Consider the following 144,179-nt stretch of genomic DNA (forward strand, 5'->3'; position numbering starts at 1 on the left):
CCTTGAGGTGCTGCTGAGTGACCGTCACGCTCGTCGTATTGGCCGGGCGCAGCAGAAGGACAGTGGTGATGTAAATACTACGAGAAGGAGTCGAGCAGCCAAGCTAACAACTGCAGAAATGGAGATTGCTGAGTCCAAGGAGTGTGCTACAGCAGTGGCGATAGCGACGTCGAAGGCAGTAGCGGATATGCAAGCATCGGCTGAGGCGAAGGAGACGTCGGGCAAGAAGAAAAAAGCGGCTAAGAAGGTGGGAGACGTGGTAATTACGGCAGCTAAGAAGACGACACCCACGAGGGGCGTAGCAAAGAAGTCGGACGCCAAGAAAGTTGCCAGCGCTTTGGTGTCGCTGCATCAACACGCGCAGCCCCATCACCCGAGACTACGGTGGGCGAAGTTGTTGCAGACATGGTGACTTCAGTGGAAATCATTGAGAATCTTACTACGCCTGACCGCGCGCCGCGGCCTACTGTGGAACCGGTACCGACAGCGGGTACTGGACAGCGGAGACGAACCTCACGATCCTCGTCAAGGAAGCGCCGGCGCAGCTTGTTGCAAGATGACGAAGACGACGAGGTAAGTTATGTTGGTCATATCCAACGTAATATATTATGCTATCAGCAATGTCATCATAAGGTCTAACATAACATTATGTTTTGATGTCACTATTGCAGATAGAATCAAGTGGCGATAAGAGTTGTGACGAGCGAAGTACTGCGTTTTCTCTCCCCACGGGCACTGTTGATTCGGACCCAAATCTGATGAATGATGGAGCTGATCGGTGCACTGGTTTGAACTCCGACGAGGATTCCGATCTCGACGAAGAGCCTGAAGAAGAAGAAGAAGCAGATGATGAAGACTGGGACGGGGACTGGGATATTGGGAGTCTTACGGATGAAGACTCGGATGTCGAGCCAGAAGAGCTTCCTGACTCAGTGTGGGCATCTGCAGCAAAGGACAAGCAAACCATGGCTTGGATGCGCGACAGCGGGTGGGAATATGGTACGTTTTGCTGCGAATTCCAACATAAGCAATATTGATGGTGCGCGTAGTCAATATAAGGACTAACATAACGACTGTACTGTTTCATTTGACTAGACACATCCAAGTTTGGCCCTGATCCGACCTATAAAGACCTCTATGACGGTCTATACGGACCAAGCGACAGTGTTCTCAGGGTGGCTGACAACCCGTTGGCTCTACTATTCTACTTCTTACCGCCGAAGTTATGGGTCCAGATCGCGGTCGAGAGTAACGGCTATCACCAGCAGACCATCCCCCTCCGAGTTCGGGCGCTTCGCTCCCAACAACGGCGCAACGCTGGCGATGTGGAAGATCTTGCTGAAATTCGGCGACGTCTCGCAGCGGTGGACTGTATAGAAGCATGGGAGGTTTTGAGGGTTGTTGCGCTGCTGATCGCGAGAATGCTGGTGCCGACCAGAAAAGGCATTGCTGCACACTGGTCACTGAAGAAGGTTGGTGCGCTACCAGCTAATCGGTTCGGCAAATTCTTGCCCAAGAATCGGTTCTTCCATATTATGGGGTATCTACATTTCTCAAACAACAAGTCGCCTCAAGCCCGCCTCGACCGAGCATGGAAAATTAGACCTGTGGTTGACGTTCTACAGCGCACGTTTGCACGCGGCTACAAGATGCCCCCCGTCATTAGCTTCGACGAAGCAACGCTGCCTTCCCGTTCGCGTTACAACCCATGCGTCAATTCAATAAGGATAAGCCGCATCGTTGGGGAACGAAGGTATTTGTCGCTGCATGCGCCAAAACACCATATTGTATGAGGTAGGTGAAAGCGATTGACGTGGCAAGCTTTGGCTTGCCACTTTGTTTTGGTCGAAGTGCTTACGTTGGATTAGATCCTACATAGGATCTGGACAAAGGGTATGCACATCCAACATACAGCTAACTTATGCTTCTTTGAACGGAATGATTGTAGAATCGAGGTATACTGTGGTGCGAAGGCTCATCTCCAAACACCCGTTCCTAAAAATAATAATTTTGGAGAAGCCGCCGTCCTGCGCAACATGAACGCAGTGATGCCGCCTCCGCCAACGTCTCCGTGGAGACTAGTCGTCACCGATCGGTTTTACACCTCCGTGAAGCTGGCGTTGGAGCTTCTACATCGCCGCCTCTACGTTACGGGTACGATCCAAACAGACCGATCCCGATACGCCAAGGGCGTTTGCACAGCCAAAACGACAAGGACGGTAAATAAGCGGAAGGTGATGGAGCCGCCACAGGGCACAACCAAACTTGCCCAGAACAAATTGTTCCCGCAGATAACTGCAGCCATGTGGATGGATCGAAATACGGTTCACATGCTGTCCAGCGGGGGTAGTCGAGAGAACGGCATCGTCAGTAAGTTATTGCTACACGATAGAATACCAAGTTATCAAGCTAACTATATTTATGTGCATACAGTGCGGCGTATTCATGACGAAATGAAACCTCTTCCTGCACCGGGGCTGGTCCGCGACTACCACCGCTGGATGGGTGGTGTCGATGTCCACGACCAGCTCCGCATGCAGCGTTACAGCGTTCAGCTTTGCTACAAAACCCGAAAGTACTACAAGACACTATTTCTGGGCCTACTAGACATGGCTCTTGTGAACGCATTCATTGTGTTTCGCTACAAGAAAAAAGTGGACAACAAGCGACCACCCAAGCACTTCGCCTTTTTCGAAGAACTCATGGAACAACTGCTTGCGATAGACTCTGCTGAAGCTTTCACCGAAATCGAGATATGTCGTATGTTGCTCTGTCAACATAAGCGTAATGGGGACAACATGACCATCCAACATAACAAGTACTAATGTTGTATTTTGATTGCAGAAAGTGGCATTGGCAAGGGATCGAACAGCAGCGTCGCCAGCTCGCTCGGATTCACGTCACGATAATTCTGGCGCTGAATTGACCACCACAGGCGGCCATTGCCTGGAGGAGAATCCGGACACTGTCGACAACCAGCAGGGTGTCAAACGACGCCAGCGTTTGTGCAAGGTGTGCGCGCTCTTCAAGGTCAACCCCAGAAAGTATACCAATTACTTTTGCCCAGAATGCTCCATCGGGAATCGTCGGTACGTGCTGCTTTCTGTTCAAATATTGACGGTGTGTGTAACTGATAGTTTGGGCTGCTGCTGCTCCTGATGCTACAGTCAATATCTATGCAATGTTGTGCGCGAAGGAAGACAAAAGACATGTTTCCAGATATGGCATGACGACTGGGGCAACGGAACTGACATCCCGCGTCAGCTACTGCAGGATCACAAGGTTCGTGACCGCCCGCCAGCATCGTACCCTGGTAAGAAGCGGCGACGCAAGACTCAAGCTCGTAGCGAAGGTGAAAGCGAGCCCGGAGATTTATTGGACACTAACGAGGAGGAGAATGGTGCGGGGGAGGCGGCTGATAGCGTGGGGGAGATGGCTGATAGCGTGGGGGAGGGACTAGCAATCAACGAGCTGTAGGCGCCACGTCTTTAGTTGTACTGGCTAGTGTGCAATCAATGAAACGTGTATTTTTTTGCGTGCATTTCATTGGCCAAATGTGCATAGCAAACGTTGCTGTTCGTTTGCAACATTTCAAAGACTGGACTAACCGATAAAACGTACATTTGGTATGTTGGCCGATCAAACATTAGCAGAACTGACGCGTTATTTTGACGACATACCACGGCTTTATGTTGGAGGTGTCTCCATTATACGCAGCTGTACCTATTCATACTCTCCCCAAACCCCGACGTACTTAAGAGATGCCATATACAAAGATGTATATAATAGTATATGGGACGGAGTAAATATTTACCCTCGTGAATAGCTCCGGGAACTAAGGGGTTAAGTTTAGGCAGTATTATTATGACCTTAGTACTTGGTGTGGGCAATCTGAGTTCACCCACGGCGATCTGCTACCCCGTGATACTTACTTCGCCTGCAGCGTGATATGCCAAAAGTTGTCGTGCTTAATGTTATGTCATTTAGTATGAGCTATGGTGGGCTAGTCACGAAGCCTTTCTTAGGAGAAAACCAGTTCACCGAGTATGTATGATCTAAAGTGTTGTGCGTGTTGTTCAATATCCCAGATATTTGTTTTGCGACTGTACTTGGCTAGTCAAGAAGACCTTTTTGTTCAAGGATGAACCCTGTTCGCCGTTGTTCACATGAATAGCGACTTCCATTTGTTATCCAATACTGCTTCGAAGGCATTTTCACCTGACCACTTGTTACCTGTATAATGCAGGCCCCCCTCACGCTCAGTTGCAAACCTAGCAGAAAGCCCTCTGATGGATAGCCTCATCCACCTGGTGGGAAAGGGAGGATACCGTTAACCCTCCGAAGACGGTGGTTACCATGGATGGTTTAATAAACCTTCCCGGACGGTTTAAATATTCTATTGCTTTCAGTATTCATACTATAACTCATATTAATGGTGCTTAGTCTATGAAGATGATGGTTTGTTGCTTGTTGGTTGGAAGGTAAAAACCGAAGTGAGCATTACAATGTTAGAAGTTCTACAGATCTACTAAGCCTTCCTTCTGTCTGCAGAGCTACTTGAACCAGCTTGACCAATCACCATCGGCTTCGACATATTGGTCAATCACACTCTGCCGCGTGTCGCACTTATTCGGGGACCTGGGGGTTTACCCTGTCGAAGGTTGAAACAAACGACATACTGTATATTGTGAAAACCGGTGGTTTTGTCACTCCGTATAGCTCTGTAAATCAGGGCTGTGAGCAAAAACGATACGTGGTAATTTGTACTGAATAGGAAGTTAATGTGGGTGCTAATCTGAGTAAGTCGGCTTAAATAGGAGTTGGGAACTGGGCTCTAAAGCCATCTTGTCAGAACAGAGTGGTGAGGGAGAGAGACAGCGGAGACACGATGTATGCCGCAGAATTTCGACGGAGAGCTGTGGTTAAATCCACCCAGCCCTGCTGAGTGGCAACTTGACTTGGCTTAGCGTAGAGATTAGTATCAGGGCGCAACGTTCTAATATCGAAAGCAGCTAGCGCGGCTACGATGCGCTCTTCCGCTCTCGCGTAGAGGTCATCAAAGCTGCCCTCTGGGTCGAAGCGAAACCCTGCGTCCTCGACACGGACGCTGGTTCTGCTCGTCCTGTTGATTCCTCCTATTTTGACTGATATCTTGGCTAGTGTTTGCATAGCCGCTTGCTCGGTGGATTTATTTGTGCGGACTTCCTCGGAATGCCGAGGTTGGAGCTGACATTTCAGCCTATTTTGAGACCAAATCGATTACGACTCTAAAATAGCTCTGACGCGATGCTGCATAAGACCGATTATAATTAGGGATACCCAATTCTATATAAGGGATGGATCGAAATAAATAAGGGTTCCCGTCTCTAAATAACGCACTAAATCAGCCGATTTACTATCCGATTTGACATTCTGAGTGCTTTTCACAATAGACTAAAAAGGAATAGATTAATTGGCATTTAACAGGTGATCCAGTTAAGAAGAGGGGAAAAAGGGCCCAAAATGGGGAAAATCGTCGAGCCAAGTAATTGCGGTCTTTATTTTCAGGTCGTGAAACTAGCATCATCAGATATTTCAAACCTATAAATATGCTGTCTTTATTCACGTGAACGCAGCTCCCATCTTAGCATGAGCGCTCGAAAACAGCGCCTCCGCCTGATTGCCCTTGGTGTGAATGCGATGCATGTCTAAATTCGGAAAAGAGGAGGTAGAGTGGTCTGCATTGCCCCATCTCTCCACAATGTGTAGCCTCGTCTCCCTCCACAAGGACGGCAAGACGGCGGTGGGCTCGTGGGAGGGTGAGAACAATTTGTCCATCGCGCAGTTCGGCAAGGAGAGCGCGCAGTAAGCACCGCCTTCGGTCCTTGCACTCGGTCTCTGTGGCTCAGGTAATGAGCGGATAGATTCCGCCACCAGAGTCTTCTCGTCCCCCCTCCATTTGGAATTCTGCGCCACTGAGAAATCCCCCCCTCCAACGCATCGAGACGTGCACGTGGCCGAGCCGTCTGTACACCACTATCAAACGTCTCATACCTCCAAATCCCTACAAATGCTTCAAACAGCGCTAGTATCGGCATGCTGCTTGCATGCCTTGCCATGGCACAACCAGTGCAGCTACGAAAGTCGGGCTTGATTCCTTCGTCATTAGAAATTCTAGTTATGTTCCGACTGAAATTTCATTGAAATAGGACAATTTCCGCATTTAATTATTTTTTTTTAGTTTCCCCCCAAAAAGTCCCCCTCTTAACTGGATCGCCTGTTAAAGATTGCAAAACGGCAGCGAATAGAGCGCATAACCGTTTTTCTTCTTGCAATGGTGATGTTGGAGGCTTGGACCAGTAGGAGTATTAATAAAGGTAGATAAAGTCGAGGAAGCCGAACGAGAGACGACGCGAGAAACCAACAGGTATGTTTGCTGGGGCTTATTGATGATTCCGACCGACGACTTCCATTCGACGACAACCATAGATTCCAGTGTCTCCCCTTGCACTTTATAAAAAACGATCGCAGAAATGATAGGGAGCTGTTGCAAATGAAGCGATAGCGATCTTCTCTCACCAGTGACAGACTTGGAGAGAGCGATAGAAGTCTTAGAGTACCGACCAGAGCTTGCTCGCGCACCCCAGACAACTTGCTATACAATTGGGCCACGTCTCGCCGCTCCGCACCACTTACCAAATTGCAGCTTCCAGCTGCGACATCACCGACCGGAGCTTGGACGGCTTCCACTTGTAGAAGGCTTATGGGGACAGTGCACCTCAATCTTAGTCATATCATCCTTGTGCATCTCGTCCACGCCCACCTCGAAATTATGCTCAACGTAGGTATTCACGGGCTTGTCGATGGGCCAGACGAAGAAACGCTCGGCCCCGCTCGTGTGGGTCATGACGGCCGACATCTTCCCGGACTCCACCCGCGCGAGCGCCTCGTCACTCTGCATCGGCATCGACTGGCTCTGCAACCTCATCGTGGGCGTCGCCTACCCGTACATCTCGGACGCGCTGAACGACTACGCCTACGTGCCGTTCGTGGTGCTGCTCGCCATCTTCTTCCTGCTGGGACTTAAGCTCGTGCCGGAGACGACGGGCAAGTCTGCAGAGGAGATCCTCGCCGAGTACGACTCGCGTCGCGAGAAGTAAGGACATCACTGCAAGTCCGGACTGCCGCGTGTTTGTTGCAGCTGCAGTAGTTGTCTGTAAGTAGCTAACCGCGTCAATATGATACATCGTTGACTGCTGTCGTAGATGTGTTGGTTAAATGGATATGAAGACCAACGATTAGAGTCGCTAGCGTGGATTGGTGAGATCAATGACGTCGTGTTATCAATCCAACTTTCGTTTTGTCACGGGGTCGAATCTTGCAATTGCTGCAATTGTCTGTTATTTTTCGATTTGTGGCAGGCTTGTGCAAGCTCATCAATACTCCACCCCTCCGTAACTATGAACACACCGAACCAGCTCTCCACTATGCCCACCATTCCGATATGCAAAAGATTTGAACGCTCAGCACTCGATTCCCGGTGATATCTGGGATTGCACCTCATTTGAGTGCAGACTGCACTGTGCAGTTAGTTTCTTTGCCCCCGTTGGACCACGTTGCTGTCATTGAGCTTACTGAACTTCCTGGAACGGGAAGGTTTGTCCGCGTCGTCCTTGTATCATTCGTTGTCCTTGCTCGTTAACAAACACAACCTCCTGTGGAGACTCGAAGTGCACTTGACGGATAACGGGCAAGGCCACCAACGAGAAAATGTTCGCCATCACATGGTGGTCGATTTTCCGAGCAATAGCCTCAGATCTGACACTCCTCTTCGCCTTTGGTTCTGCTGACGTTCTCGACTCGAGCACACTCAAGAACGCGAACGTGTACTTCCTTGGCAGCGGTCGAAGTTGCCGATCAATCGGCTTGTGGCTAAAGGCCTGGAAATTGTTGAAGAATTTGATATAGTGACTATCCACTGAAAGGTACTCCAGGCGTTCATTCCTCTTGAGCATACTGAGAACGGCATTCACGTAATATGGAAAGCTTAGCGTCGTGCCAGAGATATGATCGGCGGAGGGACACCCTCAGGCGTCGGACACACTACGTCAGAGGATTCTGCGGATCACTTAGGTAGCCAGCGAATTTCGGCACGCTGGATCAAGGAAAACTGAGCTTCGGAATGGATTTCTTCCCCGTTCGATACTCACGGAAGTCAAGTTGCACCTCAATTAGCTCTCTAACAAGTGTTAGCTCCAGCAAATTGGGACAACTTTCAATAATTTCGTTCTCGTCGATATCTCCCGAAGGAGCTCTACTCGGAATATCCAGTGTCAACGCTCGCAACGAAGATCCGATCGACTTGATCAACGGGAGTATCGCCAAATACGTTGTTTTGTCTGCTTGGAAACGAATTGTGAGCGAGGAGATACCAGGTCGACTACTTTTTGCAGGCGATCCAACACTGAAATGCAAGTCGCAGCGCTGGACTTGGCACTGACCGAATTCGGGAATAAGAACGTTCACCCCAGTCGCTTGCTCCGATGTTCGCACAAACCTGATAGGAGCATCCAGTGTGAGGAGACGAGAGTCCAAAATGGACTTCATCGTCAAGATCTCACCGGATCGGAGAACCTCGTGCTAACTCTGCATCTCTCTCCTCAATCGACCCATGACGAAAACCGAATACATTCTACTCTGGCTCCGATATTAAAACCGACCCAAAGGCACGCACATCAAAATCAGTCAATCGGCCCAGGTCAAGAATAATGAGAGTTCGGAGTGAGGAGCACGCTCGAGCTCGTTTCAAGAACAGCGCATACCACCAGCGCCGAGCACATAGCTTCTAAGGCGTGAGCTGGCATCGTCGCTTCACAGTTGAGCTTCAAGAATTGCAGTGGGAAAAACCGTGAAGCTTGCAGTAGTCCAGGGTGCTGCAAGTGGTAAGTGATGTGGCCATTCTGCTTCCGACACTTAGTTAGCAGTAAGCGTCTGAGAAGATGTCCGAATCCTCGAGCTCATCCGCACGCTTGATAGTTAAAGGGATGTCTAGAAATGAAAACCACACGTTGGTCACTGCTAGACACCCAACCGCTTTAGCAACTCGTAGCGGCATTGCGCTGCTGAACCGTGTTCCCGAATATAATCCGGAAAAATTTGCCGCCATCGGCTCCAGCACAAAACGACATCGAAGTGTTCCAGTCCCTGGTTCGTTTTCCTCTGCATTCCGCGCGTATCCCGTCCACTGCTCCTCAATTTCCTTCTCGGCCTTCACGATACCTGTGAGTACCTTCGGATAATTACAATCTGTCATTCCCTTCATGTGCCTCGAAAACTGTAGCTTCACGGGGATTTTAATGTCCATGCCAGAATCTCCTGGCTTCAAGTCGTTGTCGAGAGCAGCAACTTTACACAGAGCCGCCACGCATCCTCACTGGGATGCTCGTGTTGATACCTGCCACAGAAACGCACGAGGTCGGTCTGATCTTCAAGCTCGGTAACATCCAAATCCAGCAAGAACCTCAATGCAAACGGAACTGCGTTGAGCTCCTCCTCTAGTCTCCCTCGTCGAATTCCACAGCAATCCGTTAGAATGCAATCGTACGCGTGGTAGTCTGTATGTTCGACTGCAGTCACCAGCTCTTGCACTTCTCGGAATTCTTTCCGAAAAGCTGTTTCATCGTTGCCCGAGTCTCGACGGGTTGTAATGGTGACTTTGGGAACAATTTCGGGTATGTTCCAGTCGTACTCCTGGGCGCTCTCAGTCTCCAGGTCGGTGTATTCAATGCAGGGCTTTAGCACCGTCCACCATGGAGCTAGGAACCGCTCGTCGTAACGAAAGGATCTTCTTCCATTTGCTCCGACAATGGTTCCTGGCTTATCGAGGAAAAAAAAACAAAACTGCCCCCCCCCCCCAATTTTTTTTCTCTCAGCCCGAACGGGAAAAATCTTCATTTTTCGTGAGACTTGAACGCTCTTTTTATTATTCTTGGGAAACTTTACTTTTTATGTTTTTAAATTAACGTTAATCAAACATCAATTATTATACGAAAATTGGTTTAGTTTTGTTAATGCTTAAAAACAAGTGTTGATTATTGTGAAAACCGGCGATTTTGTCACTCCGTATAGCTCTGTAAATCAGGGCTGTGAGCAAAAACGATACGTGGTAATTTGTACTGAATAGGAAGTTAATGTGGGTGCTAATCTGAGTAAGTCGGCTTAAATAGGAGTTGGGAACTGGGCTCTAAAGCCATCTTGTCAGAACAGAGTGGTGAGGGAGAGAGACAGCGGAGACACGATGTATGCCGCAGAATTTCGACGGAGAGCTGTGGTTAAATCCACCCAGCCCTGCTGAGTGGCAACTTGACTTGGCTTAGCGTAGAGATTAGTATCAGGGCGCAACGTTCTAATATCGAAAGCAGCTAGCGCGGCTACGATGCGCTCTTCCGCTCTCGCGTAGAGGTCATCAAAGCTGCCCTCTGGGTCGAAGCGAAACCCTGCGTCCTCGACACGGACGCTGGTTCTGCTCGTCCTGTTGATTCCTCCTATTTTGACTGATATCTTGGCTAGTGTTTGCATAGCCGCTTGCTCGGTGGATTTATTTGTGCGGACTTCCTCGGAATGCCGAGGTTGGAGCTGACATTTCAGCCTATTTTGAGACCAAATCGATTACGACTCTAAAATAGCTCTGACGCGATGCTGCATAAGACCGATTATAATTAGGGATACCCAATTCTATATAAGGGATGGATCGAAATAAATAAGGGTTCCCGTCTCTAAATAACGCACTAAATCAGCCGATTTACTATCCGATTTGACATTCTGAGTGCTTTTCACAATACATTCTCCATAAAGTACTACTTCCTCCTGACGGAATTATGAGTAAGTATGATGTATGATAGAACCATAGGTTTTGGTAGTCGTGATTTTTGAACCATTATCGATTTGGAGGGGATAAAATACTACGAGGGGACATTGGTATCGGGGAACAAGATGGAGCTAGCCCTGTTCGAGTTGCGCAGAAGCTCCACTGCCCTGATGTAAACCTGCCGGTCACACACGATCACTTCTGGCAGCATGCGCGGCTTCCTCAATTTTGAGAGGACTGGAGTGAGCCGAACAGGCCCAAGTCCAGCACGTTGGTATCAGGTGAGTTGGGTGTAGTGGGTCTAACTTGACTCACTACTTTAGCTTACACGTTGCGCTATGTGTATGAGGAAGCGTAAGTACTTACTAATTACGTATATATTGCTTATCGAGAATTGCATCTCTGAATACAAGAGTTCCAGCAGGCGAACGAACTGGAGTGTACATCAAGATCCCTGTCTAAGGTTTAAAATCATGGTGGAGATCCGATCCACCTGAATGTAGCGGCCGGTCTCACTGTTACAGTTCACTGCACGTCGGAACAGAGAATTGGAACCGAGTACAATCATCTTCAGCACTTGGTGACACTTCGCCAATGCCATGTATTGTAGTGGGTCTAACTTGACTCACTACTTTAGCTTACACGTTGCGCAACGTGTATGAGGAAGTGTAAGTACTTAGTAATTACTTAGGTTAATTATATTTGAATACACAAATATAAGTTAAGTAAGATAGGATTCCAAGTGACTTAGAATAGGTAAAATGAGAACTGTATTGCTTGTAAATTGATCTTCCTCTAAAATCTGCTAAAAACTGTTTATCATCTATGAAAGGGTTGACAGCGGCTGGCTGTCAGAGCCCCGCCAATATGCATGACTCTGATTGGTAGAAAGATGCTGCTTTCTGCCAATAGGATCTTTGGGTATGTGTGGACCACTCATTGTGGTGGCCCACTTCAATGTATCCATTGGTGTGTCTTACACCAAGGTGAGGAAGTATCCAAAACTTTTAACAGATAACCTATCTGTTAAATCCACAAGTGGCTTGCAGCCACTTGTACGTGTAACCCCGTTACACCATCCCCCCCTTAAGGTTAGACGCGCCGGATCCCCGCAATTCAAACTCTGAATTGAGCATTCGTCAATTCTCCGCGTTCGGAGAAGAAACCCGCGCTCAGTCAACGATGAGCGCGCCTCAGAAGAAGACCTCGAAGTCGGTGGGGAGTCATCTCTCCATCGACGACTACTTCGAACGCCAGAAGGCGAAGTATGGCGACGTCGTCGACTTCGGCGATGACGATGAAGATATGGAGGACAAGAAGCACTTCGTCCTCAAAGCGTAAAGACTCAGTGTCGAGCGAATCGCTCGACCCTCATGCGAAGAACGTTCGCCCGCGTGAAGGGGACGAATCGGACGCGTCGAGTTCGAAGCGTTCGCGAACTGAGAGCGATACCACACTCGCTTCCGCTGAGGCTCTCGGTACTCCGCGCACTGCTGCTGCAGCGCGTGATTCCAAAGCTCAAGGATCGCTGCAGGCGCAGCGCCCGATCCGTGGATGCCGTCCGCGTCCGAGATCTCGGACGTGTATGGGAACTCGGTACCTCCGAATGAGGTGCCGCTGTACGTATGCAGCGTCATCAAAGATGACGCTGTGGCTACCGAGCTGCACTTGATGCGGAAACACATCAAAGGCGCGATTACTACATCGGACTCTTCCATGAGCTCCGATGGTTTCAAAGCAAGAAGACATCTTCTCGCAGCAAAGTGCCCGAGTGGCAGGCACTTTGTCAAAGTTGGAACGCCTTTGTTGAAAACTTCAACAAGAGGCCGAGTGCTTACCGTGATCGGATTAAGCAAGCGCGTGATCGCTTCGAGACGTACTCGAAGCGTGGAAAGCTCGAGCAACTTCATGTTGCTGCTGAGGAGGCAAATGTGCCGTGCGCTGTGCCCGAGGGCTTTCAGTGCGCGAAGTGCTTCCCAGGCGCGGTCCGCTTGAGCGACCGCGACCTGAACGGGTACACGTCGTTCCGTGTGCCCGAGAGTCTCAAACAGCTCGGTGCTAAGTTCTTAGCACGTGAGGGTTCGGACGCTAGCGATGACCGCAGCGCCCGCACTACTTCCGCTGCGCCAGCGCGTACTGCTCCTCGTACGCCCTCACCATTTCCGGAACGTCCTCCAGCAAGACGTTCCGCGGCTCCCATGTATCTTGATGGGGAGGAAATCCTCTCCAACGAATACGAAAACGAGCCCCTTGAGGGTTCGTTTTCGGGATACTATGGTCAACAATCCGCTCAACAATCCAGCGGGTTGAGCCGCGGGCGTCACGGATCGGCGGTGGCGGAGGTGGGAACACGCCCCGGGTATGATCAGCCCCGGGGTGATCAGTGCGCGTCTCTCCACGACCGGGTGACCGCCGTGGAGCGTCTTCAGGGCGCTGAGTTCGCCGCCCTGAAACAGGAGCTGGCGAACCAGAAGACCCAAGTCGCGGCGGTCTCGCAGACCGCCTCGAATATCCAGGTCGAGTTGGGGACCCAGATGAAGGGGTTGCTCCAGCGCGTCCGCGCGCTGGAGGAGAGGCTGCTCGTCGCCGAGGCCAAGACTTCCGCTTCTGTCTCGGCTCCTGCCGAGGCTTCGGGTCAGCCGAGCTAGATGGCTCGTGCTGCAGGTATGGCTTCAGCCGTCCGACGTAAAAGGTCGGATGGAGGCGCATGCTAGACGGTATGTCTAACGTGTAAGCGTTGCCGTGCCGTGCCAACACAGTGAACGGCCCCATGAAGCGCGGAGCAAGCTTACTTGCTCCGAAATCCGAAACTGCATGTTTAGGCAGGTTTTGTGTAGCTAACAAAACTAATGAACTATCTTTGAATTCATTTGTGTTGCCTCTGCCCACATTGTCTGCGTTCAGCTTCTGTTGATCAACAGAAGCTGCTATTGCGTCTTGGACAAACCGAATTACGGCTTGTCTTTTGGTGATGAAATTGATTGCATCCGAGCTGAAGTCATTCAGCTCGCTCTCCGCTATAGGCCCGGCCTCTGCGTGGTTCTTCGCGGTGTCTTCGCCCTGCGCAGACCCGTGGTCGTTGTCCTTGTTGGAGGAGGAGTCTGCGCCTTGCGCAGACTCATGTGGTTTGTCCATTGTTGCAGCTGACACTGTGCAAGTGTCAGCGGTTTCTGCGACTGCTGTAATGCAGTCGTATATCCTCCCCCACTTAAAGTGGGAGCCATCACTCCGAGTAAACTCGGTAGACGTGGATGTCGCATGGCATTCACGTAGAACGGTGTATGCCCGGTCGAGGCATGCACTGAGTTATTGATGGCAAACTCTGCCATCGATAAGCACTCGCTCCAGTATTGGAACGAGTGAGCGTAGCTCTTCAACATATCGACGAGCACACGATTCACGCGCTCGGTTTGACCGTCCGTCTGCGGATGATCCGCAGTCGACATTGAAAGTTGGCTCCCAAGAAGTGTAAACACTTCTTGCCACAGGTGCGCTGTGAAGCGCGGGTCTCTGTCCGACACAATGTCGGTAGGCATACCATGGTGTTTGAACACCATGTCGACGAACAGACGGGCCGTCTGCTTCGCGGTCACTTCTGCCGGCACCGCAGCAAGATGTACCATCTTGCTGAAGCGGTCGACGAAGACCACAACACCGGTATTCCCTCCGCTGTCCGGGGGAAGACCAAAGATGAAGTCCAAAGACATGGACTTACAACACTCCGACGGAGTCGGTAGTGATTGCAATGGAGCCTGCGTAAACGGCGCAGGCTTTACGCATTGGCACACCTCGCAAGCACGGACGTACTTGCGCACCCACTTATACTTGTGGTGCCAGTAGAAGTCACGCGTGAGAAGCACGTATGTCTTCTCACGTCCGAGATGTCCCGCAGTCGGGGCATCATGATATTCGTACATGATCCTGAGTCGCAGGTCATGACCAATCGGCACGACAACGCGATCCGCGTTGTCGTCGACTGCATTGTAAAGCAGTAATCCGTCGTGCACTCGAAAGCAGTGTGCACGCGCTCGAAGGTGCTTGGGCAGCTTCTGACGGGACTTGTCAGAAGGCGCTGTGCCATAGGCCAGCAAGAGCTTCGTGTCCGCGTCGTGCGCGTACGCGGCCTTCACGTCGTCCAACAGAGACGATGTGGGTGTGATCGTTCGCATGGCGTCAATGGCATTGACGTCAGCAGCTTCTGCGTAGTCCGGCCGACGTGATAACGCGTCGGCCACTACATTCAATCTTCCGGGTTTGTATTCGACCCGGAAGTTATATTGTGCAAAGAATGAGAGCCATCTCGTGATATGTGTGGCGACTTCACTGCGGTGCGCAGTGATGCATGGTCGGTGTAGACCACAAACGGTCTACTTCCAAGTAGATACACTTGGAACTTTGCGAGTGCGTATTTCATGGCAAGGAGTTCCTTGTCATGTACCGGATAATTACGCTCAGCTGCCTTCAGCTGACGCGATTGGTAATAGACGACACGATCACGGCCCTCGTGATCGTGCTGCATCAACGCGCATCCAATCGCGAAGTCGGATGCGTCACATACGACGTGGAATGAACGATCTTGGTCAGCCACTGCCAAGATCGGTGCCTCAGTCAAGCCCCGCGTGACTGCATCGAATGCCTTTTCGCAATCGGTTGTCCAATTCCACACAGCTTCCTTCTTAAAAAGCTGTGACAGCGGGCGGATCTTGCCCGCGTAATCCTCCACGTACTTGCACAAGTACGTGGCCAAGCCAAGGAACTGCCTCAGTTCCTTGACACTTGAAGGCGTAGGCCATTCATTGATCACTCTGACCTTTTCCGGGTCAGGGCGAACGCCATTTTTCCCTACGAGACACCCGAGGATGGGCTGCTACTGGACCACGCGAGACCCCAAGCCGGCTTTTCGTTCTCCTCTCAGCTGGACACGGTCGATGACCTCGAGTGCGCTCGGACCCAGTGGGCAACGCGTCGTTCCGACAACGCCTTCATGAATCTGGCGTCAGACGAGCTGGTGAACCAATCTCTCAGCGACGAGGAGCGCTCCGAATATCCCATCAAGCCGGACCCAGCTTTCAACCACGACAGCCTCGAAGATGTGCTCGCGGCCATCCGCTGAGCTTCCGGCCAAGTTTCTTTGCATGTGATTAGTGAGTTTCGAAGTCGTTAATTATTTACAACTCCATGTTTTTTCACCACTTGCTCAGAGCATTATCTTTTCATCTTCTGAGGCTCCACTGCATATTTCAAAGTCCTTCCCGGGTCGGCAGCCTCACTCCATTCGAAATATCGTTCTCCACTATCCATAGTCAAATCGTAAAACATATCAAAGTTTGCGTTTCCACACAAAAACGTCACGCACATGCACGGTTCAGCTGAGACTAGCCTATTGAGCCTCAGACTCAGGCAGCTCGTCTCCAGCTTGCATAGCTCTGAACCGTGCCTGTGCTTTTGCGCCCTTGTTAAACTCATAGAGAAGCGCTCCACAATTCAACTGAGACACGGGCCGCCATTCTAGCTCAGAGTAGCCCTTCCACTTCACCAGGTTCTCTCAGACCCGTGTAGAGGTCCGGGTTCGTATCACCCGGCGAACATCTCGGATTCTCTCAACTTCATATTCATTATGAGCTTCATCTGGCCCATCCACGTCTTCAGGTAGGATTTCAGCGTCAAAGTTATCTTCCTCAGCGACTTCCACGTCTTCCCGCTGAGATCCCTCTAGCCAAGGCCATCATCACGCCTTCGATTAACCCAAGGTACTCAGCCTCATTTACCGTAGCATCTTCAAAGTGAATACCACAAGCTTCGACCACATACCAAGACGATAATTTCCAGAGAATACATCCCGCTGAGCCTCGACGATCTGATAGCTTGGCCGCTCCATCAAAGCTGAGCAACTAGCCTTCATAATCAACTTCGAGCATCTCAAGACTGATAGGAGGAGCTCGGATGACACGTCTCTTGGCCGGGATGAGATTCTCAGCTATTTGGTCCAGCTGATCACGGGGGGTAATCCCAGCTCCCATAATCGCTGCCGAGCCGTCCTCGTCTCGTTGGATCTTGTTAATTTCCAAAGGTCAAGGTGCCAAGCGGGTCGCCATTGCTAGCAGCGTCCCTCAAGTGATCGTGACGTGAATATCCACTTCAGCACCGAATGTCGGGTATAGACCTTGATCAATTTCGTCACAGCCAGCGTAGTGTAGAAAACGCTGAGAACTCTGATCAGCGCCACCACCTCCTTCTCAGCCGGGTGGTATCTGAGCTCTTGGTCATGCAAGACACGTCCAGTGAAACGAACCGGAAGTATAACTCGATCATGCTCTTGGTCCAGCACAGCGCAAGCTGCCCATGGGTTGGCATGCACGACGATCACAAATGGTTTCTGAGAGTCCGGATGCCTGAGCAGAGTTGTCGACACAATCTTACGCTTCAGAACCTCGAAAGCCTCTTTGACTCGGCTGAGGTCTCGGCCAGCTTGGATCTGCGCGTCCGTCAGCTCGTTAAGTACAGATGCTATAACCGGGAGGTCTTCAATAAACTTATTGTAGTTATTGAGACTTCCCAGAAAAGACTGAACACCTTTCAGAGTCGACGGGAACTGGAGATTCATCACACCCTTGGCGATTTTCGGCTTGGCTCGAATTCCTTCGGCTCCAATTTCGTGAGACAAATACGAAATCGTCCTCTTGCCAAATTCGCTTTTGGGCATGCTTACTGAGATCCTCCAGTACTTCCGCCGGTACAGCAATCGGTCCAGATCCTCGCACATCTGCTCCCAGGTCTCGGCTCCATAAGCGATATCGTCAATGTCTGAACTTCGGCCCAAAACAGGGTTCAGCTGAGGTGGCGCCGGGATGTTCCTTTGGAATACAGTCATATTCTCAGCCATAGCGGTTAAGTCATGCTCAGCTGAGCTTCCGACATTAATTTCCAAGAAACCCAAGACTTCAGCGTCCACCTGAGACTCTTCTGAGGCCGGGAGACGTACGAAACCCCACAGACAATTGTCTAGCATCTGCTGGTAGATAAATGGAGTATTTTTCAGGCCAAACGGCATCCTCGTCTACTGAAAGTGCCCCAGCGGACAAATAAAAACTGAGATGTGCTTCGCCCTGAAAGTCATCAGCACCGCCCGGAACCCGGTAGCCATATCCAAGCTCAGGAACCATATTGCACTCTCAAACAGATCGTCGATCAAAAGCAGAGGATAATGCATGAGCTTGATTAGCTGGTTCACCAATCGGTAATCGATGCAGAGTCTGATATCGACCCCGTTCTTTTTCATCACGATGACAACTGGTGATGCCCATTCTGAGTCCAAATACTCGATCAGCTTAGTTTCCAAGAGCGTTTTGAGCAAGTCATGCACTTTCTGAAGGTGTTCCGGCCGACTTGGTCTGGACCGCTGAGCCACCGGATTAGCGTCACCCACAACCAAGTCACAGATTACACCCCTGGCTGGAGTCGGCACAGCGTTTGCGTTTCCGTCCCCTAGAAAACTTGAGTGATGTCTTTCCAAGATAATTCTGACTTGGGATTCCATCTCTGCAGTCGTTATCCCAGGTTCTTCAATATTTGCCGTGCTCAGATCCGCCTTGGGGCTGAGATCTCTGAGTTCAGGATGAGCAGCCAGCTGATTCCTCAGGTCACTCAAAAGCTCGGTGCCTTCATGAAAATACACAGTCGCTTCTTCTTAATCCGAGAAATCAATCTCCAGCCGCATACACTGAGCCAAAGCATCATGCCGTCGCAACGTCGGGTCAGCAACAAAGTGTACGGGCTGATCCTGAAATACGCCTTCCAGTTCCTGCTGAGCCCGCCGAGACGTGCTTCCACCTCCGGTCATCCTGATAGACTCCATGTCGGGTTCGGAACCTTCGCCAATGGAGACACCTTCAGCCCGGCCGACCTCAGACCGAGAACCTTGAGCTTCCGCGGCTATTAGTGGCAAACTGGGCGACACCGTTAATGAGTCACTCGAGGGCGGTCGTGGTGGTTTTGGCAACATACATCCCTCCTCGGCTGAACTGGTGGGTTGGTATTAACCATGAACACTCCAGCGTCAAGCTCAGACTTAGCGGCATCTGCATTGCTCTGATCTGAGGGCTTCTTCCTCAGGAGTAGCTTCTTCGGCCATTGGTAAGTTGGCTTCTCGACGGCAGGAGGTCCAACAAGCTCAGCCTGCCTCGCAACCATCTCTTCCAGCATCAGATATTCCGGGGAGGGCTCAGCTTCGTAAATCAATGCGCTCCATTCCCGGGACTTCTGAGCCTTTGGTCGGACAAAACGATCTCCCCGAGGTAAATGCCCCTTCTCAACCAGACATGCAACCACAGTGTGTTGAGTAATGCGCGCCACTTGGTCTGAGATGTTCACCACCTTGACAGCCTTTGGTCTCCTGCCAGCGCCATAGATGAACTGAGTCACCCATTGATCACCATGCCCAGCCCACTCAGTAACCTTGTCGGGATCAGCTTGGTGATATTTGACCGGAAGGACCATGGACCGTCCCGGCTGAAGTCGTACAGTCTCAGCTAAGGATACAACGACCTCAAGCCCAACGTGATCGAACTCAGGTCCACCAACCAAGTACAAAGACTCTTCATCTGGGGATCGGACAACACCTTCGCGAGGACAAAGTCAGACACCGGCAGCAATCATGAAGTCCATCCCTAAGAGACAGTCTACACCTGCGCCGATGTTCCCAACCCAGATATCCATAACGTAAACAACACGTACACCGAGCGTCGACTTTTTCCTAGCCTGAGCTGTGGCGTATGTCGGAACATCTCCAACCCCCGTAACCCGGAGCCTGTAACCACGTCTGAGCTTCAGCTTCAACCTGCGTGCAAGGTCTAAGCTCATAATGCTCGTCGTGACTCGAGTTTCCATCAGTATTTGTATCCGGCGGTTGAAAATAGCTCCATGCAACACAGCCATATCACGTCTGTCACCAACCAAGACATGGTCACTTCACCAGCCATATCGTTCTCCATAAGACAGCGCGAACTCGAGATGTTCTCAAACTCAAGCTCTGAGCTCGGATCACCGATCTCAGCTAAACCAGAATAAACTCGGGTTTGGTAAGATGAATTTGTGCTTTTAGGGTTATTACTGCGCCAACACGGAAGGGATGGACCCACATATGCAAATGCGCAGTATGCGTGGGACTTAGGCTCGTCACGCACTGGTTCCTGAACCAGCGAGCCTAGTGGTTTAACGGCGTCTCAGGGTCTGAGCTATCCAGCAATAGCTGAACAGTCTCAGGGTCAAGGCCCTCAACTGAGCATCCGGCGCGGATTGCCTCTTGCACCGCCTTGAGTGCCGACCACATGTCGCACAAACTCCGGCGATGGTAATCGCCACACTTAGAGCACGACTGACGTCTGCAGTACTGGGTCGGATGACTTTCGTCATGGCAGCGTCCACAGATGAGCTTACTCCAGCAATTCTCAGTTTTGTGGCGTTTGCTTCCACATTCGTTGCACAGTATTTCTTCACGCTGAAGTGCTCCAGTTCGATACGATTGGTTGGCCGGTCTTGGCTTCCAGGCCAAACGCTCAGCAACTCGAAAAATCTCCTTATCCGTCACAGCGGCCAAATCACTGGGCTCAGCTGAAGCAGATATCGGTGAACTCGGTTGAGACCCTGCGCCTCCAGATTTCGGCGCGGGAAACTTCAGCGCAGCTTCATTGTTGGTGTTATAGTCTTGGACGACTTCATCTTCGAAATGAGCCTGACGGCCAGGCCCAGATGTTGATTCCAAACATTCAGCTATAAAGGCCCGACCTTCAGCTCGTCGCTGCTGAGGCTTAAACCGGCCGAACTGCAAGTTCTGAGCTGGGCGTCTCTTTTGCTGATAGTCTCGATACTTCCGATGATCTTCCTGCTGCAAAGCTTCGATACGCTTCAGAGTTTCCTCCAACTCGCTCAGAGTATCAAACTGCTGAGTTTGCAAAGTGTTCCGCAGCCGAGAATCTCCTACCGCCGTAATGAACCGGCGAATACGAGCTTCGCGATCGGTTATCGGCTTCTCAAAAGCAATTCCAGCCTTTTTAGCATCTCGGTCGAGTCGATACCAAACATCCGAGGGGTCTCAGAGTCACGCATCTCCATAGCGTAATACCGCTCAGCCTTAGAACCAATACTGCGGCACCACTCCTTCTTGAATACGTGAGACAGCCTCTTCCAGTCCGAGCGGGTCGAGTCCGGGAGCTGAGTGCACCAATCCTTCAGAGAACCTGAGAGTCGCATCCTCAGCTGAACTATCCGAGTCTTCTCATCTCAAGGCGCCATAGTCGCATAGTACATAAAACGTCCCCACCAATTAACGCGATCATCCAAAGATGCACGTTCATCAAATTTCTCCAGTGCGTCGTGGGGGGCCATGGCTTGCACTACCACTCGGGTCTCAGACAGTACCAGCACTCTTAGCTTGGGCGGCGGCTCCGAACTATCCTTCGAGTTCATCTTGGGACGAATCGCTGGAGCTCGAATCATCTGAGCCCCAGTCATCATCACCAGGCATTTTGAACTTGGTTGCACGGGCTTTCCCGCTTCGCTTCGACGCTGAGGTCGATGTTCGGGATGTCGACTTGGTCCGCGCACCTTGAGTTGAACTCTGAGACTTTTCTGTCGTAGCACTCGCCGTCGTCGGTTCCGGCTTAGCTTGGTTCACCCGGACTATCTGCTGCATAACTTCTGTTAGCTGAGCGAGCTGAGCCAGGACTGCATCGCTCGGCGGAAAAGACCTTGGCGTCCCAGCTGAGACTCGAGTCTGGTCTGAAGGAAGAGCTGGGCCAATCATTCTAGCATTTGAATTACCGTGAGTGTTCAACTGTTCTTGAGCCATCGGGAACCTTTGGATCTTCTCATCTTGTTCATCAATTGCTAGTTTGTGTTCAGCTTGGGCTTGAGCATGCTTTTCCTTCAATTTCAGCAATCCCACTTCATACTCAGCTCCGATTTTCGAGACACGTTCTTCATGAGCCTTCTGCAGTTTAGCCTGTCTGGCTCTGACTTCAGCTTCTTGAAGTTCCTTCTGCACACCCAAGCGATATTGAGCCTGAGCTTCGTCTGCCTTGCGCCTCTCAGCTTCTTCGGCAGCACGTTGCTCAGCTAATTTCTCCAAAGCCTCCAACTGCCTTCGCTGTTCTGTCTCAGCCCTTTGCTGGGTTTCAGACATCTGGGCGTTTGCAGCTTGCAGCTTCTGATACTCCTCACGAAGTCTCAGCTGCTCAGCTTGGTTATCAACTAAAGCGGCGTTTAGCCGAGCTACTAGCATGCGTCTCTGATCCCGCTCAGCATTAATGCGAGTCCACGCATCAGCGTCGTGCTTAGCTAAGTCCAGCTGAAACTGTTCCTCCATCATCAGTGCTTCCGCTGAGATTCTCGTATCCTTGGATGGGGGTCCAAAGTTAAAGGCGGCAGGTCCAGGAACCCGCTGATCCCCAAAACCGGCATGTCTCGCGTGAGTCAGTCTCCTCGACTCGGGAGTGCCAGGTAACGGTATCTGGGCTGGGTTCTCAAGTTTGAGCGTCCCAGTCTCAGCTCCCTGAAGTTGAACCAGCTCGGGGAGGCTGAGACATGACCGATATCACCATCCCAGGGTAGGAACCGCTCGGCATAGCCGTTGTTGATCCTCGCATCACCGTAGCACTTGACATTGGCATATGCGCCCCAATCCCAACCATATAGTCGGTCACAGATATTAGGGACGACCCTGAGGAACTTAATCCAGACAGGTTCGCACCTTCATCCCTGGCCATCATGGATAGGTCGGAACCAGCACCTGGACCGACCATGCTAGGCACGGGATCGTTTCTGGCACCACGAGTCGCTCCAGAAGTGGCTTCACTTGAACTATGCCAGCTCGGAATCGAAATTCCAGCTTCAGACCTCGTTAACAATGGCCGCTTTCGCGACGGCTCGCCTTCATCAGTTGAAACTGGACTCCTAGGCCTGAGGCCAGTCAGCTGAAGTCGCATAACCACCTCACGACCCAAGAACAGCTGGGTGCCTTCATCCATAATGGCATCGCCGTCCCTGTTCCGCTGAGCACCAACTTGCGTTTCATCAGTCTGGGCTGAAGTTAATAGCAGCGAATCTGAGACTGGTCGAACATAATACGGGGTAGACCTAACTGTAATCTTCCAGGCTGCCAGCTCAGCTCCAATAAATCGTCCAATTCGTTCAAACTCAAGTCGGATCTGGACTCCGGCACTTCAGCCACCTCAGATAAAGTGTGCCACACCTCAGAAATTCGTAACCAGCTTCATGCAGCATAGTCTGAAGTAAGGCGACACATGCGATAGGCGGCACCACTCTCAGCGAGACTTGGATGGCTTTCAGATCAGACACTACAGGGATCCGTCGTCGCTCAGCGTGGAAAACATTCAGCCATCTCGCTGATGGTGACCGAGTCACCGACATTATGTGTCTGGCCGTAGCACTCGCATCTCGGATGAACCCCCAAAGGTCATAACCATTATGACGCGGCGTATATGCCACACCAACAGGGTGCACGACTTCAGGAGGAACCGACATCCACATCTCCAGCTGAGATCGGTCATACACGATCATCTCAACCTCAGTCATCTCAGGTAGCTGAGCCAAGCTCAGCGTTCCAGCTTCCACACCTTCGGGGACTCCGCTCAGCCGTTGAAAGGGGCGTTGCTCCGGCCAAAGAGAACTTGACCAAGCGCCACCACCTTCTCAGCCAAAGAAACCAGTTCCAGGCGCATAACTGAACCGAGCTGGTCCCATCCCAGCCTTCGCTGAGCCTTGCGACATCAACGACATTTCACGACTTCCCAACAAGCTCAGTGCACCACCCTCGACTTGGCTACTGCGACGAATCGCAGCAGTTGGCTCCGGATGAGCACTTGGCAGCTGAGAATCCTTGGTCTGAGCCTTCGATTCACTCAGGGAAGCTTCGGTTTTGCTCTCCGCGGGTACACCTTGACTCATACCTTCATCAACACGAGCGCTCGGCTGAGTGCCCGCTCCACCACCTTGATCCGTCCCAGACCTCTTCGTCTCAGGCGAATCCGGCGGCGGCACAACATTTTCAGGCTTCGGTGGGGTCTCAGGTTCAGCGCTTGGCTCAGCGCTTCCGCTTCAGCGCTGAGGGCCGGGACTTCAGAAGTCGATCGTTTCCACTTGGACTTCTCAGCCTCCTGCGGCACACCTCAGCTGGCAATCCAGCAACGCTCAGATTCCGCCTCAGCGAAGTTTCGCTCTTCTCACCACTTGTGTTGGAGACACATGAACTAGCTTCAGTCGACATAGCTGACGTTCGTCCGTCCAAAGTCGTTTTCTGATCCGGGCACGCGCACTAGTTGTGGCGAGGTGCGGGCCAACTCCCGGCTTTCCAGATCGAACCTTGAATAAACGTAGACCGCCAAACGTCGGACTAGAGCACAGAAGGCTCAGAGTCTTGAGGTCTCAGCTGAAATACCTCAGCTGAGCCCAACAACGGCTCGGATGAAACTTCCCAGCTCCGGTCCTTGGTCAGGCGCGGCGTGTGCACTTCCCTTACGATCCTCTTGACGGTTCTTCCTAGGGCTACGCTTTGGGCCCAGACGTCAGCCAGCCACAGCAACCTTGTTCCCACTTCAGATGTCTCCAGTACTCCCCAAACGAAACCTGCTCCCCACTCAACAGGTCTCAGCTCGCACGTGTCTAACCCAATCTGCCCCGGGTTTTCTCCAATACAAAACACGACACTCCACACGTAACTTGTCCACCTCTTCCGAGACCTTGAACCTGGTCTCCGTAGCTTCTTCACTCCCTCCGGAGGCTCCAGCGGAGAGCCGCTTCCACAGGTCTTCACTCGCCCCTCAGACCTAGAGTGGCCCCGAGAAAATTGGCTCGGTCTGAGCCTGTCCGTAGTCTAGGTTCTCGCTCTGCACCCAGGGACGCCCGCGCACCACGCTCAAATATGATCGAATTCAGCAACCGCACCGAAGACTTGAGCCTATTTCAGCCCCCGCGTAGTCGCTCCGCCGAAACCTCAGGAGAGTCACTTACTCCCCGAAAATATGAAATACGTGTCGGTAATATCGTCCAGATCACGTAATAATATGAAATAATTAATTAAGCTCCTCCTCACACCGCGGCACACCCAAAAAGACTATGTGGAGTTGTGTTTTGATGGAGCCGGTCCGCGGCACCCTTTTACACAAGGAACACCCCCACTTGCATCTTTCGGGGCAAATTCGATTCTGATTCAATTATTACACATGCAAACAAAGACCTATCAAGTGGGGGCGCACAGCGCCGTTCGGAGAGCACCCACAAAGGGTGCTAAGACCATCCTGAGAGCTGCCAGTGTGCCTAAGGCATTCGGCGCTTCAACGTGAGTTTTAGCCAATAATGGGCCGAGCTCAGCAAAATCCAGCGTGGTCAGGCATGGGTTCAGCAGATCTTCAACGAAGCTTTAGTGATGAGTAGCTGATCCCTGGTGACTCATTGGCCGAAAGTGTGTCGTAATCTGGGTACAGCTGGTCCCATCCCGACTGATATATGAGTCCGTCATCATTGATGACGCGACCCTCCAGCAGCGCGCATTCATCGTGTACCCATCGGCCACTCTGAGACCCCATAGTCTCAGGCGAGATTCCTACTGAGACCCCCGGCATAAGTGTCCACCAGCGTCCGCATCATCTGAGACCTGGGTCGCCAAACTAAGACTCCAGAGCGTCCACTGAGCCCAAGCATATCCTGCTGAAACGTCTGAGCCGAGACATACAGATTCCAGATGTTCCGGCTGAGACCACCCAAGCTCAGAGCAGTGAGATCTGAAACCAAATGGCTTCAGCTGAGACCAGCTAGTCTCAGTGATCCAAGCTGAGACCCGGGGACTTCAGTTCTTCCAGCTGAGACTTGGTGACCTCAGCGCTTTCATCACCAAAGCTGACCGACTCTCAGGCAAGCCGCAGCGAGTTCAGCTGAAACCACGTCAGCTCAGTTTACCGCGTATCCAGCCATCAACAGGTGTCTATCCGGGACGTCTGAGCTCAACGTAGCTCAGCGGGGTGACCGCAATCCAAACTTCACAGGAGTCAAGCCAATCCATAGTCAATTTCAGTCATCGTGGCTTCAGAGTCGCAATAGTATCAGCGAATTGGCTGAACCTCCCAGCTGAGACCTGGAGCTTCGGCCGAGAGTGTGACCATGTTCTCCGAGCCAATTCTTGTTGAAGCGGAGGTTCCTTGAAGCCGGCTGCCCTCTCCCATCCACTAAGGGTCGTGCGTGGGACATAGAGTGCGTTGGCGGCAGGCTTTTGACGGATTCGCCGGAAAGATCCGAGCGAGCCTCGTCACAGCAAACCAGAGGTGAATGGAGGAACAGCTTAGCCAGCAGGCAGTAACAACGCCGAGACCGTCCTCCGAGCGTTCGTTAAACGGCTCGAGTGCGTTTACTGATTTCATCAAAGCGCGCGACCGACGAATGAGAATTGGATCACGTGACGAGCCTATGCACGCTGCAGCACCGAATCCACCACCGCGCACGTCGCCGCCTTTCCCGCCGCCGCAACCATTGCGCACGCCACCGCCTTATCAGCCGCCGCAACCAGTGGAACAACCAACGCAGCAGCAGCATTTTGTCCCGCCAGCAAATTATGGACTGAATGAAGATCCCAAAGCCGAGAGACCTGGATTGGCGCGGCTTTACGAAGTTTTCTGGAAAGGAGACTTCCACTGGGGTTGGCGCCCATTTTAAGGCGTGGGGCTGCAGTTCCTGCAGCGACTTGGTGCGGCGCAGCAGATGCGTGGCGGGGAGCCGCCAGAAGAACTCAAGTTGCTCGCGCTCAACGGAAAGCTGGAGGGTGCGGCTCTCAACTATACCGAGAAAATATTGCCATGAACAGCATGTTGATGCTAAAATGACGCCGATTCCAGCATCTAAGGGCATTGAAATTATGGCGGCCGAGAAGGACCGCAACAGGACTTAGCCAGAGCATTATCAGTTCCTTGTGTACGTCGCTGAGCGTTCGGGGAACACAGAGCAGTGTGTGCTAGAGTGCTTGTGCAAGTCGGCACCCGCGTACATCCAGACAGCGATGCTGACGCGACTAAATACACAGCAACCCGACCATCTACAGCAGACGTCCGAGCTCGTGGCGTTCGCGATCGACTTCGAGGTCAGCATGCGCAGGCAAGGAAATCGCGGGGCATTTGGCAGAAGTGGTCGCGAACGCCGCGGACGAGGTGACCAAGGAGGTCGTGGAGTAGGTTCTATCGCCCGGGTGAGCAGCATTGAAAGCCGAACCTGTTATGCGTGCGGCGAAGAGGGGCATATCAAGCCAAATTGTCCAAAAGAAGTGAGAATGAAAGCTCCACGGCGTCAAACCGAGTTGCATTGGCTGTTGGGATCGGCACGGAGGCGGATTCTTGCTCGTGGGTTTTAGATTAGATAGCGGGTCCAGCGTGCATCTCGTGCGCAAGGTGAGCATGCTCAAAAGTGCTATGGAGTGCAATCAGATTTGTCGCGCCGGAAACAATACGATGGTTCGTGTTACCAAGGTTGGCGCAGTGGAGCTGCCCACAGTTGTCGATGGCAAGGAGGTCGTGGTAGATTTGACAGAGGTGTATTATTCCGAGAATTTGGCCGACAATATTTTCAGTTATGGTACACTCGAAGAGCGTGGCGGGTTTCTCGAGAGGCATCATGGTAAGAGTTACGTGGTGCGACAATCAGACACACAGCATGTTTTCGAAGTGTATCGCCGCAACGACGTCCTGATGATCAACATCATGGGCGAGAAAACAAAGGAGGCACGCATACGAGTAGTAAACTCTGCTGTGCGCGAGCAATTGATGACGTGGTTACTGCGACGACACTGCTGGAGCTACACCAGCGACAAGGCCATCTTGCATATGACACTGTTGAGAGAATGGCTGACACAGCTGGATCGGTAATTCGGCTGACGGATCGCACTAGACCAAATTGCTTGACATGCGCTCAGGGAAAACAGAGTAAGAACAAACAGTCGAAGAAAGACACGTGTGCGCACGCCCCGATAAACAAGATTGGCGGTGTGATTGGCAGCGACATCAAGGGACCGATGACACCACTAGATCGTCACGGCTACCAGTACATGATAAATTTCATGGACTACTCAACGAACTAGGTGAGGGTGTTTGTCGCTAAGAACAAGGTGACGACAACAAAGATGTTCGAGCATTTCCTGGTGTATTTCGAAAAGAGCTTCAATTGCAGGATCCACGTGCTGCGCACGGACGGCGGCAAGGAGTATGTGAATGTTGATCCGTTTTGCAAGTCAACCGGCGTGAGGCGCCAGATAAGTGAGGCAGACAATCAAGCCTCCAATGGCAAAGCCGAGCGAATGCACAGGACAGTACTCGACATGGCGAGATGCATGCTGTTCGCCAGTGGCTTACCGCAACATTTCTGGGGCGACGCTGTGGAATATGCTACGTACGTATTGAACCGGAGTTCTTGCAGCACTAACCCAAAGCGCATGTCACCAATCGAGATGCTAACATGCAAAACACCGAATGTCGCAGACATTGTCACATTTGGCAGCCCGTGCATGGCTTTCCGAGACCATGGAAAGAAGGCCTGGGAACCGCGTGCACAAGTTGGCATGATCGGCGGTAAAAATGATGAAACAAAAGGGTTTAAAGTGTATCTCCCTAAAGACAGCGTGGTCATCACGACACAACATATTCGCAACGTCGATACACTGAACAACGAGCAGATCGCGCAACTGCAGACGCAGTTCGAACGAGAAGACCCAGAATTGCGCAGCGCTGTGGCAGAGCGCGATGAGGTTGCAAAGCGGAAGGAGTCGGCGACGAAGGGATCACAGAGCGAGACACCAGTTGTGGAGACGTCACCGATCAGAGCCGAGAAATTGCATGCGGGCAAACCTCCGACGACTAGGTCGAAGAAGAAGAAGGCCAGAATGGCCAAGAAAAAGAAAAAGAAAAAGAAAAATCTGCTGCTGGGGACGATGCTGGTAGTAGTGACGAGAGGTTGCCACCGGAAGAGAAGCTGCGAACAAGAATGCACACGCGAAACATGGGCAGCAAACATGCGCCACTCGCGCGCGTGGATGCAGTATTGCTAGTCGATCCGGAAAATTATCGCGAGGCAACGCGAGACCCACGAGTAGAGAAATAGAAGGAGGCTGTGAGAACGGAGATCAAGGCACTCGAACACAACGACACCTGGGAGGTGATCGTCAAGCCTCGAAACGCGAAGCTGCTGCACAGCAAATGGGTGTACAAGCTAAACTTCTACGCTGACGGAAGCGTCGAAAGGTACAGGGCGCGATTAGTGGCTCGTGGTGATAAGCAGGTGTACGGCGTTGATTACACTTTCACGTTCTCAGCAGTGCTGGAGATGGTCTCGGGCAAAATGATTCTAGCTGTATCGAGAGTTTCGGGAGTGCGGACGCGTCACGGCGACGTGCCAAGTGCGTATGTTCAAGCCGATAAGGAGGCTGATCTGGAGATTTTGCTCCATATTCCCGAAGGGATTGAATTTGACGACGAGCTGCTGCACTCGGAGTCAAAGACAAAAGGGAGCTTGCGTTGCGACTCAAGAAAGGGCTGTATGACCTGAAGCAGTCGGGTAGGCTGTGGAACTTGATGCTACACAAGACCCTGTTGCCACTGGGGTTTTGCCAGTGCTATACGGATAGCTGTCTCTATATTGAGCATGAAGCCAACGTCAAGACGCTGGTCGGTATCTATGTAGCCGACGTGCTGGTGACGGGGACTAGCGTGAAGAAGGTTGATTATTTCTTTAATGACATGAAGGTGGTGGAACTAAATGACATTGGTGTGGTCACTAAGTTTCTCGGAATTGTTTTCGACAACGATGTTGAGGTAGGGTGGACGCTCAGTCAGGAAGCTGTTAATGACGAGATGCTGGAGATGTATGGTTTGGCTGAGGCAGCACCCGTACATGTGCCAATTAGCGGCGAGGACAGTGACGAAGGAGGTGAACTTCTGCCGGCAAGCGGCAACGGGTCATCTCAAAGACCGACGGTCGAAATGTTTCAATCGTTAGTGGGGAGTTTGTTGTGGGTTGCTCAGTGCACTCGGCCTGACATAGCATTCGCCGTGCACCGAGTAATGCGCCATTCGCATGCACCACGGGAGAGTGATTGGCATCTGGCAAAGAAAATTGCTAAGTACTTGAAGCGTGCAAAAATCTTTAGATTCACCATGAAGGAGGACAAGTCTGTAGTGGGCGGCGCCGGCGTTCTAGTTGAAGCGTTTAGCGATGCAGATTATGCTGCGGATAAGACAGACAGGAAGTCTGTAAGCGGTGGAGGCCTAATGATGAATGGCATGGTGGTTGGGTGGATGTGTAAGAAGCAAAAGTGTGTGGCTTAGTCGACCATGGAGGCCGAGTTTGTGGTAGCTTCTCAAACAACAGCGGAGATGCTGGGCATCGTAGAACTGCTAAAAGAGATTGGCATAGCAATGCAACCAGCGGCAGTGTGCATGTCAACAATCAGGCGGCGATCGCTCAAATTGAGAGTGAAGACACGTCTGGGAGAGCTAAACACATTGGAGTCAGGTACAAGTTCGTCAAGGATATCACAAAGAAGAAGATCCTCGAGGTTTGCTACTGCGAGTCTAAGAAGATGCGGGCAGACATTCTGACCAAGACACTCCCAGCACCTCGCCTTGACGAACTGTGTAAGCTGGTGATGATCTCTGGGTAATCGTGACTACCCGGAATGGGTGTTGATACTCGCCCAGTCAACGCATGTTGCTCGCAGCTGGAACTAGCAGCCTGCATGTGTGGTGGCGGTGTCAGCAGGACCATAAACCGCTGGAGCACGTGCGCGTGTTGAACTGAGGACGGCAGAGACCACAGGAAAGCCGACAGCGGCGCGTGCATGTTAACTCCATGAATACTCAGTTTCCAATTCTCCACCTCGGAGCCAATCCCTTCGAGCACGCTGCCCACGCGCCAAGACGCACCCGAAGGCTCGCGAGAATTGCTGTACAAATCAGAATTTTTTTTTTGAAATGGACTCCAATAATTTCGTGAAATTTTTTTTAGAAACGCAATCCAATAATTTCGTGAAACTCTTCCGCTCTGGCTCACGTGGACCAGATAGCCTGGGGATACCTATTGCAAGTCCACTGTGGGGTCCACCATGGCGTGACGAAGGGGAGGAAGACCTGGAAAAAGAAATCGCAGCACGATTCAGATTCTCAGTCGAGGAACGGAGCGACCGGAAGACCCACAAATTTTAGCGCGTCGAGACGCCGGACAGGGATTTCACCTAGTGCTGTGGAGTGAACTAGCTTCTTACGAGTGCGGAATATCTGCGAGATTTGTAGAAAACCGCAGCTTTGGATGCAAATTTACAGGAAAGTAAGTCGGGAGAGGAGGTCAAAGTTCTGTTGGGGCTGCTGTGTCCTAATGCGCCTTATAGTAAACTAATGAAGGCAATCGAGGGCTATTAGTTCGCAAGAATGCTTGATTCTTTCAAGTCGCGTCGAAGCTTCTCCTGGAGAATAAGTTACGAAGTAGCGAGCGTGCTGCGGAGCATGCTCTGGGTCAGTTGATGCGCTACTGCTTCGACAGTGCTCGTCGAATTCGTGAACATTGCGCCCAAAGCTAGCTGTGAAATGCGTGAAGAAGAGCGACAACCGCTTCAATTGGGGACTGCGCATGTGCTTTACGTTTCTGTTCTCCAAGTCCTTTAGTTCGAGACGATCTTTTCGGCAATTGTACTCGCCCACACGACCAGAACACTGACGATCCGTCCCCAGCTAATACCGGTCGACGACGAAGCCTTGACTAGGGGGTGGTGGAAGTGGCTAGCTTACGATTTTTTCTCTCGAAACGAGCGCGTGCGTGCTCTTCGGTGAAATCGTTGGCACTCACTTCAATTAGCATGAACACGACAGATGTTGAGGTCTACAAACGCGTTCTACCTCCTCATCACTCCAAGGAGTACTTGTGGGGTCGTCCACGTGGCCAACTCGAAGAGAGAGACGCAACGTTAAAGCCGGAGCTCGCATTCAGTGGCTGTTTGACGACCGAGGCCAACCTCTTTCAGATTCTCGGGCCTTGATTTTAAATCGCCAACAGCACATGTGCCAGCTTTCAGTGACGATGGATGAAATGCCTGGGTGAACGTAATATGGCAGATGCCAAGTGCAGCGCCGCGACCGAATTTTAGTGAGGTGGCGCCAGTTGTCGGTTGCCCCGTTGAGTTGATGGATCTCAAGCTTGCGTTTGACAAAGAAGGAATGACATACTAGTACTCTGGTGGCATCCTCAATTTCGTGAAGCGGTTGGGTCCTCTCTAAAATCTCGGACACTAGAGGGATCTATGGAGATACTGAACGACGATGAGATCCAGAAACGTTGTCTGAATCTGAAGAACTTTGTGGAAATCGGCGGCGTGATACTGGTACAAGCTGCACGCAAGCCTGCCCCACTGTCCTGGACGCGGTGACAGTGGAGGCGTGGCCAGCGGGTGTTGGCCAGTGGACCTTGAAGGACGACGTCGTATGCGTATACATGAACCAGAAAGGAGGCAAACAGAATCTCTAAACCAATGCACTTTTGATTTATCCGCCTCACAGAGAAGCATCGCGTAACGGGTTAACAGCCGCACTCGCTCATGGTAATGAGCACTCGTGGAAGAGCGGCAGCGACCGCGAACGATGCCTTGCAAGCCAACCCAACACCGCCCGCAGTGCAAGCTAACCCTGCGCAGCCTGCCGCGCAGTCCGCCAATGCGCCACAAGTCGCTGCAAAGCCCGCTGTGCATGATGAAGCCCCAGCGATCGCCGCAGCGCTCGACCCCGAAAGTATGGCCCAGATTGCCAGCGTAGGCCCTGCGCTCACCGCTTTGGCTGCTGCATTTGGAGCGAACCGCAGTGACGGCGGAAATCAACGCTCACAGCCATAGCCCGAATAAGAACCGAATGGTGACGCCGAATCAGACGGCGAGGCCGGTACAAACCCCGCCGTCGAACCCGGAAAGTGTTTTGACATGGTTGACCTACGTAACATCAAGGTCGAACGATTTGATGGCACTGTAGCGTCTGGAAGCTTCAACGCCAAGGCTCGTGAGTTCTGTGAAGAGCTCGACGAGCAGAAGGACGATGCCCAAGCTCTCGCCGGCCAAGTGTGGAGCGAGGACGTGAAGAAAGCTGTGTTCAAGATGCACCTCACGGGTATGGCGCGTCGTTGGTATCGCGACTGGCGTGCCGCCAACCCTGCGGCGTCTTACTCGGACGGAGCGAATGCGCTGACCTACGAATTCAGGCCTGTATTGCTCGGAGTGGTCATCGCTGAGCGCATCAAGAAGGAGCGGAAGGGCTGGAACGAGACGTACCGCGAGTATGCGGACCGGTTCCTCCAGATGGCAGATGCGTTGGAGGGTGGAAAGGCTGTTCCCGTGAATGCGCGCCACGCCTTCGTTGCGTTCGTGCGCAACGCATATCCCAAATTCACTGACTTCCTAAAGACGAAGGTCAGCTTGGAAGAAGAAAAGCCTGAAGAACAGTTGAAGGTCGCAGTCACCGTATTGACGCGCAAGGCGGAGACGGACGGACGCCTCCCGGAACGCAAGAAGGCGAAGGCTGCGCCCCATCCAGCACACACGGCAAAGAGCAAGTTTACGAAACCCACAAGCAAGAAGCTGCACCAGACGCCGGCAAAGGACGAAAAGAACCCGAAGAAACGCGCCGCTGAAGCCAAAGCAGCTGTTGTCGAGCGCAAGACGAAGAAGACAGCAACCAACGATGGCAGCAACAAGTCCTCGTTCACCTGCTACGTGTGCGGCCAAACCGGACATACAGCTGCCTACCATCGCCGATACCTATCCGGCGATGCCGAAGCCAAGGAAGAGAAGGGCGAAGCAAACCAAGCCGCAGCCCAGTCCTTTGAGGACGAATCCAGTGGGAGCGAGTGAAGTGTTGGCGTCACGTGGAGCCCTATACTATTGGATTCGGGCACATCCCACCACCTGACGGGCCGACTGGACGCCTTGACCATCACTAACAGCCACCAAACGCTGGCGGTCAAGGTCGTGGATGGAAGAGCGGTAGTGGCCAAGGCCAAAGGAAGACTGAACATTCACGCCATGGTGGACGATGGCCGTGGTAACCCCATTCGACGAGACTTTGTTGTGGATAACGTTTATTATGCGCCTGGATTCGAGAGCACACTGCTGTCGGTGTCCACGCTTGTAAAAGCTGGTCACGGTGTTGAATTTTCCGAGTCCAGCTGCACTGCGTACAACGGTAATCGCCGTCGAGTTGGTTGCGTGGCCCGCCTACTAAATGGGGTGTACTCGGTGATCATCGAGGAAGACGCTGGGTACGCTCCGCCAAGCGCCACCTCCGCTGCAGTGCTCGGAGAGGACTTGGAGAGCTGGCATAGACGACTCGGACATATAAACTGTGGTACGTTGCAGAAGATGGTGTCCAGTGGAGCAGTGAAGGGACTGAAGGTGGCTCGAGGAACCAAACCTCACATCTGCACAATTTGCGCTCTGATGAAGTCGACCAAAGTGCCCGCTCCCTCTCGCAGGTCTAGTAGTGATGCAGTTGCTGACGGAGTGTGTCACGCCGATCTTAGTGGCCCTGTGTCGAAATCTCGAAATGGAAAGCGGTACATTATGGTGGTCGAGTGGAGAGACTATGTGAGCGCTTATGATCTGATGCGCAAGTCTGAAGCTGCCCAAGCTATCAAGCAGTTCCTCGCTCTAATCGAGCGCCACGCCGAGGTGCAGGCCTCCTCCGTAAAAATGCTGCGGACTGATGGAGGGACCGAGTTCCTGAATAAGGACGTCCGCAAGCTGATCCAACAAACGGGAATACTTCATGAGCACACCACGAGATATTCATCGTTCCAGAACTTAGTTGCGGAGAGAGCTATTCGTACGCTCACTGAGATGGCGTCCGCCTTGTTAGCAGACTCGGGTCTTCACCACTGGTTGTGGGAAGATGCCTTGAAGCATGCAGCCTTCATTTGCAACCACATACCAAAGGCTGGAAGCAGTGTCACTCCACACGAACGGATATTTGGCCGGAAACCTGACCTGAGTAAGATACCCAGGCCGTAGTGGCACGCATCCCACCGGAGATCAGACGCAAAAACCTCCGTTTCACTGACGCTCGTGGAGAGCTGGGAGCTTTCGTCGGCTGCAACGATTCAATAAAGGGCTTTCAAGTTCTCATTCCAGGCCCCAACCGCAGTGTTATCGAATCTCGAGATGTACGTGTGCTTGACCGAATGCTACACGAACTCACCCCAGTCGATGATGATAAAGACATCGGTGACGCAACTGATGAAGATGACTCCGATGCAGAAGATTCTAGTGCTGAGGTCACTGCTGACCCAGCACCATCGGAGCTGACAGCCGCTCGACGCTCCAAGCATATTGCGCAACGAAACGAGGATCAGGCGCATGCGTTCTCGGTGATCGCCGAAGTCATTCGGGAGCCGATGAATTTGGCTGAGGCCAAGAGATCCCCTCAATGGCCCCGCTGGGAACAGGCCATAAGGGAGGAAATCGCAGCCCTTTTTGAAAACGGGACCTTTGAATGGGTTGAGCCCCCGCCTGATGCCAAGATCCTCAATCATACGTTCCAGTTTCGGTTAAAGTTGGGATCCGACGGGGATATTGCTCGATTCAAGGCGAGACTATGCGCCAGGGGTGACAAACAAGACTTCATCCTGCATTTCCTGGACACCTATGCTCCAGTAGCTGCGCTCGTCACGGTTCGCATCTTTTTGGCTATAGTGGCGAGGCTCTAGCTGCAAGTGCGCCAGGACGACGTGCCATCGGCCTATGTGAAGGCCGATCTCGTCGAAGAAATCTACATGCATCCCCTGTCGGGATTTTCAGACGTAGAGCATACTGGACTGGTTTAGCGGCTACGCAAAGCGCTGTATGGACTTCGTCAAGCAGGTCGACAATGGCACAAGGAAATTGATGGTTTCTTCAGGGAGTATGGGCTCTCGCCGACGCGCGCAGACCCGTGTTTGTACTTTGCTTATGTGAATGACTCACTTCTGCTGGTGTGCTTGTATGTAGACGACCTCCTCATCGCACACGAAGAAGAGGAACAAGTGCTCCGTCTTATGGCTGCGCTCAGTCGCAGGTACCAGGTCAAGGACCTCGGCGAGCCCGACCCGTTCCTCAGCATGCGAGTGGAGAGACCATCGAAGTCTGTCCTGCTGCTCTCGCAAGCGGCGTACGTGCAGGAAATGCTGCACCGCTTTGCCGTTGACGAGACGCAACCAGCCAGTACACCCATGGTCCCGAACACGCGTTTGGACCTGGAAGATCAAGTTCGAAGTCCGGAAGAGACCACCTTCATGCAGCGCCAGCCGTACCGTCAAGCTGTCGGCGCGCTTCTGTATCTGGCTCGCGTGAGCCGACCGGACACCAGTTTCGCAGTGAGTCAGTTGTCAAGACACTGCGCTTCGCCAAGGAAAGCGGCTTGGGATGCGGTGAAGTTTTTGTTCCGCTACCTAAACGGGACCAAATCGATGCAGCTACGATTTGAACCAAGCGGCGACGACATCATGGTGGCGTCCGATGCTGACTGGGCTAACGACCGCGTGGACAGGAAGTCGACCTCAGGACACGTCGTGTTCCTTTTCGGGTGTCCAGTCGCTTGGGGCAGCAAGAAGCAGACCATCGTCGCGAAGTCAAGCACAGCTGCTGAGAACATCGCCGCACATGTCGCCATCGAAGAGGCGATGATGGTGCGACTGATCGTCGACGAGGTCATGCACCGGAACACACCGTTGACGCTGTGCATGGACAGTCAGCCCGCCATCGCCAGATTGAAGAGACACGGGTTATCGGAGACCCAGAAGACCGTGGACGTCAAGTTCAAGGCCGCCAAGAGCTTGCGTCAAGAGGGATCGATTGCAGTGCAATATTTGCCGACGGGTAAAATGCCTGCCGATCTGCTCACTAAGGCTCTAGCCCGAATCCAGCACCTACGCAAGTGTGGCATGTGTTGCCTTGCGAGCACCGGGTAGCAAAGCTGCTTGCGTGCTGCTTGTGGGGGAGGTGTGGAAATCGGCGGTGTGATACTGGTACAAGCTGCGTGCAAGCCTGCCCCACTGTCCTGGACGCGGTGACAGTGGAGGCGTGGCCAGCGGGTGTTGGCCAGTGGACCTTGAAGGACGACGTCGTACGCGTATACATGAACCAGAAAGGAGGCAAACAGAATCTCTAAACCAATGTACTTTTGATTTATCCGCCTCACAGAGAAGCATCGCGTCACAAACTTACAATCATGGGTTAGTTTTACGACGTTCGCCTTGACTTAAACGAGTATCATGGGAAAAACGAGTCACTCCCTGCGATGAGCTGAAGTTGGCATGATGTCCCTGAGCTAGCAGCCATGTGTGATGTTAACTGCCCCATCTCGAAAGCGTTCGCCGTCTTCGCGTTCACCTAATTGAAGATTGGCGGTGTGGTTGGGCTCGTTTACCACCGCAGGCACCATCGACCATCGATCGGTCGTTTTGACTGATGTGGCAGAGCTGCACCAAATGCTGGCATTGAACAAGACGCTGGCGTATATTGAGATTGTTCGTCCGAAGCCGTATGATCTGCATCAGGAAGCACCACCTCACTCCGATTAAACGGTCGCTGTGGATGTCAAGATTGCTGTTCTAAGTGTGCAGTCGTCCCTGATAGCATCCAATGACGTTAGTAAGAAGAAGGTAAAAGGGGGGGGGGGGAGCAAGCCGGAATTGGGCCCCTCATCCTCGATTAGCATGTTCTCCCGAAGATATCCGCATTTTCTGATCCTCCAGTTCTTCGTCAACTGTGCAGTGACAAGGCTCCTGAAAGCAATCATGATGCGGAGAGCCGTATAGGTTTTTGGAGATAAGATGTCCCTGAATCACATATTTCTCTTACGCATTCAAGCACGGATCGTGCCCTGACATTGATTGCTTAGAATCGCTAGATGCAGCGGGTGTAAACCCGATCATGAAACAGCGCACGCCGAGCTGCGAAGCTTATCAGTCCGGCAGCCGTGAGTTACGAATTGGCTCGCCTGCACTCGACCTTCTACTCGTTCTTTTAACAGGCGATCCAGTTCAGAAGAGGGAAAAAGTGACCCAAAATGGGGAAAATCGTCGGGCCAAGTAATTGCGGTCTTTATTTTCAGGTCGTGACACTAGCATCACCAGACAGATCGATATTTCAAACCTATAAATATGCTGTCTTTATTCACTTGAACGCAGCTCACATCTTAGCATGAGCGCTCGAAAACAGCGCCTCCGCCTGATTGCCCTTGGTGTGAATGCGATGCATGTCTAAATTCGGAAAATAGGAGGTAGAGTGGTCTGCATTGCCCCATCTCTCCACAATGTGTAGCCTCGTCTCCCTCCACAAGGACGGCAAGACGGCGGTGGGCTCGTGGGAGGGTGAGAACAATTTGTCCAACGCGCAGTTCGGCAGGGAGAGCGCGCAGTAAGCACCGCCTTCGGTCCTTGCACTCGGTCTCTGTGGCTCAGGTAATGAGCGGATAGATTCCGCCACCAGAGTCTTCTCGTCCCCCCTCCATTTGGAATTCTGCGCCACTGAGAAATCCCCCCCTCCAACGCATCGAGACGTGCACGTGGCCGAGCCGTCTGTACACCACTATCAAACGTCTCATACCTCCAAATCCCTACAAATGCTTCAAACAGCGCTAGTATCGGCATGCTGCTTGCATGCCTTGCCATGGCACAACCAGTGCAGCTACGAAAGCCGGGCTTGATTCCTTCGTCATTAGAAATTCTAGTTATGTTCCGACTAAAATTTCATTGAAATAGGACAATTTCCGCATTTATTTTTTTTTAGTTTCCCCCAAAAAAGTCTCCCTCTTAACTGGATCGCCTGTTAAGTACCAATACTCTTAAAAAAAAGAAATCAAAGCGTTTCTACATCAGCCTACCCCGCCATATTCGAAAGCCAACATATCTAGCTGTATACATTAAGTTGTTCGTTCTCTCAACCGGCCATTTGCGAAACAAACCTAGATTAACATCGATCCTCTGGTGTTTTGTTTGTAGCGCGGAAAACACCTCGAGTTTGCAAAACTCAAATGCTTGTTTCATGTTGTCAGGCTCACTACTAGAGGCATCAGGTACCTTTCCTATCAGCTACCGGTCCGACTCACAGCTAAAGTTACTTACCACGCCGAGGAGCAATAGCAGCGTAAAATGCGCGGTATCCCGCGTGAAACTTGACGTTGCTAGAGAAATCATTCATTTGCCCCGAAATTTTGTCCTGGTGGATTCCGTTAGATAACCATTTCTCAAACTGCTGCTTCTGGATACTCATTGCACCAGGGGCCCTCGCAGTATTAAGCATGTCGGCCAGCCCCAATCTGCCGAACCTTTTCTTCAGTATCGAAACCACATCAGGGTTTTTGCTGTCGACGTTGTGTAGTTTCGTAACGTACGAAGTCCAAGTTCCCAACAAAGGCTTGTCGAGCAAAACGAATGGGTTTTCCGGATTCTTGTTGAGTTTCAGCATCTTGAAAATGTCATCAACGGTTTTCCACTCGCTCCTCGAGATTTCCACTCCCAAGCGCGCTACGACGGCCTTCATGGAGTGAAAATCCCGGTTTAATTGTTGAATCTTCAAGAACTCGTCGTGGGGTTTCCCGTCTTTCTTCCCGATCTCTCGAAGACGTGCAGCAATGGACCCTAAGTTTTCCTTTGCCTGGCTAATTATGCTTTCTAGCCCGTCGTTTCCGTAGCGTGCTCTTAAACACACGTACATTAACTCGTCCGGGTTTGTCTTGTCCAGTTCGCAAGATAAGAGGTCCAACTGGTAAACTCGGGAGTGTGAAATTTGTTGCCCTCTTGGCCATCAAGTTTTAGGAGTTAGAAAACTTCATCCCCAGACGTTTTGCTCTGCTGCCAACTCTGAAGCAGCATGGTATCCAGTTTATCGGCGACATCTTTTGAATCCTGCACACGCTTGGCTGGGACAAGTATCTGTGCCAAGCCGTCATCGCCATACCTTGCCTTCAGTTTTAAGAAAAACATCTCATACGAATCTTCGTTTGTGAGCCTGGCGTAGAACATCCAAGTGTTCAACGCTGCTTTCTCCAGAATCGGACCCTTTGCTACGTCCAATTTCAGTAGTTTGAAAACGTCGTTCGCAGAGTTTTTCTTCGTGAACCAAGTAGATAGCTCTTCATGTTCCAGTAATTATTTTCGTCTCGTGCAAACCCGTGGCAGATGCCGTCGCTATCATGTTCGCCGCAGCTTCATCTCCATAGCGAGCTGTTAGCGTAGACACCATCGCACCCCCCGCGGATTCAGACCCCCCCCCCCTGAATTCTGTTTCAAACTGTATGCTCCACTTCACAATTTGCGCGTTGTCCAACAACCTCGACGACACCTTATCAGCACCGAAGACAGGGGATTCGATTTCATCACGACAATATTTAGCAAGTTGAACCGAAGCAATAAAAAAGACGGCGGAAGCGCTACTGACGCGCAAGAAAACTGCTGCTGACAAGCTCTTCGCGAAGTTCAAGCTTGTCGCGTTCGTCACCCGTCGTCAAGTAGCTAGCCCTCAGAGATCGCTTTCCTAGACCGTGACGTTTATCCTGAACACGAAGTCCGAGCTGCAATGCAGGGGCTTTCGTTAAAACACCTTCGGGTTGAGCACCTTCCGCACCTTTGCGCACCTTCGTGCACCTTCATTTGAGCACGTTTGAGCAGCTTTGGCAACTTGGAGCACCTTCAAAATGAAGTTGCGCGACTTTTAGATGAACGGCGGCGCAACTCGAATATTTGCAATAGCGCGGTTAGCGCTAACAAGTGAACCAGTTACACGCGTCACGCCGGCGGTCGTAAGCGTAGTGTTGATTCATTTGGCAATTCCGCACAGTCCGACTCAGTGCTGTGCAAGACAAACTAATATCGATTAGGAATAAGAGTTCTAGGTCGCTGAGCTGCTACGTCTAGCTATTTCATGAACACCTCGCTACGAAAATCAATACTCAACAGCCCCTCAACTGTACCAACGCTAAAGCTTTGCCTCGCTATGGGTTGACATTGTGAAAAATCTGTTGATCTTCATCTTGGTCGCTAACACTTCGTGATCATCGCTAAACTTTGCATCGGCAGCATTTTGGAATTCATCACAGTCACGCAGAAGCGACCGCATGATGCATAGGCGCATCACCTCAACGTCTCCGTCCCTCACTGTCTTATTCAGCTTGAAATTGGTGGCGTCGACGTTGACGTGACTATAAGCTTGGGCCAAACACAGCACACCACAACTCTCTTGGTCACGCTGGCGCGGGTGTTTAATCACTTCTTCCTCCACCGATGGAGTGAAGACACCGAATTCACGTTGTGGCACATTAGCAGAGTCCAAAACGCTATTTGTATTATCCACAGCGTTCTCCTTCGACGGGCATGGCTCCGGTTTGATTTCATCGCATCGGGTTGAACCCGGACTATTCCCATCTCCACGTCCCGCATCACTATTGGCATCGCGAGCATGCCAAGCTTGAAGAAGTGGTAGCGTGTATGTCTTCCATTTACTTCGCAGCAAATTCAAATTCGGGGCTGCGCCAAGTGGGTCGTAGAGAATCAACTTAAACTGAGACATCTCCGTTGTGGATACTGAACGGCTGATAATCTGGAGAACCCAATGCTTCAACGCTCGCATATACACAGGAAAGACTATGTGGGCATAGTCCGTCACTCTGTGCATCGGCAGCTCAATTTCGGTACGCTCTATGTTGAGAGGGTCCACCACGTAACACAGCGACTTCTGGTGCGAGAATCGATACTGCAAAGCGCAATGCATATTACTTAGTCTCGTTTCGCCTGCAATATGACCCACAACATCAGTGAGCTCCAAGAATCCCCCCTTCCTGTACTACCTGCACTGATTTTAAATTTGCGCTTCAACCATGACTCCGCCAAAAGTTGCGCAACTTCCTGGGCAATCTGAGAGATGGGAGGCATCGTTAATGGATCGTGTAGCACAACATTAACACCGTTCAGATGACTCCAAGCTCTTCGAATCCACTCGAGATCGTCCTCATAACGGCGGATGACGTCCCTCGTTGTTTATATCTGCTGAACCACATCTGCGTATCTCCTACAATAAAAAACCAGTAACTTGACAAATTAAGATAAACAGCCGCACTATTACCTAGCGAATTCGCCTTCAGTGGCCAGAACAACGACTGGGATAGTTTCATCCCCTTCAGAATCGACGTTGTTCGTAACACATTTCGTTAATTTGCCATTTGGTGATCGGATCAATTCTGCGTGTTCTGATCTCCTTCCAGATAACGCACTGTTCATGTTAGTAAGTAGCCCACGTGGAATCAGATAGTTGTAGGATAACGACGGTCGCCAAAGTAATACGGCGATCTTCCGAGACTGCAAAAATGACTCGGAGAACAGCACCGGGAAACGATCTATAATTTCACTGACGCGTTGCTTGTCAGGAAAATGCGTTACCCACACAAGTAATGCTTCAACGTCAATCGAACAATCGGAGTACATCTGTACAGGGGCTCGCCGAATCTTTCGTTTTTGTTTTTGTTTTTTTGTTTTTGGTAACGCTTGAAGTTGGTGTTACGCGAGAAGAAGAGTGTAGTTTAATAACATCTACACCCGAGGCCCTTCCGGCTCGAGCAGGGTCAGCCTTAGTGTGACTAGTTTTAGTGTCACGGGCACAAAGTTGCGCAACTTCTGTCGTCGAATCATCCGTACTATGTGATTTTGAAGTACCATGCCCCACCTGACCACTTTGAGTTGTTGCAAATTCTTGGGTAATAAATTCTACTGACAAACTCAGTACTTCTTGGGATGCCTCAGAGACCGTAAGTTCAGGTTGTGTTAACTATGATGGATGAACGACTAGACAGATCTCCAAAGCCCCTACAGCAAGGCCATGTGGCTCGCGGGTGTTCAGCGTAGACGCACCACTCGGTAACGGGTCCACAGACCCTTCGAACTCGATAGCGTCGTCTTTACTCAAAACGCCACTCTCAATCTCCTCATTAATGTAATCATTGTCGACATTACCCGAAGCAATGAATTCCCACTTTTTCTTGAGAGCGTCAATAAAATTTCGCATTTCAGAGAAGCATTTATAGAACTGGTTAGGTGGAAGACGGTGCATTGCGTCAATTACTGGGAGTAGTTCAGCGTGAACAGCATTGTGTTTCTCACAGTCCGAAAGTACTGGGTGGGCACACGTTTCGCCTCGTTTGGTTTTGACATATACGATCCGCCTCGTTGCATGATTCAAACGAACTGATGGACCACGGGACCCTTGCATCTCGCCAAGTCTAGCCAGCTTAGTTATAGCTTTTGCCAGAATGGGCTCAATTGCCTCTGCCACTTTCATTGACCAACGAGCCTGAAGTTGCGCAACTTTAAACATCGAGATATTCCTGTGCTTCATCACCCCAAAAACGTGTTGGCACGGTAAGCGTCTTGACACGTAAAATAAGCAGTTGCATGTACACGGGGCTGTATCCTGCCATACAACCTCGATGTCACTTCCTGAAGAAGGCGCAAATCTGTACAGGTCGGTCGCCTCGAGAGTGGAATGATGCTTTGTAAAGTTTTTTCCTGTTATGTAGGTTCGATTCCATTGTCGTTTCACGATCGAGGACGGACACACCCCTTCCAGTCGAAACAGTGACTATTAGGTATCTGCAATAGAGGAAATATCAATATCTTTGAGTTCAAAAGAAAATTTGCGCAACTTCAGCACTTACCCAAGTAGTACCCAATATTGTTCGTATTATGCGTCCAGTCCAACACAAGATTGGCCCCCCACCGACTGAAACCTTCCTTTTGAGCGGCACTCTGAACCACAATGCCAGACGTTAGGCCCCAATCGTCCTGGATCAAAAGACAAGTATTCCCTTCTTCATCCGCAAAATCTGAAATTAGATCTTTCACACGTTGTTCCGTTGCGGACGCTCCCAGTCGGGAGTTTATCAAGTTCCGTATTTGCTGGGGTGTAAGTGGCATATCTAGGAAAACAATACATGTCAAGTGTCAATATTAGTGTCAAGTGATTACTGCCACAATATAGTGTGACCGTACCCACCTTCCGAGAGATAAATTCCACAATATGTTTGGTATTGGTGTTAGTTTCAGCAAATGCTTCCAATATCTCCAAGATGCTCTTGTCTATAACATCGTTAGTACTCTGGAGAGCAGCGTACAGTGCTTTGTTAAGGTTGTGGCAGTGGTATGTCTTCTGTAGTTACATGTTTTATGAGCTGCTATACTACATATTTCATTACAGAGAAAATAGCAACAGTACCTCTTCAGTGATTCTAACCACCCACATGTTTGTTGTAGGGAAACGACGTTGTACCACAGCTCGACAGTATGCAACGCATCCCCGGAAGCGATCGTTGCGTACGATACGCTTACCAGTTCCTCTTGACTTCTGGTGACAACCGAGCTTGCAGGAATACTTCTTGAATGCATGACTAAAAACCAAAGGAATCTGCTTGGTTGGGTGAGAACTGTTCCATTTATCACGTGTGGCTGAGTCGCGACACCGATAGGACACAAGCTTTGTCTCCTGATAGCGAGTCCAATAGGCTTTAAATGCGTCCCAGTCTTCAAATTCCAAACCCTCCATCTTGGGAACCATGGTGCGAATTGGTGGGCGAATCAAGCAATATTAGATAAATTGAGGATAAAAAACAAATGCCCTACATGGCAGAACGTTGGGTTGGCGAGAGTTGATCACCGTCACTGTCACGGTTTTCGAGCAATTTGGCTGAGCGTCCCGTTTGTTTGGCTACATGTGATCCCAACCACAAACATTACAACATAACGCCACTTCACACTTTTGCAAAGCACTATTTACCCTGTTGCCTTGTAGTCCTCTGCTTTTTCTTGTTTTTGTTGGTCTGATTCCGTGTACGCTTGCGTGACTTTTTCAGGAACTTCTCCTCCTCAGAGCAGTTGGTTTCTATGTCGCTGGACTCTCCGTCACTTGACCAGTGGCTGACGGTGTCACTCGATTCACCATTACATTCGTCTCGGCCTATGCATTGGATATTTGTGTTAGAAAAGCGTAGCTGTCGCAAACACCAACTACTTCCTCGTCCGCGCATTCGTTTTCGTTTCCTGTCGCGCTTGTTCCTGCGCTGGCACTTCCCTTTCCCTGACATGACGCTTGTGAAGCCGATCTACAATGTGGAAAAATGTTAGCCTTCTTGAGCACGAGTGATTCACCAATTGAGAGTGTGCGAATGAGGCTTGGTAATCGAGTGAGTGGTTGGAAGGGAATCCGAAAGTGAGCTCGATTAGGTTAGTGTCTTTGCCAGCTAGCAGTCCCTACGGTATGCAATGTTCCCTAGTAGATGAGTCTTGTAGATGTGGTCCAAACGATCTGGCTGCGGTCCAAACGAAGTTGCCAGTCGTAGGACTGATCCACCTAATCCCGGCTGCGTCACAAAACGGTTGATTCAACACATGCAAATCATAGGCACCCAAATTGAAGTTGTCGTCCAATCACATTCCAGTACCAGAGATAGTCCAGCCAATCAGGTTGCGAGATCTTCCCATCTTCAACCATAGACCCCCGGTGGCACGTGCCACCACGCGCAGGCCGTCTGCGTCGCGGTAGGGATCCAGTCGATCAGACAGCGAAGTGCAACCTCAACACCCTCACTCAATTCGATGTCTCGACTTTGGGTCCAACGTTGCTACATATCATCAAGTAGCGGAGCGTCTTCGACGATAGACCCTTCGTCATGAAGCCAGCGAGCTGGTTTTTGGTCTCCACATACTCCAGCTCGACTTCGTTGCTCCCCACCTTCTCGCGAATGAAGTGGTAGCGTATGTCGAGTGCTTCGTGCAAGCTTGGTATCCAACATTATTCGCCAGTGCCATCGCGCCTTGGTTGGCTTCGTAGATCACCGTAGCCCCCACTTGTTCAGTGCCAATGTCCTTCAATAGACGACGCATCCAGATGCACTCCTTCACGCATTCGCTCAGCGCCATATACTCGGCCTCTGTAGAACTTAACGCGACAGTCTTCTGATACGTCGAACGCCACACCACAGGAGCACCGCACATCATTAACATCATCCCGCTTACGGAACGACGGTCGTCGCAGCTGCCAGCCCAGTCCGCATCTGAGTAGGCGACGAGCTCGGTTCCACATAACCCATCGTATGCGTTGCAGACATTCTTGGTCTTCAGTAGGTAGCGCACTACCTTGATCCCGGCGTCTCAAACTTCCTGATTATCGACTCGGTATACGCTTGCTGAGAGATCCTCAGTATCTTGTGATCCATGTTGTAGTCGATATCATTTCCAAGAACGAACCGTGCGCGCCCGAGGTTCTTGATGCGAAACTTCTCCGCGATTCCAGCCTTCACCAATGTAATCACCGCCTTGTTCCGCGATGCGATCAGCATGTCATCCACGTAAATACACATAATGCAGTGGTCGTCCCCTTCGCCTCTTGTGTACACACACGGGTCGGCATCAGCAGGCTTGAATCCCATCACCTTGAGGTGCGCGTCGATCGTTTCGTTCCATACTCGTGACGCCTGCTTGAGTCCGTACAGACTTTGCAGCAACATACAAACGACATCCTCTTCACCCTCTTCTTCGGCCAGTGTCAAGCGATCCCGGAGTCCCTCTGGCAAGTCCATGTAGATCTCTTCTTCCGGCTTGCCGTACAGGAACGCGGTGTCGATGTCGCATTGCTCGATGTCGTATTCATCTGCAACTCACTTTGCCAGTTTGGTGCGAATCGAGTTCCGGTAAGCCACCGGGGCGTACGTCTCTTCGTAGTCCACGCCGTGACGTTGCGAGTAACCCTTGACTACGAGACGGGCCTTGTGACGAATGACTTGTTCCTTCTGGTTGCGTTTCAATGCGAATACCCAACGACAGCCGATCGGTCGTTGATGAGCTGGTCTCGGCACCAGTTTCCATGTCTTGTTTGCTACGAGCGACTTCAACTCGCTCTGCATAGCCCTCTTCCATTCCACTTGGTCCGCACTCGCCATAGCTTCTTCATATGACGTCGGGACCTCTTCCATTGCAGCCATTGCTTGGCCACCTTCAATTGCGAGTTGGTCCTCGTTGACTTGAGCTCTGCCTTGCATCATTTTCTGGAACTTCGTGCCAGCAGTCGAGGGTGCCACGACTTGCTTCTTGCGAGCGCCTGCCTCTTCAGGATCCGTTGTCTCGTCAATGTGGCGAGCACGCGATCGGGTAATCATATGATGTGTCGATCCGTATGGCACGATCGCATCGTTTACGCCCATGTCACGTTGAAGTGGGATCACGTCCCCAACTTCAGAATCCATTGGCACGACTTGTCCTGACTCGTCCGGTTGATACCCACCATGGCTGGGCTGCTCCACCTTGACTTCATCGTCATCCAGCTCCATTTTCTCCACCATGTCATCCAGACTTGTTGTTTCCACGAACTTCACGGTGCGCACGATTTGCACCTTTCCCGTCGCCACGTTGAGTACTCGGTATCCCTTGACACCATCCTCGTAGCCAACGAATCGACACTTGAAGGCCTTAGCATCCAACTTGCGGCGCGTCTCGTCGGGAATGTGCGCGTAGCCAACTGAACCAAATACTTTCATGTTCTTGAGCTGCGGCTTGGTTCCATGCATAATTTCGTAGGGCGTCTTGACGTTCACCAAGTTGGGGAGCCGGTTGATGATCCACGCGGCCGTGTTTACGGCTTCGGCCCACCATTTCTTCTCGATGGCTTCGTGGTAGAGCATACAGCGCGCCATCTCCACCATACTTCGGTTCATGCGCTCAGCCAGTCCATTCTGCTGAGGCGTGTATGGCACCGCCTTTTCATGCCTGATGCCACTGCGGTCGAGGTAGGCCTTGAACCGCTTGCCCGTGTACTCGCCGCCATTGTCAGAACGTAGGCGCATGATCGTCTTGCCTGTTGCGTTCTCCGTTGCTGCCTTGAAGATCTTGAACTTCGACAGCACTTCCGATTTGGCCTTCATGAAGTAGACGGTCACGTGACGTGAGTAGTCATCGATGAAGGTTACCGCATACGTGCAGCCACTGGGTGTCTTGTTCTGCATCGGACCCATCACGTCCGTGTGCACCAGATCCAGTACGCCTGCACTCTTGACGAGCTTCTCCGGGTGTCGCGGATAGTCGTCCGCTCTCATCTAGCCCATGCAGCAGCCTGCGCAGACGGTACCACTTGTGACACCATCCGAAGCGCAAGGCACTCCGTCTGCCATGGTCAACAGCTGTTCGTAACGTTTGAACGGGATGTGGCCGAGACGGGCGTGCACAAAGGCCATGGCTCCTTACGAGATGCCGTCGCCGCACGACACACCTCGTCCCCCACTCTCTTCAACTTGTAGACTTTTCCAAAACGCTTGGCCTCCATGACGGTAGCATCGTCATAGCGAAAGACACATTTGTCCTTGCTGAACGGCGCGACGACGTCCTTCTCGGCTAGCTTCGCAACCGAGATGAGGCTTCCATCAACTTCAGGGATGTACAGCACATCCGACAGCGTGGCAGACGTTCCGTCTACCAGCTTCATTCCGACGGTGCCCAATGCAACTGCGTCGATCTTCGTGCCATCCGCGATCGTGATGCGGACTGGCGTCTTCAGCTCCTTCATGGACACGAACTTGTCCCGGACGCTGGTCATGTGCGAGCTGGCACCGAAGTCCACGAGCCACTCCGATTTGTCCATCGCACCTGTAGTGGGCCTACTTTGGCTCACTACTTTAGCTTACACGTCGCGCTACGTGTACGAGGAAGCGTAAGGACTTAGTAATTACTTGAATTAATCATACTTGAGTCCACAAGTATAATATAAATCAAATAAAACACCAAATAGCTAGTTTAAGGTAAAATGAGAACTGTATTGTTTGTAAATTGATCTTCCTCCTCAATCTGCTAAAAGTGTTTGTCATCTATGAAAGGGGTTGACAGCGGCTGGCTGTCAGAGCCCCGCCAATATGCACGTCTCTAATTGGTAGAAAGATGCTGCTTTCTACCAATAGAATCTTTGGGTAGGTGTGGACCACTCATTGTGGTGGTCCACTTCAATGTATCCATTGGTGTGACTTACACCAATGTGAGGAAGTATCTAAAAACCTTTAACAGATATTTATCTGTTAAACCATAAGTGACATATGTCATGCACAAGTGACAGTTGTCATGCACAAGTGACAGTTGTCATGCACAAGTGACAGTTGTCATGCACAAGTGACTGTTGTCACTTGTGTGTGTAACCCCGTTGCACCATCCCCCCGTTAAGCTTAGACGTATCGGTCTCGACACGTCAATTAATATTGACTGCTTGTCAATTGTTTGTGTTGGGGATTGCCGTACTCATGCACAAGTGACAGTTGTCGTGCACAAGTGACAGTTGTCATGCACAAGTGACAGTTGTCATGCACAAGTGACTGTTGTCACTTGTGTGTGTAACCCCGTTGCACCATCCCCCCGTTAAGCTTAGACGTATCGGTCTCGACACGTCAATTAATATTGACTGCTTGTCAATTGTTTGTGTTGAGGATTGCCGTACTCATGCACAAGTGACAGTTGTCGTGCACAAGTGACAGTTGTCATGCACAAGTGACTGTTGTCACTTGTGTGTGTAACCCCGTTGCACCATCCCCCCGTTAAGCTTAGACGTATCGGTCTCGACACGTCAATTAATATTGACTGCTTGTCAATTGTTTGTGTTGGGGATTTCCGTACTCATCCGCAATGAGTACGACCAAGCTGAAGACTGCCATTGCAACAGAGGGTAAACTCTCTGTTGCTGAGTACCATGTGCGGTAGGGCGAGGTGCGCCGCTACCACGATAACAGGCAACACAGTGTCTGTGTACGATTCTTCGATGTCGACCGCGCCTGTGCGTCGACATCTCTAAGCGAATTTCTCTTGCTTACCGTGATCGGGTAAGCAAGCGCCAAAGCACTTCGAGTCCTTTTCGAAGTGAGACAAGTATTAGCAACTCCACGCTGTTGCGGTGGAGGCTGGTGTCCGTGCGCCGTGCGCACTGTCCGTCCAGGTGGCGGTGCGTATTAGCAACCGCGACCACAACAGGTATACTATATGTATACCTGAGAGCTTCAATGCTTCCGTGCTAATTATCTAGCACGCGAGTCGTCAGGCGTTGTAGATTACTACAGCGCTCGTACTACCTTCTTGCTGGTAGTGCGTGTTGGATTTCGTATTCCTTCACCATGTCCGGAACGTCTTCCATCAGGACGTTCCGTGGTTCCCACGTGTCGTGTTGGGGAGGGAAACCTCTCCAGCGAATGCGAAAACAATCCGGACCTCGGATTGTTTTCCTATGATCAACAATTCGCTGGACGATCCAGCCAATATCTCCGCGTGCGTCTCGCAGCGGTGGCGGAGGTGGTGAGAACGCGCCCCGATGGTCAACGCCGTGTTGACCTTCATCTCGTGTCGCTCCACGACCAGGTGACGGTCGTGGAGTACCTTCAGAGCGCGGAGGTTGCCGCTCTGTACCATAGTGTCCCGGCTGTGGCGGTCTCCCAGACCGCCTTGAACGTGCCGGTCGGGCTGTAGGCCCGACTGTATTAACTGCTCCAGCGCGTAGTCGCGCTGGAGAGGAGGGTTTCCCCTGCCGACTCTGTCTCTTCGGGTCAGACGAGCCACTTGGCTCGTGCTGGAGGTATGTCTTTAACCGCCCGACATAAAATGTCGGGTAGAGCCGCATGCTAGACGGTATGTCTAGCGTGTATGCTTTACCGTGGCGTGTCATCACCGTGAATGGCCCGATGAAGCGCGGAGCAAGCTTGCTTGCTCCGAAATCCGAAACTGCATGTTTAGGCAGGTTTTGAGTAGATAACAAAACAAATGAATTCACTTTGAATTCATTTGTGTTGCCCCTGCCAATATTATCGGCGTTCAGCTTCTGTCTATTCACAGAGGCTGCAATCGTGTCCTGGACAAATCGAATTACGGCTTGTCTTTTATTGATGAAGTCAAACGCATCCGAGCTGAACTCGTTCAGCTCGCTCTCCGCAAGAGGCCCGGCCTCTGCGTGGTTCTTCGCGGTGTCTGCGCCCTGCGCAGACCTGTGGTCCTTGTTCCTTGTGGAGTCTGTGCTCTGCACAGACTCGTTTTCCTTGTTCTGGGGGTCAGCGCAGGGCGCTGACCCTTGGTTCTTCCTGCCAAGGTCTGCGCGGGGCGCAGACCTGGTTGTCTTGTTTCTTGTTGTCGCGGCTGACACTGTACAGGTGTCAGCGGCTTTTTGCGACTGCTGTGTTGCAGTCGTAGATCCTCCCCCACTTAAAGGGGGGCATCACTCCGAGTAAACTCGGTAGACGTGGATGCCGCATGGCATTCACGTAGAACGGTGTATGCCCGGCCGAGGCATGGACTGAGTTGTTGATGGCAAACTCTGCCATCGATAAGCACTCGTTCCAGTATTGGAATGAGTGATCGTAGCTCTTCAACATATCGACGAGCACGCGATTCACGCGCTCGGTTTGACCGTCCGTCTGCGGATGATCCGCAGTCGACATGGAAAGCTGGCTCCCAAGAAGTGTAAACACTTCTTGCCACAGGTGCGCTGTGAAGCACGGGTCTCTGTCCGACACGATGTCGGTCGGCATCCCATGGTGTTTGAACACCATGTCGACGAGCAGACGGGCCGTCTGCTTCGCAGTCACCTCTGCTGGCACCGCAGCAAGATGTACCATCTTGCTGAAGCGGTCTACGAAGACCACAACACCAGTGTTCCCTCCGCTATCCGGGGGAAGACCAAAGATGAAGTCCAAAGACATGGACTTCCAACACTCCGACGGAGTCGGTAGTGATCGCAGTGGAGCCTGCGCGAATGGCGCAGGCTTTACGCGTTGGCATACCTCGCAAGCACGGATGTACTTGCGCACCCACTTATACTGGTGGTGCCAGTAGAAGTCGCGCGTGAGAAGGACGTAAGTCTTCTCACGTCCGAGATGTCCCGCAGTCGGGGCATCATGATACTCGTACATGATCCTGAGTCGCAGGTCATGGTCATTTGGCACGACAACGCGATCCGCGTTGTCGTCGACTGCGTTGTAAAGTAGTAGTCCTTCGTGCACACGAAAGCGGTGTGCACGCGCTCGAAGGTGCTTGGGCAGCTTCTGACGGGACTTGTCAGAAGGCGCTGTGCCATAGGCCAGCAAGAGCTTCGCGTCCGCGTCGTGCGCGTACGCGGCCTTCACATCGTCCAACAGAGACGATGTGGGTTTGCTCGATCGCATGACGTCAATGGCATGGACGTCAGCAGCTTCTGCGTAGTCCGGCCGACGTGATAACGCGTCGGCCACCACATTCAATCTTCCGGGTTTGTATTCTACCCGGAAGTTATACTCCGCAAAGAATGAGAGCCATCTCGCCATTCTTTGTGATATGTGTGGTGACTTCACTGCGGTGCGCAGTGATGCATGGTCGGTGTAGACCACAAATGGTCTACTTCCAAGTAGATACACTCGGAACTTTGCGAGTGCATATTTCATGGCAAGGAGTTCCTTGTCATGCATCCACCGGATAGTTGCGCTCAGCTGGCTTCAGCTGACGCGACTGGTAATAGACGACACGGTCACGGCTCTCGTGATCGTGCTGCATCAACGCGCGTCCGATTGCATAGTCGGATGCGTCACTCACTACGTGGAATGGGCGATCTTGATCAGCCACTGCCAAGATCGGCGCCTCAGTCAAGCCCCGCTTGACTGCATCGAATGCCTTTTGGCAATCGGTTGTCCAATTCCACACAGCTTCCTTCTTAAGAAGCTGTGACAGCGGGCGGATCTTGCCCGCGTAATCCTCTACGTACTTGAACAAGTACGTGACCAAGCCAAGGAACTGCCTCATTTCCTTGACACTTGAAGGCGTTGGCTATTCATTAATCACTCTGACCTTTTCTGGGTCAGGGCGAACACCATTCTTCCCTACGAGACACCCGAGGACGGGTATCTCGCTCGCCCCGAAGATACACTTCTTCAGGTTCGCGTAGAGCTTATGCTTTCGCATAAGCTCAAGTAGCTTCCGGAGATGCACCCTGTGCATCTCTACGTCGGTCTTCTCGTCCACAGCCCGACTGTGGATGAATACATCATCGAAATAGCTCGGCGCGAAGTCGCGCACCGAGCGCAACAAGTGCGTCACGCACCTGTTGAGGGTCGCAGGGGCGTTCTTAAGCCCCTGTGGCATTACTAGCCACTCACAGAACATGCCGCTTGGCGTGCTCACTACCGTGAGAGGGATATCGCTCTCCCGCATTAGGATCTGATAGCATCCATCTCGCAAGTCGAGAGCACTGTAAACGGTGCTCCCGGCCATCGAATCGATGCTGACATCTTTTCGCGGTATCGGTGTCTGAGCCGGTACCGTCGCATCGTTCAGCTTGTTGTAGGCATGAACGATGCGCCATCCGCCCTGCGGGTTTTTGACACAGAACGTCGGAGCACTGTGCGGGGACTTCGATTCCCGCACTTGTCCAGCTTTGCGACGACTTTCAAAGAAGTCGTCGATCGCTTTTACTTGTTCTCGCGGCAGTGGCCACTGCCGCGTAACACAGTACTTCGTGCCCGGCACGAGATCAATCTCGTGCTGAATGCCCTTATCCTGCGGAAGCTCCGCAGGAATCTCTTCCGGGAGTACGTCTTTGTACTCCCTCAACAAATGGTAATAGGGACTCGACTTCAGCGAGTCCCAGCCTTGTTCCTCGAAGCGCTATCGCTTCGTCTTCGCACTGAGAGTGTCTTCACTCTCGGTGGTACTTCCCATGAAGAGCTGTCTCAGCTCTTCGCTCTCGCTCGCGGTTCTTTCGCTGTTCGAAAGAACGCAGACCTGCTCGATGCGTCCATCGCGCGTGAAGCGCTTCCAGTTGATGGCTGGAAGAGAAGTCAACTCCGACGCCGTCGTCGGAGGATTAGGGAGTTCCATTTCACGAAACTGGAATCCAGTATCGGTGCGCGTCAAGCCGCTTAGCGTCTCGACGTCCGGCGTCACCGCCTCAGTCTGCTCAGCAGACAGTTCTCGTGGCGTCTCGGTCCCAGACCGAGACTTGCGCAGCGTTGTCCGCATGCGCCGTCTTCTTGTTGTGCGGAGCCCGGCTCCGCACAGTTGTTCTTCTGGTCCAGGCCCGGCTATGGACGGTTGTTCGCCGGCGGACTCTGTCTGCGGGCGCGCGATATCAAGCCCGGCTTGATCGCATGGCGCTTCGTCGTGCAGCCCGGCTGCACGACAGCATACAAATTGCGTCAGTACGGGACGTTTGCAACCGTCCGTACTGTTTGCAGCGTCAACTCCCGGAGTTGACACGCCTTTGTCACCTCGACGCCAGTTATTGGCGGAGCCCCTCATCACCGAGGGTGCGTCGACTCCCGGAGTCGACGCGTCGTTGTCGACCTGACCTCTTCGGGTCAGGGACTGTGCCTTACACACTTGAATATGGGTGTTGGTTCCCGGAACCAGCACATCTTTTTCTTCTAACGTCGGCAGCATTGCCGACGTTGGTCTCACTTGTGCGCGCCGTCGCGCAATCCATGGACACTCCGGGACAGCAGCATTAGGCGCTGTCTCGACTGGTGAGCCGCGCGCACCTGCTGGTGCGTGCGCTGCGGTAACAAGGTCATCGCTCTCTGTTCCTCTGTCGCGGCCGAAGCGCACGAGCGTGCGCTTCTTCCAATTTATCACCGGATCATGCCGCGCAAGCCACGGCATGCCCATTACCACGTCGAACTTATCGTCCAGGTCCAGGACGACAAAGTGTTCGACAAACACTCGTTGTTTGTACGAGAAGCGCGTCGTGAACGTGCGCTTCTCGGTCTTCACTATGGCACATGCTGCCAGTCGCACTTCCAGAAGACTTCGAGTACATTTACCTCCTCGAAGTCAAGTATCGGCAGGCTCCGTAGTCGAACAAAGTTGTTCGACGCGCCTGAATCTACCAATGCTCGAAGAGAGTCATTCGCTCTCTTCGACGTTACCTTCAAGATGACCAGGTTCGGCCTGTCATCTTGCTTCTTGCAGCGAGATCTGGTCTCCCTGGGGGCTGCAGTCCTCAGTGTCGCGTGCCCAATGTCGGCACGCGTGACTGCATTACCAGTAGGGCGCCCCGCGACTACTGGATGTTCGCGTTTTTTGTTGGTCCGCGGCGATGCCTATCATCGCCACGACAACAACCTCCAGGGGGCATGGGAGCTGTGCACTCCCGTGCAAAGTGAATCCTTCCGCAACGGAAGCGTCGCACGTTACCTCCCTGCTGCTGGTAACCAGCAGTTGTTGCGTTCGAGAGGTTCATTGGTTCTGGACCTCCCGTCCTCGCTACCGGCGCGGTTGCGGCCTCGGCACGTTCACATGGAGTTTAGCCTGCCGCAGGCTAAACACTTCTTGCATGGCAAGGGTGATTGCAGCTTCGAGAGTACTCGGGTACTCTCGGAAGAGATAGGTCTTCACGGGCCCATCTCTAAGTCCTTTCATGAACGTGACGACTTTAGTCGCCTCGTCAATCGGGTTAGTCACGATATTTGATACCAAGTATCGTGCGCGCTGCGCGTAAGCATGAACGTCATGCTTACCCTGCTGAAGGTCGAGGAACTGCGCCCTCGACAGGAACTCGTTTTGCGGGGGCTCAAACGCTTGTCTGAGCTCCTCTTTGAATATCTCGTACGTGCTAAAGCACGTAGGATCGAAGAGTCGGCGCCCATACGCCCAACTCCTTGCGCGTCCGCCAAGGCAGGACATGGCGAACGCGACCTTCGACAGCGGGTCGACGATGCGTCGAGCCGCTATGGCTGTGTCGAGCTCGACAAGCCATCGGAGGAGAGGCTCGCCCTCTCTTCCCACGTAATTGCTCACGCACAATTTCAATGATTGAGCACGTGGTGTTGTCCCCGACGACGCCGTCGCTGAGGAAGCAGCATCGCGCTGCTCCTTCATGATAAACCCCAGAGCAACACCATGTTGCTCTGTCGGCGATAGCGTACGCAGCATCGTAGCTATCGTCGCCTCCCCACTGACTGTTGACAGTCGTTGGAGGGCCTCCCACTCTGAGTCCGACAGGTGGGGGCAGTCCGCGCGTGCAACATGCGTTGCAGGCGTATTGGAGCTCTCCATGGGCACCTCCGTGCTCATGGAGTTCTCGGCTACGCGTTCGTACACCTCGTACGAACGTCACATAGTCGGTCGTTGGACGGACTACAAAGTGCTACCAGGTGTAGTGGGCCTACTTTGGTTCACTACGTTAGCTTACACGTCGCGCTACGTGTATGAGGAAGCGTAAGGACTTAGTAATTACTTGAATTAATCATACTTGAGTCCACAAGTATAATATAAATCAAATAAAACACCAAATAGCTAGTTTAAGGTAAAATGAGAACTGTATTGTTTGTAAATTGATCTTCCTCCTCAATCTGCTAAAAGTGTTTATCATCTATGAAAGGGGTTGACAGCGGCTGGCTGTCAGAGCCCCGCCAATATGCACGTCTCTAATTGGTAGAAAGATGCTGCTTTCTACCAATAGAATCTTTGGGTAGGTGTGTACCACTCATTGTGGTGGTCCACTTCAATGTATCCATTGGTGTGACTTACACCAATGTGAGGAAGTATCTACAAACCTTTAACAGATATTTATCTGTTAAACCATAAGTGACAAATGTCATGCACAAGTGACAGTTGTCATGCACAAGTGACTGTTGTCACTTGTGTGTGTAACCCCGTTATAGCACCCGTTGCCGTAAACGCGAAGTCGGACGCAGCCTGCGCGACTTGCCTACGTTCGTTGTCGACCTTCTTCTTGCGGCACTCGAATTCGTTGTGGTCAGTCTTCTTGCAGTAGAAGCACTTGCCGTTGAACCGATGCTTGAAATTCTCCTTCTTCTTCGTAGCAAACGCCTTCTCTTGAGCCGATGACGATTCGTCCGAGGCTTCAACACCAGCGAGCGCTTGGATTGCGTACGAGAGCGTCATGTTCGGCGTGTTCTCGAGCACGGTACTGATCATCCGGTACTCATCGGTCAAACTGCCGAGCAGCAGCACGAGTTGGCGTGTCTCGTCGAGAGGCTCACCAATCGTCTCCATTTGGAGCACGATTTCCTTGAATCGGTCCACGTGCGTCGTGAACCGCGTACCGGGCTCCATCTTGAAGTTATGCAGCTTCTTGGTGACGAGGAGTCGGTTCTTGAGCGTGCTCCGGTTGAACTGCTCCTGGAGCATGGTCGATGCGTCCATCGCAGTCATCGCACCACGGATGTAGACTTGGAATGTGAGGCTGACGTCGCAAGCGATCACTCCAAGGGCTTTCAGATCGTCGGTCTTCCATGCATCCGTGGCGCGGTTGCTCACCGGGTCGAACTCTGCCTTGATGATGTGGGGCAGCAGTCCCTTGCGCGAGAGCTTCATCCGCATGTTGAACTCCCAGTGGAAGTAGTTATCGTCCACGAGCTTGACGGTGTCCGCGTAGCTTGGGCTCATAACCAATTGAGAGTGTGCGAATGAGGCTTGGTAGTCGAGTGAGTGGTTGTAAGGGAATCCGAAAGTGAGCTCGATTTAGGTTAGTGTGTTTGCCAGCTAACAGTCCCTACTGTATGCAATGTTCCCTAGTAGGTGAGGCTTGTAGATGTGGTCCAAACGATCTGGCTGCGGTCCAAACGAAGTTGCCAGTCGTAGGACTGGTCCACCTAGTCACGACTGCGTCTCAAAACGGTTGACTCAACACATGCAAATCATAGCCACCCAAATTGAAGTTGTCGTCCAATCACATTCCAGTATCAGAGATAGTCCAGCCAATCAGGTTGCGAGATCTTCCCATCTTCAACCACAAACCCCCGGTGGCACGTGCCAGCACGCGCAGTCCGTCTGCCTCGCGGTAGGGATCCAGTCGATCAGACAGCGAAGTGCAACCTCAAGATCACCCTCGTTCTATCACGTTCGAAAGGTGCACACCTTTGGACCTACGAGACCTGTCATCGAAGCTGCGAATCTGGGAATGCGGCGCTTAAAGATCGTGCTGGGTTCACATGAACCGTGGTTGTGACTCTGGTTCACCCGAACCATGAAAATGACATGAAAACTACAAATTTAACGAAGGTGCGGAAGGTGCAAACCGATGGTGCTTTAGCGGGTGTCCAATGCAGGACTATTTGTAGAAACATCACCGAAACTCGTAGCTGTTGAACCCCGCCGGTGCTAGGGAGGAGAGCGAAAGCGACGGTCAAAGCCGCCCAATACTTGCGTTGGACTTCAGAAGAAACCGGCTGACTGGGGTTGGGATTGCCGAAAGAGAAATGACAAGGTCTCGGTAACCGCGAACAGCCAACTGAGTCGGTTGGCTGCCCGCCATGTTGTCGCAGGATCGGAGGTTCGGATCACTCAATGCTGACGGATCGGACGTTTGCTCCCATATGGTCAAGGGCATCCTTGTTGCAACTTGCAGCGTGATTAATTATTCAAATGCTGGGAAGTATCAGTTATATCTACTGTGCAGTAGATGTTTCTGTGTATGGATTGTGCAATTTGGAGAGTTCCGGACCCAATTCCCCGGTTACCTGACGTTGTGTTTTGCACGCGTCTGAAGGGCACGAACCGCAATGCCCATCAAGTATGAAATATGTCATGACTACCAAACGCTGCTGTACATAGGTACAATTGAATGTCAAACTAGTAAGCGTAACCTATTCTACCGTAGCAATGTTAAAAGTAAAGTGAATTACTAGCGAAGAAACCTTCATCACGTTCAAGCTACGCTACGATAAGTAATACCTGTGGTGGCATACTTCAACTAGTACAGGTATCGCAATATACAGCAACTTTGTTATTATTTTAATGTTCTAACTTTTTTTTCTAAATACGTTATGATCACAATGGGGCCTTGGAAAGAGGGGGTCGAGCGTCAGGAGTTGGACCAGTAGGTGCTTCCAACGCTTTTCGGGTTCTAAAACGGGGACCTGAGCGGCAGCGGTTAGTGAAGAAGAAACCTCCTCACCGTTGATCTTTCTTTGCTGGTCTTCTTCTTCCATTTAGTTCTCAAGTGGACCTGCTGCAAACGATAGAGGGCTCGGAGGAGAAGATCGTTTCGTTATGGCGCGCTGGGGGGTCCTAGTCCCGTGGTGGAAAACGTAAAAGCCCCGCATCCATTGTAGCTACACTGAGGACCAGACAACCGAGGAGTATGTGTCGCTGCTCTCTAGCATCGTCCTCAACGTCACCATGCCAACCCGTCGAAACTCGACCAAAGATGAAGCAGCTTTTCGGGGGGAATTTCAGAAGATGCAAGAGGCGTTGGCGCTGCTCGCTGCGGTCAAGCACGCAGACGCCTCCGTCTATGACTAAATGCTAACGACCCTTTGCAGAGTCAAGCGAGGGAGCACTGCAGTCCAGTTTGGACGTGGGAGCACGCGAAACCCAGACTGACGACGGTGCTATTACGTACGACCTCGTCCACTTCTGAGGGATACACCAACGCGAGCACCCCACCCCAGCGAGGAATATCTGACGGCTTTGAGGAAGATCATTACTCTCGACGGTAATTTGAAGCCAGGAGATGCTGGCGCGGACATCAAACTTCCAGTTAAGCTGAATGTTTCGACCAGAATGTCTGACCGTGCTCCTCGTGATTATGAAGTTACTGGCGGGTATCATAAAGGCGGAGAAGGAAATCGAGGCACAGTGGGCTGCGTATGCTGAGAATGCACCGGAACAGGATCTGGTGCCTGGAACACGTCGAGTTCGTTTTGTGCTGGGACCAATGACGGCCGATTTCTGCGGGCTAGATTACACAACGAAATTCAGCAACGCGATGCCGCTACGAGTTGCTAACTGTTGAGGTTGCACTTCGCTGTCTGATCGACTGGATCCCTACCGCGAGGCAGACGGACTGCGCGTGCTGGCACGTGCCACCGGGGGTTTGTGATTGAAGATGGGAAGATCTCGCAACCTGATTGACTGGACTATCTCTGATACTGGAATGTGATTGGACGACAACTTCAATTTGGGTGCTTATGATTTGCATGTGTTGAGTCAACCGTTTTGAGACGCAGTCGTGACTAGGTGGACCAGTCCTACGACTGGCAACTTCGTTTGGACCGCAGCCAGATCGTTTGGACCACATCTACAAGCCTCACCTACTAGGGAACATTGCATACAGTAGGGACTGTTAGCTGGCAAACACACTAACCTAAATCGAGCTCACTTTCGGATTCCCTTACAACCACTCACTCGACTACCAAGCCTCATTCGCACACTCTCAATTGGTTATGAGCCCAAGCTACGCGGACACCGTCAAGCTCGTGGACGATAACTACTTCCACTGGGAGTTCAACATGCGGATGAAGCTCTCGCGCAAGGGACTGCTGCCCCACATCATCAAGGCAGAGTTCGACCCGGTGAGCAACCGCGCCACGGATGCATGGAAGACCGACGATCTGAAAGCCCTTGGAGTGATCGCTTGCGACGTCAGCCTCACATTCCAAGTCTACATCCGTGGTGCGATGACTGCGATGGACGCATCGACCATGCTCCAGGAGCAGTTCAACCGGAGCACGCTCAAGAACCGACTCCTCGTCACCAAGAAGCTGCATAACTTCAAGATGGAGCCCGGTACGCGGTTCACGACGCACGTGGACCGATTCAAGGAAATCGTGCTCCAAATGGAGACGATTGGTGAGCCTCTCGACGAGACACGCCAACTCGTGCTGCTGCTCGGCAGTTTGACCGATGAGTACCGGATGATCAGTACCGTGCTCGAGAACACGCCGAACATGACGCTCTCGTACGCAATCCAAGCGCTCGCTGGTGTTGAAGCCTCGGACGAATCGTCATCGGCTCAAGAGAAGGCGTTTGCTACGAAGAAGAAGGAGAATTTCAAGCATCGGTTCAACGGCAAGTGCTTCTACTGCAAGAAGACTGACCACAACGAATTCGAGTGCCGCAAGAAGAAGGTCGACAACGAACGTAGGCAAGTCGCGCAAGCTGCGTCCGACTTCGCGTTTACGGCAACGGGTGCGATGGACAAGTCGGAGTGGCTCGTGGACTCCGGTGCCAGCTCGGACATGACCAGCGTCCGGGACAAGTTCGTGTCCATGAAGGAGCTGAAGACGCCAGTCCGCATCACGATCGCGGATGGCACGAAGATCGACGCAGTTGCAAAGGGCACCGTCGGAATGAAGCTGGTAGACGGAACGTCTGTCACGCTGTCGGATGTGGTATACATCCCTGAAGTTGATGGAAGCCTCATCTCGGTTGCGAAGCTAGCCGAGAAGGACGTCGTCGCGCAGTTCAGCAAGGACAAGTGTGTCTTTCGCTATGGCGATGCTACCGTCATGGAGGCCAAGCGTTTTGGAAACGTCTACAAGTTGAAGACAGTGGGGGGTGAGGTGTGTCGTGCGGCGACGGCATCTCGTAAGGAGCCATGGGCCGTTGTGCACGCCCGTCTCGGCCACATCCCGTTCAAACGTTACGAACAGCTGTTGACCATGGCAGACGGAGTGCCTTGCGTTTCGGATGGTGTCACAAGTGGTACCGTCTGCGCAGGCTGCTGCATGGGCTAGATGAGAGCGGACGACTATCCGCGCCACCCGGAGAAGCTCGTCAAGAGTGCAGGCGTACTGGATCTGGTGCACACGGACGTGATGGGTCCGATGCAGAACAAGACACCCAGTGGCTGCACGTATGCGGTAACCTTCATCGATGACTACTCACGTCACGTGACCATCTACTTCATGAAGGCCAAATCGGAAGTGCTGTCGAAGTTCAAGATCTTCAAGGCGGCAATGGAGAACGCAACAGGCAAGGCGATCAAGCGCCTACGTTCTGACAATGGTGGCGAGTACACGGGCAAGCAGTTCAAGGCCTACCTCGACCGCAGTGGCATCAAGCATGAAAAGGCGGTGCCATACACGCCTCAGCAAAATGGACTGGCTGAGCGCATGAACCGAAGTATGGTGGAGATGGCGCGCTGTATGCTCTACCACGAAGCCATTGAGAAAACGTGGTGGGCCGAAGCCATAAACACGGCTGCGTGGATCATCAACCGGCTCCCCAACTCGGTGAACGTCAAGACGCCCTACGAAATTGTGCATGGAACCAAGCCGCAGCTCAAGAACATGAAAGTATTTGGTTCAGTTGGCTACGCGCACATTCCCGACGAGAAGCGCCGCAAGTTGGATGCTAAGGCCTTCAAGTGTCGATTCGTTGGCTACGAGGATGGTGTCAAGGGATACCGAGTACTCAACGTGGCGACGGGAAAGGTGCAAATCGTGCGCACCGTGAAGTTCGTGGAAACAACAAGTCTGGATGACATGGTGGAGAAAATGGAGCTGGATGACGATGAAGTCAAGGTGGAGCAGCCCAGCCATGGTGGGTATCAACCGGACGAGTCAGGACAAGTCGTGCCAATGGATTCTGAAGTTGGGGACGTGATCCCACTTCAACGTGACATGGGCGTAAACGATGCGATCGTGCCATACGGATCGACACATCATATGATTACCCGATCGCGTGCTCGCCACATTGACGAGACAACGGATCCTGAAGAGGCAGGCGCTCGCAAGAAGCAAGTCGTGGCACCCTCGACTGCTGGCACGAAGTTCCAGAAAATGATGCAAGGCAGAGCTCAAGTCAACGAGGACCAACTCGCAATTGAAGGTGGCCAAGCAATGGCTGCAATGGAAGAGGTCCCGACGTCATATGAAGAAGCTATGGCGAGTGCGGACCAAGTGGAATGGAAGAGGGCTATGCAGAGCGAGTTGAAGTCGCTCGTAGCAAACAAGACATGGAAACTGGTGCCGAGACCAGCTCATCAACGACCGATCGGCTGTCGTTGGGTATTCGCATTGAAACGCAACCAGAAGGAACAAGTCATTCGTCACAAGGCCCGTCTCGTAGTCAAGGGTTACTCGTAACGTCACGGCGTGGACTACGAAGAGACGTACGCCCCGGTGGCTTACCGGAACTCGATTCGCACCAAACTGGCAAAGTGAGTTGCAGATGAATACGACATCGAGCAATGCGACATCGACACCGCGTTCCTGTACGGCAAGCCGGAAGAAGAGATCTACATGGACTTGCCAGAGGGACTCCGGGATCGCTTGACACTGGCCGAAGAAGAGGGTGAAGAGGATGTCGTTTGTATGTTGCTGCAAAGTCTGTACGGACTCAAGCAGGCGTCACGAGTATGGAACGAAACGATCGACGCGCACCTCAAGGTGATGGGATTCAAGCCTGCTGATGCCGACCCGTGTGTGTACACAAGAGGCGAAGGGGACGACCACTGCATTATGTGTATTTACGTGGATGACATGCTGATCGCATCGCGGAACAAGGCGGTGATTACATTGGTGAAGGCTGGAATCGCGGAGAAGTTTCGCATCAAGAACCTCGGGCGCGCACGTTTCGTTCTTGGAAATGATATCGACTACAACATGGATCACAAGATACTGAGGATCTCTCAGCAAGCGTATACCGAGTCGATAATCAGGAAGTTTGAGACGCCGGGATCAAGGTAGTGCGCTACCTACTGAAGACCAAGAATGTCTGCAACGCATACGATGGGTTATGTGGAACCGAGCTCGTCGCCTACTCGGATGCGGACTGGGCCGGCAGCCGCGACGACCGTCGTTCCGTAAGCGGGACGATGTTAATGATGTGCGGTGCTCCTGTGGTGTGGCGTTCGACATATCAGAAGACTATCGCGTTAAGTTCTACAGAGGCCGAGTATATGGCACTGAGCGAATGCGTGAAGGAGTGTGTCTGGATGCGCCGTCTATTGAAGGACATTGGCACTGAACAAGTGGGGGCTACGGTGATCTATGAAGACAACCAAGGCGCGATGGCACTGGCGAAGAATGTTGGATACCAAGCTCGCACGAAACACATCGACATACGCTACCACTTCATTCGCGAGAAGGTGATGAGCAACGAAGTCGCGCTGGAGTATGTGGAGACCAAGAACCAGCTCGCTGACTTCATGACAAAGGGTCTATCGTCGAAGACGCTCCGCTACTTGATGATGTGTAGCAACGTTGGACCCAAGCTCGAGACATCGAATTGAGTGGGGGTGTTGAGGTTGCACTTCGCTGTCTGATCGACTGGATCCCTACCGCGAGGCAGACGGACTGCGCGTGCTGGCACGTGCCACCGGGGTCTGTGATTGAAGATGGGAAGATCTCGCAACCTGATTGACTGGACTATCTCTGATACTGGAATGTGATTGGACGACAACTTCAATTTGGGTGCTTATGATTTGCATGTGTTGAGTCAACCGTTTTGAGCCGCAGCCGTGACTAGGCGGATCAGTCCTACGACTGGCAACTTCGTTTGGACCGCAGCCAGATCGTTTGGACCACATCTACAAGCCTCACCTACTAGGGAACATTGCATACAGTAGGGACTGTTAGCTGGCAAACACACTAACCTAAATCGAGCTCACTTTCGGATTCCCTTCCAACTACTCACTCGACTACCAAGCCTCATTCGCACACTCTCAGTTCTAACGCGATGGGGCTACTAGTAGCGGGCAACGTGTGCTTCTCGTGTGTAGACCCGTGTTTGACATTTGAGCGCGGGGACACAGAGAACGAGCTCGAGACTCGAAAAACCATCGGAAAGCTTCTCAAATGTCTGCACGACGATGAGGATCGGAAGCAGAGTGGTCACATTGGTTACCACGTTGAGAGTCTAACGCAACTTTCTGGATTTTCCCAGCTGCTATTTCTCAAGTTGATGTGTGAAACGATGATGCCAGCGAACGACTTCGAAGCTATGTGTTTGGCGCTGGTGACAACCCGAACGACGAGAAAATTCGCGCTAAAACTCGAGATCGACCAGTGGGACCACACGAACCGAGACGACATGCGGAAATGACTCGCGTATGCTTTGTTCTCGAAACAATCTCGTGCGTGCCCCTCACTGGAAACTCTCGTCATTTCTGGCTTAGGAAAAAGTAGATTGCGTGTTTGAACATCGGAGCACCTAGAGGAGACGTTATTTGTTTATTTATTTTTGGTTTGTATTGTAGTCACTTAGTTACTCTAACGCCTTCTAATACAAAGTTCCTGCTTCCGCTCGTTTGCGTCGTCTGCATGCTATCACCCTTCGTGGGTAGGAGACATTATTTAGCTTTCCTCGTGGGGTGATTGAAGAGAGAGATGCCAAGTTGGCACTAGGTGCTCCGATTTCGATGAAGAAGGCCAATCTGTCTTGAACTCACGTGGTATCACGCTGGATACGACTATTGAGTTTGTGCGAACATTCAGCGACGATGGCCCAAGCGAGTGGGTCAACGTTCTCTTTGCTGGATTCGGTCGGTGCCAGGTCCACCGCTGCGACTTGGATTTCGATGATGAAACGTCTGCAACAGGGTTCAACCTGGTATGTCCGCGCTTACAATTCATTTCCGATCTGCCGAATGGGGTAATAGTTCCGTTTATCAAGTCGATTGGTTCTTCGTTGAGAGTGTTGGCACTGGGCTGCCCGAGAATTGCTCACTCAGGACATATCGACGTAAACGCGATTACTAAATAATACCTCAATCTGCTGGAGCTAACACTCGTAAGGGAAATATTGAGGTGCAGCCTGACTTCCGCTTATACTGCGAGGCGAAGGAGCCTGTACCGAAACTGACTTTCGCTTGATTGAACGCACCGAAATTCGCTGCTTATCTGAGTGACCTCCAGAACCCACTGACGAACTGTGTCCGACACCTGAGTGTTTCTCTGCTCCGATGTTTTGTTCCTGTTGCTGATCTCGAATCTGACGCTGCACCAGATTTTCCGTACTGCCTGGACGCAGTACATGTCGGAGTCGAGTCAAAGGCTGGAATACGCAGATGCGGTCACCCTATTACAGATTTGTTTCCGCTATCAAAAAAAATCACTTGAAGCCTATTCATCGACAGCGTAAGCCAGTGCCAATGAAGTGTAAGCTCGCATTGCTGAGAGTGTTAGAGCCCAGAAAATCTGCGGAATCGACGATGAAGAAGCAGAAGACCGAAACATCCGAGGGTACAGTGGCGAATATCGACCACCACGTGGTGGCGAGTATTTTCTCGTTTACATCTCCTCTCATTAACTGAGAAGTGTATTGCGTTGGGGTCTCCTTAGCGGTTTACCATTGTTGACCAACAAAGCCAGCAAGTGCTACTAGGACGACACGGACATGTTTCATCGAGACAGCAAGTCGAGTAATTACGAGCAGCCCTGCACGGTGCACAGCAGCGACAACAACCAGACAACAATGCGAGTTGATTGCCTCGAGAAATCACTAGGTAGCGGACGCCGTTGAAAGGCTTGCGCTTCGGTGTTGCATCATTCTCGCAAGACCCCAAACGCAGAGCATACATGTCACGTAGTACACCATTATTTTTCGATTGCGGCAATTAAGACAAAACGGGACTATAAGCAAGCTTCCGTGGGCGCCAACAGCGTCTAACCAGACGTGTACGTCACGTAGCAGCCACGAACAACAAGAACAACCGGAGATGGGAGCTTCTCCCACATGGGGATAGCATGCCACATTTTCTTGAGCAGGAAGACAATCAGCAAGTCAGCGTGATGCACGAGGTGCCCACGAAGTCACCAGGTCGGAGAAGTGGTCCTTCAAAATGACCGACAAGATCAAGAGCACCTCGATGATAGTCACGCGGAGGATAATATACTTGACCGCGTTGGGCCCAGCCTCAAAGTCATCGCAGTTCTCCGCATCAGTATTTGAAATGAACGAAATCTTGGACGATCGCTGGGTGTGGTTATTAACGCTGGTGATACCCGGCGTGCTCGAGGGGACGTAGGAGAGCACATTCTCCTCGTCATTCTACTGGAGCTGATGCATGTTGAGGACCATACGCTCGGCGAGGAAGAACGCTGGGTTGATAATGACGGAGAAGGTGATCGTGATGTAAAGCGGCATGAAGAAGTAGACCATGACGTCGGCGCCCCAGTTCGACGCAAAGCCCAGCGTCGTAAGTCCTGTCGCCTCGTCCGGGTAGATGGAGTAGTGATCCGGCACCCGACAGCTGAGTACGATGTACTACGAGAATCGCGAACAGACATAAAATAAACGCCATGGTCACAAACATCACGCGAGGCATGCGACTCGGTTCGTTGTGTTGGCGTTGAAGAGCTGGGATCACGATGCCGACATCGTAGGCGAGCGACAAGTTGCCAAACATGCCAGCGAGCTGCAATAAGTTGATATCGGGCGCCGGTACCGACGGGTGGCCGCCCAACCAATCGAACGGCATGTTGATGCAATAATGCAGGCACTATTATCGATACATGGCATTGGCGAAGTGTCACCAAGTGCTGAAGATGATTGTACTCGGTTCCAATTCTCTGTTCCGACCTGCAGTGAACTGTAACAGTGAGTCCGGCCGCTACATTCAGGTGGATCGGATCTCCACCATGATTTTAAACCTTAGACAGGGTTCTTGATGTACACTCCAGTTCGTTCGCCTGCTGGAACTCTTGTATTCAGAGATGTAATTCTCGACAAGCATGCCACACTGACCCGCTCCCGTTGCGACAGCCATAGCATTAGGCTTTTGTAGGCTCGTTCTAAATCGTAGTCGACCTTGAAGCTTCTGGTTGGGTTTCAATCTACATGCGTCTGTCAAGAACCAGCCCAAAGCGAACTGGAAGTGTTTCTTCGTAAATCTCGCACCCTTCACGTTTGAATGACATCCCACAATGTTTCTCCAGTAAATATCTAGATGCGATGTACTCTACGTACTCCACGGCAGCTCGTAGCGCGATTGCGTCACGAATCAGTTGAATCCCTGTAAAAGTCGCCCACGGGTTAGAAAAGCCGCAAGGTTGGTCTGACACGCGCAAGTGAAACACCCTGGTCTTCGTAGTACACTACAATCTCTCCACCTGTAGAGTCCTAAACGCTTTAACGCGTCGTACCAAAGGCGCAAGATGCTCCTCCAACCGACTCATGCACTCCTCAAATGATGCAGTCAATTGTGCAACAAGAAACGGAAAAAGACTTTAAGGTTCCGATTGGTCAGATAATTGCTACCAAGCGTTAGAACCTGTGTCCGCTGGTTTCGCACAGTCCTGCGTCATGCTATCTACGTCTTCTTCATGTTTGTTGGCTATGCCAGGTTAAATTGACAGGAATGAGAACCAAACGTTGTCCAGCATCGATTTCCTTAACAAGTCCACCATTCCATGCGCAACAGCAGGTTACTCGAGGTCTAGCCTACACTCATCGGCTCCAGTGTAAAAGTGCTTCCCAGCAACCCAGACGCAACCCAGACGGCCATCATCGTTACGTTGTATGTCTCCCACTCCTTCTGAATCACCATTTCTGTATTCGAATATCTCCCGACGGTGTCAAGTCTCCGCTGATCAGAGTGTCTCCCCAGGAATGGCCGCGAGAGATACCTTGACAGGGATCACAGCCTTCACCTGGATTGCTCTTCGGTAAATTACCCACAGCGTTTCCAGGAAGCATCTGCTCGCTGCACCATCGGACAATGTCCTTTAATTTTTTGGGATATGTGTATTTTGCATCCCCTTCGTCTGTTTTACCAGTGCTTGTTGGAAGTGGTCAGTGGAGAAGACGACGACCGCGGTGTGGTTGTATATTCGCCCGATTCGCCCGATCCGCCTGAAGCATTTCGCCTACTATCAAATACTTGGCGTACTCATTCACGATGGCTGCCTCGGTTCTGGTCGGCTGAGCACGACCCAGATTGAACACGCTGCTAAAAACGTTTTCTGGCTCCACGTGTAGCTCGGTGTCCCAGTACTTGAACTGCTTAACCTGCATGTTCGTGGCAGTTTGCCATACACGGTCATTCTCTTTTCCGCGTTCAATCATTAATGCCAACCGGTGGCTCCCGTACCCTTCCCTCAAGACTTGGAACACCGAAATCTCGTTTTCTGGTTTGAGACGGTTGAAATAGGCCAAGTAGCGAAGCCCAGCTTCATACGCATCACCTTCCAATGCGCGAAATCCAGTACCCCCTTCACAGCTGCTTCAGTGTTCTTCACGAGGTTTAGTCGCTCAAAAATGTTAAGAGGAGAATTCCTCTTTCCATTAAACCAGATGTGAAATTGCTCAGCCTCTAGCTTCTTCGCCAAAGTCCTCGTCTCCAAATTAGAAGACTTCATTTCAGCTTGGATCATTCTAGCGACTGGCTCATCACCATAGGTTCGCGCGAGGGTCCCGACCATGGTCTCTTGAGCTTTGAACTTCTCATTGTACCTAGAAATGTACTTGACCAACTTCGGGATCGCCGGGTCGCTCAGGCTACTGTGTACTCTTTTTTTTTTGTTCAACCTCGAGAGCACCTTGTCCGTGGATTCTCCGTTCTTTAGCCAATTTTTCGTCTCGTCTGTGCTTTGGTGACGCTCTTGAAAATTCTGTCTTCGCCTTCGTCCTCGGGGTTGACAGTCCTCAGCATTCTCCTGATGGGAGCGCCGTACTGGGCAGCAGCGCGCCGACTAGGTATACCGCCACCTGCAACATTAGGCGTGACCATGTTGGTGATACCAGTCGCGTGGCCATTGACGCTTGAGAGAAGGATGTTGGCAGCTAGTAACAAGGCGCCGCGACAATGCATCATGGCGGCGGACTTCTTGTTAACGGACTTGCCAGCTAGACGGACAAATGCGTTGTGTCGTCGCTTGGGCTGAGGTGAGGTCGTGCGCGCTAGGGTTTGTGGGCATTTCATGCTACATACCCCTTAATGCAGTACCCTGTGATGATTATTCTGAATCGACATAGTATGCCAATCAGACAATACCTTTGATTTAATACCTGAGTAGTCAGTCACTACCGCAAACATACGTACCGTAAACCACGCGATCAGTACTACAGTACTGCAAATCGGAAAGCATTTCTTCCTTCTGCTTACGACGGGAAGGTGATCGTGGTAAAAGCCGTGGGATTTCTTGGGAAATGCATACAGCTGTACATTCGCTGTCGTGTGTTGTATCGAGAACTACTGGTACCGTAACTGTATGCAGTCTGCATCGCTCCTGTCCTAAGCGAAGTTTTGTCCTAAGCGAATTTTTATTTTAGCCAATGAAAACAATGCATTGACACCGCATGTTTGTAGTTAAAATTCCGTGTTGACCAGCTAATTATAGGCTGCCACCAGCCATTCGGTCTCAGTGTTCAAAGTGCCATGGGGGCACTTCCGTTTTTGCGCCCAGTCGCGCAGACCGACCAGCCGCATAAGAACCAATCTGCGGTGCGCGGGAGTACACCACCTAGCCAACCGACACCAAAAGGAGCGGCATTCGAGCGACCCTTGAAGTTTAAGCTTGGTTAAACTATAAGGTCTTCAATTGGGAGCACTAAGATCTTGCCATCTCCGTGCACCATGGAGGCCCGAAATCACCCACCGGACCGTGGCGCCCTCCACCAAGACAAAACAACGGCGACAAAGCTACCAAAGGAACCAGAGAAGGCTGAAGATCAGAGTGGACAATAAGAGGTCGTGAAGACAATGCATCAGGAGGCAATTGAATCAGCAGAGCGACAACCATCAGCTACACCACCACCAGTTGGAGAAATCGAGCCGGAAGCTGAGCCCTCCGAGAACAAGAGCCAGAACCCGGAAGGGATACCAGAGAAACAAGCCCCCTTCAGTGAACTGGTGGTCGAGATGGAGAGAACATTTGATCAAGGTGAACAGATGAATGAGCAAGAAGAACACACACGCAATCAAGTCATGCAGCAAATGTTCACGATGGCGTTCAAGCAACAAGACCAAAAGGAGTTGTCAGAAGAAAAATCTCATTATCCCATTCTCCAACAAGAAGAACTTCGAGGTCTGATCCGGCTCTTCAAGTTAGAAGTGGTGCAGCACGACGGTACGGCGCAAATATGGCTGCGACGACTCAAGGGTCTTGCTGCATCCATTTTCGACAGTAGGCGAACTCTACTGGATGGTATTTCTTTGAAAGAAAGTGAGATCAAGGTACACTACGCACGCAATGAAAACCCATGGTCCAATAACCCGTTGCTCAAAAGTACCCACGAAGATGACGACGATCCGATGGGAGAAGAACAACATTCAAATATTGTTCGATTCAAAACCGCTATATATTCGCCAGAAGAAATCGCTGAAATGCGAGTCGTCTACGATACGCCGTACGGATTTCCAACCGAAGTGAGAGAGCCAACTTTTACAGAAAAAATAATTATTCAAGACCTGCTAGAAGGCACAATTCTAGCCCAAGAGCTACCTCAATTTCTGAAGCGCACATGCAACAACGAGATGCTACGAGTAATTCAGAATACTATCCACGCTCAGGTTGAAGGAGAACTAATGTTTCGACTACCGGGCCAATTCCCTGTTTACCCGGATTTTCAGAATCGAGATCGGCTATGCAATGCAGTGCTTCAAGGAGCGACAGGCCGAGGGTTCAATATGGAACAGTTGACACAAATGCTAGGCGAGACAAAGCAGGTGTGCTACAATGCCCAGCAACACTCGGTCCACCTAATTTATTGGACTAGAGAAGCTGCAGACAAGTGGTCAAAAATTTACAAGTCCATCCCATTTCGAAGCAGGCGGTTTGTATTAACGAACGTACACCCTGAAGTCGCTTCTGGAGATGGAACACCAAGTGACAACGCAGCACGAGTTTGGGCGCGCCAGATAGGGAGAGATGGTATCACCAATGAACGTCAACAGGATCGCTACAAAATCAAACTACTCAATATCTCGCGATTCATAGATGAAGCAGCCGTTGATGCATTTCTACGATCGAGATTTGATGGAGAATTTAGTACGTATCAAGAATCTACCTCGGGACGCCAGACACTACAAACCGGAGCGTGGGAAATTTTCTTTCGATCCCCAGGATGCCCGCCCTTTTTGGAGGGGATCAGATTTATTAACTGGCTGGGAACCAAACTATTAGTCCATCACGTTGATAGCAGGCCAGCTTCTCCGTGCTACAATTGCGGTAAGCCTGGCCACACGGTAGTTCAATGCCGAGCTTCAACAGATCAATGGAAATCTACAGCAAACTGCATTACAGTAAAAGCACAAGATCTCACCACACTTATCAAGCAAAAATCAACGATGACTAGCTTCGAAGAGCTTGAAGGTATGTGGACGAGTCTACAGCATCGTCACGATGTAACTGAACATCCTATTACTTCGCTAGCCACGAACAACAACGACGGAAACCAAGACGAATCTCAAGCGGAAGTCCTAAGTGTAGTACCAGCGCCTGCCTCAACGTGGATCACACCGAAGTCGCGAGGAAAACGCAGTAATGCCAGCTACAATCACATACAGAGCAAGAGTTTGTCATCATCAGAACTGCAAGTGTCCACAGACAACCATCAACAGAACGTGATAGATCGAGTCAGCGAAGACGGATCCCAGCAGGAATCGCAAGGTCGACCAGAAAAGGAAGCTGTAAAGCCGACAGATAGTGGCCCTCGACAAATTCGTCGACCAGCAGCACTGTCCAAACAACAGAGCTTAATCATGGAAGCGATAAGTCGCAGCAACCCGGAACCGAAGTGGGAGGACACTGAACAATTACGCAATCTTGTCATTGGTGACCTGGAATGGGCATCGACAACAGGCCACCAAGTCCTTGAATACTGTGGTCTAAAGGACGTAGCCACACCAGGAACAGGAAATTGCCAATACTATGCTATCGCAATGGCGCTACTCAACACAGATTTCGCCACAGCCGAAAACCAGAAAGCCATCGAGAACTTAACCGCAAAACTAAAGAAAGGTTTGCAAATTGCTATGATGCATGGGTTTGACGAGGAGTACCAGCACGACGAACGTAAGTTACGATTACTAGCATGCATGAAAAATACGAGTAACTTATCGGAAATGGAATCGAAGCAATTACTGATGGAGTACATGGAAGATATAGCTCAAACGAGCTCAAAGAGTGCAGCTTTCATCTCCAGAAGCTTCTGGGGCTCTGATTTTACGCTACGACTAGCTGCCAAGTTGCTACAACGACCGATCTTTGTAGTAGTAGCACGGAATGGACTTTCAAAGCCAAGCTACCAGATCTTCGATCCGTACACAGCTAAAACAGCGAACTTCATTTGGGAATCAGCTAAAGAAGTAATGATCGCTGAACCAGAGGCACAGTTGTGGCTGGAACGCCTTCAGGCAGAATGCCTGAATCCCAGAGGAAAAGAGCATCTGCCTATTGTACTAAAGTATGGTTCGGAGCACTACCAGTGGCTACAATTTGGAAACCGTCCGGTTAACCAACCTCAGACAGAGGAGGAGTCATCATGTCTTGACATGCCCCCAGAACTTGGTGAAGAAGAAAGTAAAACCGAGGACGCAACTCCTCCACAGCTGAACCCACTAGAAAACATTAAAGCACCAACGAGCAACACAGATGGCCAGTCAATTGTTCTAAACCAGTCAGGTCGTCCAGAGGGTGGTCGACAAGAGTCGAAGAAAATTAAAGAACCAGGTGGACCACGAACAAAAGAATCGCTAGCGTTCTCGAATGTGGGAGCGTTTGGCCTTGCTCCAGTAATACAAAAGTTACTGCTACAACTTGATCGGAATAACACGTCACAGAGACAGGCTTTGGAAACAATGACGGGTGCCGACGCTGAAACTTTACAACACTGGCAACAACAACTTCATGCCAACGGAATATCTAGCGCAAGCACACCAGAGGACAGCGACGTTGAAATGGATGAATCGCAAGAATCATCATGGTCGACCCCACCGGAGATGGCAAGATGCGACGCAAAGCACGACCCAGTCCCTCCAGATATACATCGAGACGATTTAACCACTCCAAGAGGAGGAAGATTTACAAGCCATCAGAAAACGGCTTCTGCTGGTCGGCGGGGGGAGATTAGCCAACGGGAGCAATGGAATGCGCTGGAACCTGATTGGAAGCAGATAAGCAGCCTGAATTTTCCGGGTCTTCCAGCAGCCACTACCACATGGAAGAATGCGGTTAAAGCTCGCCCTGTGAAACTATTGCAAAGCTTGCAAGCAGTAGACTCACCCGAATATATTATTCGCTCAATAAATACAAGCGTTCTACAAGACTGGACGAGAGGATTTCGAATCGACTGTCTAATTCAAGGCCTAATCGAGGTTCGCACTGCTCAACATGACGAACTGGCACAGACTGAACTAGACAATGAGATTAATTATCTGAAGACGGAACGCGACGAAATGATAAATGATTTCTATATTCATGGGCGGGACTACTGGATCAAGCTTCGAAAGTATGACGCTGATAAAAATGAACTACTCAAGATCTGCAAAAAAGCTCAGGCAGCACACCTTACTCGATTGATATTTGCAGCCTTCGCTTACGGTCCTGAGCTAGCTAGAATCAGTGGGAGGCCATTCCCTACAAACGCCATGGTAGTACCCTTGATCAAAATCTTACAGGGTGCACTCAAACAGGATTCCAGGCTAAAAAGGCATTCTATGGGCACGATTCCGACGGTGACCTAGCTAGCTTGGAATCGACGTTAGCGCATAGGTCAGTCGACCCACCGCAACAAACCCCGAACATCCAATAATTATTCCAGCTCAGTCAACCAAGACGGTAACAGAATTATTCCCGGATCTGTATGCAGACATGCATAACGTTGTAGAAATGTTTTACACTCCAGGGCATTTGAAGCGAAAAGGAATAAAAGGGAGAACAGCACTTCAGGTCATTACACAAATTTTACAAGGATTTATTAGCAAGCGTCGGGAGGCATGGTTGCGCGGGTGGACACAACGCACCGACGTAGCTCCCGCAGAAATTATTTTTGTTCAGGACACACATTTGAAGACGAAGGCAGACATTGCAGAGATGACCGAAATGTGGAATCGCGTTTGTGGAGCGAAACAACCGCCTCATCCTCTTAGTTACTGGACAACTACAGCAACCAACTCAGGAGGAGTAGGAATACTATTACTACCACACGTTGCCGCACGAATTCATCCATGGAAACAGAATGATTGGAGTGACAGAAGAATTGCGGTACAATTTGATGACTGGTGCTTGGCAAACATATACGCACCGACAAATAGAATCAAAAGAAATGATTTCTTCTCTGACTTGAACGATTGGATGGACTCAAATATATCGACATTACTTGGTGGGAACTTCAATGCGGTACTAAATCCTCGGGTGGATCGTCTTGTTGATGGACTACCTGTGAAAGCAAAGCACTTCATCATCTAATTGATAATCTTAATTTGATGGATGCCTTCACACTTTCATCTCACGCAGATGAAGACAATATCTTAGACCCCCTTACTCACTACACATACTGGCGAAAGCACTCAGATAGCAGGATCGATCGGTTCTACGTTAGCAGTGATATTGCCGGAGCAGCGCAGTGGGTTGAAGCACGTGAACCAGTTGGCTACTCCGACCATCAGGAGCTCCGGTTGTGGCTAATGATGCAAAATTCACAGACTCGAAAACGCAAAGGGGTTACGCGATATCCATTCAGTAGTTCGAGGCCAGAATGGGTGCAAACTCAAATACAAAAGCGACTAAAAAGTTTGACCACTGAATTCCAGCGTCAAAGTAGTCCCGCCGTAGCCTGGGATACTTTTGCGAGGCAACTTTCGTTAATGATTGGTGAAGTAGCCCGTATGGACCGTGAACACACCGAACATTATTATGACCGTTTACAGACAAATCTCCGATCGCCACCATCAACAAGAACTGAAATACTACTAAAAACACAGCATCGCCGAGTACGACAAAGTAGTCGATCTTTTGGTCGATCTATACAACCTACTGCTTCTAATTTGAAGAAATTTTACAAGAAACACGCTAACAGGCAGCGGGACCAATACGTAACAGGCATTGATCCATCTCCGGGACACTTCTATACTGAGAATATGTCTACAGCAGAAAGAATGGCATCAGAATGGAACGATATATTAGGAGCATCTCATGCAAAAGTTAGCCCCGATAACATTCAAGATGCTCTGAAAAAATTCCACGAAGTACCTGAACAAAACCGACTACAACCAGAGGAACAAACGAAATTGACAAGACCAATTGAAGAACAGGAAGTTCTAACCGCAATAGATCAGCTTCCACGGGATAAATCTGGAGGCTCCTCAGGACTATCTCACGATTTCTTCAAGGATTTCAAAGACGAACTGGTAGGAATCCTCACAGCGGTTTACCAGGATATTCAGAACGGTGCCGCAGTCCCGAAATCGTTCCTGGATGCGGTGGTAGTACCGCTTCGCAAAAAAGGTGATTCAAAAAGCGCAATGGACTATAGACCAATATCTCTGTTGAACATAGCATACAAGATATTGGGAAGAATTTTCGCTAATCGAATTCACCCCTTCTTACCACGACTAATTAGTAGTGGGCAACAGGGATTTGTGAGGGGAAGATTACTAACAAGGAGTGTAACAATGGTTCAAGCACTGTTACAAACAGTAATAGATGATCCTACTATTGATTGGGCAGATTCCCCTGCGATTCTTTGTGTTGATCTCCAGAAGGCGTACGACACACTATGCAGAAACTTTATGGCGGCTGCGCTGGAGCAATATGGATTCCCCCAGCAATTTCTTGATGTATTTCATAATCTTCACAATGGAACCATGGCTAGCTATACAGTAAATGGAGAAGAATCAAGTAAATGGGCTGTGAACTCCGGCATACGACAGGGTTGTCCGTTAGCACCTTTACTTTTCGTCCTTGCTGTTGATTTTCTAGGGAGAGCAATCCAAGCACATCCTGCCATCAAAGGAGTGGAAATTCCGGGATCAGGAGGAAGACGACATACATTCAGCGGATTTATAGATGACAGTACAATTTTTCTTTCGGTAACGAGAGAATTAGCACCTGTCAACGCAATTTTAAATCGTTTTGGTCAGCTCTCGGGGTTGAAAGTCCAACCGAGCAAAAGTATATTGATACCGCTCAATACAGCTTGGCATCAGACTAAATGCCACAGATATCCAGTATTGGCTCAAACGGCTACAACACGGTATTGGGGTACCATTTCGGAGTAAAAGATACTACTGACCTAAATTGGGAGCTTCGAGTGGAAAACATTAAAAAACGACTGCAAGTGGCAACACTAGTAACCAACTCTGTTAAACAACGAGTGGTTTTATTTAACACGATAGTACTGCCAGCGATCCAATTTACAGGCCAGCACATTTTGATCACTTCAAAAATGCTTCGCCAATTAGAACAGCTACAGAAACGATTCATTTGGAAAGGAACAATAGGAGAGGAACAAGCTCGACATAAGTTAGCCCCCGGATTGGTATTTGCTCCTGAAGAACAAGGCGGTTTAGGTCTACAAAACATCGAATTGGTGCTCCAAATCAATCGGCAGAATATTGGATGCAATCTACACCAGATAGCTACACAGCAGCGTGGCACCCCCTTGCTCATCCCGACCAAATCAACTCTCCTGACTGCTGTGTATTTACACCTACGTTGAGGAATCGGATACGTTCTTGTCAAAGAAAATGGAATAAAGGAACTAGAACAACTGTCCAAGAACTGGGACGATATGAGGTTTGGGCAAATCAAACAGAACGGCTGCAACTTCATCCATCTTCAGGAACTGCTGATAGAGTCGCAAGCAACAAAGATACTATGATCTGCTATTGGCATCACAGCGGATCTCTCCAATGTGCGCTACAGGCACCTACTCCAAGGGAACCGGAAGGCGGGACTGTCGGGTTTCTACGAGCAGGAAGCTGGTGCGACAATGCGTGTGTTGTTGATCACAAAGGAAAACCACTGCAAGCGAGAGATTTTCCGTTGATATATCCATGCTCATTATTACATCTCCAAATATCAAGCTTAAGACCTGGCGAATTTATTCTGATTCCACCTATTCGCTTCCGCCCATTCAAGATACAGCACCATCGTCAAATACGTAAGTGGTGTGCAAACATATTTTCGAGTATTCCCGATAAGGTTTGGTCCCAACTACCAAATCCAGTAACCCCATGGTATCTCCCCACTTTGAAAAAAGAGTATCAATGGGTATCAACGTGGTATCATAAGGTGACGGTATTTCCTCTCACAGTACCACGAGGAGAAGCTTTTCAACTTAGTCAATACAACGATGGATGGACATGGAAAATCACAGAGCGAAACCATGACACTCGATTTGATGAAGATTTCGCAACGCTGCTGTATGTCGAAAGAACTAGCGGGATTGCCTTCCAAGACAACCCAAGTCTGTATTCAACACCATGGGAAGCCCCGCCAACAACATTGGCACGAAATCTACGTCAAAATATCCGAAAAATCCGAGCTAAACGCCTTCGGCGAAAACCCAAATTCTCTGTACAACATATCCTCAATCGAATGAGAGATGCCGCGGAACAACCCAAGTCTGTATTCAACACCATGGGAAGCCCCGCCAACAACATTGGCACGAAATCTACGTCAAAATATCCGAAAAATCCGAGCTAAACGCCTTCGGCGAAAACCCAAATTCTCTGTACAGCATATCCTCAATCGAATGAGAGATGCCGCGGAAAAACACCCATGGATAGAAGCTACACAGCGGCAAAGCCCAGCCGTAATTTGGAAACATGATGATATCTTGACAGACTACCAGCGATGGACGATCTACAGAATTTGCACTAGAACATTGAACTTCTTTCATGCTGGATGGCCCAGTAATCGGCGTTGTTCGTATGAACACTGTACAACATCACCGGAGACTATTGAACACATCCTCTGGGATTGTGCAAGAGCGCAAGGTGTTTGGCTAGCCTGGATTCCATCATGGCTTGGCCACCATCCAACGCATCAGGAGATGACCGAGTTGCGAAGCTTTACAGCAGATAAATCGACCCCATCAACCACTCCAGACTTTTTGGCAGCTGCAAGAAGCTCAATCTCTGAATGGTCGCACGAGCTTACCGAGGCGATGCAAACGCTGTGGCGTATTTGGACGACAAGCACACAATGCATGTTATGGAGAATACGTAACAAGGAAATCTTTGAAAATGTCCAGATACATCAGAAAGAAGCCGAAAAGATAGTGTGGAAGGCAGCAGACTTTCAGACAACAGCCGTAATTTTGGCGTGGACATCCAATACGGCAACCTATAATCAAGGATTTAGACTGGCCCAATGCTACAGTGTATTCAAGGGAGTGTCACCTTTGCAGCAAGCGATATTTCTACAAACATGGATTATTCAATATTTTATAGTAAAACAGCCGAATGAATATCGCGGGGCCTGGATACTCCTAGGACCCAGCCAAGTGAACAGGATCACAATCGAAGTCATTGGAATACAAGAACGACGTGTTTACTGTTCGACTCAGGAGTGGATAAGAGAAATCCTTCAAGTAGCCCTGCAGAAGCTCCGTCAAATCACACTCTCCAGCATAGTACATGTCACGATTCAAGGTGCTGCACCGGCGACCCAACGCCCAGATGATCCAAGCATCTTCAACAAGTTCAATTCATATATGTGGGAAACAACCAGGATTCAAGAGGTGTCAGGCCCGGCGAACTTAATCGAACTGTCGCGACGAGGTACAATCACCCCGGGGATGTATGAGTTCAACAGTTTACCTCCAAGGCTTAAGGAAACATTAAGTCGGCGTTGTATTCGAGAATCTAGCCCAAGATGACCACCGGATAACGCAACAATTAGGCAAAGCCTACAAAAATTCCAGGACTCTATAGTTAATTCCTAACAAAATAGAGGTTCTCTGACCCCCCCCCCCCCCCCCCCCTCAAAGTGCTCTGGGTAGACCACGCACCACAGGAACCGGCAAAAAACCAAAGCGCTACACCCGAATTGCAGTCGACTATACGCACAAGCGCCGCGTTCTCGAATTTCTGGCTGCTGGCTATTCTGTAAACGAAGCTATTGCACACTTCTACCCAAATTGCAGCAGGCGAACAGGTTTGTAGTGATGATGATTATTCCAGCAGCTCCGACGATGAATTTTTCTAGATGCACAATACAACACATTACTTTGGTGAGACTTCATTGCGAAGGTAACCAAGCGAGCTTGGACACGTAGTTGAATTGGGAAAGAACACCGCAATTTTATGCGGATGGACGCAGGTTCAATTTCCGCCGTGTCCATACTTTTTGATTGGTCCAAAATACCAAGAATTATTATAACTTTTACTTTTTATCATTTAATTCTGAGACTTGGCAACAGATGTACCGTAAACTGCATACATTGCAGTTCGCTTAGGACAGGGGGATGCGGTATGCAGCGCCAACGTCTGCCTGGTGGCGAAGGATGTAAGGTGAAGCCGCACACTGTTTCATCCTTCCCTGCGTCACACAAGATAAAGATCTCAGACCATTTTGCTGCCTGCGATGATATCGAGAAGTCTATCGACCACTTCTGAGCTGCCAGCTGCTAAATTGGACGAAGTGCTCGGTGCAGGAAGTGTAGATAAGACTGTAGGTGTTTTCAGCCTGGACGATGATTTTGACGATATGTTCCGGGCTGTAGCAGAGCTTATTACAGATTTCCCCGGCAAAGACAGAATTGTGACCAGCTATTTACCTCGGACAAAGAATGTGACCGTGCAAGGGATTTGCTGTGGACAAGGACTAGTTCTACTGAAACACGTTAATGTAGGCGGTCTCGCGGGAAGGATGCACGCATGCAGGTTGCTAGTTGACAACGACAAATGAAAGGCTCGCAGTGACATTTTCTTTTTGAAGTGACGGCCTGTGTGTGCTACATCTCTTCAATGATCAAAAGATCACTATGCCGACAAAGTCCAAGTCTAAAAACCTGTCGTCGAAGAAATACCTAAGACCCATTCTCTGCGACCAGACTATTAAATGTAGTAATTCAGCACGTTTACGTTTCACTTATCTAGGTAAAACGTAGTAATTCTCGCGGGCAACAAAGTCTCTCTTATTATTGGTAGAAATACACTGAATTTGTCCAATTATGGCAAGCTCCGCGAGCGCTTAGAAGGCGGAGCGTAGTTCCGAGCCCGGACACTCTGCGCTTGCGAGTCGAAGCTAGGAGAAGCAAGTTCTCCATTCCTACCCTAAATATTTTTTGTGCCTGCTTTTGAGTAATGTCTAGTCGAGTCTCGTAGCCGAAGAAAACAATGTAGCCATTCTCTTCTCGTAAGCTGTAGGAAGAGGTATTTCTCGATGTCGATAGAGATCCTTTATTGCGCTGCGACCCCCACATAGCGTCCCCACACTGATACTTTCGCGCTTGTCCTACAGGAACGCCTCAAAGTCATTCGGCGTAATGTATGTGAGGTCGAGCTGACTAGGGCTTGTAAAATACATCGGTGCCCCGTCACCTTTAGTTGATCGAATCCGTCGAGATATAACCTCCAAGCTACCTCGATACGCGCGCTATGTTTTGAAAGACACGTACGCATCCCTTACATCTTGCACAGTGACTTCTCTTGTTTCACTCCCATTTTGCGCAGCAACCCAAGGCGACGGTGAGCTGGCCGATTGGGGGGAGGGGGACGCCACCAAGCTAGTGGCTGAAGGGAACACGTCACCGTTGCACGTCGAAGGTGCTGAAGATGGACTGCTCGACGGTGGGGTACGAGGCGAGACAGACTCAACGGAGACCGGGGCCATGGTGATGCTCGAGGCTAAGCTGGACTTGGTGGCACTCGAGGCCGAGCTGCGGTTGGTGGCGTTCGAGGTCGAGCTGGACTCGGTGGCGTTCGAGGTCAAGCTGGGCTCGGTGGTGGGCGGAGCCTTACCGCGCTTAGAGGTAGACAGCGGCTAGCTAGGTGTGCTCGAAGACAGGTTCTCCTTAACTTGCTTGGTCGCACTGCGGGTCTTCATGATACAGGAGGGATCGACTTGACGGCGTGAATTGTTTTCTACCAATCCTAGCGCGTCGGATGTGTTGCCTACCAAACACGTGCTATGCGTTCGCCTTTGTGAGTGCATACAAATTTCTATGTGTTCATTGGCGCTATCACTCATATTTTTGTCGATTTGGCCGCGATATTTCCTACGATTACATAACAAGTGCCATCTACGGCCTACGTTTCACCGATAATCTCTTTCGTCTATCAGTGTCATGAGCATTATATTGTTGGCGTCTGAGACTTTTCGGTCCTTTGGAATTTTGGCGAAGTCATCTAAAGCTCTGTCTAGGTCTGCGTCTGGCACACTTTTGTGACTCTCGCTGAACAGGGGTGATCAGGACTCCGCGAAACTCTGAGCTATCAACATTTTGTCCGGGAAAATTTGTCCTGTCGGTGCATTGATGCTGGTAATGTGTTGGTCACGTTCCCATGTTGCGGTTCTGTTGAATCGCCACCTTATTTGCTCCGCCGTTTCTTCTAGTGCATTGTCCAACCTGAGCAAGTTGAGTTCTCTGAGTTCCTCGGCGTTTACCGCCACTAATTGTTTCCTCTTACACAGTCGAATTCTCGCTCGGTGGCGTATTCCGCCGATCGCTGCTGTTTTTCGTCTCCGTATTCGCTTCTTGAGCCGGGTCAGCGCCGCCTGCAAACTCGCTATTTGTCTGTCCCAATCCTCCGAACCGTTCGCCGTTGCCAATAGTTCCTCTATAGCCTCCTGAATCGGTTTAGCTTGGTTGCTTCCTTGTAGTGGATAGAGATTGAGGTTTGATCCAGTGGACCGTCGAAGCTTCGTAGTAGGGTCTCGTAAATGTACCAGGACTTACTGACGATCCGAGTATACTCCTGGTGTGTTGACAGCGCTAACCATTGCACCCAAGCGTTCAGTTGCCGCGAGACGTAAATTCTATCTGGTCTGCTAGCTGAATCTCCTCGCCAAAAGGTGAAGTGTACTAGTTCATCCATTTCGAGGTTTTCCTCCGCTGAGCCGATTAAGTCGCGTGCATCTGTTAGCTGGCTACGGCAAATTAATAAGGATAACGCTTGACTCTCAGATTGATGAGCTGTTGACTAGCCGAACGCCGCCGCTTCGCGGCGGTGGGTGTGTGGTTACTTATAGGCGGTTACGCTCGCTGTTCCAGCTCGCTCCACGATTTGTCATAGTCCCCCTCCGCTTCACTCCGGCGGAAGTACAGCACGTACCAATCCGTTACGCTCGCTGTGCCAGCTCGCTTCACTACTTGCCATACCGTTCGTTGCAACCCGTTACGCTCGCTGTTCCAGCTCTCGTCACTACTTGGCCTACCGTTCGTCTCAACCTGTTCCGCTCGCTATTCCAGCTCGCTCCACTACTCATCATACCGTTCGTCACAACTCGTTACGCTCGTTGTTCCAGCTCGCTCCACCACTGACCATACCGTTCGTTGCAACCCGTTACGCTCGCTGTGCCAGCTCGCTCCACTACTACGCGATCGCGCTCGGTGCTTGAAGGTCCTGCGGGCTTGTAGATCCAGCGTTCTTGAAGTTCCGGCGTGCTTGAAGGTCCGGCAGGTCGCGCTTGTAGGACAATTCATCGTAACCCGTTACGCTCGCTGTGCCAGCTCGCTTCACTACTTGACTTCCTGTTAGTCGCAACCCGTTACGCTCGCTGTTCCAGCTCGCTTCACTACTTGCCATACCGTTCGTCCCAACCCGTTACGCTCGCTGTTCCAGCTCGCTTCACTACTTGCCATACCGTTCGTCCCAACCCGTTCCGCTCGCTGTTCCAGCTCGCTCCACTACTACGCGATCGCGCTCGGTGCTTGAAGGTCGGGCTTGAAGGTCCGACGTGGTTGAAAGTCTGGGTTTACCGTTGTCCAGCACACGTCTTGTATTTCGCGCGCTGTATCACGACATGTGTGTGGCACCACGAATAGCAATATATTCTAACAGAGAGGGTTTCGGCCAATCACAGAGCAGTAATAATATATTATGTATTTAGCTTACGCCCAGATGGTCGTCCTCTATTTACGTTTGGGCGCATATACGGGTTGCTATATCGCGCACGCAGCGCACCGTCGTCGCTGTGCGGCGCTCGCATCCTGTGGGGCTCGCAGCGGCGCCCGACGTCCGAGCGCTTCCTCGCTCCGCGGCCCGCGAAATTCAAAAAAGGAAATGTGAGCGCTGAGGCAAAATCGGCCAATCACAGCGCGTTATAATTATCAGGCATGGCTATGTTGTAATATCGGGCAAAGATAAGCCAGTCGGGATGATGGTGAGATGCCATAGGGCAGGTTACTAATGCGCTAATGCAGGGCCGTAGGGCGATGCGCTACGGCAGGCTGATGCCCCAAGATAGAGAATGGACGGACGGACTTACAGACAGACACACCGGATACTCTGTTAGTTGTAGTAGACTAGCCGATCGCCGCCGCTTCGCGGCGGTGTGTGTGTGGTTAGTCATAGGCGGTTACGCTCGCTGTTCCAGCTCGCTCCACTATTTGTCATAGCCCCCTCCGCATCGTTCCGGCGGGTCTACAGCTCGGCGCAACCCGTTACGCCACTTGGCATACCGTTCGTTGTAACCCCTTACGCTCACTGTGCCAGCTCGCTCCACTACTGAACACACCGTTCGATGCAACCCGTTACGCTCGCTGTGCCAGCTCGCTCCACTACTTGGCCTACTGTTCGTCACAACCTGTTACACTCGCTGTGCCAGCTTGCTCCACTATTTGGCCTACTGTTCGTCCTACCCCGTTACGCTCGCTGTGTCAGCTCGCTCCACTACTTCGTATATCGTTCGTCCCAACCCGTTACGCTCGCTATGCCAGCTCGCTCCTCTACTGAACACGCCGTTCATTGCAGCCCCATTACGCTCGCTGTGCCAGCTCGCTCCACTACTTGGCCTACTGTTCGTCACAACCTGTTACACTCGCTATGCCAGCTTGCTCCACTATTTGGCCTACTGTTCGTCCTACCCGTTACGCTCGCTGTGTCAGCTCGCTCCACTACTTCGTATATCGTTCGTCCCAACCCGTTACGCTCGCTATGCCAGCTCGCTCCTCTACTGAACACGCCGTTCATTGCAACCCGTTACGCTCGCTGTGCCAGCTCGCTCCACTACTTGGCCTACTGTTCGTCACAACCTGTTACACTCGCTATGCCAGCTTGCTCCACTATTTGGCCTACTGTTCGTCCTACCCCGTTACGCTCGCTGTGTCAGCTCGCTCCACTACTTCGTATATCGTTCGTCCCAACCCGTTACGCTCGCTATGCCAGCTCGCTCCTCTACTGAACACGCCGTTCATTGCAACCCATTACGCTCGCTGTGCCAGCTCGCTCCACTACTTGACTTCCTGTTCGTCCCAACCCGTTACGCTCGCTGTGCCAGCTCGCTTCACTACTTGACTTCCTGTTCGTCCCAACCCGTTACGCTCGCTGTGCCAGCTCGCTCCACTACTACGCGATCGCGTTCGGTGCTTGAATGTCCAGCATGCTTGAACGTCGGGCGGGATGTGCTTGAAGGTCCTGCAAATCGCGTTTGAAGGTCCGGACTCACCCCTGTCCAGCGCACGTCTTGTATTTCGCGCGCTGTATCGCGAAATGTGTGTGACACCCCCGAATAACAATGTATTCTAACAGAGAGGGTTTCGGCCAATCACAGAGCAGTAATAATATATTATGTATTTATCTCAGGCCCAGAAGGTCGTCCTCTATGCACATATACAGGTTGCTATGTCGCACACGCAGCGCACCGTCGTCGCTGTGCGGCGCTCGCGTCCTGTGGGGCTCGCAGCGGCGCCCGACGTCCGCGCGCTGCGTCGCTCCGCCGCGCCCGAATTCGAATTCGAAAACGGAAATTTTACCGGGGAGGCAATTTCAGCCTATCACAGCACGAATAAATATAACGCAAGGCTATTTTTGTAATATCGGGCATAGATTAGCCAGTCAAAAGGATGGTGGGATGCCATAGGGTAGGTTACTAATACACTGTCGCCAGGCGGGAAGGGCGCTCCCCCGACGATGCTCTAGGGCAGGCTAAGGCCCCAAGATAGAGAATGGACGGACGGACTTACAGACAGACACACCGGAGACTCGATTAGTTGTAGTAGATACTCTCCTCCTGTCTAAAGCTGGTATCTCCACCGCGTTAAAGTCTCCACCCAGAATCGTCTTGTGTTCTTTGCGTAGTTGCCAGGTTTTCAGTCTCTGGAAGAATTGACTCTGCTCCCAGTAGTCAGTCGTGGCATAGACGTTCAAGATTTTGATTCCTGCCAAGTCGATGTCAAGTTGTCTATTAGTCCATAGATGTGGATTCCATGCTTTTGCTTTTGCTGCGGCCTCTGATGTCAGCAGTACTGCCACCCCACCAGTCGCCTCCTTGTGAACGCTCCAATAAGATAATCGATGCGTTGGTCGTTCAAGGTCCCACACTCGCATCCACGCTTTTTCTAAAGCGCTCACTTCTTCTTCTGATTGGACATGTGTTTCTTGCAATAAGAGCACTGCTGGTCGGTCCTTCTTCGGTTTACTTCTCCAGCACGCTATCCATTGCTCTGTCTTTTTCTTGAAACTCCATCACGTTTTGGCTCAGGATTCGAGGATCCTATCCACTTACTTGGAGTTTGGTTAATCTTTTATTCACGTGTACTTCCTGTTCTGAAATCTTGAGTTGTTGTAGTTTTCCAATTGCTTCGGGTTGCGGCTCAGTCATCGGTTGAGTAAGTTTCATGAGTCTGCTTAGAGAGCTTGCGCTGTCACTTCAGCAAGCGAGATTTCTTTGGCGAAGAAAAGCGGCAGCAGGCCCCAGTCTTCTGCCATGGTAGCTTGCTCATAATGCACTTTATAACTTGCATGATTCTGGAAAGCGTGGATGTGCCTCCATACCCAACTATTCGTCGAGGTGCCTCTCAGATGGGCGAGCGAATCGACTAGTGTCTTGATTCCTTCTTCAAAACGTTTGCCACTAGAATCTGATAGCTGCCTTCTGTCCGTTGGTGAGGATCATAAATTTTCATCATTGAATCGTTACCGGTGCGATGCTGACGAACACATTCCCATTCTTCCTCATCATCTAGGCAAGCAAGTTTTGCCCGTCGACCAAGTGTCACATCATATCCTGCTCCCCACGCCCGTAGTCTTTGTATCTTTTCCACTCTGTTCCCAAGCCTTGATGGTCGCTAATATGCATCCTAATTTCCAACTTGTGGTAAATGCCGCTATCACTTGATCAGACAGACAATGCATTACTGTAGTCGGCTGACCGAATGTTTTAATCATTTCTAGGAGTAGCTGCGGTTCCTTTTTGGCTGCTTCCATCCAAACGTCACGTGTCTCTCCAACTTCTGGGAATTGATTCCGAGTTGCGTGCGACCAGAATTCTTACAGTGCATTCCATCGAACTTCCCAACTAGGCGCTGCCCATTTGGCTGGCGGCCGAGGTTTATCTTCCGCCACCTCTTTAAACTGGGCGGCCAGCACCCTGGAAAAGAGCTTGCTTTGCTGTTTCTTGAGTGGGACTGCTCGGTTATATGGTTTAATTACTAGCATGTTCTCGCGTATCCGTGCATCAGGCGTGGCTTGATGCGATCGTTTGGGTTCGCCGGTGGGATCTGCCTGTGGCGCGTCTCGGGTGGGGTGTATTTGTCGCTGGCACGCTCGGTTTCGGTGCTACTTGGCTGATACTCTGATCCGGACAGTATCAATTCCTCACTCGAATTGCGCGATACAGTTGCCATGGAGCGCACCGCGCGACCTTGCAGATATAGTTGCCACTGAGCAAATACTGGCGCCGAAATCTGGTATTTTTGCATCAACTCGGCGCGTACTTGATCCCCCGCTAGATTAGCCGTGATTGACAGCACTTACTCCTCCTTGGACATCTGCGATGCTGTGTTGCGTAGGAAAGAGAGCGGCTCTAAAACTCTAGTCCCACCCCACTTGATGACGATGCTGATCTCCAGCTTTAGGTCATGGTGAATGGTGGGTCCATTTAACCGTTCTTTGATGGTATCGAGATTACCATCCCACGAGTATGGGTTCCAGGTGCATTGGCTACGATATTCGTCTGGTTGAAGTTGAGCCTGTCGTTGTTGTTCCTGCTGTGAATCGTTCGCGTCCGTGGCCCTAGGTCGGGGCGATGCCGGGGTCATGAGCATGTCTGTGTCCGGTTCTGCTTCCTCATGCTGGTACGCTGTGTAATACATTCCTTCGTACTTAAGAACTATTGGTTCATCTTTGCCTGATATCCCTGAGGCTTTCTTAGCCTCTGCAATCTCTGTTGTGCAACCTTCCACTGTTATCGGAGTTTCCCTGCAGCCATCATAGGTCGATCCTTTTCGAGTGATTGGTGAAGGAGCGTAGTGTAGGCACGCCCAAGGTTTTGTCGCCGTTGGCGTTCCAATCACGAAAATGCCCGTATCTAGTAACACGCTCGCCGCACCCAGTGTGCCATTGCTCCCCCACACGGTTTTGTTCAGTACCGTAGTAATGTCCGTCGCACTGCCACCATATTCCTGGAAGTACTGCCTGAGTAACTTCACCGATATCTGAGATGAGATCCTGTCGTAACCTCGCCCCAGCTCCGCAAGGGTGGGCATGCGTGTACTTAATTCCACAGGTGCAGTCAACCATTGTCTCTGCTCGTGCGCTTCTATATACTCGTGTATGGTGGTGAGCGCTCCACTATGAGCTCCGACTGTGCGTCAATTTGGACTGGATCTGTTTCCTCCTCCGATTCACCACCCGGACTGTCAGTCGCCGGTTAGGTGGTTCTCAAGTCGATTACTACCGTCTTGTTTGCCGCGGTTTGTTCCATTTTGTCCTTGTCGGATCCATCCTTCCTTAGCCTACCAGGGCCCGGGTTCCCTGTCTGTTTTGCCGAGGCAGGCGGGTCATCTTCCTCGGTTTTGCCGTTTTGTTCGAGTCCTTCCCTGCTCTGTTGGAGCTTTTGCTCACTTTCGTGCGCCAGGGTTGTTCTTGGTTTTGGTAATGTTGACCAGATGTCTAGTTACTACGATGAGAACCCTTATCCAAGAAGGTGTAAGCATCCGCACCTGGTTCCGCAACGGCTTTCGCTAAGCGAGCTTGTACTACTGTCTTCAGCTCTTCTAGGCTGGTGAAAGTTGGGGGTTCGACTTGTAGTTTGGCAATATCCCGTTCATAGACCATCAGACTTCCTCGTCCAGTTAATTCCTTTGTTGCTGAGCCTACACTGCTTCATGTAGTGTCCCATTTCTCCACATGTCATGCATTGTTGTCTGCCAATCATGTTGGGGTGGCGTACGATTATCCAAGGGCCGAACCAGTTGATCCGCTTAACGCCCTTCAGCTTATCTGGACACCCATCGAGTTTGAACTTAACTGCCCATTTGTTGGACGCGCGGGAGCGAGGCCCGCACTCATCCAAGTCCTCCATTTCGAAGGGGATAGCTACCATCGCTTTCAGATAAGCGTGCAATCGACCAATGTCGATAAACCTAGACTCATTTACCAGTGTGATCGTGTACATCCTGGCTGCAGACACTAATTATGTCAGCTCCGTGTCTTGTGGATCCCACACCATTCCTTTACCGCGTTTGTACTCATGTACATTCCGTAAAGTGTGCTTATAGCGCCTGAACGGTATAGGTTGTCCTTCAAACTTGGTTGCTGCTGCTCTCGTGAAGAAGAAGAGGTGGACAGAATTGGTAACTCGGTCGTGGCTGGCGGTTTTGACCGCTTGCAGCATTTCACTTAGCGTCGAGGAATGGATTTTCCTGGTTTCGGCTGCCGCCATGATGATGTCCAAGATTCCATTCGTGGTTTGATACACAATCTGTAATAGGGTTACACACACACAAGAGACAGCAGTCACTTATGCATGACAACGGTCACAAGTGACAACAGTCACTTATGGTTTAACAGATAAATATCTGTTAAAGGTTTTAGATACTTCCTCACCTTGGTGCAAAGCACACCAATGGATATATTGAAGTGGGCCACCACAATGAGTGGTTTACACCTACCCAAAGATCCTATTGGTAGAAAGCAGCATATTTCTACCAATTAGAGACGTGCATATTGGCGGGGAAGCCGCTGTCAACCCCTTTCATATATGATAAACAGTTTCAGCAGATTTAGGAGGAAGATTAATTTACAAACAATACAGTTCTCATTTTACCTTACACTAGCTACTTGGTGTTTTATTTGATTTATATTATACTTGTAGACTCAAGTATAACTAATTCAAATTATCAATAAACTCCTACGCTTCCTCATACACGTGGCGCGACGTGTAAGCTAAAGTAGTGAGCCAAAGTAGTCCCACTACACCTGGTAGTACTTTGAAGTCTGTGGCGAGGCGGGTGAGCGCCTTTTGCCGCCCAGGTGTATAGCACGATGCCACGGGGCCGCCCGTCCGGAGAATTACTCCTCCTTCCGGATTTCCCAATGGGGCAGACTCCGCTAGCAGCACTAGGTGCTCCAAAGGGAGGTGGCGTGTGACCTTGTGAATCCCTGTAGGTGTCGTTTATCTTCGATAGAACGAACTTCACCTGGTGAGTTGTCTTCACAATGATAAGGTCTTGGGTGTAGAGCGCTTACGTTACTTCAAACGTAGGTCGCCACGACTGGGGTTGAAATCACAAGCAGATCCTTCCAGCCAAACCTTCAAAATCAGAGAGATAATATGCAAATATACAAATATACAGCCGCTACTTATTCTTTGGGGGGGCCTTGAGCGGGGGGCCCGTACACCGGTCTACTGGAGTTTCTTCCGGACCACCGGTCGAGTCCGAAAGCACCCTTCACTCACGCGCACCAGCTCCCACAAGGAGATAATTAGCTCCAGGCGGAAGACTTTCCAAACGTTCAACTCCAAAAAAGGAGAACAACCTCCGGTCTGACAATATACAATCCTATCACACAGTAGTCAATCGATCGGATCCAGGGGTAACTACACACAACCTCCTAGAAACGCAGTTAATATGAAATGGGACCTCCGAACGAAGGACCAACAACTGGAATATGAAATAGGACAGGTCACCTCGGAGCGCGCGTCGCCCGATCACCGCCTAACTTGGTCTTAGCCTTTGGGAGAGTTCCACGGCGGTATTCGCGGTCACGACGCGTCCAAACGCAGGTCTTGTAGCTTAGGGCCGCCGGCAGGGTTAATCCCTCCGGTCGAGGCTTGTTCCTCTCGCTTACTTGACAGCACACCTCGTCCCTGGGGACGGGGAAGCACTTGCGCCCTTCTTGGCAAATTGAACTCTCTGATTATCTTTTCTTGGGCTTCTGTATCTACTGTTCTCTCTGGAATCAGCTCTTTTATCTTGGTTTCACTATAGTCGGGGCGTGGCGTAATCACGTCGCGCGTCGAGCATGTCATGGATAGGACAGGAATCTGGTCGGTGCATAACATATCATGGTCGGTCGTCTTGGTCGGTCGTTAACATCTTGGTCGGAGTATACTTGAAACTTGGAAGGCCTTTCTGGGTACAAATCAGGCTGGGACGGGGCGCGACCGGTCGCCCATCGAAGATCTTCGTCTGGAGCCTGGTGTCTCGAATCCTGCATCCGGAGTCCGGAGACCAATGAGTCTGTAGTTTGACTTGACTTCACTATGGCGGGAGTCTGGACGATCTTGAGCAATCTTCTTCGGCTCTCTGTCTGGACTTGCTTGCGCCTTCTTTCTCGCTTGTGTCTTCGCTCTTCTCTTGTGCTCTTCCGTCGCATGTCTTACGGGCCTGTCGCTGGCCGGGCCACTGAGCAGATACTTGGGCAATTTTTTCTGGAGCCGCTTCGTGTCAAGTCCGTCCAACGACCGACTACGTGACGTTCGTACAGGGTGTACGAACGCGGAGCTGAGAACCACATGAGCACGGAGGTGCACATGAAGAGCTCCAATAGGCCTGCAACGCATGTTGCACGCGCCGACTGCCCCCACCTGTCGGGGCCAGTGTGGGAGGCCCTCCAACGACTGTCAACAGTCATTGGGGTGGCAGCAATAGCTACGATGCTGCGTACGCTATCGCCGACGGAACAACATGGTGTTGCTCTGGGGTTCATCATGAAGGAGCAGCGCAATGCTGCTTCCTCAGCGACGGCGTCGTCGGGGACGACCCCGCGTGCTCAATCACTGAAATTATGCGTAAGCAATTACGTGGGAAGAGAGGGCGAGCCTCTCCTCCGGTGGCTTGTCGAGCTCGACATAGCCATAGCGGCTCGACGCATCGTCGACCCGCTGTCGAAGGTCGCGTTCGCCATGTCCTGCCTTGGCGGACGCGCAAGGAGTTGGGCGTACGGGCGCCGACTCTCCGATCCTACGTGCTTCAGCACGTACGAAATATTCAAAGAGGCGCTTAGACAAGCGTTTGAGCCCCCGCAAAATGAGTTCCGGTCGAGGGCGGAATTCCTCGACCTTCAGCAGGGTAAACCTGATGTCCATGCTTACGCACAGCGTGCACGGTACTTGGTCTCGAACATCGTGACCAACCCGATAGACGAGGCGACTAAAGGCGTCACGTTCATGCAGGGACTGATATATGGGCCTGTGAAGACCTATCTCTTCCGAGAGTACCCGAGTACTCTCGAAGCTGCGATTATTCTCGCAATGCAAGAAGAGTTAGCCTGCGGCAGGCTAAACTGCATGCGAACGTGCCGAGCTCGCAACCGCTCCCGGTGGCGAGGACGGGAGGTCCGGAACCAATGGACCTCTCGAACGCAACGGCTGCTGGTTACCAGCAGCACGGAAGTAATGTGCGATGCTTCCGCTGCGGGAGATTCGGTCGCTTTGCACGGGAGTGCACAGCTCCCATGCCTCCTGGAGGTCGCTGTCGTGGCGATGCTAGGCATCGCCGCGGACCAACAAAAAACGTGAACAGCGAGTAGGCGCGGGGCGCCCTACTGGTAATGCAGTCACGCGTGCCTACATCGGGCACGCGATGCACCGGGTGCATCTCCGGAAGCTATTTGAACTTATGCGAAAACATAAGCTCTACGCGAACCTGAAGAAGTGTATCTTCGGGGCGAGCGAGATACCCATCTTCGGGTGTCTCGTAGGGAAAAATGATGTTCGCCCTGACCCGGAAAAGATCAGAGTGATTAATGAATGGCCAACGCCTTCAAGTGTCAAGGAACTGAGGCAGTTCCTTGGTTTGGCCACGTACTTGGGCAAGTACGTGGAGGATTACGCGGGCACGATCCGCCCGCTATCACAACTTCTTAAGAAGGAAGCTGTGTGGAATTGGACACCCGATTGCCAAAAGACATTCGATGCAGTCAAGCGGGGCTTGACTGGGGCACCGATCTTGGCAGTGGCTAACCAAGATCGTCCATTCCACGTAGTGTGTGACGCATCCGACTTCGCGATCGGATGTGCATTGATGAAGCACGATCACGAGGGCCGTGATCGTATCGTCTATTACCAGTCGCGTCAGCTGAAGGCAGCTGAGTGTAATTATCCGGTACATGACAAGGAACGCCTTGCCATGAAGTACGCACTCGCAAAGTGCCGAATGTATTATCTTGGAAGTAGATCGTGCGTGGTCTACACCGACCATGCATCACTGCGCACCGCAGTGAAGTCGCTACACATATCACAAAGAATGGCGAGATGGCTCTCATTCTTTGCGGAGTATAACTTCCGGGTCGAATACAAACCCGGAAGATTGAATGTAGTGGCCGACGCGTTATCACGTCGGCCGGACTATGCAGAAGCTGTTGACGTCAATGCCATTGACGCCATGCGAACGAGCTCACCCACATCGTCTCTGTTGGACGACGTGAAGGCCGCGTACGCGCACGACGCGGACACGAAGCTCTTGCTGGCCTATGGTATAGCACCTTCTGACAAGCCTGATCAGAAGTTGCCCAAGCACCTTCGTGCGCGTGCACACCGCCATCGGGTGCACGACGGACTGCTTCTTTATAACGCAGTCGTCGACAACGCGGATCGCGTTGTCGTGCCGAATGACCATGACCTGCGACTCAGGATCATGTACGAATACCACGATATCCCGACTGCGGGACATCTCGGACGTGAGAAGACATACGTCCTTCTCACGCGCGACTTCTACTGGCACCACCAGTACGAGTGGGTGCGCAAGTACGTCCGTGCTTGCGAGGCGTGCCAACGCGTAAAGCCTGCGCCGTTTGCGGAGGCCCCATTGCAATCACTACCAACACCGTCGGAGTGTTGGAACTCCATTTATTTGGACTTCATCTTTGGTCTTCCCCCGGGCAGCGGAGGAAATACCGGTGTTGTGGTCTTCGTCGACCGCTTCAGCAAGATGGTACATCTAGCTGTGGTGCCGGCAGAAATGGCTGCGAAGCAGACGGCCCGTCTGTTTGTTGACATGGTGTTCAAACACCATGACATGCCAACCGACATCGTGTCGGACAGAGACCCGCGCTTCACAGCGCACCTGTGGCAAGAAGTGTTTACACTTCTTGGGAGCCAGCTTTCCATGTCGACTGCGGACCATCCGCAGACGGACGGCCAAACCGAGCGCGTGAATCGCGTGCTCGTCGACGTTTTGAAGAGCTACGCTCACTCGCTCCAGTATTGGAACGAGTGTTTGTCGATGGCGGAGTTCGCCATCAACAACTCGGTGCATGCCTCGACAGGGCATACACCGTTCTACGTGAATGCCATGCGGCATCCACGTTTACCGAGTTTACTAGGAGTGGTGGCTCCAACTTTAAGTGGGGGAGGATCTACGCCTGCAACACAGCAACCGCAGAAGGCCGCTGACACCTGCACAGTGTCAGCCGCGGCAAGGAACAAGACAACCAGGTCTGCGCCCCGCGCAGACCTTGGCAGGAAAAACGAAGGGTCGGCGCAGGGCGCCGACACCCAGAACAAGGAGAACGAGTCTGTGCAGGGCACAGACTACGCAAGGAACAAGGAACACGGGTCTGCGCAGGGCGCAGACACCGCGAAGAACCACGCAGAGGCCGGGCCTCTTGCGGAGAGCGAGCTGAACTCGTTCAGCTCGGATGTGATTGACTTCATCCATCGCAGACAAGCCGTAATTCGGTAGTCCAAGACGCGATTGCAACTTCTGTGGATAGTCAGAAGCTGAATGCCGATAATGTTGGCAGGCGCAACACAAATCAATTCAAAGTGAGTTCATTGGTTTTGCTAGATACTCAAAACCTGCCTAAACATGCAGTTTCAGATTTCGGAGCAAGCAAGCTTGCTCCGCGCTTCATCGGGCCGTTCACTGTGTTGGCACGGCACGGCAACGCATACACGCTAGACATACCGTCTAGCATGCGGCTCCATCCGACATTTTATGTCGGGCGGTTAAAGCCATACCTCCAGCACGAGTCAAGTGGCTCGTCGGACCCGAAGAGACAGACTCGGCCGGGGAAACCCTCCTCTCCAGCGCGTAGTCGTAGTTAATACAGTCGGGCCTACAGCCCGACCGGCACGTTCAAGGCGGTCTGGGAGACCGCCACAGCCGGGACACGAAGGTACAGAGTGGCAACCGCCGCGCTCTGTAGGTACTCCACGACCGTCACCTTGTCGTGGAGCATCACGAGATGAAGGTCAACACGGCGTTGACCATCGGAGCGTGTTTCCACCACCTCCGCCACCGCTGCGAGACTCACGCGGGGAAATTCGCTGGATCGTCCAGCGAATTGTTGATCATAGGAAAACAATCCGAGGTCCGGATTGTTTTCGCATTCGCTGGAGAGGTTTCCCTCCCCAACACGACACGTGGGAACCACGGGACGTCCTGATGGAAGACGTTCCGGACATGGTGAAGGAATACGAAACCCAACACGCACTACCAGCAAGAAGGTAGTGCGAGCGCTGTAGTAATCTACAACGCCTGACGACTCGTGTGCTAGATAATTAGCACGGAGACCATTGAACCTTCCAGGTATACACATAGTATACCTGTTGAGGTCGCGGTTGCTAACACGCACCGCCGCCGGGACGAACAGTGCGCACAGCGCACGGACACCAGCCTCCACCGCAACAGCGTGGAGTTGCTAATACTTGCCTCGCTTCGAGAAGGCCTCGAAGTGCTTTGGCGCTTGCTTACCCGATCACAGTAAGCAACATGAATTCGTATAGAGATGTCGACGCACAGACGCGGTCGACATCGAAGAATCGTACACAGACACTGCGTTGTCTGTTCCTGTGGTAGCGGCGCACCTTGCCCTGCCGTGTATGGTACTCAGCAACAGAGAGCTTACCCTCTGTTGCAATGGCAGTCTTCAGCTTGGTCGTGCTTATTACCGATGACCACGGAAACCCCCAGCACAAACAATTGACAAGCAGTCAATATTAATTGACGCGTCGAAACCGACCCGTCTAAGCCTAACGGGGGGGGGGTGGTGTAACAGGGTTACACACACACACGTGACAACAGTCAAGATTCCATTCGTGGTTTGATACACAATCTGTAATAGGGTTACACACACACAAGAGACAGCAGTCACTTATGCATGACAACGGTCACAAGTGACAACAGTCACTTATGGTTTAACAGATAAATATCTGTTAAAGGTTTTAGATACTTCCTCACCTTGGTGTAAGGCACACCAATGGATACATTGAAGTGAGTCACCACAATGAGTGGTTTACACATACCCAAAGATCCTATTGGTAGAAAGCAGCATATTTCTACCAATTAGAGACGTGCATATTGGCGGGGAAGCCGCTGTCAACCCCTTTCATATATGATGAACAATTTGAGCAGATTTAGGAGGAAGATTAATTTACAAACAATACAGTTCTCATTTTACCTAATCTTAGTCACTTGGAGTCTTGTCTGATTTAAATTATATTTGTGTATTCAAATATAATTAACCTAAGTAATTACTAAGTACTTACGCTCCTCATACACGTAGCGCAACGTGTAAGCTAAATTAGTGAGCCAAAGTAGGCCCACCACACAATGCACACTGGGTTCTCGTTATCCAGCGAGAACCGTAGGTGTTCTTCAACTTGCGGTTGCATCGTGCCCAGGATACGCAGTCGCTCTTCAGTTCGCATTAATTGCTTCATGAACGGAGGAAATCTTCGGCACACAATGGTGTCTTGTACGAGCCCTTTGATCACTTCCCATTCTTCTTCTGTTCCTTCTCGGAGATTGGAACTTCTGGTTTCCTTTTCACATGCCTTACGCAGTCTTGCTATCTTCTCAGAGTCGTACGTTCCTTCGTCGAACAATTAGACTTCGAAAGGCTGCTCCATAGTTGCATTGCTCTGCCCACGCACCTTGGCTGCCCAATTCTTGAACATCGGGGCGTTTTTTAGGCGCAGTTGCCCTTGCAGTCGATCCGTAGCATAGCCGAGTGAGTCTCGCATGATGTACACTCGTTTGCAGATACTAATCACGCGTGCCTCCCATACGCCGTACGTTAGGTCCTCAGTTACTAAATCATATTCAAACAGGTCAAATAGCTTGAGGGTCTCGTTGTGGGTGAGGTCCGGCAGCTTCTGTGCTGCTTTGGACTGAATCGGCTCCTTGATCTCCAGCCCGTGATGCACTTTCTTGAACAGTTCTTGAAGAATACTCAACCATCCCTCACGCCGTGGGTGGCGTTGTTCCACTGACGTTATCTCCTCTCGCAGGGCTACCGCCATTTCGAGTGCTGTTGATGTCTACTCTTGCTTCTCTTGCTCATGTTTTTTTTACTTCTCTCTGTCCCTATCTTGGAAATGAAGTCCTTGGATGCTGGTGCCCTCCTCCTGCTGTTGTTTTCGGACCCGTTGGCTCTCGACGTTCCTCGAACGGCTCGGTCCCGTTCCTGCCGTGAGACCGTTCTCCCTGAATGGCCTTGTTGGTCGCTTCCTCTGGGGCAGTCCCAGTGGCGTCTCCCATCAACAAGGATGCATTGCGATCTTCGGTCGGGGATTCCCCTGGCTTTACTTCCGCCCCGGGAGTCTCGTGCACTGACCCAACTCGCTGTTTCTCGGGCTCTTGCTCAGGATCCGGCGTATCCTCTTCCTCAGACTCGTGGCGAAGCTCCTTTGGGGGTTCTCGCGGGGACTCCTGCTTCTCTTCCCCTCGTGAGTGGGGAGGAGGTTTGCCTCCTGGCTCGGGCGGGATGGATGCCATTTTCCTCTCCCCCATGAGCGTCTTGGTGTTGGCTTGGTTTCCTGTTGTTCCCCATCTGTGCGCTGGATTCCTTCCGATGCCTCTAACCAGTGCGCTGGGGCTAGTGGGGGTCTTGACGCCAAGTCGAAATGAAAAGCAGACGAAACATAGCACGTCCTGTCACAATTTGTTTATTTCTCGTAGCCTACGCGGCGTAATAGCCATCACAGGTAAACCCTAACAAACCCGTGCTTCGCCCGAAACAGCTATGTGTTTCAATTTGGGGACCGCACAACACAACAATAGATAGGTTCTGCTGTAGTATAGTACTTCTCTCATCTTTCTTTAATAACAGGAAATATGTAGTTTAATTGTTTCTTCCACGGCACAACTGCCCCAAACGGATATAATACAGTAGTCGGAACAACTTCCTCGGTTTGATAATGATCACCACAAAATCGTATTTTTGGCCTAACTCCATCAAAAACAGAGCTTTTCGCGATCTGATTGGATATCAATGACGACGCCTTCCGCGGCTATTAGACGATAGTTTTTTTTTTCGCGTATTTTAACGTAGTTACACCAGGACGGACATCCTTAGATCTCAACCATCACCACTCATTATTAAGGTTTCCGCAACGCCGTACAGGAGCCTCCAGAAGCAAGGCAAGATCGATCATGGCCAACCTGACGGATGAAGAGCGACGGGAGCTTGTTTACAAGCTCTAGAGCGCAGCCTAGACGGAATTCTGCCGCGTGGTCTCCTGTCCGAGGTGGCGAGGGAGAGAGGACGTGATCGCTCCACAACCGCAACTATGTGGTGTTCTTTCTGCAAGGAGAGGGCAGCTTGATCAACTACAGACGCATGCAAGAGCAAAATCAGAAGCGGAAGAAAGCGCGTCGATCGTGATGAAATTCGGTCAAAGATTGAGGCTGTCCCCATCGACGAACGGCAGGTGATTAGGGACGCTGCCCGAGCTGCTAGTGTCTATACGTACATGGTGTTTTCCCTCCTGCGTTGAGGGCTGCTGGAGCGGCGCTCCACGCGCATAAATTCATCCCTCACGGACGAGAACAAGCTGCCCCGGCTCGAATTCGCGCTGTCACCCGTGGACGAGTCTACGTTCGAGTTCGAGCCGATGCTCGATGTCGTCCACGTGGACGAGAAGTGATTCTACGCCGACAAGGGAAAGCACAGCTACATCCTCCTCGCTGACGAGACACTGCTTCCGCGTAGCCGGCAAAGCAAACGCTTCATCCCGAGGACCATGTTCCTCGCTGTTGCCACCCGCCCAAGGTTAGAAAACGAAAAACTCCCAAATGCTATAATCGTGTAATGTAATAACACCATATTTTTATTTTTCCGATGGGACCCATCAGCGCTTTATTAATCCATCGGGAGACTGCAAGTATTAATCCCTTTCGAAAATGATAACATGCGATCGGCCTGGGTTTTGGATTGCACAAACCTCAGTACCTGTCTTACAGACTTGTGGTGATCATTACACCTTTCACTCTTTTAGTTGTGCGATTTAAATAGTCATGCTTCGTACTTTTTGGTGGGTTGGGGTGACGCCCTCCCGGAGCGCTGACGGGCTTGATGCTCGCCGGTCGCTTTAAGGCAGTGCTTTCGAGCATTTGCCGGTCTCTAACAAGTCTATCCCTCACATCTACTCCCACAACACCCTCCCCGAGATCTCTCTCCCCCCGCCTCCTTCGCTTAGGTACGTTCAATGTGAACTCCATTGGTTCAGAGCGCAAGGAGCTCGACACGCTTCCTGCAGACTTCGCGGCGTACCGCGTCGACATTGCTGCCCTCCAAGAGACGAAGATATGCACCGAAGCCTCGCAGTCCATCGGTAACTACTCTCTGATCACCCTGAAATGTACTAACCCCCACTACGGCATCGGCTTTGTGGTGGCGCCTCACCAGCGCCGCTACGTCACCAGCGCGTGGGCCGTCTCCGACCGCATCGGTGTCCTCCAGCTACGGCTCCGAAGCGGACGCATGAACATCATCAACGCATACGCGGCCGCAGCATCGAGGAAGCCGACCGCTTCTACGCTGACCTCGCTACGACACACAACAAGCTCCCCCGGCGCGACCTCACCTTTCTCGGCGACTTCAACGCCAAACTGGGCCAACCTCGCGACGGCGAGCACTTCGTAGGCAACTGGGCCCGCGGATATCGCAACCGCAATGGACACTTACTCGCTGCTTTCTGTGAATTACATGGACTAACTGCAACTAACACTTTCTTCCGCAAGCGTGCCAAGAATCTTACAACGTGGACGCAACGACGCGTCGGACACTGCATCTACAATCAAATCGACTACGTGCTCAGTCCGGCGTTCTTCCTCAAGCTCTGCACGAATGCCCACGCATGGGGCGGTACCCTCACTAACTCCGACCACAAGCTAGTGACTGCTGACTTCAATCTTCGCGACATCCCCCGACGCCGCTTCCAGACTCACGTCGCCCGTGACGATGAAACACGCCTCGCACGCAGCCGACTCTACTACGATGAAGACGCCCGCACCGATTACCAACGCCGCCTCGCCGCTGCACTCCAAGACGACGCCGAGACTCTGAGCACCGCTTCCCCCCAAGACCGCTGGTACTGCATTCTCCGCCACGCCTACACGTCCGCCGAAGATTCCGTCGGCTACCAGCCTGCTATCAGCAAAGGCCGCTTCGCCGACCCGCAGTTAAATACACTCTCCTACCTCCAGCAGCGGCTACGCCTAGAAATCTACAACGACACCAGTGCCGACGTTTGTCAGCTGCGCAAGACCCGGAACGAAATCCTCCATGTCATCAGAACCCGCTGCCTCGAACTAGCGAACCAAGCCCTCGACCACCAAGCAGGAGCGATCGAGTCACTCAGCACATCGAGTCGCGTCTACGAAGCTACACGGGCACTTTTTCGCTAGCCGAGCCCCCGCCAACACATCCAAGACAAACAAGGTAAACTAGTTCTTTCTACTAACCGAGCTAACCACCTAGTGCGAGCGCACTTTCACTTTCTCTTTGATGACCCATCCCGAGAAGTAATCCACCCCGACTCGGAGCGCCGACCGCTGCAGCTACCGATTGACCCAGCCGAGCTCGAACGCGCCTTCCGTCGGCTCAAGAACGGCCGCCCCTCCGGCCCAGATGCCGTATCAGCAGAACTACTCAAGTATGGCGCTGATGCGCTCACCCAACCGCTCGTTGAGCTCATCAATTAAGGATTCGCCACAGGTCAACGTATCCGGCTTGGTGCCGGCCAACGGATTGGCCTGCCCAAGCCGAACAAGCCTCCCGGCGAGTGCTCCAGCCTCCGCCCAATCGAAAAACACTATCGGTCGTGGTACTTCGCCGGATTGCCGGCAACGTTGCAGGGTATCTCTAGAAACATCAGAGCGGCTTCCGCCCCACTCGCAGCACCGCCGATGCCGTCTGGGCCCACCGCTGGATCGCTGCACGTGTCCAACGCTATCGCGAGGTATATCATATCCTCGGCATTGACCTGTCGCGCGCCTTCGACACCATCGACCGGGCCAAGCTCATGGACGTGCTCCGCAGTTTCCTCGACGACGACGAAGTGCGCCTAATCCAGCTCCTGCTCCCGGACACAACGCTGTCGCTCCGATCTGGATCGACCACGCTGAACCCGTTCACAAGCAACCTCGGCACGCCCCAGGGCGACTCACTTTCTCCTGTTCTGTTCATTGTCTACCTAGAAGCTGTTCTACGCGATCTCGCCGACTCCCTCGACGTTGGCCGTGCATTCCTCGACGATATGATCGTCTACGCAGACAACGCCGACTTCGTGTGCCGCACCGTCGAAGCCACCGCCTTCATCCAAGACCAAGCCCCAGCGATCTTGGCTCGCTGGTCGCTGGCCATGAACTCGTCGAAGACCGAGCTGACGGCGGTTGCTCGCGCATCAACCAGTACTCCTACTCGTCACGTCCGCGCCCAAGAGGAAGCATGGCGCGACACCAAGAAACTCGGTTCGCTTCTGGGTGATGCCGAAGACGTCTCGCGCCGTAAACAGCTCGCCCGTGCCGCCCTCAACCGAATGTGGACATTATGGCTGCGAACCTCGTCGACTTCCGAGCGCACCAGAGTTCGCCTGTACAACAGCTACGTTTTGCCGATTTTGCTATACAACTGCGGTACGTGGGCGCTTACGAAGGGGGACGTGCTCGGCCTTGAGAGCTTTCATCGCCGACAACTTCGCCAAGTAGTCGGCGTCCGCTACCCTCAGCGGATCTCCAACGCAGCGCTCTACAAGCGCTGTAACGCTCGACTGCTGCGCTACCGCATCACCAAGGCACGATGGGCACTCTTTGGACAGGTTCTTCGCGGCTCGGATCGCAACCCAGAGTTCATGCAAATGGCTCGCTGCTTCGACAGCTCTACTGAAGGTGGCTGGCGAGGACGCCCCGCACCACGCTACCAACGATCTTGGATCAAGACCTTCGCAATACCAAGCAAGGACGCCGGCTCCGCACCAAAACTGACCTTCTCACGCTTCGTACCCAAGCACAAAACACGACCGAGTGGAAGAAATTCGTGGGAGCCATAATCGCATGGATGCCATGTGAGGACGACTTGACGTATGCGGATACTACCCTATGCCGGAGACTAGCTACTTTACACCTAGGCTCCCAGTAAGACAGATTGACGCGAAGACGTAATACAACAACAACAAATGCTTCGTACTTAAACGGCATTTGGTAGTACCGTAAAATTCGGATTGAGTGAGATACACGGATTGAGTGCGAAGCTCGTAAAAACAACACTGGTTAGTAATTAAAAGTGCAAGGTCGTACAGAATGTTAGGGATGACACCCCTTCCGAAGATGTTGTTAAGCTTTCTATTCCGCAGCATGCACGGCTGGAGCGTCCTCACCCGAGGCATCCGCAACACGGAATCTACATTCCCCATCGCGAGGATAATTCCTGCCCTTAAACCCTCTTGTAATCATTTCAGCTGAATTCCGATCCCACACTTCACAAATAAAGCGCGATAACAGCGCTCGTTTCTCGTCAGGTGTGGTAGGAAAGGGTTGGACTCGTGGTATTTACAAAGTAGAGCGGTATACACGGGCGGCACACGATCGTTAAGCCTGCCTGCGCTTGGAGGGCATTTAGCTTCGTCCTGTTCATGTTTTTAGGCCACCTAGGTATTGCCGCTCAGATGGAAGCCCGGAGGCAGCTCAGGAGGGATGTCAACTCGCCAAGTGTGAGAGTCGAAAGCCGTGCTACACCAATAGTATTTTTTACGGCGTGAAACATATTTTGGGATTTGCATTTTACAATAGAAGATGAACGTTTTGCCACTGTCTCACTCAACCCGAATATCACAGTAGGTGCACCACCATTAGTCGTGTATCAAAATTAGTCATGCACACTACTTCAAACGTCGTTGTAGCCATTCACTGCTTCCATCGCAAAAACGCTGTGTTCACCGGTTTAGTTGCCTCATTTCCGGAAAAGAAAATGATCGGTGAGATCAAAAGAAGCCTGCAGTAGGTCGTCCCCTTACGTGACCGCGTTCGATGCACGGAGTGGATGGAGATCGACAACGCTCTTCGTGGTAGAAACGGGCTAATGGGGCGTACGGTTGATATTTTTCCAGCGCTCTTTCGGTCTGCAGACCGGGTTGTCAACATAAACAAAGCAAGGGACTGGTGGAACAAACGCAAGGACACCGCAGCTCTTCTCGCGGACCCCAAGCAGCAAAAGTATGCAACTGGAAGTCAACGGAACCGGTACCAGTTTGCGGTTAAAGCCCTCAGTGGGCGAGAACAAAAACTAGGTGAGCACTGACAGTGGCTCTACCCGAGACTTCTAGCTGAGTTATAACGCCTACGTCGTGCTGGTTGCAAGATGTCTACGTCTCTCGTTATCGATATTGGAAAGATATTAATCGAGGACAGTCATCATCTCGTTTACAACCCTCGGTTCAGTCTTAACTGCAAGCTCTGTACAAGCATGGTGGAGAATCGCAGAGTACAAGACTTTCTAGAGTGCTATAATATCGTTTACAGGTGTCACAAAGGCAAGAAGCAAGTAAGCGAAGCAAAGCAGATACAGATAGATCGTTCAATTGCTGTTCATCTCGGCAAATTGAAACGACAGTTTGAGGAGGGAACGCTCAACCCTGAGCATCAATACAACATGGATGAAAGTCATTTCGTCATTGATCTCGACGACGGCAAGACACTTGACTTCGTCTGGTCGGAGTCAGTAAAATATCGGAGTATCGTATCTGGTGAGTCACTGCGGTTGCGGATTTTCCAAGTAATATTAAAGCTAACACGTGTGCATGAATAGGCCGTGAGGGAATCACGATGTGTGTGCTAGTGAAAGGTGGGTCGGATGCTCGACTCCTTTGTCCAATACTCATCTTCAAGAATACAATTTCTAGATATCCAATTAAGGGACTGCAAGACAATGCGAAAGGAGTTTGCTGCAGATCGTTTCCCAGTGTGTTTATCAATGGACATATCATGAAGGCGTGGCTTGAAGAGCCTCGATGTTGGGGATCTGGTGGTCCTTTTGCTGCTGCAAGAACTTTGTGGATGGACAATGCGATTGGACATTGTGGGGAAGATGTAAAATTAGTTGCGCGCGGTTTGCGAACGTTTGTGAACTTGTTTCCGCCAAATGCAACCGACAAAGTCCAACCAGCCGTCTGATTTCCGATTCAGATACTTAAAGAGCACTGACGTCAACTGTCTGAGCGTCGTAACATGGAAGCAATACACAATGGAGACTGGAAGAATGGAGCTTCTTCGTCTGATAAGTCGTCTAACCCTAGCAAAGCATTCTCTTAGAGCTAGCGGCGGGATGCATAGACTTGTGAACAAAGCTGTAGATGAAAAAGGTCTAAATTGGGCCAAGAAATCGATGATACAGTGTGGGTTGGACATTCCTGCTGATGGCGTCTGGAAGGTTGAAAAGATAAGTCAAGGACTGCGAAAAATCGTCGCTGTGTATCCTGACGATTTTTCCGATGGTACAACCAAGGTTCTTCCATAGTTAATCTCTGATTAATATATTTCGGTTTTTGTGCACAATTTACTTAACAACAGGACTTACAAGGCGGTTCAGATCCCCCGAAGGGGGTCGTCTGTGTCATCACTGCGGACGGACTCAAACCCGCGATACACCGCGTAGAACGACGTCGCTAGACAACTCCACCAATGCCATCGTTTGTCCGAGACGTTAAAAAAATGGGGTGAAAAAGTCGAGTCAGAACAAACCGATATTAGTCATACACCGACTATGATCATGCACCTTATTTAACCGTGGGGCACACTTGCCATCAGCGCTTTATACCCCAATTAGTCGTTGCACGACTAAATAGAGTGAACGGTGTATCGAACAGAGGAAGTAAAACAGAACAGCATTGCAATACGAAATGGGAAATTCGCCTTCACGTTTTACCAGTCACACTCCGAGAGAGCACTGCTTGAAATTGACACTCTAATAGTAGATAAAACTGGACATGCGTATGGGTCTGCAGTAGGAACTATGCCAATAATACCGACGTGTTAGCTCGCGCGGACCGTACGATGAACCAAAATTGTCTGGATTATTGGTCAGATAATTATATTTTACACCCAAATTGTTGCACTTTCGAAACCTGAGTCGCTCGTTTTGATCGAGAAATATTGGCAATCCGTGAATGTTGAGAACTTGCCCTCAAGTCACCTATGTTGTAAAGTTTCGTGCTACCAAAAAGCAGTCAAGGTCTAGTTCAATCCACTCATGTTAACTTGACTATGTCATGCATTCTCTTATTTTTCGTTTTATTTTCCGCGGATAATGCTGTTTGCGCCCAGGGTACAATCTAGATCTCCTCTAGGAAATGTTGCAACCCTCTCAGCGATCATCATGTGCACAAAACCTTTAAGCTCTGCTGTGTCCAAAGCTGCACGATCAACTTCCCGTGTATTGTTAGGTAGAGATCAAGTGGGTGGCTGAACAAGCAAAGCAAATCAAGGCGTACACTTCATTGGAGCAACCAATCTGTGTCTTTTCAACACAAACAATACGAACCATGCCCTCGACTACTCAGTGAATCATCAAAATGAACGTGTCAGCCAAACATATATTGTTGTGTTACTTTCATTTAATGAAGTCAGAGCGGAGCGAGACGGGGTCTGGGGGAACAAGACCAGACATCGGAAAAATACATGTAATAATTTTATTGTACTGAGAGGGTGGGTCAACTGTCTCTGGACTCTGTAGCACCCGCGGCCACGACAGGATCACCCGTCACCTCCATCCTAAAAAAACAAACAATAATTTCTTTACAACACATATGCGATTGTAAAGGGTATTTGACTTAGCAAACTCGTTCAGCTGCTGGGGACGTCTCTTAGCTCTGAAATAAATCCCAGAGAACATGAGCACGGCAGGTGAAGCATACCCAGGGAAGTGTCGAATTACTCTGCCTAAATGTCGCCGTGGGCGCACGTAGTGTCACCTGCATCCTCGTCCTCGCAATCCTTGTCAGTGTTGACCGCCGAGTGTTTTTCCCCGTTAGTATTTACAGAATAGTAGTAGACGATCTCTCTGTAGCTCGCGTGAGATATCTACGGCAATAATCTCGTAGATACCAAGTCACTCAATAGCAATTTGAGTAGATGAAAACTCCTTCTTGCGACCCGCAAAAATCGCACATGACGTTGCCTTGTCAGTATCGCTTTGTAGTACATGGTTCAGGCTTGTTTCGAATGAGGACACTCCTCCTTTGCAAAGTTAGATATGATATATGGACCGTACGAAGCCATACCACTCACGACAAGCATGCCATTTTACTTCATCGTCGTCGGAGGACATTGACTCGATGCGGAGGAGACATCTCAGCTGCTGTTGATGAATTCGACATAGAAACGACTAAGGTGGGTGGGAATTTGGTTGTTGGGGAGTATACGATGTTTTCAACACCTCCGAGTCCCAGAAGTCGCAAGCTGTGACCTGCTGCCACTGGTTCCTGGGCCGTGTATACAGGTGCCGGCGCGTACCAACGAGATGTGCCTTCATCAATAAGTAGCTTAGCAGCGCCGGTGAGGGTGATGAGAGCAGTGCTGGACCGCACGACGCTGGTCGGCGGCGCCTGGCAGCAAGTCTAAATATAAGCGATAGTGAGGAGAAACTCTAGAGAAATTCCAGACGGCGCAACGGTAGCTACACCAGCAAGACAACAACCATGCTCAGGTCGTGAATGTAGTGGTAGCGTGCTGAACGAAACGCCACCCACACGGCGAATGACTACTGGCGAGACAATGAGTGATTCAATGCAATTAATGGCAGCCTCGCTGGAATTCATTGCAACATCGCTGTTGGAACGCAGCAACAGAGGTCGTGCGGTGGCACACGATGAAGAGGCTATAGCAATCTTCAAGGACATGTCTACAGACAGAGTCTTAGTAGCTACCCGTTTTAGATTTATCCGACTACACGCAACAGAGCCTGACGCGGCTGCAATGTTTTATGGAAAGGATGACGAGATTCGCAACTACATGGTGGAGCAGCTCTCATTGGCCGCGTGTGAAGACAGTTGAGGACTCTCGCGGTCTGCACACCCTCCACAACGGTAGTGCGGTAGCGTCGGCCGATAACTTGGTCGCTCAAGACAGTTCAGGTCACTCACGATATGGATCTCCACTGTGCTGGCAAGGCCACTGGCGATGGTATCTCTCATTGCGTTTTAAAACACTTGCTTTCTTCATGCAGAGTCGTATGTGATTTCCCACGGTGGCCTACTTTGGCTCACTACTTAAGCTTACACGTTGCGCTACGTGTATGATGAAGCGGTAGGTTAGTTTTAATTAGAATAAAATATACTCGAATCCTCAAGTATAGTTTAAACTAAATAAAGACAAGTAGCTTAATTAGGGTAAAATGAGAACTGTATTGTTTGTAAATTGATCTTCCTCCTAAATCTGCTAAAACTGTTTATCACCTATGAAAGGGTTGACAGTGGCTTCCCCGCCAATATACACGTCTCTAATTGGTAGAAAGATGCTGCTTTCTAACAATAGGATCTTTGGGTATGTGTGGACCACTCCCTGTGGTGGTCCACTTCAATGTATCCATTGGTGTGTCTTACACCAAGGTGAGGAAGTATCCAAAACTTTTAACAGATAACCTATCTGTTAAATTCACAAGTGGCTTGTAGCCACTTGTGCGTGTAACCCCGTTACACCATCCCCCCCTTAAGGTTAGACGCGCGGGGTCCCCGCACGTCAATCTTTGGGATTGACCATTCGTCCATTCTCAGCGTTTGGAGAAGAAATCCGCGCTCATTCAACGATGAGCGCGCCTCAGAAGAAGTCCACAAAGTCGGTGGGGAGTCATCTCTCCATCGATGACTACTTCGAGCGCCAGTCTGCGAAGTATGGCGATGTCGTCGACTTCGACGACGATGAAGACATGGAGGACGAGAAGTACTTGTCCTCAATGCGGAAAGACTCTGTGTCGAGCGAGTCGCTTGACCCCCACGCTAAGAACGTTCGCCCACGTGAAGGGGACGAATCGGACGCTTCGAGCTCGAAGCGTTCGCGAACTGAGAGTGATACCCCACTCGCTTCCGCTGGGGGCTCTCATTTCTCCGCGCAGTGCAGCTGCAGCGCGTGTTTCTAAAGCTCAAGGCTTTCTACGCGCAGCGCGCGATCCGTGAATGCCGTCCGCATCCGAGATCACGGACCGGTATGGGAACTCTGTACCTCCGAATGAGGTGCCGCTGTACGTGTGCAGCACCATCAAGGATGACGCCGTAGCCGCCAAGCTGCACTTTAATGGGGAGACGCATCAAAGCCGCGATTACTACATCGGACTCTTCCATGAGCCCCATTGGTTTCAAAGCAAGAAGACATCTTCTCGCAGCAAAGTGCCCGAGTGGCAGGCACTTTGTCAAAGTTGGAACGCCTTTGTTGATAACTTCAACAAGAGGCCGAGTGCTTACCGTGATCGGATTAAGCAAGCGCGTGATCGCTTCGAGACGTTCTCGAAGCGTGGAATGTTGGAGCAGCTCCACGTTGCTGTGGAGGAGGCTAACGTGTCGTGCGCTGTACCCGAGGGCTTTCAGTGCGCGAAGTGTTTCCAGGCGCGGTCCGCTTGAGCGACCGCGACCTGAACGGGTACACGTCATTCCGTGTGCCCGAAAGTCTCAAAGAGTTCCGTGCTAAGTTCTTAGCACGTGAGGGTTCGGGCGCTGGCGATGATCGTAGCGCTCGTACTACTTCTGCCGCGCCAACGCGTTCGGATCTTCGTACATCTTCGTACGCCCTCACGATTTCCCGAACGTCCTCCAGCAAGACGTTCCGCGGCTCCCATGTATCTCGATGGGGAGGAAATCCTCTCCAACGAATACGAAAACGAGCCCCTTGAGGGTTCGTTTTCGGGATACTATGGTCAACAATCCGCTCAACAATCCAGCGGGTTGAGCCGTGGGCGTCACGGATCGGCGGTGGCGGGGGTGGGAACACGCCCCGGGTATGATCAGCCCCGGGCTGATCAGTATGGGCCTCTCCACGACCGGGTGACCGCCGTGGAGCGTCTGCAGGGCGCTGAGTTCGCCGCCCTGAAACAGGGGCTGCAGAACCAGAAGGCCCAGGTCGCGACGGTCTCGCAGACTGCCTCAAATATCCAGGTCGAATTGGGAACCCGGATGAAGGAGTTACTCCAGCCCGTCCGCGCGCTGGAGGAGAGGCTGCTCGTCGCCGAGGCCAAGGTTTCCGCTTCTGCCTCGGCTCCTGCCGAGGCTTCGGGTCAGCCGAGCTAGATGGCTCGTGCTGCAGGTATGGCTTCAGCCGCCCGACGTAAAAGGTCGGATGGAGGCGCATGCTAGACATACTGTCTAGCATGTGAACGTTGCCGTGCCGTGCCAACACAGTGAACGGCCCGATGAAGCGCGGAGCAAGCTTGCTTGCTCCGAAATCCAAAACTGCATGTTTAGGCAGGTTTTGCGTAGCTAACAAAACCAATGAACCCACTTTGAATTCATTTGTGTTGCCTGTGCCCGCATTGTCTGCGTTCAGCTTCTGTTGATCAACAGAAGCTGCTATTGTGTCTTGGACAAACCGAATTACGGCTTGTCTTTTGGTGATGAAACTGATTGCATCCGAGCTGAAGTCATTCAGCTCGCTCTCCGCTAGAGGCCCGGCCTCTGCGTGGTTCTTTGCGGTGTCTGCGCCCTGCGCAGACCCGTGGTCGTTGGCCTTGTTGTTGGGGGAGTCTGCGCCCTGCGCAGACTCATGTGGTTTGGCCATTGTTGCAGCTGACACTGTGCAAGTGTCAGCGGTTTTCTGCGGCTGCTGTATTGCAGTCGTAGATCCTCCCCCACTTAAAGTGGGAGCCATCACTCCGAGTAAACTCGGTAGGCGTGGATGCCGCATGGCATTCACGTAGAACGGTGTATGCCCGGTCGAGGCATGCACTGAGTTATTGATGGCAAACTCTGCCATCGATAAGCACTCGCTCCAGTATTGGAACGAGTGAGCGTAGCTCTTCAACATATCGACGAGCACGCGATTCACGCGCTCGGTTTGGCCGTCCATCTGCGGATGATCCGCAGTCGACATGGAAAGCTGGCTCCCAAGAAGTGTAAACACTTCTTGCCACAGGTGCGCTGTGAAGCGCGGGTCTCTGTCCGACACGATGTCGGACGGCATGCCATGGTGTTTGAACACCATGTCAACAAACAGACGGGCCGTCTGCTTCGCGGTCACCTCTGCTGGCACCGCAGCAAGATGTACCATCTTGCTGAAGCGGTCTACAAAGACCACAATACCGGTGTTCCCTCCGCTATCCGGGGGAAGACCAAAGATGAAGTCCAAATACATGGACTTCCAACACTCCGACGGAGTCGGTAGTGATTAATAAAGGAGCCTGCGCGAATGGCGCAGGCTTTACGCGTTGGCATACCTCGCAAGCACGGATGTACTTGCGCACCCACTTATACAGGTGGTGCCAGTAGAAGTCGCGCGTGAGAAGGACGTATGTCTTCTCACGTCCGAGATGTCCCGCAGTCGGGGCATCATGATATTCGTACATGATCCTGAGTCGCAGGTCATGGTCATTCGGCACGACAACGCGGTCGGCGTTGTCGTCGACTGCATTGTAAAGCAGTAGTCCGTCGTGCACACGAAAGCGGTGTGCACGCGCTCGAAGGTGCTTGGGCAGCTTCTGACGGGACTTGTCAGAAGGCGCTGTGCCATAGGCCAGCAAGAGCTTCGTGTCCGCGTTGTGCGCGTACGCGGCCTTCACATCGTCCAACAGAGACGATGTGGGTTTGCTCGATCGCAGGACGTCAATGGCATTGACGTCAGCAGCTTCTGCGTAGTCCGGCCGACGTGATAACGCGTCGGCCACTACATTCAATCTTCCGGGTTTGTATTCGACCCGGAAGTTATACTCCGCAAAGAATGAGAGCCATCTCGCCATTCTTTTGTGATATGTGGCGACTTCACTGCGGTGCGCAGTGATGCATGGTCGGTGTAGACCACAAATGGTCTACTCCCAAGCAAATACACTCGGAACTTTGCGAGTGCATACTTCATGGCAAGGAGTTCCTTGTCATGCACCGGATAGTTGCGCTCAGCTGGCCTCAGCTGACGCGATTGGTAGTAGACGACACGATCACGGCCCTCGTGATCGTGCTGCATCAACGCGCATCCGATCGCGAAATCGGATGCGTCACACACTACGTGAAATGGGCGATCTTGGTCAGCCACTGCCAAGATCGGCGCCTCAGTCAAGCCCCGCTTGACTGCATCGAATGCCTTTTGGCAATCGGGTGTCCAATTCCACACAGCTTCTTTCTTAAGAAGTTGTGATAGCGGGCGGATCTTGCCCGCATAATCCTCCACGTACTTGCACAAGTACGTGGCCAAGCCAAGGAACTGCCTCAGTTCCTTGACACTTGAAGGCGTTGGCCATTCATTGATCACTCTGACGTTTTCCGGGTCAGGGCGAACACCATTCTTCCCTACGAGACACCCGAGGACGGGTATCTCGCTCGCCCCGAAGATACACTTCTTCAGGTTCGCGTAGAGCTTATGTTTTCGCATAAGTTCAAGTAGCTTCCGGAGATGCACCCGGTGCATCTCTACGTCGGTCTTCCCGTCCACAGCCCGGCTGTGGATGAACACATCATCGAAGTAGCTCGGCGCGAAGTCGCGCACCGAGCGCAACAAGTGTGTCACGCACCTGTTGAAGGTCGCAGGGGCGTTCTTAAGCCCCTGCGGCATTACTAGCCTCTCCCACAGCATGCCACTTGGCGTGCTCACTGCCGTGAGAGGGATATCGCTCTCACGCATTAGGATCTGATAGAATCCATCTCGTAAGTCGAGAGCACTGTAAACGGTGCTCCCGGCCATCGAATCGATGATAACATCTTTTCATGGTATCGGCGTCTGCGCCGGTGCCGTCGCATCGTTCAGCTTGTTATACGCATGAACGATGCGCCATCCGCCCTGTGTAACGGGGTTACACGCACAAGTGGCTGCAAGCCACTTGTGAATTTAACAGATCGGTTATCTGTTAAAAGTTTTGGATACTTCCTCACCTTGGTGTAAGACACACGAATGGATACATTGAAGTGGACCACCACAGTGAGTGGTCCACACATACCCAAAAGATCCTATTGGTAGAAAGCAGCATCTTTCTACCAATCAGAGACATGCATATTAGCGGGGCTCTGACAGCCAGCCGCTGCCAACCCTTTCATAGATGATAAACAGTTTTGAGCAGATTTTAGAGGAAGATCAATTTACAAACAATACAGTTCTCATTTTACCTATTCTAAGTCACTTGGAATCCTTTCTTACTTAACTTATATTTGTGTATTCAAATATAATTAACCTAAGTAATTACTAAGTACTTACGCTTCCTCATACACGTTGCGCAACGTGTAAGCTAAAGTAGTGAGCCGAAGTAGGCCCACTACACCTGGTAGCACTTCGTAGTCCGTCCAACGACCGACTGCTTGACGTTCGTACGAGGTGTACGAACGCGGAGCCGAGAACCACATGAGCACGGAGGTGCCCATGGAGAGCTCCAACACGCCTGCAACGCATGTTGCACGCGCTGACTGCCCCCACCTGTCCGACCCAGAGTGGGAAGCCCTCCAACGACTGTCAACAGTCATTGGAGAAGCGGCGATAGCTACGATGCTGCGTACGCTATCGCCGACGGAACAACATGGTGTTGCTCTGGGCTTCATCATGAAGGAGCAGCGTGATGCTGCTTCCTCAGTGACGGCGTCGTCAGGGACGACACCGCGTGCTCAACCATTAAAGTTGAGCGTAAGCAATTACGTGGGAAGAGAGGGCGAGCCTCTCCTCCGATGGCTTGTCGAGCTCGACACAGCCATAGCGGCTCGACGCATCGTCGACCCGCTGTCGAAGGTCGCGTTCGCCATGTCCTGCCTTGGCGGACGCGCAAGGAGTTGGGCGTATGGACGCCGACTCTCCGATCCTACGTGCTTCAGCACGTACGAAGTGGTCAAAGAGGAGCTCAAACAAGCGTTTGAGCCCCCGCAAAACGGGTTCCGGTCGAGGGCGGAGTTCCTCGACCTTCAGCAGGGTAAGCATGACGTCCATGCTTACGCGCAGCGCGCACGATATTTGGTATCAAATATCGTGACTAACCCGAGTGACGAGGCGACCAAGGTCGTCACGTTCATGAAGGGGCTTAGAGATGGACCTGTGAAGACCTATCTCTTCCGAAAGTACCCGAGTACTCTCGAAGCTGCAATCACCCTTGCCATGCAAGAAGAGTTTAGCCTGCGGCAGGCTAAACTCCATGCGAACGTGCCGAGGTTGCAACTGCGCACGGTAGGGAGGACGGGAGGTCCAGAACCAATGGACCTCTCGAACGCAACAACTGCTGGCTACCAGCAGCAGGGAGGCAATGTGCGATGTTTCCGTTGCGGAAGGATCGGTCACTTTGTCAGAGAGTGCACAGCTCCCATGCCCCCTGGAGGTGGCCGTCGTGCCGATGCTAGGCATCGCCGCGGACCAACAAAAAACGCGAACATCCAGTAGGCGCGGGGCGCCCTACTGGTAATGCAGTCGCGCGTGCCGATATCGGGCACGCGACACTGAGGACTGCAGCCCCCAGTGAGACTAGCTCTCACTGCAAGAAACAAGATGACAGGCCAAACCTAGTCATCTTGAATGTTTACTCGAAGAGAGCGAGTGACTCTCTTCGAGCTTTGGTAGACTCAGGCGCGTCGAACAACTTTGTTCGACTACGAAGCCTGTCGAGGCTTGACTTCGAGGAGGTAGATACACCTCGAAGTCTTCTGGAGGTACGACTGGCAACAGGTGCCATCGTGAAGACCGAGAAGCGCGTCGTGAACGTGCGCTTCTCGTACAAACAACGAGTGTTTGTCGAACACTTTATCGTCCTGGACCTGGACGATAAGTTCGACGTAGTAATGGGCATGCCGTGGCTTGCACGGCATGATCCGGTGATAGACTGGAAGAAGCGCACGCTTGTGCGCTTCGGACGCGACAGCGGAACAGAGAGCGATGGCCCTGTTACCGCAGCGCGCGCACCAGCAGGTGCGCGCGGCTCACCAGTCGAGACAGCGCTTTATGCTGCTGTCCCGGAGTGCACAAGAAGTGCGCGAGGGCGCGCACAAGTGAAACCCATGTCGGCAATGCTGCCGACGTCGGAAGAAAAAGATGTGTTGGTTCCGGGAACCAACACCCACGTTCAAGCGTGTAAGGGACAGTCCCTGACCCGAAGCGGTCAGGTCGACAACGACGCGTCGGCTCCGGGAGCCGACGCACCCTCGGTCATGAGGGGCTCCGCCAATGAATGGCGTCGAGGTGACGAAGGCGTGTCAACTCCGGGAGTTGACGCTGCAAACAGTGCGGACGGTTGCAAACGTACCGCACTGACGCAATTTGCATACTGTCGTGCAGCCGGGCTGCACGACGAAGCGCCATGCGATCAAGCCGGGCTTGATATCGCGCGCCCGCAGACAGGGTCTGCCGGCGAAGGGACACATTACCGTGCAGCCGGGCTGCACGAAGGAAAAAGCGGTCAAGCCGGGCTTGATACCGCGCGCCCGCGGACAGGGTCCGCCGGCGAACGACTGTCCACGGCCGGGCCTGGACCAGAAGAACAACTGTGCGGAGCCCGGCTCCGCACAACAAGAAGACGGCGCAAGCGGAAAAAGCTGCGCAAGTATCGGTCCGGGACCGAGACGCAACAAGGGCAGTCTGCTAGGCAGACTGAGGCGGTGACGCCGAATGTCAAGACGCTAAGCGTCTTGACGCGCACCGATACTGGATTCCAGTATCGTGAAATGGGACTCGCTAGTCCTCCGACGACGGCGTCGGAGTTGACTTCGCTTCCAGTCATGAGCTGGAAGCGCTTCACGCGCGACTTGCACGATGGACGCATCGAGCAGGTCTGCGTTCTTTCGAACAGCGAAGAACGGAGAGCGAGAGCGAAGACCTGAGGCAGCTCTTCATGGGAAGTACCACTGAGAGTGAAGACACTCTCATTGCGAAAACGAAGCGAGAGCGCTTCGAGGAACAAGGTTGGGACTCGCTGAAGTCGAGTCCCTATTACGAATTGTTGAGGGAGTACAAAGACGTACTCCCGGAAGAGATTCCTGCGGAGCTTCCGCAGGATAAGGGCATTCAGCACGAGATTGATCTCGTGTCGGGTACGAAGTATTGTGTTACGCGGCAGTGGCCACTGCCGCGAGAGCAAGTCAAGGCGATCGACGACTTCTTTGAAAGTCGTCGCAAAGCTGGACAAGTGCGGGAATCGAAGTCCCCGCACAGTGCTCCGACGTTCTGTGTCAAAAAGCCACAGGGCGGATGGCGCATCGTTCATGCGTATAACAAGCTGAACGATGCGACGGCACCGGCGCAGACGCCGATACCATGAAAAGATGTTATCATCGATTCGATGGCCGGGAGCACCGTTTACAGTGCTCTCGACTTACGAGATGGATTCTATCAGATCCTAATGCGTGAGAGCGATATCCCTCTCACGGCAGTGAGCACGCCAAGTGGCATGCTGTGGGAGAGGCTAGTAATGCCGCAGGGGCTTAAGAACGCCCCTGCGACCTTCAACAGGTGCGTGACACACTTGTTGCGCTCGGTGCGCGACTTCGCGCCGAGCTACTTCGATGATGTGTTCATCCACAGCCGGGCTGTGGACGGGAAGACCGACGTAGAGATGCACCGGGTGCATCTCCGGAAGCTACTTGAACTTATGCGAAAACATAAGCTCTACGCGAACCTGAAGAAGTGTATCTTCGGGGCGAGCGAGATACCCGTCCTCGGGTGTCTCGTAGGGAAGAATGGTGTTCGCCCTGACCCGGAAAACGTCAGAGTGATCAATGAATGGCCAACGCCTTCAAGTGTCAAGGAACTGAGGCAGTTCCTTGGCTTGGCTTGGCCACGTACTTGTGCAAGTACGTGGAGGATTATGCGGGCAAGATCCGCCCGCTATCACAACTTCTTAAGAAAGAAGCTGTGTGGAATTGGACACCCGATTGCCAAAAGGCATTCGATGCAGTCAAGCGGGGCTTGACTGAGGCGCCGATCTTGGCAGTGGCTGACCAAGATCGCCCATTTCACGTAGTGTGTGACGCATCCGATTTCGCGATCGGATGCGCGTTGATGCAGCACGATCACGAGGGCCGTGATCGTGTCGTCTACTACCAATCGCGTCAGCTGAGGCCAGCTGAGCGCAACTATCCGGTGCATGACAAGGAACTCCTTGCCATGAAGTATGCACTCGCAAAGTTCCGAGTGTATTTGCTTGGGAGTAGACCATTTGTGGTCTACACCGACCATGCATCACTGCGCACCGCAGTGAAGTCGCCACACATATCACAAAGAATGGCGAGATGGCTCTCATTCTTTGCGGAGTATAACTTCCGGGTCGAATACAAACCCGGAAGATTGAATGTAGTGGCCGACGCGTTATCACGTCGGCCGGACTACGCAGAAGCTGCTGACGTCAATGCCATTGACGTCCTGCGATCGAGCAAACCCACATCGTCTCTGTTGGACGATGTGAAGGCCGCGTACGCGCACAACGCGGACACGAAGCTCTTGCTGGCCTATGGCACAGCGCCTTCTGACAAGTCCCGTCAGAAGCTGCCCAAGCACCTTCGAGCGCGTGCACACCGCTTTCGTGTGCACGACGGACTACTGCTTTACAATGCAGTCGACGACAACGCCGACCGCGTTGTCGTGCCGAATGACCATGACCTGCGACTCAGGATCATGTACGAATATCATGATGCCCCGACTGCGGGACATCTCGGACGTGAGAAGACATACGTCCTTCTCACGCGCGACTTCTACTGGCACCACCTGTATAAGTGGGTGCGCAAGTACATCCGTGCTTGCGAGGTATGCCAACGCGTAAAGCCTGCGCCATTCGCGCAGGCTCCTTTACAATCACTACCGACTCCGTCGGAGTGTTGGAAGTCCATGTATTTGGACTTCATCTTTGGTCTTCCCCCGGATAGCGGAGGGAACACCGGTATTGTGGTCTTTGTAGACCGCTTCAGCAAGATGGTACATCTTGCTGCGGTGCCAGCAGAGGTGACCGCGAAGCAGACGGCCCGTCTGTTTGTTGACATGGTGTTCAAACACCATGGCATGCCGTCCGACATCGTGTCGGACAGAGACCCGCGCTTCACAGCGCACCTGTGGCAAGAAGTGTTTACACTTCTTGGGAGCCAGCTTTCCATGTCGACTGCGGATCATCCGCAGATGGACGGCCAAACCGAGCGCGTGAATCGCGTGCTCGTCGATATGTTGAAGAGCTACGCTCACTCGTTCCAATACTGGAGCGAGTGCTTATCGATGGCAGAGTTTGCCATCAATAACTCAGTGCATGCCTCGACCGGGCATACACCGTTCTACGTGAATGCCATGCGGCATCCACGCCTACCGAGTTTACTCGGAGTGATGGCTCCCACTTTAAGTGGGGGAGGATCTACGACTGCAATACAGCAGCCGCAGAAAACCGCTGACACTTGCACAGTGTCAGCTGCAACAATGGCCAAACCACATGAGTCTGCGCAGGGCGCAGACTCCCCCAACAACAAGGCCAACGACCACGGGTCTGCGCAGGGCGCAGACACCGCAAAGAACCACGCAGAGGCCGGGCCTCTAGCGGAGAGCGAGCTGAATGACTTCAGCTCGGATGCAATCAGTTTCATCACCAAAAGACAAGCCGTAATTCGGTTTGTCCAAGACACAATAGCAGCTTCTGTTGATCAACAGAAGCTGAACGCAGACAATGCGGGCACAGGCAACACAAATGAATTCAAAGTGGGTTCATTGGTTTTGTTAGCTACGCAAAACCTGCCTAAACATGCAGTTTCGGATTTCGGAGCAAGCAAGCTTGCTCCGCGCTTCATCGGGCCGTTCACTGTGTTGGCACGGCACGGCAACGTTCACATGCTAGACAGTATGTCTAGCATGCGCCTCCATCCGACCTTTTACGTCGGGCGGCTGAAGCCATACCTGCAGCACGAGCCATCTAGCTCGGCTGACCCGAAGCCTCGGCAGGAGCCGAGGCAGAAGCGGAAACCTTGGCCTCGGCGACGAGCAGCCTCTCCTCCAGCGCGCGGACGGGCTGGAGTAACTCCTTCATCCGGGTTCCCAATTCGACCTGGATATTTGAGGCAGTCTGCGAGACCGTCGCGACCTGGGCCTTCTGGTTCTGCAGCCCCTGTTTCAGGGCGGCGAACTCAGCGCCCTGCAGACGCTCCACGGCGGTCACCCGGTCGTGGAGAGGCCCATACTGATCAGCCCGGGGCTGATCATACCCGGGGCGTGTTCCCACCCCCGCCACCGCCGATCCGTGACGCCCACGGCTCAACCCGCTGGATTGTTGAGCGGATTGTTGACCATAGTATCCCGAAAACGAACCCTCAAGGGGCTCGTTTTCGTATTCGTTGGAGAGGATTTCCTCCCCATCGAGATACATGGGAGCCGCGGAACGTCTTGCTGGAGGACGTTCGGGAAATCGTGAGGGCGTACGAAGATGTACGAAGATCCGAACGCGTTGGCGCGGCAGAAGTAGTACGAGCGCTACGATCATCGCCAGCGCCCGAACCCTCACGTGCTAAGAACTTAGCACGGAACTCTTTGAGACTTTCGGGCACACGGAATGACGTGTACCCGTTCAGGTCGCGGTCGCTCAAGCGGACCGCGCCTGGAAACACTTCGCGCACTGAAAGCCCTCGGGTACAGCGCACGACACGTTAGCCTCCTCCACAGCAACGTGGAGCTGCTCCAACATTCCACGCTTCGAGAACGTCTCGAAGCGATCACGCGCTTGCTTAATCCGATCACGGTAAGCACTCGGCCTCTTGTTGAAGTTATCAACAAAGGCGTTCCAACTTTGACAAAGTGCCTGCCACTCGGGCACTTTGCTGCGAGAAGATGTCTTCTTGCTTTGAAACCAATGGGGCTCATGGAAGAGTCCGATGTAGTAATCGCGGCTTTGATGCGTCTCCCCATTAAAGTGCAGCTTGGCGGCTACGGCGTCATCCTTGATGGTGCTGCACACGTACAGCGGCACCTCATTCGGAGGTACAGAGTTCCCATACCGGTCCGTGATCTCGGATGCGGACGGCATCCACGGATCGCGCGCTGCGCGTAGAAAGCCTTGAGCTTTAGAAACACGCGCTGCAGCTGCACTGCGCGGAGAAATGAGAGCCCCCAGCGGAAGCGAGTGGGGTATCACTCTCAGTTCGTGAACGCTTCGAACTCGAAGCGTCCGATTCGTCCCCTTCACGCGGACGAACGTTCTTGGCGTGAGGGTCGAGCGATTCGCTCGACACTGAGTCTTTTCGCTTTGAGGGCGAGTCCTCCTCGCCCTCCATATCTTCATCGTCGTCGTTGAAGTCGACGACGTCGCCGTACTTCGCCTTCTGGCGTTCGAAGTAGTCGTCGATGGAGAGATGACTCCCCACCGACTTTGTGGACTTCTTCTGAGGCGCGCTCATCGTTGAATGAGCGCGGATTTCTTCTCCAAACGCGGAGAATTGACGAATGGTCAATTCCAAAAGATTGACGTGCGGGGACCCCGCGCGTCTAACCTTAAGGGGGGGATGGTGTAACGGGGTTACACGCACAAGTGGCTACAAGCCACTTGTGAATTTAACAGATCGGTTATCTGTTAAAAGTTTTGGATACTTCCTCACCTTGGTGTAAGACACACCAATGGATACATTGAAGTGGACCACCACAGTGAGTGGTCCACACATACCCAAAAGATCCTATTGGTAGAAAGCAGCATCTTTCTACCAATCAGAGACATGCATATTAGCGGGGCTCTGACAGCCAGCCGCTGCCAACCCTTTCATAGATGATAAACAGTTTTGAGCAGATTTTAGAGGAAGATCAATTTACAAACAATACAGTTCTCATTTTACCTATTCTAAGTCACTTGGAATCCTTTTCTTACTTAACTTATATTTGTGTATTCAAATATAATTAACCTAAGTAATTACTAAGTACTTACGCTTCCTCATACACGTTGCGCAACGTGTAAGCTAAAGTAGTGCGTCAAGTTAGACCCACTACACCCTGTGGCGTTTTGACACACAACGTCGGAGCACTGTACGGGGACTTCGATTCCCGCACTTGTCCTGCTTTGCGACGACTTCAAAGAAGTCGTCGATTGCTTTTACTTGCTCTCGCGGTAGTGACCACTGCCGCGTAACACAGTACTTCGTACCCGGCACGAGATCAATCTCGTGCTGAATGCCCTTATCCTGCGGAAGCTCCGCAGGAATCTCTTCCGGGAGTACGTCTTTGTACCCCCGCAACAATTCGTATAGGGACTCGACTTTAGCGAGTCCCAGCCTTGTTCCTCGAAGCGCTCTCGCTTCGTCTTCGCACCGAGCGTGTCTTCACTCTCAGTGGTACTTCCCATGAAGAGCTGCCTCAGGTCTTCGCTCTCGCTCTCCGTTCTTCGCTGTTCGAAAGAACGCAGACCTGCTCGATGCGTCCATCGTGCAAGTCGCGCGTGAAGCGCTTCCAGCTCATGACTGGAAGCGAAGTCAACTCCGACGCCGTCGTCGGAGGACTAGCGAGTCCCATTTCACGATACTGGAATCCAATATGGGTGCGCGTCAAGACGCTTAGCGTCTTGACATTCGGCGTCACCGCCTCAGTCTGCCCAGCAGACGGTTCTCCTTGCGTCTCGGTCCCGGACCGATACTTGCGCAGCTTTTTCCGCTTGCGCCGTCTTCTTGTTGTGCGGAGCCGGGCTCCGCACAGTTGTTCTTCTGGTCCAGGCCCGGCCGTGGACAGTAGTTCGCCGCCGGACCCTGTCCGCGGGCGCGCGGTATCAAGCCCGGCTTGACCGCATGGCGCTTCGTCGGGCTGCCCGGCTGCACGACAGCATACAAATTGCGTCAGTACGGGACGTTTGCAACCGTCCGTACTGTTTGCAGCGTCAACTCCCGGAGTTGACATGCCTTTGTCATCTCGACGCCAGTTATTGGCGGAGTCCCTCATCACCGAGGGTGCGTCGACTCCCGGAGTCGACGCGTCGTCGTCGACCTGACCTCTTCGGGTCAGGGACTGTCCCATGTGTACTTGAACGCGAGTGTTGGTTCCCGGAACCGACACATCCTCATCTCGACAGCGACCTCCAGGAGGCATGGGAGCTGTGCACTCCCGTGCAAAGCGACCGAATCTCCCGCAGCGGAAGCATCGCACATTACTTCCGTGCTGCTGGTAACCAGCAGCCGTTGCGTTCGAGAGGTCCATTGGTTCCGGACCTCCCGTGCTCACTACCGCGCGCGGTTGCGACCTCGGCACGTTCGCATGCAGTTTAGCCTGCCGCAGGCTAAACTCTTCTTGCATTGCGAGAGTAATCGCAGCTTCGAGAGTACTCGGGTACTCTCGGAAGAGATAGGTCTTCACAGGCCCATATCTCAGTCCCTGCATGAACGTGACGACTTTAGTCGCCTCGTCTATCGGGTTGGTCACGATGTTCGAGACCAAGTACCGTGCACGCTGCGCGTAAGCATGGACGTCATGCTTACCCTGCTGCAGGTCGAGGAATTCCGCCCTCGACCGGAACTCATTTTGCGGGGGCTCAAACGCTTGTTTGAGCTCCTCTTTGACCACTTCGTACGTGCTGAAGCACGTAGGATCGGAGAGTCGGCGTCCGTACGCCCAACTCCTCGCTCGTCCGCCAAGACATGACATGGCGAACGCAACCTTTGACAACGGGTCGACGATATGTCGAGCCGCTATGGCAGTGTCGAGTTCGACAAGCCATCGGAGGAGAGGCTCTCCCTCTCTTCCTACATAATTGCTTACGCTCAACTTTAATGGTTGAGCACGCGGTGTCGTCCCTGACGACGCCGTCACTGAGGAAGCAGCATCACGCTGCTCCTTCATGATGAAGCCCAGAGCAACACCATGTTGTTCCGTCGGCGATAGCGTACGCAGCATCGTAGCTATCGCCGCTTCTCCAATGACTGTTGACAGTCGTTGGAGGGCTTCCCACTCTGGGTCGGACAGGTGGGGGCAGTCAGCGCGTGCAACATGCGTTGCAGGCGTGTTGGAGCTCTCCATGGGCACCTCCGTGCTCATGTGGTTCTCGGCTCCGCGTTCGTACACCTCGTACGAACGTCAAGCAGTCGGTCGTTGGACGGACTACGAAGTGCTACCAGGTGTAGTGGGTCTAACTTGACTCACTACTTTTGCTTACACGTTGCGCTACGTGTACCGCATAACAGAACTCATAGTTCGCAGATATATCATAGTTCGCACCTCGGACTGACCAATCACAAATCGGCGCCATTATAAATAATTCCTTAAGTTTTACCTTTAACGGAAGGTTATAAATCACATTGCTTCAAAACCAGTTAATTACAGCGGGATCCCCGCCAATTCGGCTTCATAATTGGATTTCGCGCCAAGCCACCACCTCACTTCACAGCCCCCAGCCACCAAACGTGCCCGCTAGCATGCATTGTACCAGAAGAAAGCGCACCACGGGCAATAGCTCAAAACCTAAACAAGTGAACCTAATTTTTGAGTGGTCTTTTTCTTGCAGGCGCGATCATACGATTTCGATGCGACTGGAGTGCGAATTATGAGTTCTGTTATGCGGTATGAGGAAGCGTAATCACTTAGCAATTACTTAGGTTAATTATATTTGAATACACAAATATAATTTAAATCAGATAAGACTCCAAGTGACTAAGATTAGGTAAAATGAGAACTGTATTGATCTTCCTTCTAAATCTGCTAAAACTGTTTTATCATCTATGAAAGGGTTGGCAGCGGCTGACGGTCAGAGCCCTCCAATATGCACGTCTCTAATTGGTAGCAAGATGCTGCTTTCTACCAGTAGGATCTTTGGGTATGTGTGGCCCTCTCATTGTGGTGGCCCACTTCAATGCATCCATTGGTGTGGTTTACATCAAGGTGAGGAAATATCTAAAAACTTTTAACAGATATTTATCTGTTACAAGTGGCTTGTAGCCACTTGTGAGTGTAACCCCGTAACACGGTCGGTCAGCAAATGGATTCGTGAGGAACAGGTGGACGAGGATGAGCTGGACGAGCAGTCATCGGTCTAGAGCGTCGGGGTATTATGACCCGGGACTTGAGTTGAGGTGCTAGGCGACGGTTTCGCGGGGTGCCGGACCCGGATGGAAGCGGTGTCGACACTCGGCGACTGGACGAAGAGCGTGGAAGGAAGGAGATTGGATACTTCGCCGTGGTTCGAGGCGAGGAGGTGCGTGTGAGGAGACGATGTAGTTGAAGTCGTCACCGTGGTGGTGACTGAGAGAGAGAGAGGGAGAGAGAGAGAAGTAGCAAAGCGGAGGCTTCGAGAGTTAGGTGTGGTCGGTCAGTCGTGAAGCTGCCGTGGAGACAACAAGTTGAAAGGTTTTGCATTTGCCTTTGTTGTTTTTACTTTGTTACCTTCCGAACCGTCCTAACTTCCATACAGCAGGAGCCGTCCCGACCCAGGGCACTCGCGACACTTAGGTTCCAGATCTTAGTTCCGTCTGAACGGGGTCAATAAAAGACCAATGTCGACAGTTCTGCAATTCAAAACTAAGAAAAGGGGGCAACGTTCAAGTATAGACGTCCCTCATAATAAGCGTAGTGGGTTATCTAATAGCAACAATAATATAAGAGGGAATTAGAGACAGGTTGTTCAAATGACTCGTTATAATAGATTCCCTGGTTTGGACATCATACAGGTGACGATCAGCGTCTGTTGTTGTATTATGCTTTGCAATGCGTTTGTCGTTTTCACCTAGTGTTTTGCCCGAGTTATAATATCTGGCGCCCGATATAAAGACAGATGGCCACTAACTCGACCAACCAGCCTCGATACATGTATCGATTTCGATATACGCTATCTGTGGTCGAATTGCCGATCCAAAAACGCAATTCGGGCCGATTTATTTTAAATCGCGATGGCTGTGTACGGATTATAATGCCGTGTTATATATATATAATGTGCAATTGGACACTTACATTTGGACACTTGACGAGTGGTCGGCAGATCGCGGTGCCGATCTGTCGAAGCACCGCAGTTTCCGAAAACCTTCATCGTGCACAAGTGCATCATGCACTCTCCCGACTACCGTTGACGAGCTGTTTTTCTTATGCATGTGTATGGAATCTGTATGCAGTATGTTAGCGATATATTTTGGCCTAACGTGCGAACACTGCAACGTTGGTTCAAGTTGCTTTTGACCGATGGTGTGGTTGATGAAGGAGATCGAACTAACCGCTCGTCGCGTTGGTTGAGTGCCGTGGTTACCCGTGTTCGAAAGTACGTGAAAGCCCACCCTACATTTTATTTAGAGGAGCTACAGCGGTTCATACCAAACGCTTTTCCTAAAGTAAAATGGTAGTGTGGTATCAACATGTGGTCTTACATGGCGGGGAGCTGCTCGCACCACAGAGAAGCGGAAAGCCCAGTGTTGCAGGAGCCGCTCGTGCACTCACAAACGAAGCTAACGAGCCGTTAAACATGTCCAACAGAGCCGTACCGGAGTACCAGTGGCCGGCGACGTTACCTCGGTGTCCTGAGAACCAACGATGCGCTCGTTATATTAATGAAGCTGCAACCTAGCAAGCAACGCAATTTCTTGAATGTGGGAGACTGCTAAAGTTGAGGTGCTTTGCAGGACTCACTCGTAGAAGTGTCCCATATAATGTGGACCACGCATCTAGTTGCAGAATACGGGTATTCATACCCTAGGTATTAACCCATCATTCACCGGGCACATGTGAGGAAAGGATAAAGCTGCAATCATGTCGGAGGCTCCGTCAAGTATATACTAGTGATTTGTATTGATTCTTCTAAGTACGAGGTTATTGCAATGTTTTTGCGTACTTTGTCTCACAACATCTCCGACATTTCTCCGACGTAAACCTAATATTCCCTAAAAGGCGACTGGTACATGTCAGAGGAGCTGACAACGACTAATTTACATCCGGTGCAAAGTGGACAAAGTCATTACTGGCAGCGTACACATAAACGCAGTCGCACCTTAGGTGTACCTTGCGACTGCCTATGACACAGCCAGCGGCACGTGGGGCACTCGTGGTGGCGGCGCAGGGCTCCGCTGCTAAGACGGTCACACGTGAACATGCTGTGCTTGGACACGACCGGCACGCTCACCAGCACACAATGGGGTTGCTGGATGACCTTCCCATCTTCCACCTGAATGCTGTCCGCGAGGAGCTGCTGGTCACCGCTGCGTTTGCTGCCAAATGGAAGGATCCGCCTAAGGACACTCTGGACGCGGAGCAGCGTGACAAGAACGCCAAGGCCTTCAACTGCGTGCAACGCGGCTACCAGATCATCAAAACATCCCGCTCTTCCTGGCTCTGTTGTCAACCTCATCGTACGTTATTATTGCACTTGGAGTTGAAATGAGGATCGATAAAAGGGTTACATTGCTGTACTTCTGTTGCCCTGCAGAGCCTACCGTCCCCGATTGCCGCGACCGCCAGAATGGTGCGCGTTCTCAGGTTTATCGTCTACGTGCGCGGCTACTCGTCGGGCGACCCGAAGAAGCGAATGCAGGACAGCTTTGGTGAGTGCTGCGTATTTCGTCTGGTGGTAATAGCCTCTAACCTTGATGCTTTGACGATGAAGGCTACCGCGGGCTGCTTGTGAGCGTTGGCCTGAGGTTCGAGACGAACCCTGGGGCTTTTGCAATTGAACGCACGCTGTTGCGTAAAAAGAAAAGGGTGGTACGGGCCAGCCTGAGCTCAAAGAGTAATATGCAGCACAGACCCTCAGTAAGCTCAGTTAGCCATTCCAACCCCTATAGTACAACAAAAATACGAGAAGGTAAAGTGATCACCAAAGTAAAAGCTTCACTTGCAAGTTTTGGACAAGCAAAAACCTTGCTATTAAAATCCGGCGAGCTGCCCCCACTTCACACAGCACCATACTGACCATTCGTGTCACACAGCAACACGCACCCGGAGCAGTGCAGCAGTGTAGCACTACCAGGGCGAAGTCGAAGTGAACTTAGCCGGTAATATCAGCGCGCTCATTCGCCGAAAAGCGCCCGTCTCCTCCAGCCAATGGCGTCCGCCCGCGCCTTTAGCGCCAGACCGCCGCAACTCTCGCTCCGCTTCCTCCTCCTTACCCACCATGGGCGAAGTGACCACTACGCCGCTGGTCACAGCGCTCTCGGCCGCTGCCTTCATCGTGCAGCACCAGCAGAAGAAGAGCAAGAAGGATCGAAGCCCAGTAAGCCGCTGCCCTTCCTCATGACGTGCACGCCGCTTGAGCGCGTGCCGCTGGGCCAGCTGCCCAAGCTCAAGAAGACCGGCTGCTGTGTGGCGACCGAACTGAGTGCGTATCCGTGTGGTGCATGCGTCAGACCGGAAGGTGAGCAGATCCGCTTCCCTTTGAGCTGCCTGTGGCCCAACGGATCGTAAACCTTACCGCTATGCTCTCTTTGTATGCACAGCCACCTACCAGAGTTCTGCGAGAGGCTGCGTCATGATTACGACCTGTGTTGCGTGCCAGAGCTGGCGGTGGAAGTGAGGCTGCAGCTGCTGCACCGCTACCGCATGGACGCCGTGAGCATCGTCTCGAACATTTTGGTGATCCCGCAGGCCATGGGCATGGGAGTCGTGATAGTGCCCAAGGTGGGCCCCGTGCTGCAGCAACCCCCCCTGCACGTCCATGGACATCGCCAAGCTCGACGCGACATCGAGGACTCGCTGGACTACATGCTGGACTACATACTGGACTACATGCTGGACAAGCTCAATCTGGCGCGCCAGAAGATCAGCAGCGAGGTGCTGCTCGTCGGGTTCGTGGGCGCCCCGCTCACGCTCATATGCTACCTGATCGAGGGCAGCTACAGCAACACCAAGGCGCTGCTCAAGACCTTCCTGTACCAGCAGCCCAAGGCGACTCACAAGTTGCTGCAGGGCATCACCAACGCGTGCGTCATGTTCCTACTGGCACAGCAGCATGCCGGTGCTCAAGCGCTGCAAGTCTTTGAGAGCGTGGGCGCGGCGACAAGGTTTCAACGGAGCAACGACACTGGAGCGGCCACCTGCTACCATACCGCAGCAAGCGGTGATGGTCAGCAGGTGGCTGTGGCAGGGATGCACTTAGCTGTAGTAAGTAGGTAGATCTATACAAACTAGAGCACAACATTAGCAAGTTCATTATTCAATTCATCATCATCATCATCAACAATGCTTGCACTACTGCCTCAACTCCTGCTCGCTCCTCGAAGCCCGCCCACGCCTCTGCCTCACGCATCGACAACCCAGAAGACCTCCACCCCGTCAGCCAACAACACCAGCGCCACCGAGGTCTCAAGCTACAGCGCAATGAGCCCGCGGCCGCCCCAATGTTCTCATATCGGGCAGGCTGGGGCCCAAGCGCAGCAGTAGGAGACCTCGGTGGCTGCTGCCACCACACCAGTAGTGGTGTGTGCTCGGCGGTCGGAGTGCCTCCGCGCCAGCATGAGACCCCCTGATCCCCGTCGTGTGCCTCACACTGTGTGGTTTGTCGTACCTATGTAGTGTATGGGTACACAAAGTACAGCGCCGTACCCGGTTGTGTTCCCATTCGACAAGAAGCGTCAGATGACCAAGGCCATGTCGAACAAGGTGTACATGTACGACTTCATGGATTTGATGAGTACAGCCTGCTGCGCCAGCGGCGCCAGTACGTGCACCAGCACACGCGCCGTGGCAGTGTGAAGATCACTATCCCGAAGCTGCTGATGAAGACGCGCGATTCGACCCTGGATGCGATGGGCAAGTCTGACGAAGGCGACGCGCCCACACAGCCAGAACGACATCGGCGTGGTGGCGTGGTTGTTGACACTGTACACGCCGGAGTGTGATATCATCATCATCGCAAACGACAGCACGTTTAAGGTCGGTTCCTTCGGTATCCGCGAGGACACGCTGTTCGACTGGCTTGTTCTGTTCGGCTAGTGCTGGTGCCCGTATTGGCATGGCCGAGTCCATAAACCTGTACGAGGTGTGGCTGGAAGGGCGAGACTAACCCGGCCAAGAGATCCGAATGCGGGTACCTATCACCCGAGGACTACAAGCATGCCTCGGCCGAGGGTTCTGTGAACAGCTAGATGTTGCTCACCAGCACGGGCGAGGAGCGCTACGTGCTGAACTACATCGTGGGCAGCGACATCGATCTTGGTGTGGAGTGCCTGCGCGGAAGTGGATTCATCACCAGTGGGGCATTGCGCGCCTACCAGCACGTGTTAACGCTGACGTACGCCTGCGTCCGCAGTGTCGGTATCAGTGCCTACCCAGATGCGTCTGGGCCAGCGTACGGTGCGCAACACCACATTTTGCTGCTGTTGGTGGCTATGGCGTCCGGGAGATTCCTGTTCAAGGTCGTGGTGGACCAGATGGAGTCGTACAGGTATGCAGACTTCAAGTTTGCTCGTTGGATACGGAGTTGGAGTGGTGGAGATAAACGCAATAGATCTACTAACGTCAGACTATGGTATGACTAGATACTTTTTTGTGCTAGCTCATGACGTTCCTGTACATCTCTCCGATGTTTTTGCATCGTCAGCTACCAGGTGACGCATGATGTACGTTTTTAGTGAAGCTTAATGTGAGGTGAAAGCAGGAGGATCCTGAAGTGTGACCGTGCTGTCAAGATCTTGTGGAACACGACAGCACGGAGTTCCTCATGTTCCACTTTTTCATGGAAATGCTGGACCTCCTTCACGTGGGCTTTCGAGGCCTGGTGGCACTCGATTGGCCGGTATGAAGGTGGGCAAGGCTCACAAGCTCTACGACATCGCAAATCCGCAGGTGAGACGCACTGTGAAACTGTACTAATGTGAGAACGACGCAACATTGTATGTACTGAGCCGATTCGATATTGTGCTACACATGTACGCGGAGCAGCGTGACAAGAACGCCAAGGCCTTCAACTGCGTGCAACGCGGCTACCAGATCATCAAAACATCCCGCTCTTCCTGGCTCTGTTGTCAACCTCATCGTACGTTATTATTGCACTTGGAGTTGAAATGAGGATCGATAAAAGGGTTACATTGCTGTACTTCTGTTGCCCTGCAGAGCCTACCGTCCCCGATTGCCGCGACCGCCAGAATGGTGCGCGTTCTCAGGTTTATCGTCTACGTGCGCGGCTACTCGTCGGGCGACCCGAAGAAGCGAATGCAGGACAGCTTTGGTGAGTGCTGCGTATTTCGTCTGGTGGTAATAGCCTCTAACCTTTGATGCTTTGGCGATGAAGGCTACCGCGGGCTGCTTGTGAGCGTTGGCCTGAGGTTCGAGACGAACCCTGGGGCTTTTGAAATCGAACGCACGCTGTTGCGTAAAAAGACAGGGGGCACTAGTGTTGCCTTCGATATGGCTAACGGTGGCGGTGGAATCAGGGTTGTTAGTACGATATAAACTGGGCATGTAAGACGCTAGAGCAACGTACAGGTACTCCATTTTGGTAAGCGATGTTGATGCCCACGATGGAAACACTTCTACACTGATGTGAATGAGCACTCTGTAGTAAACACACCATATTAATCCTGCCACAACCATGAAAAACAAGTAAACTGGAAAACTTACAAGGTTCGAAGTCCTTGACACGTTAGATGTGAGCGCAAAAACCATAAGCCGCAATCGTTATTCTATAACGTCCTTGGGCATACTTACCCACACTTTGCGATAACGGAAAGAAGAAGTGGATGCCTGGTGACGTCTCTGAACTGCGGAATTAGTTTGCGGTACTGTACTAATCGTAAGCACTTCATAACGCTACTTTGTTGATATTGTTATTTGTGTCGAGGTCGCTGAAAGGAACCTTCCTGGTACATTTGATTTTGCATTTGTGCTAGCTGATTCTCCAAAGCCTTGACCTGGTTTCGACTCTTTTCGAGTTGTCCTAGCTGGTGCTGTAGTGTTTTGATCCTGCTTCTACTGTCTTCGCCATCTTTGATCAGCGTCGTCACCGCAAGGCGAACTTGGTGGCTATCCAGACCTTGTAAATAGACATCAGACTCGATGTCGCGGATCCGCTGCTTCGTTTTACCCGGTTCCACTTGCGCGAGGGAAATTCCGTCCATCACATCCTCTTGGGCGGCGCGCTCTCGTTCGCGATCTTCACCCCGGCGGATAGCATGACGTGCCCAACGCTTGTCGAGCTGCTTGACGAACCGGGCGAGACGCTCGGAGATTGCCCCTACCGCACCCTTCCGGATAGAATCTGCCGCCTTGATCGAGTCGGTGTAGCACATAGGACACTCTTGCTCCCTAAGGACGCAACACGGGACACCTTCGCCAACGGACTGTAGATGGACGCGGACCTTCTCACCTTCTATATTGTAGGTCATGAACGTTTTCTTCAACGCCATGAATGTCTGCATCCAATTGGCTTCGTCGTTGATCAAACTCTGCACATATGTATCCCATGCTTCCGAGAGCGCGTCGGGGCTCGAGCGGGATAGAGGATCGTACCTCATGCCCTTGGACTTGGCGTAGAAACGTTTCTGGAAGAACAGGTCAATCAAATAAACACGCGAATCCCAGCCATCAGGAATGATGACGTGGGACAACTCCTTGCAGTCGAACAATGCCCTACCGCGACCGTTCTTCCGATGCCCACCCATCAACGGCATGAAGTCGTCCAGCCAGGGATAGTGAGTGTTTGTCAAACGGAGACCAAGTGGTTCGGCTCCACCAGTGATCACACTGGCAGATCCAACGCCACTCTCACCGTGACTTGAATTACCGCCGGTGATAACACCAGCAGTATTCAACGCGTCACCATCCCCGATCTCGTCAACTTCGTCCGAGGTGACGACTGAGGCGTGCGGGCTTACACCGCCGACGTAGAAGGCGGGTTCTTTCTGGCGAACGGGGTCGATCGGTTGGGTCGAAAGCGGGATCTCCGGATCGGACCTCGGGGTGTAGGCGTCGTCGTCGCTTTCCGTCTTTCTTTCGTTGCTCGATCCATGTTTGGGGTCCATTGCGAGTTCCCAAATGAGGACTGTCGATGGTGGTTGGAATTGTACAGCTGAGGGAGGAAAGAGATGACATAATTTGCGCTTTTGATCACTGTATGAAACGAGGAAGGGCGACATTGCCGAGGTTGACGTGCCTGTCGCGATACAATAACTTCATAAAATCAGGGTGGGCGACGTAGTCCCAACGATATGGCGCAAACAATTATTACGAATTGGGTACGAGGACCTATTTAGTAATTACGTCCACACCTTACCCATTTGCTTGTAAAAACCCTGTGTGACGTCATGCGATGATGTCATGCAGGCAGCAGCAGCAACGCACAAACGGCCAACACGAACGTGTCCCCGTCAAACACACCCAGCTCGATAGCCATCGGAGACGCCATGCCGGCTCTGGGAGCGGGCGGTGCGCCGGTCACGGAGCCACCAAAACGGACTTCCAGACGACGTGTAGCCACGCTCAGCGGTGGGGGCAACACAGCGACGATAGCCGACCCGCCCAGCTCGATAGCCATCGGAGACGCCATGCCGGCTCTGGGAGCGGGCGGTGCGCCGGCCACGGAGCCACCAAAACGGACTTCCAGACGACGTGTAGCCACGCTCAGCGGTGGGGGCAACACAGCGACGGTAGCCGACCCGCCCAGCTCGATAGCCATCGGAGACGCCATGCCGGCTCTGGGAGCGGGCGGTGCGCCGGCCACGGAGCCACCAAAACGGACTTCCAGACGACGTGTAGCCACGCTCAGCGATGGGGGCAACACAGCGACGATAGCCGACGCGCCCAGCTCTTGCGACAAGGAAAGCGCGATGGAGGCGATAGAAGCGTGCGATATTCCCGCAATAGAACTTGGGAGGTCCCCATCGCTACCCAGACGAAAACGACGACTGACCACCAACGCTGCCAAAACCATTAGATCAGACCGGCGAAAGAAGACGTGTGTAACAAGTAAAGTATCGCGAGAATTGATGGAAGGGGATACGACTGACCAGCGTGGAGTAACGCTGCAAGCCTTGCTGGATTGTTTAAGCGGGGACGTTCCAGTGGGTACGGGGGCGACGAATCAGCAATTGTTGGAGGCGATATCCGCGCTACTGTCCTCTCCGGATGACGGCAGTGCTTCCGAAGAAGCTGATTTGGTGGTGGGTGAGTATAATGAAGAACAAAGGGAAAGAGAGGAGGAGGTACAAGCCCATGAAGAAAACGGGGTGCGCCATCGGGAAGCCGATTTAGCTACTCACAGGGATGTGAATGTCAGCCTAGAAGATGAACTGGGTGATTATGAAGAGCTGACATCGGACTGTTCGTCAGAGTTTGACGAAGGATCGGGATCTGAAGATGGGGATCTATTGCATGTGAACTACAACGCAGAATGGAGTGATGAAGCTGTTGCTGCGTACATGGAAACGTTAGGTGACGATATCAATGACGACGATACACTCTTAAAACTGGCCAAAAACAGGAACGAGATAAAGACTTGGGAGGAAGCAGGATGGGAAGAAGGTAATGCATTCATTGCGTGAAGATCGATTTTTAACAGAAAAATTTACTTACCATCTTCTGTTGTTGCGTAGTATCTGGCAGCGTTGAACCTCAATCAGAGTATCGTGGGATTTACACAGGCGAATGGGGGCCGACCCCGAATGTGCTACGCCATGCAGAATCCCCAATCGATATTTTTTGGTTTTTCTTCCCAAAACGTTTGCTCCGACAAATTGCTGACGAAAGCAATCGCTATGCAGCCCAAACTGTGGTAACCCGCGCTCGTAGAATCAGAGACCGGCAAATTTCCAGCCAACGCCGCGGGTCCAGGACAAAGGAGGTAGAATCATTGGCGCAGATACGACAGCGACTTCGGCAGATGAGGATGTTTCAACCGCACGAGTATGCGGTAACCTTTGGGTTGTTGATTGCGCGCATGTTGTGTCCACAAAAGCGGCGTCTATCTACGCATTGGAGCACATCGAGTGTTGGAGCTCTGCCAATCGGGACATTCGGAGCGTGGATGCCCCGTAATCGGTACGTAGCATTTGAATCGTTATACAACTAGATTCCTCCCGCTGATGCGTACTTGGAAATGCATATAGGTTTGACGAAGTTATGCAACACCTCCATTTCTCGGATAATCAGAGCGAGATGGCAAAATATGATCGAGCATGGAAAATCAGGCCAATTGTCGACACGTTACAGTCAACATTTTTGAGTGGGTACAAGCCAGGGGGTTTCCTTTCGTTTGACGAAGGTATGATTCCTTCTCATTCAAAATACAATGGCACGCGGATGTATATGCGCGATAAGCCACATAAATGGGGAACGAAGCTGTTCCTCACGTGTTGTCCAAAAACATCGTACTGTCTCAGGTACGCTGGCTCAGTATAAATATGGTAGGTCTAGTATTAACCAGATTCGCATGTACTACTACCAGGCTGGAAGTCTACTGCGGGAAGAAGGCGCATCTTGGTGGCCCACAAACGATTGATGACAAGTCGGGCCCAGCAGCCGTACTCCGCAACTTGGATATGGTGCTACCTAAAGATCGCCAATCGTACCACGTTGTCGTCGTTGACAGGTTTTATACATCGGTTGCGTTAGCTCTTGAGCTATTAGCTAACAAGATATATATTGTTGGAACGATTCAACAACGGCGAATCGGGTTTCCCTCGGCGTTGAAAGAGAAACGAAAGAAGCGACCAACCGAAATTTCACGGGGATCGTATAAAGTGGCGCGGTCGAAAGCAGTGCCAGAGATGTCAGCTTGCTGCTGGTGGGACTCCAAACCAGTGCATTTGCTTGCAACTGGCGCAAGTCTACAAGAACTGACTGTTGGTATGAAAAATGTAGCACTAGTGTAAGGTGGTGGTGTACTGAAAGATTGTCTACGTGATATAGGGCGCAATACCTGGGCGGAAGGAGAACCATCCGAGATTCCATGCCCTAAACTAGTCAAGGATTATCATCACAACATGGGGGGTGTGGATGTTCATGACCAGCTTAGGCTACAACGCTTCTCAGTACAAAATGCGTTTCGGTTTAAGAAGTACTACAAGGCGTACGTGATGCAGCTTTTCAGGATCTGACATACCGAAACTAACTAAATGTTGTGTTTTTGAGTGCAGACTATTCCTAGGTCTTTTGGACCTTGCTCTAGTGAACGCATATCTTGTACACCGGACGCATTATTCCCGAATGGGAAAAATGGGAATGTCTCACTCAGGTTTTCTAGCCATGCTTCACGCGCAACTTCTCGCAGTGAAACCGACCGATATGGAGGTAATTTCTACAATTTTGGCAAGCAACATATTTCCCGCTCCTTCTAATCAGAAATATTTTTTTAGGAGCAAGACGATCCCACACCATTTCAGCAGCCACTAGCACGACGCTACATCAATAGGTCGGATCATATACCTTCGGAAACGCAAGATTTTCATGGCGAAGTCGGTGATCCAGATAGAAAACGTATGCATAGGGCATGCAAAGTCTGCAGTATACTCGCTGCTCCTGGAAAGCGGGGCAAGAACACGAAATGGCTGTGCGAGGCATGTTCTGAAGGTCGAACTGGGGAGTAAGTGCCCGTGGAATTGATGCGAATTCGGTTTTAGAATGATAACCTAACTGTTTGGCTTGTTGCAGCGTTTATTTGTGTCAGCTCATCCGTCACGAGTCCTTTGGTATCAAGAAATCATGTTTTTCAATATGGCATGAGGACTGGGACTCTGGAAAACGCCTCCCGGTTCATGTCGACAAACGGATTCAATATCGAAGGCCAACCGGGAAAAAGCGCCGACACCAGACGGGACAAACGATTTCCCAGACAATAATGAATTCAGCTAGACCCAACGTGATCGAAAACAACGGGTTCGCAAACTAACTAACGTTGTGCTCGGGTAGGTGCAACTTCCTCGGAATAAGCAATGAATCATAAAACCGATTCGACCGAACGTACATCGGACTAAGGAGTTCCAATAGCAAAGTTAGGTCAGCCAACGACTTTTCTCTCAGTAGCTCCATATGTATATGTAATTTTGTCCGTAAGTTTCACTCTCCTATCGCCTCCAGCGATCACTAGATGTGGTAGCAGTGGTTCAGCGTGTCATGGTCAACTCCCTTTGCTCACAAGCGAGGATTGATACGTGGTCATGATGTTAGTATGGGTGTGTATACATCTGAGTTGGTGCTACGAGATCGTGCGGCGGAGACGCTGGCGACGGTGCAGCTGGTGGTGACCTGCAAGGCCGTGGTCGAGGCCCCGCCCAAGCGCAAGGTGGGGGTCATTTGCTTGACGCAAGTGAGTCCAAGTCCAACTCACGCATTAGCATTGCGTCCTCCTCCTCGAATGCCTTATAAGCAGCAAGCACGATTTCGCCCATGGCAGCAATCAGCTCCTGCATCGTCAGCAAAACTACCTCATATCCTTGAAACAGCGTTTTCCGTAGTGGATTCGGCAGGTGGTTGGACTCCACCGATTGAATCGATTGGTTTTGATGGTAGGATCTTCACAGCATGACAACGACTCCGACAGACTCGTGCGGTTCAAAATGACGTAGATCCACGGCGTGCACACCACGGGCTGGATGTTCACGACCGCCCAAACCACCTCCACTGAGGCCACAATGTATCCGGGGTCCATGATAAAATGCGTTGCGTAGTTGCTCTCAAGTGCATGCTGACGCGTTGACACGCGTCGTTCGCTTGCGCTCGGCTGACCTTTGGGTGCGCGAGGGTGCGATACAAATGCTTGGTAGCGCACACACAGCACTGTCATTCTCACCACGAAGGAGATCTGGTCGCCGTGTCCCGAAGCATTGTTCCGGCTTCATGAAGGAACCGAAGCGTGACTCCATGTCCACAAGCTCCAGCTTCCGTGGCGTTGACAGTTCTTCCAGCTGCTAGAGCGTGAGGGACCCCACGTGGATCAGCGCGTGCGCTCGCGAGATGGGGCGTCCACTTTGAAGTTGAATTGGCAGCGCTTGCGCTCGACACTCCACTTGGTTGTTATCAGGTAGAACGTCGTGCCGCCGTAGCCACCTTCGTCCACTACCACGTGCCGACACATGCTCGACGATACAGTAATAAAACATGGCGCGAAATGTATCAACCAAATGATCTATCCTATGTTGAAAACCTTATACAAACAACACTGGCAAATGGTGGTTTCCTCTCACAGCTATGGTGCTGCCGAGAGCACGAACAGACCCCGAGTGACAGATCCGCCACGGTACCGCACGCCACACTACATCAGGCAGCAACCAAACCAGCGACCAAGGCCGCTGCAAAAGAAGACTACGCGCCTATTACACGTTGAACACCAGATGCCCGTCGTGTAGTTGCGCAATTAGTAAAGCCGAAACATCAGAAATGAACAATACAGGCGTCTTAGAGTCTGCCATGGAGGAGAAACATGGTTGAGATGGCGACCGCGGAGGAGGAGGGCACCCGAGGGAGAAATAGATTCCTAGTGCAATCGAAGCAACTACCGGAAAGCTTCGAACAAAGCACACATATGCGGACACTGTGTGACGACCTCAACAGCACGATCCAGCAGGAACACCTCAATGATGGCGGAATATACTTTGCGTTGTCAGTCTCCTCCCAAGACATCGGGCACCTTCAAGGCAGCCATCGCCACGACGACTCAATCGTCAACCGCAAGAACTATCTGGTGTGGTGTGGCACGCAGTACCATAGCTATGGCATATATTTGCTGGAGTTCCCGATTCTGTCATTTGACGCACAATTTGAAAAAAATATTACGAAATAGTTCCCGAATCTGTTATTTCCCCACACACGCACCTGGTATTTTTGTTCTACATCGTCTAACTGCAGTATATGATGTATGATGTTTTGCAATGCGTTTGTCGCTTTCACCTAGTGTTTTGCCCGAGTTATAATTTCTGGCGACCGAAATAAAAACAGATGGCCACTAACTCGACCAAGTTATTTTACCAGCCTCGATATCGATCTCGATTTACGCTATCTGTGGTCGAATTGCCGATCCAAAAACGCAATTCGGGCCGATTTATTTAAATCGCGATGACTGTGTACGGATTATAATGCTTCGCTTTAAATATATATATAATATGCAATTGGACACTTACATCTGGACACTTTACGAGTGGTCGGCAGATCGCGCTGCCGATCTGTCGAAGCACCGCAGTTTCCGAAAATCTTCATCGTGCACAAGTGCAGTATGCACGCTCTCGACTACCGTTGTCGAGCAGTTTTTCTTATGCATGTGTATGGAATCTGTATGCAGTATGTTAGTGATATATTTTGACCCAATGTGCGAACACTGCAACGTTGGTACAAGTTGGTTTTGACCGATGGTCTGGAGATCGAACTAACCGCTCGTCGCGTTGGCCGAGTGCCGTGGTTACCCGTGTTCGAAAGTACGTGAAAGCGCACCCTACATTTTATTTAGAGGAGCTACAGCAGTTCATACGAAACGCGTTTCCTAAAGTAAAATGGTAGTGTAGTATCATGTGGTCTTACATGGCGGGGAGCAGCTCGCGCGACAGAGAAGCGGAAAGCCGAGTGATGCAGGAGCCGCACGTGCACTCACAGACGAAGCTAATGAGCCGTTAAACACGTCCAGCATAGCCGTACCGGAGTAGCAGTGGCCGCCGACGTTACCTCGGTGTCCTGAGAACCAACGATGCGCCCGTTATGTTAAGTAGGAAGAGGTGATGCGACTTACCTACGCCTGGAGGTCGATTTACTACCGTCTCGCATTTTTATGTCTTCGAATTATTTTATCTCAGATATCGATATAAGCCCTAAATCCGAGCGACAAAATATCTGCAAACCACAATAACTTATAATATGCATGCTTCCTTTACATGATCCCAAACCCTTTATTATGCCTACAAATTATTTAAGCCAATGATAGACACGAAAGGTAGGTTTATTAGCCAATCAGCTGCAAGCGCCGGACAAAGCTAATCCGTCGCAGCCAGGAATCCTCCTCGTTGAGGTCCCTGGGTTGTCCTTCCTCCCATACTACCCTACAGCTACCTAACACTTGCAGGCAAAAACAGTGGCCTCTGTTTCGCCTGGAGTAGGCGGACACAAGATAGACCCCCGTAGGAAGATTGAGCTCGTTGAGACGCTCCACCCCTCCCCTCCCCCCCTTACAAAGATTAGTATTAGAAAAAGTGTCCAAGTCCAATGGAACATTGGCTTGGCCTCTAACTACTCTCTCTAAGTAAAAAACTAAGTCTTTCAACTTCATTCCTTTAGACAAATCGATGCCTTTCTTCCTCGCGGCGGCTATGTCGCCGTCCTTCATCGCTTGGGTAATTGCGCCGTCATGGCCAAGGAGTCGCAGTGCCATGTCAACAGCATGCTGCGCGCAATCATTTTGATTGCTTGGGCGTGCTTGCATGAGACGGGCGAACTGGGCATGCGCTCTCGCCCATCTCATGAACGGCTCGGTTGCACCACCGGACTTCCAGGTCAGCACGGCCTGGAAGTACCAGTCGGGGATGCCGTCGTCCTTGAGCATGGACGCCGGCTCCCAGGTGGTCTCGGCGTAGTGCCTCCACGCCACCAAGAACTGCTCCGTGCTTTCCTCGGTACGGTGGTCGATGAGCATGTCGACCTCGTACCGAGGAGCAGTCCTGCGCGCGCGCTTGGCGGGAGGCCCTAGCATGCCCGCGTACGACACCGCGGGCGTGGCGCGGAGGCGCTCCGACCGCCGAGCACACACCACTACTGGTGTGGTGGCAGCAGCCACCGAGGTCTCCTGTTGCTGCGCTTGGGCCCCAGCCTGCCCGATATGAGAACATTGGGGCGGCCGCGGGCTCATTGCGCTGCAGCTTGAGACCTCGGTGGCGCTGGTGTTGTTGGCTGACGGGGTGGAGGTCTTGTGGGTTGACGGGGCGGAGGTCTTCTGGGTTGTCGATGCGTGAGGCAGAGGCGTGGACGGGCTTCGAGGAGCGAGCAGGAGTTGAGGCAGTAGTGCAAGCATTGTCGATGATGATGATGATGATGATGATGATGAATTGAATAATGAACTTGCTAATGTTGTGCTCTAGTTGGTATCGACTCTAGTTGGTATAGATCTACCTACTTACTACAGCTAAGTGCATCCCTGCCACAGCCACCTGCTGACCGTCACCGATTGCTGCGGTATGGTAGCAGGTGGCCGCCCCAGTGTCGTTGCTCCGTTGAAACCTTGTCGCCGCGCCCACGCTCTCAAAGACCTGCAGCGCCTGAGCACCGGCATGCTGCTGTGCCAGTAGGAACATGACGCACGCGTTGGTGATGCCCTGCAGCAACTTGTGAGTCGCCTTGGGCTGCTGGTACAGGAAGGTCTTGAGCAGCGCCTTGGTGTTGCTGTAGCTGCCCTCGATCAGGTAGCATATGAGCGTGAGCGGGGCGCCCACGAAGCCGACGAGCAGCACCTCGCCGTTGATCTTCTGGCGCGCCAGATTGAGCTTGTCCAGCATGTAGTCCAGTATGTAGTCCAGCGAGTCCTCGATGTCGTGTCGCCAACTGCGCTGGAGAGTGAGCACTTCTAGAACAGGTTTCTTTTGTTTGAACGCACTCAACCAATCGGCCGCTAACTCGCGTATTGCACTTGCATCGTTGTTATCTGCAGCTCGAGCATTGGCCTCGCGTCGTAGCTCCTTGAAGCCCTTAGTCTTGTACAATTGCGTCCAGCGGTTGGCGACCAGTTTGAGGTCTAGTTCTTGAGACAACGCTGGTGCGAGCTTTGAGTCGATGCTGCTGCTTTCAACCTCCAGCGCCAATGTCAGGGCGTCTTTATAGTCTTCGTCTGCTCCATCGAATCGTGCGAGAAGACTGCGCAGGTCGCCATGCAGCACATGTGCTTCGATCCTTTCTCCTGACTTCAGCGGTTCAAACGTCACCGCGATATCACACGCATGTAGCGCATGCTGCGTAGCTGTCACATCATGCTCAGACTTGACCACACGCCGCGAGAGCGTCGCGCAACGGTGAAGCCCCGTTCGCACATGCTCCGGCACCTGCTGCTCCGATGGTAGCACGCGTCTCGTCAATAACCTTTCCGTCACTTACGTTCACACGAGTGTCGTCACTCTCTTCGGTGGTCGATGTCCGCCACGCGACCATCGAGAATGCCCAAGACGACGCCGAGTACACGACCGCGAGCTGCACCAAGTAGGCGACCACCAAGCCCGCCAGCACGAGTTTGTAGGCTCGATGGCGGTTCTTCTCTCGCCGTAGTCTCCTCCTGGTCTCGGGCTGCGCGGGCGTGTCAATGGCGCAGCCGAAGCGCTTGCGGAAGGCCGCGTCTGCCTGTCGGTAGCGCTTCTCCCAGCGGCGCTTGTCCTCGCCGCTCTTCCACCAGCGGAAGTCCTCGTCCAGCTCCACCTCCTCCACTTCCTCCTCACTCGTCCCCGTATCTTGGTGGTAACTCTCGAACAGCTCCTCAGCACTGGGGTCGTCTCCCTCCTCCTTATATTCTTCTTCTTCAATCTCCCGCCCTTCTCCTTCTTCCTCTTCCCCCTCCGACGGCTCGTAGTCGCTCTCCGAGTCCTTGTTCGAGTCCGGGAACGTCATGAGGTGGAATGCAGTGCGAATACCTCGCCTACGCAGCGCCGGGGCCTGTAATAGTGGGAACTCTTCCGGCTGGGGTGGTGTGTCAACTTCAACAGGGCTCGGGCCCGTCGCGCCCTGCTCGGCTGCGACCAGCTGCTGCTGCTTGAGGTCAATAAGCATCGTCGTGGTGGTGACGGCGGCGCCAGGCGTCTCCACTGCTGGGCGCGGGGCCGAGACGCCGTCGCCGCTGACTGGGAAGCTCAGCATTGCTAATCGTCCGTTTCGAATGCGTTTTCTGAGACCGACATGAGACATGAATAGTATTCCCATAGTTTATAAAATTATCCACTCAGCGCGGATTTTATCGATCGGAATGCAAGTTGATTCGCTGAAGGGAGATATGACTTATAAGGCGATGTAGTTTACGGCCGCGTGACTGCTTCATTTCACAATTTCTTCGAGAAGCTCCAGGTAGCAGTGCAGGACCAGGCCCAGGCCTAGACGACATGACCCGTGGCAACCAGCGAGACGTGGACCGCGCGGTGCGTACTGACAGCTAGATTTGCTGCCTTGCAGCGCTGTTTGCACCGTTAAAAAGTCCAGAAACTCATTGGTTTTGCCGTGGTGTTGCTACTGTTATGCTGCTGCTCCACAGCGCGCCCAGGCGCGTCAGCGCCAAGAATGCCAGCCAGGGTAACCCGCTGGCCAAGCGCAAGGCCGACGCCAAGGCGCTGCAGGACAAGATCGCGCGCAAGGCGGCCATGAAGGCGGAGGGCGGCGACGCCAACGCCAACGGCAACTACAACAAAAGCGGCAAGCAGCAGCCGAAGAAGAAACAGAGAACGGACCCATCGGGCGGTCAAGGGAGGGTGAAGAAACAGGGGAGACCGGGATTAGAGAGAGAGAGTTCTCTGCGGACGGACGAGTTGGTGGCTCTCGAGCCAAAGGGACCGTAGGGCAGATCATGTACTACCACGTCAAATGTGGTCTATCGCACGCAGCGCTTAAGCAGGTGAGGGAGGGGCGACGAAGCTGTTGTAGGAGACGGAGAGAGCGATGAAGCGTACTTTTACTCTAGCATGGCTCGAAAGTCGGCCTGGTTGATGCGGCCGTCGTGGTCGGCGTCCGCGCACGAGGTGAGCACGTCCACGTCTTCCTCCGTAAGCGCGCCGTAGCCCAGACGCTCGAACACGTAGCGCAGCATCTCGCGCGAGATGAAGCCCATCTCCTCCGGGTCGTAGGCCTTGAAGGCCTCCGCCACGGGATCGAAGTTCTTGACTCGTTCGGCAGCATCAGAGCGTTCAGGTACTCCTCCGTGAGCTCGGCCTCCTCGCTGAGCAGCAGACGCACGTCCTTGAGACTCATGTTGTCGCAGAAGATGCCCAGGCGAGAGCGCAGGTTCTCGAGCGTCACGCGGCCACATCTAGGAACTGGAACGCCATCCGGATCTGTTCCGGCGTCACCAACACTCCGCCGAACTCCTGCGCGAACCATTGCAACAATATCAAATGTCAGTAGTCTACGCGTGCAGCAACTAAGTGCAACCATCGGGGACTCACATTTTGGGGCACTTCCGAGGCAAACGAGTCCATCTGCGAGGCACGGCGTGACATGCTTCGGTAGCTTCATGCTGCATCGCATGTAGCAACGGAGCTGCGCTCCACCGCTGCAGGAGCGGTATTAATAGCGGTTTAGCTAGAGCTAGCAGTGCGTCGTTGACTGCAGTCAATAACATAAGGCCCAGAAAGAATGCAAGCTGCAGGAATGGGAGCGTCGTCCCCGCCGTCGTCGGGCAGGGAGAGCATACTTGCTTTATGAGGCCCAAATTCGGAGCCCAAATGATGCAAATATCGGACCTAAATACCATACCCAAAATCGAATATTTGCGAACTGAAGACGATGGACCCGGCGGCGTTACCTCGCCGAGCTGCTGCGCAAGATGCCGCGACTGAGACCATCGTGTAGCAGGCGGTATTCACCCCCGAGAAGGCCTCGGGCGGCCAGACGGTGCTCGTGGCAGCCACAAGCTCGGGGCTACTGCACATCTACCAGCTCGGCCAAGTCATGAAGCCCGCATACTGGGACCAAGTGGGGCGGGGCGAGTACGTTCTCGCTCAACAAAATGCGCCACCTGCTTATTCAAAATTTGAGCACTAAGTCTTGCGTAATGTACCCATTTTATTGTGTGTGTACCGAAGCCTATGTTATGCCATGCACCAAAGTGTAGTTACAGAGCCAGTGACGGTACGTCTTTCTATTGAGAGTGATGAAACTCACGTGGTATATTCACTTAGCGCTACAACGCGAAATGCGTGGTCGAAGTCATCGTCTAAGCTAAACTCACCAACTTCTCGACCAAATGATCTCGTACTGAGCACTGCATCAACGACGTATTGGTCATTTTCGCAAACTACATCCTCATCATGCTCAATGTTGGGGTGCAGGCCCTCATCCAGCAGCTCGATCAGCTTGCAGTTTGATCCGCGTTGTAGATCCGACTTGCTCCTATTTCCTCTGCTTTTGCCTTCACCTCCTCAGCAAATTTGAGAGCAATTTGATCGAGCTCGGGAGGGCGAATCTGGCCCTGTCGCGTTCTTCAACGCAGCGAATATCGATGACGCGCTTTGAAATGGCTTGCCAGCACCACGAGGCCTTGAACGGTTTGATACCAGCGTCCTCAGCTACATCTAGCGCTTGAATGCGCAGCTGGTCGGCGTGACTGGCACACCTTCGTCACGCATGCCATTCACCCACCGACCTCTCTCTCCATTGGCAGAATGGTGGCCTCACCTTTCTGGCGAGCTTTTTTCTTGTTGGCACCTCCGCGTTGGGTGCACAATGCTTCGAGTTTGGCCTGAGACCGGCGCCATGCCAGAATTAGGGTCCTGCGGTTGTTGGCCTAGGCTGCAGGCAGGTCCGGATAGTAATGCAGAATTGTCTACATAGCATCGTTGTGGGCCTCGAGATGACGTAAGACGTCAAGCTTGTGTGCTGCAGAGAACGAAGCAATCTCACCTTGCGGCCAAGGCCGCCCGGCAAGCGCTTTCTTCCTTTGGGTTGTCTCGGAGCCATCAAATGGCAGAATAAGCTCGGGAGAGGTAGATGGGGCGCTTGTACGCGATAAAAATGTTATCATAACATAGGTTGCTTCCGGATAGCTCTCTCATTGGCTAGATTGGCACTGTATGCGATAACATATAGTATATGATATCATAGGGAATTCGGTACAGGGCGACCGCCTTCCCCAGCCCAAACCTCTCGTTCCAGGCGCACTCGACGCAGATCTACTCGCTCCGTTTTGCTGGAGATGACGCGGGCCATTATTCTTTGGTATCAAAAACTGCAGTCAATGTGACTGCCAGTACTACGGCAAGCTCTGAAAAGAAAGTTTATTTTTAAACTATCGACGACAGTGGGAGAGACCAGGACTTTCGCGTGTGGAAGTGAAGGACATTCTGGCGACGGTGAAGCACCCGGCAAGCACCAAGAAGCT

The 144,179-nt window shown here is 51.9% G+C and overlaps 5 protein-coding genes across 6 annotated transcripts in view; 4 read left to right on the top strand and 1 right to left on the bottom strand.

Annotated features, from left to right (window-relative positions):
• Positions 1–5,848, top strand: part of IUM83_02016 (Pleiotropic drug resistance protein) — a gene marked incomplete at both ends in the record, with an annotated part of 5,910 nt that extends 62 nt beyond the window's left edge. The window contains 5 exons of the mRNA XM_067925911.1: positions 1–384; positions 531–573; positions 672–999; positions 1,096–1,540; positions 5,749–5,848. The exon at positions 1–384 is cut by the window's left edge and continues 62 nt beyond it. Coding sequence (XP_067800585.1) covers positions 1–384; positions 531–573; positions 672–999; positions 1,096–1,540; positions 5,749–5,848 — 1,300 coding nt within the window. The remainder of the gene's footprint in view (positions 385–530; positions 574–671; positions 1,000–1,095; positions 1,541–5,748) is intronic.
• Positions 5,849–6,842: 994 nt separating this feature from the next.
• On the top strand, positions 6,843–7,139 carry IUM83_02017 (Solute carrier family 2; the record flags this gene model as incomplete). Its single annotated transcript, XM_067925912.1, has 1 exon — positions 6,843–7,139. One exon carries the CDS (start codon positions 6,843–6,845, stop codon positions 7,137–7,139), a length of 297 nt encoding a protein of 98 aa, XP_067800584.1.
• A 21,261-nt stretch (positions 7,140–28,400) lies between these two features.
• Positions 28,401–81,544, top strand: IUM83_02018 (Copia LTR rider; the record flags this gene model as incomplete). 2 transcript variants are annotated; one of them, XM_067925914.1, is made up of 3 exons in its annotated part: positions 28,401–28,829; positions 29,503–29,818; positions 81,231–81,544. In XM_067925914.1, 3 exons carry the CDS (start codon positions 28,401–28,403, stop codon positions 81,542–81,544), a joined length of 1,059 nt encoding a protein of 352 aa, XP_067800579.1. The 2 variants fall into 2 exon arrangements, with proteins under 2 accessions (XP_067800579.1, XP_067800578.1); XM_067925913.1 differs by lacking the exon at positions 81,231–81,544 and adding an exon at positions 29,914–29,927.
• Positions 81,545–96,777: 15,233 nt separating this feature from the next.
• Positions 96,778–97,194, bottom strand: IUM83_02019 (uncharacterized protein; the record flags this gene model as incomplete). The annotated part of the gene is made up of 1 exon (XM_067925915.1): positions 96,778–97,194. One exon carries the CDS (start codon positions 97,192–97,194, stop codon positions 96,778–96,780), a length of 417 nt encoding a protein of 138 aa, XP_067800818.1.
• A 3,966-nt stretch (positions 97,195–101,160) lies between these two features.
• Positions 101,161–102,225, top strand: IUM83_02020 (putative EndonucleaseReverse transcriptase; the record flags this gene model as incomplete). The annotated part of the gene is made up of 1 exon (XM_067925916.1): positions 101,161–102,225. The coding sequence occupies one exon, from the start codon at positions 101,161–101,163 to the stop codon at positions 102,223–102,225; it is 1,065 nt and encodes a 354-aa protein (XP_067800921.1).
• Positions 102,226–144,179: the final 41,954 nt, after the last annotated feature.

Source organism: Phytophthora cinnamomi (assembly GCF_018691715.1).
Source record: "Phytophthora cinnamomi strain GKB4 chromosome Unknown Contig0, whole genome shotgun sequence".
NCBI classification, from domain to species: Eukaryota; Oomycota; class Peronosporomycetes; order Peronosporales; family Peronosporaceae; genus Phytophthora; species Phytophthora cinnamomi.